Below are 144,179 nucleotides of genomic sequence, written 5' to 3' on the forward strand. Positions count from 1 at the left end.
TATTTATTTAAAAAAAATAAAAATTAAGAAATATAATAAGTTGAATTAAGATTGTAACATTAATTAATTTTAATTGAAAACACTAAAATTGATATTATATTTAGAGTAATTAGCAATAGAAGTGTACGGATTTAAATGTTTTAGAATAAATAAGATAATATAAAGAAGGATAAGGCAATAGTTTCTATCAATATCTGGAGTGAAACCAGTAATAAGTGTTAAACCTCATCCGTGAAGTATTTTATTAATTTTTAACATTTTATTACCTAACTAAATTAGCATATTATAAGTTTATATGAGCAATACATAATCCATTAAAGGAGATGATATCCAACGAGTGAGGCACTCGTGCAGTCAAAAGATCTCCCCTTAAGAGTGGAAATACGATTTTAGGGAAAAATGGCAAGGGGAAAAATGTAAGGAAAAAATGGCAAGATAAAAAAAAAGGAAAAATATCTAAATGGAAAAAATGGCAAGATTCTTTTAAACTGATATAATATCCATCACCAATATATGTAATATACATAGTTGATAATATTGTAGAGAAAAACGCGTGCGAGGAGGAGGGGGAAAAAAGAATATGGTATCATTGTTTAAAATACTGATGTGATTATCATCTGCCTCCTTTATTATGATTTTTTGAGGGTATAACTAATGTATTTATTAGCAAAATGTTTAATGAAGATATACTACGTATAATTGACTTCGACGTTTTTATCCGTTACAGTAGATTTGAAAACGTCACACTCCATGAAATTGTAATTCATTATGAACCTTATTCTCAGAATAATAGCTAATGAAACGACAAAGTAGAGTATTTGAAATATATTTGAAGCTCAAAGTTTAAAAAGAAGGCTTTAATTAAATATAATCTACATACTAAAAAATAAACCATTAAACATTTAAGTTAAATATACAAAATTAAACAATTAAAATCATATAACTATTAATAATAATAAATTATAAGTACATAATATTGAAATAATAGATTGATCCAAATAATATTTTCTTGTTCTGACATCGGAATTCAGTTAAATATGTCATAACTTTAGGTTGCAATACACAAGCGAGACGTGGAGTTTAATCAAAAAGATAATCACCCCTCTTCTTCGTGTGGAAGTTGCTATATACAATTGTGCACAGGATAGATATATCTCTACCGATGAGATCTAACTAATTATTAATAATAAAGTAAATGTCAAAATCATAAAATTAGACAATAAATATACTAATAAAAAATTTTTATAAATAAATTCATCGTAAAGATTTAGAGCAAAAGCTAATTATGTAGTAATGTCCGGCGATATTACTCCCTATTAAGAGCATCAAAAAGATTTCCCCCGTTATTTAGGTATGCTTATATAACAACATACTATTATCATGATGGATATACACAATTGTTAATTATAATGCAACACCCAATGTAACTACCCTCGTTGTTGTGACCATTTAAACAGTTGTTCTTTTCTCTTATTACATATATTACTAATATATGTAATAAGAGAAAAGAAAAATAAACAAACACAACAGCCGTTCCAATGGAAAGAGTGATAATCACTTAATTCTCCGTTATTAATCACAATATCATTAGACAAGATGGAATATTTATATTGGACAAGATTCCCCACCCTAGGAAGGATCTCCTAGCTTGGTTTTCTTTTCAGATAAAATTTCAATCTGCCATCATTCCAGTAGAAATTGAAATTCAAGCATCTCCTGTTGAGGATAAACTATTTTTGTACTAATTCTTAGAGAACATGGAAGTTTTTCTGTCTTTAGTTAATGACTATGTCGCTTCATTTATCCAATTGTTTGTGTGTATTATGTTTGATATGTTTCAACATTAAAATAATAACTAATATTTGATATTCATGCTCTGATAATCCAAAGTAAGCATATTGATTTTTTCCTATGGAATGGGATCTAAATTACTTGAAAGTTACGCATTTTTTAAACATCCACAAGCCGAAAATAAGGATTGAAATTACTAATTTGTGGATTATATTTTATTCATAAAACTAACTTTTTAAGGGCCTTTGAAAAAATATTAGTGTATTTATGATCACCAGAAGTGGACTAATACCCACCATGATCAAAAGAAATAAAAAAGATTGTATTTCTTTATAATTGAGAGGCAAACTTGAGTTAAATAGACACAACAGTTACACAAATGCCAAACTTTTAAAATACAATATATTTAAGATAAATATAAGGCATCTGAAATCTTTGAGGGACTGAAACCTTCCCATAGAGTTGGCTCTAACTATACGTACCTAAATTAACCAAATTAGATAATTACATGAGTGCCGAATAAATTTTTTTAGAGCCGCTTCTGTCGTAATAAAATATGTATTTATATTTATTCAATAAATAAATTAATTGATGGAATTAAACATTGACAAAGGAATTTACATTAATATTTGTTTTGCAAGTTAATGAATTTGGAGCTTCTCATTCTAAATTGAAATGAATGTATATATAGTTATAATATTCATATTCTTTGATAAATATCACTCAAGACAATTATTATTTATTACAATTGTAGATTCATATTCAAATGTCATTGTGTCATACAAGAAAAATACACATAAAAAATCGTTGAAAGAGCCTATATGTCAATTTTTTAAGGTCCTCATACTTGGCTTGGTACATTGGAAGTATGAGTTCACAGTCTTAGATAAACAACTTCGAGAATTCGAGTCCTTTAGATAACTACGTAATACAGCCTGTTTCGTTTTCTTTGGTAAGAAAGAAGGTTTATGAAGAGACGAAGACCATTGTTCTATTGCAACTTCAGATTTCCCCAACTGTACTGAGCTTTACAGTTTTCCTCCCACTCTCCAGCGACTCGACCTTTGACTACCTGCCCGAATCCTCTCAGTGGTTTGTCGCTCCACTGCCAACCACATCTTCTTCTGACACATCCAAAGTGGAAATCGCTACTCTTTCCCAGTATTTTGAAAAATGCTTCTCCGTCAATCAAAGAGTCTTGTCCAATATGAATAGTCCATCATGTCCAATGATATAGTAATTAATAACGGAGAATTAAGTGATTAGCACTCTTTCCATTGGAACGGCTGTTGTGTTTTTTTATTTTTATTTTCTCTTTTATTATATATTACATATATTGGTGATAGATATTATATCAGTTTAAAAGAATCTTGCCATTTTTTCCATTTAGATATTTTTCCTTGACATATTTTCCGTTGCCATTTATTCCCTTGACATTTATCCCTGATATATGCCTGAAGCCTGGACTATTTTCTCCAGCTAACTGAATAATAGTAGAAGGGTTTTGTGGAATTTACAAATAGTATGTTCATATGTTTTGATTTATTTCTCTTATTAATATTTGTATACCTACTAAATAAAAAGTATCAGTTCTTTTTATAAATTCTTGGTTTTTAATCGAGTACACTCAGTACCCTCAATTCTCAGACGCTATCTTCGATTTTGTGGTTACTAGTCAATGAAAGTACATTAATTACTTAGTTTATAATAAAATACCAACATTGTATGTATTTGTTAAATGCTTAATATTAAAATATAAAAACGGAGTATAATAAGGTAAATCGCTAAATATATCATATTAATTATAATCAATAGGAAGCATTTAGGTCTAAACAGTATATAAATCAACAAGTATCGGTAAAAGCAACAATATGTTGGAGATCCCAATCGTACTGACGATGTACAAATTTTATATCATATTTTCTCATTTCCCTGCAGTTTCTTGACAGACTCCAATGAGCCCTTTTGCTGCATCAATCAAATTAATTGGTGTTTTACCATCCGTAATGAGTGTTGACTTCAAGCCCAAAGACTTTAACATCTGGATTTGATGCTCTCTTGGAAGAGCCGACATGGAAAGAAGTGTTTGAGGTCCAACAGCATTCACCATTGCATTAAACTTTTCCACTTCAAGCCTCATTATTTCTGTTTGTTTATCTATTTCTAGTTTGTTTTGTTTCTCAATATACTCGATTTCGGCATCGCGAGCTTCTCTAAGGCGAGTAAGCTCTGCTTCAGCTTCAATACCTAGAGCTTCAGTCTTTCTTTTTGAATTTTCAATTTTAGCCTCAGCTTCAATTTTGTTCGATTCAGCTTGAGCTTTAGCATCTGCGCTGGAGTGACCAATGGCCTCAACAATAGCACAATCAGCCTGCAATTCCAAAAGTTGTTTACGAGATTTTTCTGCCTGTGCTTCATCTGTGATTCTTTGTCTTTCCAATCGACCTTTAGCTTCTTGGTCAATTATTTCTGCTTCCCTTTTAGCTGCAGCTTCTTGGGATTGAGTTGTAATTTCTATGGCAAGGGTTACAGACTTTTGGAGTGAATCTCGTGTTCTTTGATCAACAGGCTCAACACTTTGAATATCGATGGATGTAACTATAAGGTTATTGGTGGGGAATTCTAGGACGCCCTTTGAATTATTTGTATCATTGTCTCCAAATACAGCAGAGCGAATGATCCCCGCAGAATTCTTATGGAAGTTATCGAAAGAAACTGAGGAAACTGCTCCTCTCACTTTTGAAGCAATGGATTTGCACATATCTCCGATAAAGTCAGGGACACTAAATAACTTTGCTCCATTATCTTGATTCTTTTCACCTTTAAATTGCCAATTGTAGGAAAGCTTTAACTCTAGTCTAGCATGATCAGCAGTTTCAACAGTGACATTATCAGAACAAAAATCTGGTCCTAACAGTAAAGCAAGTGAACGGATAAGATTGGGCCGTTTTGGTTTTCCTCCACTAAGAGATAGCTGAGTAAATTCCTCATTAGGTTCAAGCATAACTAAATCGGGACCATACACTACTCTTGATTGACGACTCTTATAGTCATATACTTGAACTGCCGCATTGTGTGGAACTTTAAAGGTTATTACTCGAGTAAGATCGACATCTTGAACTACTGTTGGGGTCGAGCCAGTTTTAGCAGCTCTTTTTTCTTTTTCAGGATTAATCCATTCCCCTCTATCTGCTGTAACATCCCGATTTTTATTCAATAGAATTTGTACCATGGGTGATAGATCCTTTTCCCAGAGTTCTTCATCTTCTTTAAGCATATAAGTTTTACCAATAACTGACCTTACAGAACCAGTCTGAATGTTTCGAACGTAAATTCCTTCATTGTCATGCAAGGGTATTGCTTTTCTTACGTCTATGACTTCTACCTCAATAGTAGGAGTATATTCCATAGTTCCTTTTATCATCCATCTGTCTCCAGGTTTTCGCATTTCTGGGGGAGTCACTGACTTGTCCTCGTACTTAACCAGGGACTTTAAGACAATACCCTCATCCTCACCAAGAATGTAAACTTCCTTCACACCATCCTCAAGAATTTCTCCTGGCTTAAGAAAAATGAGATTTCCCCTTTGACAATTTTTCGATGACCAAGCATGGGTTTCCCATCTGAGCCATAGGGGTTAAGAATGGTACAATAATGTCTGCTATCAAGTGTAGTGGCTTCAACAGTACCCAAAATTTCTTCTTGAACATCGGGTATGAAGGATGATGTATCTTCCAGGGTTATTAAATATTGATCTCCGTTCTTCCGTTCAACTCCAAATGTATCTTTAAAGGATGCATTAGCCTTGACTAAAATAGCAACATCTGTTTGTGGTATGTGAGCTCTAACAATCATAAGAACATTTTCATACGCGAGAGGGAGATAAGCACCAGGCTTTCTAACCAACCATTCCTCCCCTGCCACTCTTTTACAACCAGATCTGTCCAAAGTTTCTCGAGTAGCACTAAGTTTTAAAGCTTCATTCTCATGTATGACTGTAGCAGTAATAGTTTTAACAACTTCAACCTACACAAGATTTATAAAAACATTATGTATTTTGAAAGTACATAAAATAATAGAATAAATGAATTTACCTCTTTTCTAGGAAAATAAGTTCCTGGACCTTCGAACAAGTATAAATCTCCAGCAAGACGCTCAGTTTTGTCTTCATCAGTAAAATTTCTGATAACTTTTAAAAGAAGTGCACTTGATGAATGCACGATTGTTAAAGGCGTTACTTCAACTTTCAAATTCTCTCCTGGATATAATGGAAAAGGGTCTCTTTGTAATCGAATTTCTTCGTCTCCATGAGATAACTTAGTTTGGCCGAACTGATCTTTCTCAATAGTACCATCTTTTGTTATAACAGGGTTTGATACAACGCAATAAGATCCTGGAGGGATTACTATCATTTGAATGGGAGGGAGGAGGACAACGTCATGTTCCTTCACATGGTAGGTTTGTGGCCCAGTTTCAACGGATGTAACGTTAGTGTTTTGATCCAGGACGTGCATGTAGAAAAAAGGAGGGATTCGAAAGAATGAAGGTAAATCAATTAGATTTGACATATTACTATGGGAATAAATAGAAACTATTAATGAAAATTCAAAAAGGAAAGAATAGGCACAATAATACGTTTCCTATGATTTTTAAGCACTTACTGTCTTCTCATAAGCTCATGAGACATATTATTATTCATTACTAACAATGTTATGTATCTTTAGAATTGATGCGTTCCTGGAGTTGAAGGGAATTCTATCACAATATCAGTTCACTAACTCTCTATAGACTATTAAGAATGATGCGACTCAAAGTATGTACAAATAGGAATGAAATGGGTTGACTTGAAAAACTCTCCAGCCTATTATAAATAATCAATAGACTGATTATTTATTGAATAATTCATAAACGAAACACACGCAACGTTACGAAATATGCGCAAATATTATAATCTTAACGCAATTTCTCCTTGCCTGCCCTCCCAAGCAAAGACCAACAACGTACGTACATTAACCTAGTAGTAATATTCAAGTATTTTCTCTCCCTGAATAAATGTAAAGGGTTAGCAACACTCCTCCTGCCTTTGTTTTCTAGGCTGAACGAGTCTCCTCATACAAATAAATTCATTGATGAGTAATTCATGATCAAAATTTTATCAGAACGGGCCCATGCCTTAGAAATATTTAGTTAAATTAAAATATTTTTACCTTATCGTTCCTAGTTTATTTTCTATGATTGTAAAGTGATTACTTATTAATGGATTCTTGAGAACTAAGTAGGGAACCTTTAACTTATTATATTATAATTTATATGCCTTGATAATAGACCTTGACAACCATTCAGATTCTATTCTATTTATACGAAATAACAATATGTCACACGAGAGTCACTTGATGAATTTGGAAAATCGATACTTGAAACAAAATGAGAGAATATCACCTCAACTTGAAAATTCCTTTCTTTCTTCCAACTCTACAAAAAATAGAGTATTGACATCCATCCAGATTCCTCTACATAACACCTTTCTTCTGGATCTTAGTCAAGGAAATACCACAGAGAATGTGGTGGAGAATATCAATGGTAAGACTGCCACAGATACCGAGTTCCAAGGAATGGAAATTCAAGAAACTAAATCCCTCTCCTCGAATCAAGAAACTGAAGTCTTTGAGGAGATACTGGATGCACCACCTGAAATGGAGATGTACCAGGATGAATATCCAAAGATAGAGAAGCCAAGTTTACACAAAGGATTTGTAGAAGTTCCAATTTCCATTCAAAAACAGGATCCTGCTCAACTTCAAAAGGTCTGCAATAATAATTAAATTGAGATTTTGTTGAATTTTAAGCATTGCCCTTCATTTTCAGTTTGAACTCATGCAAATATGTACAACCTCGCTGTTATCCAAGCCCAAATTGCATGAGCCAGAAGACCTTATACGACAAAAAATACTTAGTCTTTGTGAAGAAGTGGTGTTTAAGGATTCCGTCTTTATTCTTAGGGTACAAATATTGAAAGTCATCAGTCTGGGTCCCTAATAAGTATTATTATTTTCTCTTTAGCTAGCTTTATACTGTCGACGGGAATGTAATTTTCGAGCAGGATCGTTATTACTTCTTTCTTTTGCCAGTTTCCATGGTAATTTATATAAAACCTATTATTATGACTACTTTCAAAAATGTATAATGACTCCAAGTGAATGGGTATCCATTGCTGATTTTGTTGCATCTTTTGAGAGGGAAAATAAATCCTCACTTCCCTCAATGCTCAGAAAAGCTATGACTAAGAAATTTTCTGATTTTGACGAATATCAACTTGCCAAATATCACAAGAAAGGATGTTCAAGAAAGGTAATAATTTATTTGATTATTAATTAACAAATTGTTATCTAAAAAAGTTGTTGTCTATTTAGAAAAAGAAATCATCAATCAATGAAGACGTAGTGCTATCAGATGACGACAGCAATGATGATTTGAACCTTCCATCATCTCGTAGTTTCAATATTAAAAAGGCTCATAAGATTATTGCATATTCATCATCCTCAAAAGTTCGTAATGTGTCTTCTAGGAAAAAAATATCCCAAGTCGGAAGACGAATTTAAGAAGCTTAAATTAAGAGGGAAATTTCAACCGGAGAAGGCTGGAAAAAGAATGCGTTTACAAATTCCATTCACTTGGGAAACTCAAGTTTCTATGTATGTAAATGCAACTCATTTGATTAATTAATCATTATAGATTAACAAATCTGTATTACATTTCCTTATAATATGTAGACACGGCAACAAGCCGCAAGTATGGCATGATCTGATTTTGAGCAAAAAAATACCACATTTGGCTATTATTCGTAATTTAAGAAATATGGTCTTATCCGGCATATAGTGCGATGAATTATATTGGAGGACTATTAGAACATAAGTATAGGATAATGAGGAGACGGAGAAAGGAAAAAAATAGTAGTAATAAGGAAAATTGGACTCAATCAGATAGAGATTTTTCATCTGAATTGCAAGATGTTTTAGAGGAAACTGCTCAGTCATCAATTTTGAGAAATTTGTCACCTATTGAGGGACATTCTGTAATATTTTTCGTCAATTATAAAAGCAAAGATGATGCTTGGAAAGATTATGGATTCATTGGATTCAATGGTATCTGCTTATTCACTGGTTTAATGATTGCACAAGTATGCAAGTCATATAAGCTGCTAAGCTGTGGTGAGAATGGAGTAGAGGAGCTTGGAAAGAGAAAATTAAATAAAAATATATTTTCTACTTATATTGATAATTATTTTCAGCATGTGTGGGACAATTGTGGAAATATTGAAATGGTTGGAAACTACTTGTATAGTATTAAGGACAAACAAAAAATAGACAATTTGATTATAATTTTCCGAAAACCTCCGGAGAAAGGTCCACTTGATAAATTTATTAAGTTTATCGACTATTACCGTCGTACGTCAGTTTATTCATCTATGATGAATTTAGCATTATTGACGATTGATGGAAGTTTGCCATATCTTTTCCCATTAGAAAGTAATAGTCGAAATGTTTCCATCTCTGGATTTGGAGACGCTGCATTGAAGACATTATCCCAATTAAGCTCAGGGAAATCCAAACTTGAAGAAGTTGAAAGCATTGATTCCAAGTATAAAATTTATAACAAAAAGCCTCTCATTACTCCAATTGCTCGTCCAAAATCTCGAATACAATGGACTAGAGTTAAAATTTTTGTGTCTTCAACTTTTTTGGATATGTTTGGTGAAAGAAACTTATTAAACTATTGTGTATTTCCAGAGCTTAGGCGTAGATGTCGGAACATTAATGTGGAAATAACACTTCTAGATTTAAGATGGGGCATTCCTGAGGATCAAAGCTTAGAAACAAGTATGACAAGATATTGCTTAGAACGTGTTCAAGAGTCAGATATATTTATCTGCTTTCTTGGTGAGAGATATGGGTGGAAACGAAGATTTTCACTACCAATAGAAAAACAATTCTTATCTGGCAATGCAGCCGTTATTGATAGATTCAAGAAAAATTCTATATCTATTACAGAATTGGAAATAAGACTGAGAGGCTGGACAAGAGCCCATTTTTATTTTAGAGATCCTTTAACTCTGAGTTTGATAAAGTCTGAAAATGACATCTCACAATTTCGTGAGTCAATTAATTCAGAAGAGAATGGGGCTTTGAACCAACTTAAGGAAGACATAAGAAATTCAGGTTGTCCACTTTATGAAAATTATAGAGCTTCATCCTTAAGTAAGAGTAGCTCAAATTCTGTTTTTTCTCTCTTTGATGAGGATTTTGTGAGGACTGTTATTGATAGACTTTGGAAAGATATATTGGACATTGCATCGAAAGAATTGGTCACTCGTGTCGATTTCATGAGTTCATTTATTTCAAAAGAGACTGAAGAGTTTATTGGAAGGACTAAGGAACTTGAAAAGATGACCGAAATCATTTTATCTCATAGAAATAAATTCAAATGTATTGAAGTTCAGGGTACAGGCAAAACAGCTTTTCTTTGTAAACTGGCAACTATTCTGTCCAATACGTCAGATGTAATCGTCATTCCATTTTTTCTGATGGGGTCATGGATTCTTTTTGTATCATGGAGTATTTGGAGCATCAAATTCTGCAACTTCATTCCAAAATTAATATTGATGATTACACTCAAAGCTCTAAAGATGATAGCTACTTATCCTTTATAAGAGTTGCAAAATTAATCAGTCAAATTCAAACATGTGGAAAGGTAGTTTGTATTATTGTTGACGAACCACCGAAAGATAACGTCTCTTGGATTCCTTATTGTAATTTCCCTCCTGGAGTTCGTATTATTGTTTCGTCTAATAAATCGGACTCTTTCATGAAGAAACATCTCTTGTCAAGGCGCAAAAATATCATTTGGATGTATTTGTTTCTTTAGATGATATTAAAGACATTAGAATAAAGAAGGAGCTGGTTAGTAACTTTTTGAAAAAATGGGGGATAAAGTATTAAGTGAGGCTCCTCTTAATAATGTGCTTCGCTTAGCTGCATCCAAGAAAGAATCAGGGAATATTAAATACGTCAAAACACTCTGCTCAGTTCTTGTATCCTCCGATGCAATAGTGAATGGGAATGAAAAAACAATGATTAAAGAACATATACCTGGAAATCTTCAGGATTTATATCATTATATTCTTGAAAGAGATGATGAAGATAGTCATATCCTTGAGCCAATTCTTAATATTTTATATGAATGTGAAGGTCCATCCTTCAATCAACTTATGAGAGCAACACAGAATATTTTAGGGAAGACTGTTTCTTCTATATCACTTCTTAGATCTCTTAATAGACTAGAAATTTTTATGGATCCCTCCCTTAAAAAGGTTTTTTCCTCAAAGATTCTTTTAAAAACCGTTTTCTTAAAAACTATCTTAATGAAGATAAATATCGAAGCTTGTTGTTCAAGTACTATTTGATGGAGTTTGAAGAGGATATCAAGAATTCTGATTGCATTCATCCATATTTATTGAATTATCTTCTTCAATTATGTATTTCCATGGGTAATAATTTATTTTTGAGGGATTTGTCTTTTATTTATTATTGGGCGAAAAATGGAGTTGAATCCATGGAACATTTTTATCATCATTGCGTAATATCAAAAATAGCTGGCAGACAATTACTAAACTTTTTACAAATCTACTCAGAATCCTTAGTTCACAGCCCAATGCTCACCTATCAGCACGGGATAAATTCGTCTTTAGTGGGTGGTTTGGGGCACACATGTCTTTTGGAGATGAATCATGATAGAGGTAAAGACAATTCAACATTTCTCATGCTCGAAATTTTGAATAAGGACATGTCGATGAAGATTCCAGACATTGAAAGAATGACAAGTTTTAGTAAGCTTATAATTTTGTGTGCGGCTACATATGAAGACATATGGATCTATGGGACAGATGACTGTGTCATCGTTGAACAAAAAGATAAAACTATGTTTGGTCTCTACGTTCATTCCCCTGTAATCTCCTTATCATTTGTCCGTGGGAGTGAAGTAATATCTGTAGGTCTACAAGATGGAACAGTATCTTTCTGGGACATAAATAAAAGGATAAATGCATCTAATCATGCTCAAATCCATTTGAAGCCCGTTTCCAGCAAATTTTTGATGCCGTTGTCAAGGAGTATTGTGTCTACTGGACTTGATGGTAATTTTTTTGTATTCTCTTCAACTATAGGAACATTTATAATGACTAGTAAATTTTCTCACTCATTACCCATATCCTGTGGTACTCCAGTTAATGAATCCTCAATTTTAGTGGGAACATGGGGAGGCGAATTGTTGCGCATAAATATTATTGATAATGAGGTATCCCAAAAGGGCTGTGTTGTAAAGGTGCCATATGTGATATTGCTGTCAAATTGAATGTAAATGATGATGGGATACTTGTCAGTTGCTCTGATACTGAGGGCTACGTTTATATTGCTGATATAAATTTAACGCTGAAAAAGTGCTGGAAACTTGGTTCACCCTCATTGACTCTTACAGGGAATAAATTATCATTTTTATCAGAATCTGAAGTCTTAATTGGATGCTCAGATGGTTGTATTCGATGCTTTGAATTTAAATCATTTAATTCAAATTTCTATGACTATTTTATTGATGTTGTCAATCATCAATACCATAAAATTTCGGGGCAATACAAAATGCCAACTTTTGAAAATGATGCTGTGGTTTGTATGGATTCATATGAAGGCAAAAAAGTTTTGGGATATAATTCTGGTTGGATTCGTTTTATAAATAAAGCCCAGGTATCGTTTTCCATAAAATTGATCAACAAAGAAGGAGAACTTTGTCAGGCTCTCATGTTTCAAGAGAATATATTCATATTAATTACAAATAAAAACAGGCTATTAAGCTTTAGATTTAATGAGGAACTTAGAGAAATATATGATTTGAGAGAAATCACCCATGTCACATCTGACTTTGAATATTTTAATTTCATCGTTCCAATATCAAGAACCAAAGGAATATTCATCTATCCGAGAGAAGATAACAAGTTTGAGATATATCAAATACCTGAAGAGGCTCTTAATAAAATAAGAAAGCGGCGAAGAATAGACTCAGACATAAAAACTTACACCCCTATATTGACTTCTGAAAATTATTTTGATCTAAAAAATCAATTCAGCTCACCTGTAACATTTATTGATTATCATAATGGATATATTTTTACGGGTGGCAGAACTCAATTGGCATTATGGAAATATTCTTTGGATACTAATTCATTGGAAAAAATATTTCAAGATTACACCATTAATACCGTAATTGACTTGGTTTTGAAATCATTGCCAAACAAAGATGATACATTCAGATGTTATGGAAGCTATGAGAAAACAGGTCTTGTAACTTTTGACATTAAGTTAAATAGCAAAGGATATAAAAAAATGAAAAATTTAGCTATTGACTATAAGCTAGGTGGTGCTGACCAAGATAACTTGATTTTCTATAAAAAAGGAGACCTTCACAAGTACTTATCAAAGGAAGAGTTTTTTCAGATCATGCTGCATTCAAATTTGAATATTCAATATCACCGTAACTCAAGAATTTTAAGAAATAATTCTCATGACGAGGAATACTTTATTCTTTTAAACGAAGTCATCGATCCTATGGTGTTTAAAGCCCATGACATGCCATATAAACCTGATATATTGTCTTATGGATTTAAATCTATAAATTATCTTGATGAAGGCTTAAACTTTTGTACACCAGATTCAAGATTGCAGTTAACCCTAAAAAAAGAAAAGAAAATCGAAGAAAAAAATCAAATCTCGTCCATATTAAATATTCCAGGAGGGGATGATCGAAATTGGATCATTTTATCGGCTCCTCACGTTTATTTGTATGCAATCTCCGATAATGAAGCTGTCCAGAAAAATCAATTTGATATTCAAAACGAAATGGAATTTGAAATTAATTCCGTTTGGAGAGACAATGATGATTCAATTATCCTATCTTGCTTCAGTAAAGTAGAACTATTTTCTGTAATTTTGTATTCAAATGGATCACAAGTAAAGAAGAGAATTTGGTTTAACGATTCTAAATTGTTTTCAGCAAACCCCTTTTCTAAAGACATCGATGAATCTGAAGACGAAAATACACAAGATAATGACAAAAGTATGTCAAATTCAACCAGCAAACAGGATGATGATAATAGTTCCTCCTCATCAAGTATGTATGCACAAAATAGTTTAATTGGGATTGATTGGAACTCAGGGTACAAACATGGGATTGTGACTCTTGGATTTGAAGATGGAAGCAACCAGAAAGTGGATATAAACGAAACTAATGAGCTAAATTCATATCCATATCTTCGAGCAATTGATTCTCTCGAACCTTTCTTCTACGTAAACAAGAGTAGTTTCAAGGTTAATTTACGCAATGTTGCATCCCATGTTCAAATGAGGGAATCTATTGATATTTTCGGCTCTTTTGACGGGCATCTCTTAATACAATCTGGAAGTATTGTCTATGAGCATTTAAGCCATAAAGATACTGTTACTTCAGTGATTAAAATTGATGAGTTCACATTTGCTTCTATCTCTCTGGATAAATATTGTAAAATATGGAAACTAAAAGAATCAGACAAGATAGAGCAAATAGGAGAATTTCTCAGTCAAGTGCCTTTATATAAAGGAGGGGTTTCTCGATATACCAAGTGTATAATTCTGGGAGGAGCTTTTGGTGTATTATACTTTCTTAAAATGAAATATTATGGTTTTTCCTTATAACTTTTCACTTAGTTAAATCTAACCATACACAAGTATGTACCTACAAACTTGGATATCCTTTTCTATGTCCCCAATTATTAATATTTATCCTTAATCAAGGGTAGTTTAAGGAATTATTTTATATTTTGTTGATCTCAAATAAATCAAAGTTTTTTCTTAGATGCGTATCTTATGTTTATGAAAAATACAATACATACATTTTTTTTAATGTTTTGCCTCCCATTAATTAACTCATTAATTAGAAAAGTCAATCCAAAAAAAAATTAAGTTCCTTATTCAATTCCAGCAGTACTTGAAGCTTTGATTACGAATCTGTAATATGTTTTTTCGTAATAAAATTAACAATTGGAAAGAAAAAAAAGTTTTTGAAGAAGTGGAAGATCATGGTAAAAGAACTATTTCAACGAGATGGGTGGTGACAAAAAAGAAGGTAAAAGAGAAATCAATCTTAATATCAATACTGGCAGCAAGAGGATTTGAAAAACTTGACAATGAAATCCGAGCAGATTCACCTAACTGTAGCAAAGAAGGATTAAGAATGGCAATGATGTTGATGAACTCAAATGGTTGGATTTGAAACTTTTGGAAAATTAATTTTCTAAAATACTGAAATGTTTTTATCATTTTATTATTGACTTGATTTTTATATATATCGTTTTTCATGTCGAAATATGGCACTGGATCTTAGTTATACCCTAAACACTTGATTTTTTTTACAAAGGCTTTAAAGGCTAAACCTTCACTAATTGAAAGTTTTAATGGTCATATTCGTGTTCTACGGCTTAAATAACATTAATAAATGTGGGTTTCAGCCTGCGGGCAAAAATGCTGTTGAATTGTGTAGTATAATATCTGGTTGAGCATGTCTTTCATTCGATCACTTCATGTAAGATTTAGATAATTATGGATAAATATTTATATATTTGAATCGAATCGTCCCTCTAGCTTTGTTTTAAACACCTCATTAAAATAAACAATAATTCTATTGGACAAAACAAGAGCTTGAGATTTTATTTTACTAATAAATAGAAGGAACAATAAGAAGCTTCAAAGAAGACTCACAAATTCATTTCTTTTTAAAAAAGTTCATAATGGAGGCTTGTTTATTCTTTGGAGCAGTTGTTTCTTTCATTTTCTTTGGTGACTTTGGTGGAGGTTTAGTAATCACGGACTTGATAACATTTCCACGACCACCTTCCTCCTCCTTCTCTTCTTCTTCACTTTTATTTTCATATTCCTCTTTGGTAACCATGTAACCTTCATCATCCACGTACTGTTTTTTAACAAGTTTTCGCACTTTCCGCTTTTTGGTAAAAGTAGAAGGTTCTTGGATTGTTGGAGTTGAAGGAATTTCGTCCTCTGACTCACTTTCCAATTCCTGAAACAAAGTTTTGAATAAATAGATATATTTATGAGACAAATTTTTAAAAAACCACAAAAACAAAAATCAACATGGTAACCGTGTCAATTTGAAGAATATTTGAAAATAGAGCTGCTTAGCTGTGAGATGAAGGAAATCAGAACAAATTCCACCAGTTAGGAAGAAATGACTCTAATGTCGATCCTCAATTCTACTTGGAGTCCAACAAGGACTTATATTTATAAGTAAAGAGAGGATGAGTGTAAAGAAAAAACAAAGTATATTGATTAGAAAAGGGAAAATTATTTTTCTTTTGTCATTATTTTACCAATCGTGGTGTGTAAACATATCCCTCTAAAAGAAGAATTATCGCTTGTCTTTGGTGTAAATTGATTTAAAAATGCACCAATAAAATAAATATATATGAATATTTTATCAAATTATAATATTTTCCCTGCCCTAATGCCAGTTTAAATATAAAAATATATACCACTTTATAGCAGTAATTCAAAAATAAAAAAAAATCATACTACAGGCAACTGATATTAACAATGATCTTAACTCATGTATACCGTATGTATGGCTCAAGCTTTCTCATCGTGCTATCTATCTTTACTTAGAAATGAAAATTACTACGATGTTGATCTTCAATTCAACTCTCGAGTCCAACAAGGATTGACAATTATAACTCCACAACAAATCCTTAAGTTTACACGCCTTCTTTTATGAGCAAACAAGAATATTGTGTATTTTCAATCCCAATTTCAACAAAAATCAGCTCATTTATAACTTAGTATTTATGTTTTTTAACGCTTTAAGTGTCATATTCCGTCTAAAACAGAAGCATACCACCCATTTCAGTGAACACAAACAAATCAACCCTTTCTCACGCTTCCATGCCCCACATTAAATTTCGCACAAATTTTTTCAAACAAAGATTAGTAACCCTGGATTTAAACGCTAATAAAACAATTTAGAAGGTAATTTAATAATGAGTGAAAAGGTGAATGGCCCATTTTGTAAAATAAACTTATAAATTTCAATTGAATGAATTGAATTAATATGTATTCAATTATGACCATTAAAATATATTTGTGATGGGGGTTGAAGGAGATAAGGTCGTCAAAAGCTCAGTATTCAATAATCATTAGATATTTTCTCAATAGATTGCATTGTAAAAAGTTTGAGAACAACTGATATTATGCAAAAAAATATAAATCCCATTAAATGTTTGATAGACCAATTAATTGGACAATTATTGACTTTTTAGCTAATAATTACAAATGTATGAATACTCTATGGCAAGGGCTTACAACTAATTACGTAGCAAACCCCATCTTACTCATGGTTCTAAGAAGAATCGTTCAGTATAACAATGAACTTGACAATCCTAGCGTTCAGGAAATAGAAAAATTATTGGTCAATCTTAAAAACGAAAGAATAATCGACTATGAAATAAATAGTAAGTTGTCTTACTTCATTGCGCTGGTCACTAATGTACTTAAGTAATCAAAATATGGGATTTTTTAAATAATTCGGATAAAAGCTACAGTTGCCTCAAACCGAGAAGTCTTCTTAATCTGCATATAAAGCCTCATCAATTTTGTCTGGATATGAAATGTTTTCAAAGGCTCAAACAAGGAGTATGTTATTTATTAGCTAGTGGCAATAAAATAAAGCAATTAACTAAAAGACAGTCTATATCAATTATAATATAAGAAGCAAACATTAATTAAGAAACTCATAAATTAAAATATGTTTACAATTATGGACAAAGGAGTTCACACTCGAATAAATACCTTTCGTGGTGGTGGTGCAGCCTCTTGTGTTCGAAGAGCGTCTTCCCTTTCTTCATTCTCCTCTTCCTCACCAGACTCTGAATCAGAGATAACCTAAAATTTGATTAATACAATAAACATCTACAATGGATTAAATGTTTTTCTTATCATACCTGTATTCGTTTCCGTTTCTTAGACAGACTTGAAGTAGATCCTTGGGCCTTCGACACCCTTTTTTTAACTACTTGGTTCACTTTTTGAGCCTCTTCTTTTTGCTCATTTATTCTATTTTCCTTTTCAACAGCCCTTTTCTCCGAGGCCTTGGCCCATAATCCAGCAATACCTTTTTTATTATTACTTCCGTGCTCCTTAGGTTTCGTTTTAATCTCTGTTAGGGGTTTTTGAGGAGATTGGTATTGTCTTGTAAAATTACAACCAATTTGCATTAAACACATTTCTTTTTAAATTATTTAAAAAAAAATCATTTGACTCATTTATGGATGATTTTAAAGACTTGACCTTTTATCAAAAATACAAAATGGGTCTAAAGTGTTAATTATCATTAAAACTCTTATATATTACTCATTAGTAATTATAGATCCCGGGACAAGGAGGATTTGTAAGAACCTGGGGTTCAGCCCAGGTTAGTTCTTCCATAAAGGGACCCTGGGTTTATCGCTGTCTTACAATAAAAATGTCCTATTTTCAAAATGGTTCAGAAGAAGGAAAATAAGTTTATTTTACACTCTGAAATTTATGTTGTAAATAAATAAAAGATGGGCATAATTACGTGTATAAAAACCACAAGAGTAATTATCAAAATATCATTCTACATAACTCCTATGCTGAACTACTACCTATATAATATACATTTGTATATGAAGAGGTTAGACTTGTTAAAATTACGTACTAAATATATATTATTTAATTTTTAAATTATGAGGGACAGGGGCTACCGAATACTCCACATATCCTCCTTTGAGCCCATTTACCTACTATTGTTTTACAATATATATATTTTTAACCAAAGAATATTGTATTAAAAAATAAAAGGTCTAAACTTGATAAAGGAATAATTAAATTAATATTATATCCCAAGGTTAATATAGAAATAGGAAATTGAATATGCAAATCGGTTGAAACTGTAACCATTCTCCGACTCCTTGATTTCTTTTTTGATTGTGGAGGGTTCAATCTTGATTTCTTTTTTGATTGTCGAGGGTTCAACCTTGATTTCTTTTTTTAGTGTGGAGACTTCACTCTTGATATCCTGTTTACTGTTGGACACATTTTCTTGAATGGAGGGGTGTTTACACACAACAGTTTTATTTCTAATGCTACTACGAACAGAATATGCCTCCGAGGACTCAGTCGCCAGTCCTCCAAGTGAGAGCATGAAATTATAATTGTCTTTGAGTGAGAGAGAATGTACTGCAATGGATGTAAGGGAGTTGAGGGAAGCCTTTGTAGCCTCTAGCTCCTCATCAAACACGAGTCTAACACAGAATACATTTTGTGCATCTAGACCGGAGAGTGAGTATCGTGCCTTGAATGAAGATGGGGATTTGGAGAGGATGTTGTAAAGACTCTGCTTTGCAACATTTGCGTGGATCTTAAGTTCGTGAGATAGGGATTTGTAGTCCAGGGTTTTTTTATCATCGTAGAGCCATGCATGTATCTTTTCTTCAATTGCTTCATTACCAGGAGTGATATTTGAGGAATCCATAACGGTTCTTGAGTTAAAACTTATACTTATTAATTATTATTATAACAAACCCTATTAAAATTGCGGGAAAAATATCTTCTTTTCTCCAATTCCCCGTCAGCTCAGCTGCACATCACTTAATAAAAAAATCGATCACACTCAGTAAAAACAAGTGACGTCAGATATAGAGAAGACTAGATCAATTTGTCAGAAATAATATAATTATATGAATACGGAGAAAATGAGATGATTATAGATATTTTAGTCAACAGATTCCTTATGATGATAAAATGAATGCAATACTCACTTTCTTAAAAAAAAAGGACTAAATTTTGACTTATTTTTTTGTGAATATTTAAATAGTTGGAAAAATATATTATATAATATTACTTTGAAAGATTTTTATTGAATCTGATTTAAAAATAGTTGTGGAGAATGTGTGAAGGAATCAATAAATATAAATGATTCTCGGGATCAATCAAATCATAATAATCAATTGGCATATAACTATCAAGCTAGACGGATAAAAAAATTAACTTAAAATATACATAGAAGACATTAAAGTATTATTGGGTTAAATATCCTATCAAATCTAAGCTATGACTTATTAGTATATAATTATAATTACATCTCCCTTTTAAAAACAATTTACCCTGTCTTCCCTATATTCTTCTTTGATTTAAATTTACGACGAAGCCGTCAAAAGAAAATATTCATTTAATATGATATTATATGGCACACAACCTTTCCATTAAACGGTTTTTAATTTAGTCGATCAATCGACCCTTTGAATCGGCCGAATGTCAAATAGTTGAAAGGATATTGACTCAATTGACATATTAATAAAAAAAATGAATGACATTAAATCTTTGTATAATCTTAAAATAGCTCAGTTATTAGCTTACATGAATCAAAATTGAACCCTTGCAGTGGGTTCATAATGACAATTACTCATGACCAGGTATGACTTTAGGTCAAACATCATATTACCTACATATTTATACTCTCAGATACTAGTAAAGTAAACGATATATATTGCTTATTAATAATCGTCTTAATGAATCTTTCCGGTCTCTATCCTACTCTTTTATATGACTATTCAATTAATTGTATTAATTAAAATCTTAGAATGAATGTGGAGTAATGTAGCTTTAAATTTATTAATTATTACGAGGCAACTAGCTACATAGTTGTCATAAGTGGTTTTAAATGGTTTGAGAGAGAGAGAGAGCTGAGTACTAACGTCAAAAGGAGAGCCTACCGGGCTCGCAGTTGGATGAGGTCATGAGGGGACCGAGAGGCGGAGAAGAAGGAAAACCAAGGGAATGAAAAAGGAAAAGCTGGTGGTGAGGGAGTGGGCGGCGTCAGGTGCGGCCTGAAGGGGCGGTATGCAGCGCGCCATAACTTTGAATTGTGTTTTAATTTGAAAGGGCGCCACTTTTTTTAATGTTGACTGCTCCATGGGAGTGAAGTTGAGGAGAGTTGATGTCTGTGGATGAGCAATGAAATGCCGTCTCAAATTGTGTTTCTATTAGATTTGGACGGGTGTGTTCCCTTGGGAGAGGATGGGGAGGGATTGCTGCGGCGTGCATGCAGCGCACTACTCTGGGCGGAGGCTTCCATGAGTCCCGGACTCAAGGACAAGACGGATCTCCCTTCCTTTGCACTACGCTTCTATTCCTCATCCGGCTATTTCGGAATTCACGATCAATCCTCTTACGAATTCCAGGATCTGGCTCCAGAGTCCTTTGAAGATCTGGAAAGGGTTTTGTCCGAGCGTTTGCTGGCTCTTCAATCCTCGTTCGACGCAAGCAACTTTGAGTTTCATGGAAGTCAGAACCGTTCGGATCCTGTTGCGTCGCTCCGGACGTCCTTGGATCTCCTTGCGCGCCACTATCATTGGGACAGGCCCTTACTCCACTCCCCCATTAAGAAAAATAGGCATTCCTTTGAGAACTCTGTCTATGTCTTCACTTCCATCCCCAACACCAAGAGAGAATATCGGCAAACATTCCACAAATCCGCGAAGTCCCATACGCAAAAGGAACTCTCCGACGCTTTATTTACGAAAAATGTTCTTCAACGCTTCAGACAAGAAATCAGTCTCTACATCGTGGATTTCTCCCTTTCCAATCCCTCTTCATTTCTTGAGCCACCCATCAAAGAACTTTTCCACAAAACGCTGAAGCCCATTCGAAATGGGGGGCTCATCCCCTTCACATCCCTCATATCCTACTCACATCTTTCTCCATATATCTCTTCCTACAAGGCCCTTCGCTCTAAACACCCTGATAAGTGTATATCGAAAGACATATCCCTACAAGGCACACTCATCCCCTCTTTCCCATTAAAAAATGCGAATCGAATCAAGGTGGAAAGTGCTTCCATTCTAGGGATGTATCCCATGGATGCTTTTTCAGGATGCCAAGAATGGGAGTCTCATCATTCATTCCGACTAGCTGGGAGTTATGAATTCTTTAAAGCTATGAGCCATTGGGTACTTCTCATAGTGCTGGACACTTCAAAACTGGCTGTACTGTTTAATTATGGTATATTGAGTATTTTGAGTGCAAAGGAGAGCTCAACTTATTTGAGTATTTTTAGAGTTCCAGAGAAACCCTTAACTCCATGTCCAAATATCCTGAAAAAAATCATCGATAAACATTTAAAATCTAATACTTTAGCGAAAACTATTGGTTCTGAAAAAAATTTAGTAAAAAACAATTTTTCTGATGGGGATTTGGAGACGTGGAGAATCCCTAATGAATGCGCGGATATGTCAAAAAGAATAAAAGAATCTAAAAAGTCTAAGGGGAAATGGATTGAGATTTTAGTAAATAGTTGTAAACCTAAAGTATCTAGAATGTATCAGAGTGAAAAACGAAATAATTTACTGATGGAGAGAAACGATAGTGGCTTCAGTGAAGGAAAGCGATCCTCCTCCTCATCTTCACTAAGTCGACGTTTGAGTGATGAGTCCATTGGACGCAGAACTCGGAGAGGAAATCAGCCTATTGTAAGTCGAGGAGCGGAATTGCTTCGACTAGGAAATCAGAAATATGCAGAAAACAAAAAGCGGAGATCCCAAATTAAAAGTTCTAAGAATTCAACAGAATCATTTTCATTTCCATTTAATGATCTTAGGACTGCGAGAAGAACAGCTTTTGAAAAGGAAATGAGAAAAAGTTTGGAAAATGAAGAAGTAATACAATGCTCTCAAATCCTTGCAATGTTAATAGAATTTCAAATTGAAGCTATTAATAATGGAGATGATGTTTCCATGTCAGCTCTTGCTGAGATTACTATTAGTTCCCTTCTCAAACACCTTCAAAGTACTGGTCAAATTAAAGCGAATTTAGTTAATCTTGTAGCTGATAACTTCTTGGTGGATCCCCTCTCCATTAGTCGACGCAAAACCAGTCTTAAAATGCCCAAACGTCTCAGAGATCATAAGCTTCAAGTTTTATATCGCATGGAATTGCATTGGTTACTACCGAGTGCAGACGATCAAGAAAAATTTGAGAATGAAATTTTGATTCATTTAAGGCAAATTTCGATATGGGGGTCCCCCGAGGACATGGTGACATTCCTAAATGAAGTTTTGACCCCTGTATATATTGATCGTCAGCCAGAGCTACTTTGCTCACTCTATGATGAATTAAATCAGCCCAAGGCTGATGCTCTTCGTGGGATATTTTCTCCATCTGCTAAATCTGACTGTTCCAGTGTGGCACCGAGCTCTGTAATGTCTCAGGCCTCCAATGCCAGTCAAAACTCGAGTAAAAATCCAAGTTTAAGATCTCATAATAACAAGTCAGTTGCCAGAATAAAAAAATTAAGAAGACCTCATAGTTTTGATATGGGTCAGAGACGTCAAATTTCTCAGCCTCATTGTAAGTATCTTAATTTCAGGAGAACTCTTATCCTTATTAATTTTATTCAAAAAAAAATTTCTTAGTAAAAACAACAACTGCACGGGTTTTGGCCAAAAAACCCACTTATAATATCAAGGATAAAGTTGGGCCTTCGGTTACAGCATCACCTTCTTCTAAAGGAAGATCAGGACTACATAGGGTCAAAAGAAACTTGAGTTTTGATGGCTTAGGAAGATCCCCAATGAAAAAACCATCTACTCCCAGAAAAAAACACGAAACGCCAAAAAAGAAAGTGACAGGAACTCCGAAACGTATGACACCAAATAAAACTCATCGAATTTATGCACCGGAAACGCCAAAGAATAAAACTCGTCGTAAATCTGATGGTTTAATAACTATTGAGGAATCTCCTGATATTGATAGTATCAAAGCATGCAAAACCACTCCTCGCCGGATGAGAGCAAGTCTAAATCTCTATAAGAAAACGTCCTTCTATTCTGGTAATCACTTTTTTATTTAAGAGAGCAACTCATATTTTGTACAACTCTATTCAGTTAAAAAAGTTATGTATTTCCGCATTCCTAATCATTTTGACTTTTTAGGAGACGTTTCAAGAAATTTGATGAAGGCAGAAGAAAATGTCAATGCCTTCAAAATTCAAGGTACTTCTAGTCAATCTCAGCCTTTCCTCGATGAATCCTCCTGTGATAACACTGCTGGATATTTATTTCAACATATCATCCGCAAAAGAAATCGACCTGATGATGAAGACGATAATTCGCGGAAAAAAATCAGGAAAATCGATGATGACCATAGATTTCTCAGTGATCCATCTTCATCGCCCATGAGTATGCTATATTTGTGTTTAAAATGACAAAATACTATTAATTATTCAATTCAATTGCAGAAACTCCTAAGAAAATGACTTTCAAAACACCGGTAAAGGAATCCCCGAGCCCATCCAAAAGAGTACAGTTTAATATGCAACATCAACCTCCAACTCCTAGTAGGGGTACTCCAGCCAAGTCTATATTAAAAACTCCATCAAAAGAACCTCAAACCCCAACAAATCGCTTAAACTCTCCTTTAGTTCACTCTTCCGCTGCTCGTAAGTCTTCCCCCCCATCTATCTAATCATTTAATGAGGAAGAAACGAATTATATTTGAAGAATCCCCTTCCAAGCCTCGTCTTCTCGTCCCGATTAGACAATGTTCCTCCACCTCCACAAAAAAGAAAATCGATTTTGAAGAAACTAAGTCGGATTATTCTGGACAACTCCTAGAAATCGAAATCCCAGACAGCGATCTTGATAAAATAGTGTTAAAATCTAAAGTATCAATGTTTGAACCTGAATCTTCTTCATGCAAAGATTTTGCAGGAGATGAAAAGGAAATATCGTATCTGAAGAAGAGAAAAAACCCTTGTAAGACGAAACTTAGCAGTAGTAACAACCCTTTTTTAAATGAAGATTCACTTGAGAATGAATCGACCAAGTATCCTTCATCTACGAATAATGTTATTTCAAACGATACAACTCCCCTAAAAAACGCTTGCACTTCTTCTAAAATCTGTGATACTGACGTGGATTCTAGAATTATTGACACGAATATCAAGAATAATATTGAATCCGCGGTTATAGATAATAGTGAATCGAATGTTTTAAGACCTATTCAATTGGAAAATATCCATGAAGACCTAAGTGTTCTAGAGACAGAACCAATAGATGACAATGGTCCGATTAAAAGAACCAACAGGAGCAGAAGAGCGACTCAACGACTTGGCATAGATGACGTACCCATCATAGGAACTCCTAGTCCTTTGAGGAAAGCAACAAAATTGACCTCAAAGGGTTCTAGTATTCGAAGAAATTTGTTTGATTCAAACTCTCAGAACAGTGACACAGATGAAAATATACATTCAGGTACAACAGAGATTCGGAGGAAGACATCCAGGGCGAGATCATTCACTCAACGTTTTGGTATAGATGACATAACGCTGGACGAAGCAGTTAGTCCTGTCAGAACTAAAAAAAATAAAAAGAGAAAGTCGAAAAAAACCCTCAAGAAAGTAAATGTTGACGATACCGTAGACTCCATTGTTGACGACTTAGGTGATAAAAATGAATTAGAAATAGAACCAAGTTCTATATCCCCTGTTAAACATTGGTCAATCACAAATATAATCGAGTCTCCAAAAGGTGAAATTAAACTCAAAATAAATCGGACTCCCAAGTCTACTTTTATATCCCAACGAATATCTCGAAGTTTAGTTTCGGAAATTGGAGTTTCTCCGGAGAGATTGAGAAGACTTCTGACTCATACCCCTTCGCCCAAAAAAAACCGTTCAATAAAAGAAGATCCTTTGAATCAAAAATATTCTCCCTTAAGTTCCATGAGCCTCATTCAACTAACGACTTCTCCCATATTAGATAAGAATAAGTCTAATCATAAAAGTAAAAAAGTCAACAAACGACTTTACATTGATTGATTGATTAATTATTAATATAAGTATTATTTTATATTTGATGGATACTGTTATGACTTGTTCATATGGACTAATTTCACTCTAAATATTTATTTAAATATACTTGAAACGTTGTAAATAATTGTAAAAGTTATTTGAGCAGTAATCTATTTACCGGGATGTTTAAAACTCTGAAATAGAAAAGGAATTTATTAACGTTATGTACTCAAATGAATCATTAATGCATATACAAGATGGTCCAGAATTAAAGTCCTATAAACTCTAACATCATTTAATTAAGAGATTTCGTTGCCCACGTCAGATGTGATTCTTTGAGTCGTAGAGACGTATCTTCCCCAAAATGCAAAGTGTAAGAACTGTACAAAGACTGTTTTGATGACTTTCGGGACAAAGCATTTTAGTCTCCCTCTTCAACTGATCATAATCCCATTGACTTTGCAATGCAGGGTATGGGCAGGGAGGAGGCCAATGCAGCTTCAAGACTCATCAAGAACTCCCTGACGGCAGCCAATAATTCAGGAAGATGCTGTGCGTACTAACTGGAAGTTGAGTTGTTCAGAAGAAGGCAAAGGAGATTAAATGTGATAGTTGTCAATTGTAATAAGACAATACTAAACCTGTAAAAAAGTATTAATAGATATTCTAATTTACATTTTTTTTTATGAGACTAATTATGGACCACCCTGTACATCCTCCACGGATACATTGCCGAAAAAAGAACAAATATATGTAATGATGATTCACGCAGCAATACTATGTAATTGCTGATTCCCATTCATGTTACTCCAAATTGCAATGATTAAATGTTGCTTCATTTCGTTATCAGGATGCTTCATCAGTGGGCTAGAACTGTCCTTAGAATAAAAATCATGTCAACTGTTCAATAATTAATTAAATAAATAAATTAGAAACAGGAAAAAAAATGTTGAAAGAAGTCAATAAATCAATCAATGATTGATATTCCATCGACAATAAGAATGGACTAATAGTTTATATAAAATCTGTTCATATGTATCTGGTCAAGTACTGATTGACTGGTACTCCTCTATCACGAGGATGTCTCTCGCCAATATAATTATCAATATCTGTTTGTCATTGTTGTGTTCTATAGATAATTAAATTGTATTGCCTCATGAATCATGATCAAATATATTTATTATTTGTTCGGCAAAGTGTCCTAGAGCCCCTGTACATCTATGAAACGAACCTCTATCTCTTTTTGTCGATAACTGCCCCCAGTATTTGAAAAGTATTTGTCAATGATTTTCTTCCTTCGATCACCGATTTCCTCTGATTTCCTCAGAGTATCCTTGGATTCATAGGAAAAAGCAGACTCAACGATTGAACACATTTTTGTCGCAAATTCTTCATCCAGTAGGGATAACGAAGGATCCTGCTTCTCTGACATGAGAGACTTTTTCATAGAGATATATTGACTTTGAAGACTACTCAACTCACTTAACTGTGACTTAAATTCATGAGATTTGAAGGGATTTGTAAATGGCACATAGTCAGACGAAGGATCTTTGTTGATAAAGAAGCTATTGATTGCTTCAATTCCCATGAGTCGAGAGGCACCTGAGAAATGAAAGGCGTTAGCCGACATGAGTCGATTCCAGCAATAGATAATGTCCCAATGTTGTCCTTCATGAAAGTGATGAAAAACCGCCATAATTTCCTTCACATCCGAAAGAGTCAACCTGATGTGAACATTAATCATGGGGGGTTGTTTGAAGTATAAGGCATAGAGAGAATAAATAGCTGCAGCTCGATATCCAAGGTTCACGTCCGGCGATAGGATTTTATCTTTGACCATTCGTAAAATGCCCATAGTGAGTTCATAGGTTTCTCTGAAGGTCTCTCTACCACGAAATATCTAAAGGATGGAAAGTTAAAGAATAAACGAACAAGGAACTCTCTCACACACACACACACGTACATATTCAAATTTCATTTCCTTCCAAATCTCCACGAAATGAGAAAAACGAAGCTCTTCATATTCGTCAAAGGCATTGTTCACCCTATTTAAAAGGGTGTGGATATCTTCCTCTACTCCTGCAAATAAATTCTGAGATAAAAAGTGAATGTCCTCTAACGACTCCTTGTCTTCCTTAGACATTTCAATTTTAATGATTTAATTGAATTCCTTCACTAATAGAAAACTTCTACTCATCAAGTAGATGAATAATTTTCAAATTCGGCTATGAAGCTGATAAAAACAATAATATAATAAGTTGCGTGATTTTATTTATATATATTTGTGTAGAAGTAGCTTAAAAAGACCCTGGAAACACATAAATTATATTAGTGATATTTTACGTATAATTAATTGGAAGCCCCGCTATTTAGGGTTATATTTGAACACTAATTATAATTTATTAGGCTATTTTCCTTCAGTCATTCTTGAATTTTTATACGAGAAGCTGGGATAGAGAGATAAATGAAAAATAAATCAAATTCAAAGTGAGAGTAGAATGGTCTACTCTCAATGAATTATCAGTATTCACAAAGTAAAAGATGATCCACTGGAAATTTACTTGTTTAAATTGAGCGACGGAACTTAATTTTTTATCAAGTATTTAATGTAATGATGACTTTAACATCAAATTGGGCGGCTTTATATTAATAAAATTCATCGAAAAGATACGTTATCAAAAACTGTACACTTTTTACAATATTATTATTTTACCAAAATACAAATATATTTTTTATCCATGAAAATTATCATAGTAATTTAAATTAGTAAAAATTGCTTGAAAAGAAAAAATGAAGTTTTCTGCTTTTTCTCTTTAAAATTCCAGGATATTTTTAGGCTGCCTCTACACATATATCATGTCAGTGTATTTGGTAGACATTCACTAAGTCTACTTTATTAATGTCATATTTTATTAAAAGCGTGCCTACAATACATTTGATTTGTTTATTCAATAGACAATAAGTTCTACTATATGTGTTATTCAATATTAATAATTTTTTATTACATTGATTACTTATGAAAAATAAAAAATTATGAAATATCCATGACGTATCAATGGAGAAGATGGGATCGACAGTTGGCAACAAAATAATTAGGGTAGTTGGCAACAAAATAATTAGGGTATTTTGTGTTAGGGAGGTAACGGCCGTGAAATAATATCTGGAGTGAAACAAAGGCATGGCCACAAAACCTCATCTAGGGGCGATGTTTATTTTTCCATTTTTTACAAAACTCCAAACGTAATACTAATAGATATCTCTATAAAAACTAAAGGCTATAAGAATATCAATTTATTGAACTATAAATATATTAAACTCAATTCAAGAATAAAAGCTGCAACTCTTTTTCAATCACCTCAGTATCCGACATTCTCCTTCTATTCTTGATAACATTTATATATTACTAGGGGAAGAGAGTCTTACAAATTCATTTTTTTTGCCTTCATTTTCGGATGCAAGAGCATATTCAAAGCGGTCTAGAACCCCAAAAATTAATTTTCTTCTAAATACTTATTTAATCAATTTTAAATGTAATTTTCCTTCTGTTTTCCACATATTCAGCAAGTATTTATACTGTGAATGATACTGTAAACAAACTTGCTTTAAGTATATTTTTAGATCTGAGGCCCTACGGACATTTCTTTTACTATTTTCCATCAAGTTCACTACAACAAATGTAGCGAAAATGTACTTCCTAAAGTTAAAGGTCCTTTTTTTACTAGGATATACAATTTATAATATTTTAAATTAAAATTCCTCTTGTATAAAGTTTTTTTAATCTTTCAAAAAAAAGTTTTAATTTGACATTTATAAAAAAACAAAAACAAATACACATTCTACCGACACTGTCAAAAAAAAAGTCTGATGAATTTAGACCCCTCACTAGCAAATACATTCCAGCACGGGTTATTCGAAGATCCTCATAAATAATCTATAAATTGTATCAAACTCAATTAGCTGATACCATTTGAATTTTAAGTGAACTCTTCATGAGGTTGTGTGACTGAGCCAGTTCCCCTCCATATATTAGTAGGAGTCATTGATTTATTTAATGTACAAGTAGCTAGTTAGTTGCGCATGCTTGTTCCTGTTGGCTTGAGTACTCTTTTGGCAGAAATACTTCATTATCTTATTTAGTTAGTCCTCACATTGCCGCGGAAATAACGGAATAAAGATGATTGGGTTGATTCGGTCAACGAGAATCACGTGTAGATATTTCACGGAAAGGAAATTTCGAAGCCTATGTACAATTGTACCCCCGTCATTTGAACATGATGATGATGGCAGAGGGCCTCCTGAAGTGACACCCCCTCATGCTCCGTCTCAAATTAGAACTCCTGAAGAAATTCGTTCATTTCGAGAGAAAAATCGTATTGTGGTCAAAGGTGTGGATACAGATCCAGTCTTTAGCTTCCAAGAAACTGGATTTCCTCTTGGGCTCATAGAGAGAATTGTAAGAAGGATTGGATCTATTCATTTATTATTAATCATCAGTATCGAATAATTATTCCTTATAACATTTATAGAAGTCACATGGATTTGAGGCACCAACGGCCATTCAAGCACAAGGTTGGCCCATTGCTACAAATGGGAAAAATATAATCGCCATAGGTGAAACGGGCTCTGGAAAAACACTTGGATTTGTATTGCCAGGTCTATGTCATTTGATGCGACAACCTCCGAGACGTAATAGAGGAGATGGGCCTGTCGTTCTTATTATTGCTCCTACTCGTGAGCTAGCGGAACAGGTAGGTTTGGTTTATCCCTGTCTCCAACATAGTTAACATTATTTTTTTAATTAAAACCTGATAGATCCATAATGTGGTAGATGGTTTTGCATCCAAAATTCCTACTGCTTGTTTAGTTGGAGGGAATCATAAACAAGGTCAAATCAGGGATCTAAACAGAGGAGCGGAAATAGTCGTGGCAACTCCTGGACGGCTTATAGATTTGATGGAAGATGGGGATGTGGATTTAAAACGATGTTCTTATATGGTACTAGATGAAGCGGATAGAATGTTAGATATGGGGTTTGAGCCTCAAATACGGAAAATCATGCGTCAAGTAAGGCCAGATCGACAATTACTCATGTGGTCCGCCACTTGGCCTTCGGAAGTGCAATCTCTAGCTCACGACTTTTTTGGAGGTACAGACTATGCTCATGTCAATATTGGTTCCTCGGAGCTACAAGCCAATAAATTGATTATGCAGGATTTTAAATTTTGTGAACGTTTTGAAAAGATGGATTCAATTAAGGAAATACTTGAAAGCTTGAGCGAAGTAGAAAGCAAGAAAGTTCTAATTTTTGCCGCGACCAAAATAAGGGTTGATCAATTGGTAAGAAAATTGAAATATTGGAATTTTGTTGTGGATGGAATTCATGGAGATAAGACTCAAGCCATGAGGACTCGAGCTTTGGATAAATTTCGTTCAGGAAGGATAAACATACTCGTAGCCACGGATGTTGCATCTCGTGGATTAGACGTAAATGATATCAAAGTCGTTATAAATTATGACTTTCCAAATAACATTGAAGACTATGTTCATCGTATTGGGCGTACAGGTCGTTGTAGCAAGGAGGGTAAATCTTTTTCATTCTTTGATGAAGTCGAGGATGGAAGTAAGGCAAAGGATTTGATCAATGTTTTAAAAGAGGCTCATCAGTCTATTCCTCATAAACTTCAAGAAATTAGCCGTATGAGTTATAAACCTAAGAAAAAACAGTTTAAATCCAATTTTAATAGAAGAAACTCATATGATGATGACTTTTATAATGGTACATGGAGGAAGCGGAGGGAAAATAACAGAAACCGTCGATATTCGGAGGATTTTCAATAAGAGTTATCTCCCTACTATTTTAATGATTCATTCAGTTTTACAAATATCTATTGATTTATTTATGATTCGGAAAGAAAGAGACGTAGAATGGAGATCAAACATCATTTACAACAAAAGGGAATAGATAATAAAGATGTGCTGGATTTAAGACTTATCCATTGTTGTTGGTCTTGAACGTAGAGTTCTGCTGGGATTGCTTCCAATATTTTGTTAACTGGAGAAGCTGGTCGTGACTCTGAATTTCCGTCTGAATTAAAATATGAATTATATATAATTAGGGTTAGATTTTTTTGTGTATCCTATTATGAAATAAAAGCATTTAAATATACAATTACCTAGTGGAATCACTTTATTTTTATGAGGTTTAACATCTACCAATTCCCCTTGCTTTGTAATGAGCAGCTTTGCAACTCCCTCACATTGACGTAGTGAATCCAAAAGAAGTAAATATCTTCGAGTATCTTCTTTGATATAGGGATTATCATCAATCCACGTTCGTAGTCCTATAAAGTCTAATTTGAGTTGTCGTGCTCCCCATTCACTGAAATTTCATGAAGTTCAGTCAAGCATGCAATTCAGTGCTAGTGCACTGTCCTTCTAGATAAACGAAGGCAGTTTCACAGCTACATATTAATTAATTATTTGAAAAGTTTCTTCCATTCAAGAGAGAAAGAGGGGATGGGGGAATTACAAGAAAATGAAGCTTGCGAATTCGCGTGCCATTTGTAATTTGACTTCTCAACTACATGAAGGGTTACAGGAACACGTTTACTGCAATGAACGTTTATAGCATTTGTGTATCTTAAAAATAATATTAAGAAACATTTTGCGTTAAATTATATTATTGGATTTGTGAGTTGTATAAAAAATTCTGTAATGGAGGGACGGAAGGGGTAATGGGATTTGAGTGACTCGATGACTCACTATTAATAGGACCAATAAATAGGATAAGGAGTCTACTATTGTGTAAAAATTATTGGGTAGAGCCTCGGTAATAGTAATGTTCGATATATTAGTACTATTGTAGTACCGGGATACTGACTCATGACTCCGTTGCATCAACACTTTAGGCAGAGCTCTGACGTATTTACGTCATTACTTCCAAGTTTAAGCTAAAGTCGAGTAGGTGCAACCAGGCCATAAATCGATTCTATACTAAATTTGCATTAGAACCGGTTATTAGCGGCCCTAGGTAGCTTTGTGTTAAACTATTTTGCCTCAAGGATATTTTGCCTTAATATATAAAATTTATGAGATTTATAAATTACTTTTGGTTAAATTTTTTCCCTTGGAATTTGATTAATCAAAATATGTAATTTGTATTACTATCAAAATGGTTGTTTTCTGTTAGAAAAATGATGGAATCATGCCCCAAAGTTTGAATGCATAAACCAACAAAATCTCAATATGTAATCGGAGACAAAGATAAGATTAGTATAATAAGAAAAATTAAATAAATGAACACGGCAACGATTCTAAAAAGAAAAATTGATCATCACTTCTCCATTAGTGATTATCAGTAGACATGATGGATTGTTATTACTTCAAAAAGACTCATTAATTGACGAACAAGCATAACATGAGGAAGATAATAACTATATCAGTATTCCAACAGGAAACAAACATTTAATGCATATTATAGTAATACATGTTTTGATTAAAATTCAAAGGAAACATCAATGGCTTTAAGTCAAAGTGTCTTAAAGTAAAATAGTTTAAGGGAAAATTACTCGCCACTGTCTAATAGAATGGCCCTGGCCTGAGTCAGACCACTTCAAAATAATAAGAAAGTTTCCGCCATATATTAATTTCGATTTTTTTTCATTGATTAAATTTTATGCCCATTATTTTTTAAGACCGTTCGAAATATAGATACTTATTTTTAAACTTGAACTGGTACGAAAATTTTTGTATAGTGGCAAATATTTTGCCCCTATTTCTGTCTATTTCCTCACCTAAATTTGACTTTGCTCATTTTAATATGCTCTAGCCAGGAATCACAAAAGGTTTTGATAGAGATCCTACAAATTGTTTGTTGTACATCTTCGTTCAGGTCCTCGACGGCTGAAAAAACTGGACCCAAGACGCGCTCTGAAAGAAAAATCCATCAAAATTTATTATATTTATTAATATTTTATAAAATTTGAGATTGATATTTTAAACACACCAATGAATTCCTCAACGTAATCACATTTCGTTTTGGGTGTACTTGAAATTGATTTTTTCCAAAATGAAGAGCTGGGAAAAATATTTTGTAAAGTCGCGAGGCAAATCGTTCGGCACACCCTTGTCATTTCCCCTTGAAAATGTATTGGTAAATTCTGCAATAATATGTCTGAGTATACTCCTAATTATTTGTCTAATGAGGTAAATACCTTTATGGTTTGAATGCATTCCATGATGTCTTTTCGAAGAATGTCTTGAACGTGAATAAAGAGAGTGATGTTAAAGCTTTTTGAGTTTTGCAAATGCTTATGGTCCAGGAGCTAAATTTAAAAGTATATCAAAATATCATATTCAACTCTCTGAGAAAGTGATTCATTATAATGTTTTGATAAATTAGACCATGTATAGTTCAATACGATTTTGAGCATTAAAGACGGATAAGATCCGAGGGCGTCCCAAGGGGGTGGGCTGAAGAGGTGTACCCCTCCCCTCCCAAAATAAAATCCTACGGACGTTCATGAGATCATTGTTGTTGACCATGATAATTACTATGTTCAAAGTACATAATCTAGTCACATCACATGAACAGAACTTCCTAAACTGAGCCACAGGTGTAGGAGATTTGAATTTAATAGAGGGTCAACTTTAATTTTGCGACAATATTAATTACTACAGTTAAGCCTCGATCTAACAGACCCCTCTACAACGGATTTCTGATGCATCGGGTCAAAGAGATTTGCTGATAGAACCCCAGGAGAACCTTATATGCTTAAATTAAATGAATCAATTAATTACTTGCATTTAAGTAAAGTTTATGACGCTGACGAATCCGTTTTGATTTGGAGGTTGCTTTCGAAGAATATGGAAGCATTTCCGAAAGAAGGAAAAACGTACGGGGAAAAAATAAGCAAAGGAATATTGGCTTTAAAGGACTATCGGCTTTAGTGTACACCCTCTCCCCTCTATTAGTCCCTTAGATCGAGGTTTAACTGTAATTTCATACAAATTTGGGAGTAAGATTATTTTCGATGGACCCTCTTTATCAAAGAAAATTTCTTTGTATTTTTTATCTTATTTTTGGCATTATAAAATATTAAAATTCAGGGACTATGCTTCGGTAAATATTTGAGTCCTAATATAGAAATTTAAACATATTTTTCCTTAAAAAAATAATTTAAAAAAAAATATTACTTGGTAAAAAAGCGTCATTATATAAAATTTATATTAAGGCTTGTCCTTTGTAGAAAAGGTTATTAAATAATAAAATTTAAAAAAAATCATTCAATAAATAAAGAACAACATTTCTTAATCAAGAAATACCTTTTATTCTTTGAAAAGGGCCATATTTTATTTGTCATAAAAAAATCATCTCATAACAGAGTCGGAAAAAATTAGATATCAGTTGAAAAATTTGAAAAAAAATATTTACAACCCCACAAAGAACAATTCTAGCACCAGACCTGTTAAAAATAGTTACTCAAATTTCCCTAACTTGCGAGGGAAATTAGCCATATTCCCTACCCCTATATCTATCTCTTAGGCCTATGACTAGAACTATCAAATGTATTTCAGTTTTATTTACATGATTATGAAACATGGGTGGAGTTAACTAAATGAAGAAAGAGGGGGGGGGATGGTGTCGCGTAACCCGGATTTTTATTATGTATCACTTTATGGACCGATTTTTTTCGGTCTCATATATTATGAGAGACCTTTTTTTTCTAGATCAACTGTCATTCATTTTTTTCAAAAAAATCTCAAAAGTGCACGATAAGTTCTAAAACAAATACTGTATACATAATAAGAGACAGTGGGATCCAAATTAATCCAAACTATCTCTGTTTAAACTTCATATAACGTCATTGTACTTGAAAAAAACATATGATGTCATGTTATAAGCAATTTATCTGCAAAATCGGTCTAAACCGATTTTTTTGGGACCTAACTAGATCGAATTTTTCCTTTGGACCAATCTAGACCGAACTATTCCCTAAAACTGATCTAGACTTTTATTTTCATAAAAGCCCGGTTTGTTTTTAGTTCGGTCCAGCAAAAAATATAATGGTCTAAGACCGGTCTAGGATTTCCAGACCGACCCCTAACACTACCCAACACCCTCTCCCAGATTTACTAACTTTATGCAACATTATAATGCTAAATGTTATCCAACTTACGAATAAATTTTGACACGCAGCTTGAGCATTAAGAATGTCATTTTGAGTAGTCATAAGAAAGTCTTTAAATTGCCAAGCTCGGAGAGCAGCCTCTCCTTTTTGGCACGCCCAATTACGAATACAAAACAACGTTGCTTGAAGCCTTCGTAAAACATGGAGCTCTTCAAGAAAGGATATGTCCTCAGGATCATGGGTACCATGCTCTACAAAGTTGCGGAGTACATCAGGATTGCATCGATTGTTACAGCTAGATAATATCTGAAAAAAATCAATGGATTGATGAAATTATACTAGACATATTATATATAAATGAAGGGACTAGGATTTCTCATTCACTGTGAAATTGTTCTTCATCGAAATCCCGAGAAACATTTGTTTAAATTGATTCCCGAAAATTTCAGGATGATATTCCTATATTAATAAAGCATGCTATACCTGTTTGTATGAATAACTGTCAAAGGATGCACAGTGTATAGTGCTCCCTTATGTATATCATAAATATATATTTTGATATAAGAAATAACAATGTATTCGTATTAATGAAATATTGCAGGGGTGTGCATGTAATGAAAAAGAAATGTTTCTGTTTGTTTTTGCTATTTATCTCATATGTACTCTACCATTAATTCATTTTTCCCCTCCAAAATCATAAAACAGGCAGCTGATATTAAGAAGAGTCTTAATTCAGGTGTATCATATGTCTTCCTACCGCCTTCTTCTTGGACTCTTACAAAAAAACCATCTGGGATCAAACTTCATTTTCAGTATATCTTAAAATTTGAATGAAATATAATGGCTGGTATATCGAAATGAATTTTGTTTGTCTTTGATAGTTAGTGCTCTAGAGTCTAAAGTTCTCATCCGTCATCCCAACATATTAGTTTTTTTCTCAAACTCTTATTAACATTTTTTTCATTTTTGAGACGAGAACACATATAAATAGTATAAGTATTGAGTAGTTACGTGTAAATTTGCTAAGAAAAGTGTAGCAACACTCGAGAGTTATTTTTATATCATTAAAGTAAAATTTGTCTTTTAGCCGATGCTATTTAAATGATAAAAATTGAGTAATTTAAGTAGCTTATTTTTATATTTTAAAAATAAATTTTAAATCATAAATTTGTGAGAGATTCAAAATTATATTCATGTTACCTGGAGGTGTTAGAAGGTGAAGTTATAGTCAAACCTGGTTTAAAGGCCATTAGTTTTAAGTGACGTGGAATTGTTACAGAATACACAACTTGGTTTAATAGGTCACCTGCACTAAGCCGTGAATTTTTCCATTTCCCTTGCCTGGCCTCTTAATACAGGTTTGACTCAACATATATGTCTAATTAAATATTCATTTGTGGATTTGTGATAGTTATTTTGAGCTTCGGCATCATTTTTGTTGATGTATATTGATAAATTGAGAAACTGTTTTTTAGTTAATATTTTTTGAAAAATTAATTAATACCCAAAACAGACAGACATACTTTGTGCATAGACATTAGGTGTAAATCCCTAACAAATCCCGTGAAAAAGTGATCTCCATATCCCATAAGATAAGGTTAATAGAAATACAAGGTTATACCATAATGCGCGTGTACGACTGATATTCGACTTCCACCCCGCTTTTAATATTGACGTCATAGTGTATGTATGAGTGGTAGCGTGTTTTGTCAAAATCTATTTTTATTCCCAGCAGTCGGTACGATACATTAAATTGAAAATTCTAGCAATAGTGACGTCATAAACTATAAGTGGTTTGAATGTTTTGTCAAAATTTGCCTGTCTTGCCCAGTAGTTGGTACAATACATCAGATAGAACATTCTAGCAAGCTCGATTACATGATGGTCTAACCTTGTATTTCTATTAACCTTGCCATAAGCGAACCCCTAGTAGATATATTTGTCTCTATTATATATTACCTTTATAGTATCATGAAGATATCGACCTGTTTTAGTGATAGTTGTGCCACAAACCCCTTCGGCATAGGGAATTATTTCTGTTTTTGGTTTTGAGGCTTCTGAGACACTCACCATATATTGAAGATCCCAAAAGAATGAAATAGCGTGAAGATTAAAATTTTCTACAAGGATTTGAACACAAGGAAAGGCTAATGGTGAATAATCATCTATAAAATAAAAATATTGTTAATTAAGTAATTAATTAAAGAACCCTGGCTAATATAAACTGGAGTAATCAATTCCTACCATCAATGGGAGAAGATAAATATTCTTGAAGCATATGCCCAATACTAAGACAAACACGAGGGTGTTGAAAGGCAAAAGGTATGTCATTGGATTCAGGCAGGTTATCCCAAAGCAAACAACTCGAGGCCATTCGCCCAATTTCTGGCCAGAGAATGTCATGATAATACTCTGCCATGTGAACACGGACATATTTACAAATGGTTGACCCGGATTTTGTGGATTTTATTACTCCTTCATTCAAAAGACCCGGTACCTGTGAGTGTGAAAGGATTTTCAGAGAAGATCCATGCATAATATGAAATGGATATACCTTGCAAAGATGTGAAAATAAATTATTAAGGAATATTTCTTCAGTTGCAATGTAATTATCGAGATAGGCTTGATGATTAAGGCCGTCCTTAATACCCGGATTTTTAATCCTTCCGCCATTTTGACTAAAGTAGTCCGAGGTAGGGGATCCAACATCATCTTCCATCATGTTCTTACGAATCCTTTGTTTTGGCTAGAGAAAGAGAGATAATTAGTCACAGGAACTGATATTTTGTACACATATTGTGGTATACGGGCTTAAACTTCGTTGTGCAGGGCTGTAGGAACTGGGGGAAGGGCTCACACGAAAATTCAATTATATTGGTTTTTAATTATTTATATCCTAACTTGGCCAAAAAAAATAAATGCCTTCAACCAACCAACCTTCAATGTTTTTAGGTTAAATTAACATTAAATTTGAATGGTTGAATGGAAAGTAAGTTGAAGGAAGTAACTAAGATGAGTAGAGTATAAAACTCTTCAAGATATCAAAAATATATTTTTTTCAAAATTTTGTTCAATCCTTCATCCTCAAGTTGGGCCCCAAAGATATACCTCACGAAACATTGAAAATCATTGATTTCTTTTGGTTGTACACTGATTAAAGGCTCAAATTCATGCTCCTCATCCCAAAAAACGTACAATTTGATACCAAAATTATACTTCTATTAAAAGTATGACCTCTAAAATCAGTGATACACGTTTTCAATGTGTGAGCGCCATCTATTGGTTAAGATGTTAAAAATGGCCATAGCTTGATTACCAGTTCACCGACTTTAAAATTATTTTTTAAGTGGTCATATTTAATGATACTCTATGCAACAACGTAGTTGAAATGAATTTTCACCATGGTAGGACCACAATTATTGTTTGCAAATTTGTTGAAATATAATGGAACTAGGCTACAGTTATGAATTATATGAATATGCAATAGGCTATGTAATATACTGTAATTAATTTGATCTACAAGGTCAAATTCGAGGTCATCATAAAAATTCCTGGTCATAAAAAGGGATATTATATACAAAAAGTTCGATACAATATTAATTAGATTTAGAGTTTCTTGGTAAAAATCTACATGTTTACAAAGTTTAATACAATTTTGATGTATTCGTTGGTTGAATAATTACCCTTGTATGCCTTTGGGGATTTGGTAAGGAATGGTCCAAATAAAAGTCTTGTTTTTTTTTTTCAAAAAATTTTTTAAGCGTAGAAATTTCTCAAATTGTCGCTCCTTGAAACAAAGAGAAGGGAACCAGGGCTCCCTGCCAGGCTACCATTATTTATGTACATATTATATATTGCATCAGGGGCGTACGCAGGGGGCTATAGCGAACTTATGTGTAATTACGTTAAATTGCAATATAAATTATTATAAATGGGAGTCCCCAAAAGTTATGGTATAAAACTTACCTCATAGTGCGTTTCATTTTGTAGAACCCGTATTGGAACTTGAAGCCAGTCATACTCCTCAGACACATGGTTGACTTTACTGGGATCCAGCCCAATTGTGATACTCCTACTGATTTCCTTTGCACCTTTCCACGTTCGCTCTGAGGCTACGATTTGTAGGATTTTGCTTACAGTAACAGGACGAATGATGGTGGGTCTACAATTTTCAAAGCTATGCTTATCTTCATGGAGATGATAATGGAGAATATGGGAGGACTCGGGCTGTAGAAGTTTGTTAAAAGTGTCGACGGATTGTAGGGCGTAGATCCAATCATCTGAGTTTGTTCGATTAGAAACCATTCGGATTTGTATGAGGACATATTTGTGGAGCAAATGGTAGCATGACCATCGACTCTTTTCTAATTTGGAGATCATGTGCTTGGCACGAAAGAAAACCGTCTTGCGAATAGATTTTTCCTAAAAAGATGAGTAAGTTGGCTGAGTAGGACTATGTATAAAAAGACGGCTGACTAATGAGTAAATCCATGTCTAATTCACACAACTTGGGAACAAAGTATCTTTGGACTTATTTTGGTAAGGGCTTGCATAATATATATAGATATAGACATGGGAAAATTGCCTAAATCCTTGTAAGTGCATATTTAAAAGAAATGCATATGTTGGCAACATTGATAGACGCCATAGAGAGCTTTAAAAACTATAGTCCTCTTTTCTCGCTAATACGTATGCATTTTGAAAATATAGCGAAATATTTAAAAATATTTTTAATATTTAATAAAGTTGTAAACCAGTTGACATTAGACAAGCTCGAGATTTTTTTTGTTGCAACCTGAACACTGTTATATATTTTCCATAGTTTGCATTATTTTTGAAGAGATATCATATAAGTATAAAGTAATTACTCGTGTGTTAAAGACGAAGAGTAACACTGAGGACTTGTTATAGAGTAAGTCCTTGGCGGACTCGGAGAAGAATTGCAGATCAACATCGGAGTAATTCAAGCCTATGCAGTTTTGGAATATTTTTAGAAAACAATTTCAAAAATATAAAGTTGTTTGGAAAATATCAAATTTTTGGAAAAAAAAATAATTAAAAAATCTGCTGCTATTTACAAAAAATTAAATTTTTTAGAATTTTTTTTTGATAACTTAAATTTTCTAGCAAAAAGAAAGAATCCTTAATTTGGAGGGGGCTATAACTCCAGGTCATATTTTCTACAACTTTACATATATATATATATGTTTTATTCCTGTCATTTTCTTATTTGTAGACATAAGCATACCGGCAGGTCATATTTTCTACAACTTTACATATCTATATATGTTTTATTCCTGTCATTTTCTTATTTGTAGACATAATTTTAGGACGGAAGGAAAACTGAAAATGCTCATATTTTGGCAAAGAGTGATTACAAAAAGATGAAAATGACCTCATTTCATCATTTATTAATGCAGAAGTAAGTATTGAGTTTATAATCAAGGATACTTGGTTCACAAATATGGTTAAATCCGGTGGATTTGACATAGATTCACCCTAATGCAATCCTTACATTCTTCACATTGGAAATAAACTTTGACGAGACAGAGTCCAATTTCTCCTGGATAGGCTCAAACTCAAATGCGATTTGAGTAAAATCCCGATCATTATTGTCCTTCAATTTCCCTTCATGAGAGGATAAAGAGATGATGTCGGATTCAATTCGTGATTTGAGGATAATTAGATCCTCCAATTGAGATTGTAGTTTAACGAGGAATTTGTTCACTACACTCAGGTACTTTTTGCTTTCTTTATACAGCTCTGTACTCTCCGAATTCATTGTGGAGTGGAAGAAGAAGAAGGTGCCTTGGGGGCTTGGATCCCCTGGATTCAAAAGAGAGTTTTAAATTGGTTATGTATTTTTTAAATATACCTGAAATGAATAATAATATTAATGGTAAGTATTTAAACTCCATAAAGGCATAAGTAGACTCTCAATAAATGACTTTGGCAATATTTGAAGCCTCTCAAACTATTTTTGCAATGATATAGTTCATTTTAATACAAAGAAAATTATATTTTTGGGTTGAAATTGCCCATTGATATGCCTTCTGCTCTACCGCCCCAAATATGATGCTATGAGTCAAAAATTATACCTAATATATTCTTTAGTACCTGTGAGAGTTTGGGAACGGCGTTACCTCCCTAACACAAAAATATCACTTGTTGTTGATCTATAAACGGAGTAATGAGTTATATTTAAAGAAGGTGTGAAGAGAAAAATAAGTATATCGATTAGAAAAGGAAAATGATTGAGGCGCGTGCTCTTTCTTCCCTTTTGTTCATTATTTAATAGTTCCTGGGGCTGTTAACATCTCCCTCTAAAAGAAAAATTCTCACCTATCTCTTATGTAAGTTGATTTAAAAATGAATTTAGAAATAATTATGACATTTTCCCCCAGTACTACTGTTATTACAAATGATGAAGGTTCTCCTTTATATAGCAGTAATTTATTCCCCCCCCCACAAAATCGTATAACAGCCAGTTGATATTAAAAGTTCTTAATTTAGTAATACCATGTATCTCCCTCCTGCCTACTCCTCGTGCTCTTAAAGAAGTCCCATCTCTGGTTATACTATACATATTCTCCGTTTCCAAAAGGACAGGAATACAATTACTTTTGATCCCTTGTAGTAAAATTATTGTTCATTTTATCATATCTATGAAGTAATTTTGCCTATCATATACATTCATACTGGGTCGTGCGAAATGGATGTACCACTAATCAACGTGAGCAAACTTTTGCTCCTCCTGAGCCTCAATTAAGTAAGACGTGATAGATTATTTAGCATACCATGAATGCCAGATATTATTGATAAATTTTACCTCCATTGCTCTCAATGACGGCCTTCAAGGGCCCACGGAAGGTGGAACACACTCCGGCAATGTAGTTCCTTCTCATGAGCTTTCACTCCTTCTTCACAGAGGACTTCAGGTCGATGACATTACTGTGGCGTGATCTGCAGGCCTTGTACTCGACTTGCCCCAAGATAGAGTAATCCAAAGGATTCAGATCGGGGCTCTGGCGAGGTCAGAAGTTCTTGGAACAAAATTTCATCTTCTCTTCCATCCAGGATTGCATAACACTGGCTGTGTGGGCGGGTGCCCTTTCCTGCTGGAAGATGTAAGACACCTAGCCTGACTTCTTGGTGATCTTGAGGACCTAATGGAGTACCATGGTCTTTAAGCTCTTTGAGTAGTTGGCAAGGCTTCCTACGTCTTCTAGCGGGATGGGGAACCCACCAACCCGTCTTGGACACGTGGTGGAGGTCGTCAGAAGTGTCTTCAAAGCATACAACCCGATTGTTCTACTTGTTAAAAATAGGTTCGACAGTGAATGTTTTTTTAATCCGAGAAGAAGATCAAACGGTTGCTATGATGCTTCAGGTCGTTTAGAAGGCATTTGGCCCGCTCTAAATGGACATCTTTTTGCACTTGAGTCATTAATGGTCTTTCCACGTACCTCTTGGACATTTTTCCAACGGGCTTGATCGCCCTGGATACGGTGGAGGGAACCACTTACTTATTTTATGAAAATTTGGCCATGGACATGGTGGGTTTGGCCTCAAACGCTTTCTTGGCGACTTTTGGGTTAGTTTGGCCGGGCTTACACTACTGAGCTTGGTTTTAAGGTTTTTTCCATCTTTCATGAGCGTTCTGACCGCGTAGACGGTGTGACTCTCGATCCAAACAATGTTGACAATTTCAGGTGTACTGTGGTAGGCGCAAATCAAAGCAGCAACCTTCCATTTTTGTTTACAGAAATGATAGAGGCGATTGCAATAGCTCATTTGAAAGCTTAAAAAAACAGCTGCCGCTTGAAACATCGGAAATTTACGAAATACGCACGACCCAGTACATAAATGTTTAGCTAGGCATATAATAAAATATTACTAAGAAATGATATAATACGGTATAAAATATATAGTATGTAGGACTTTAATATTATGAATATATACATATAAAATGTGTGTAATTTATTTAAAAATTGGGGAGAGATAATATGACAATAGACAATCTGGGCGTACCTAAGAGATAAATAAAAGTATTTATGATTGACTTATTTGGATAACTACAAGATGATTACGGGCCTTTTTCTATTTCTTTTTGGAGGAAATATTGCGTTATGCAATAATCATAACGACGTGTGGGACGTGGGCAGAGACTTGCAAATCAACATGACATGGAATCGAGTCAACCTGTCAAATACTTGCAAATGAACTTGATCACACAATCAAAGACTCAAGGCTTGATTTGGACTCTTAAAGCTAAGACTCCAACGTCATAAGAATATATTTTATATTCTGAAGACTTCAAGTGACTTGATGAAAATATTTAAAGACTCGAACTGGACTCAATGATTTAAAAATATTCAAGGATTTGTGAGCAAAGTCTTGAGACTACATTTCTAATTGCAGTATGAGGAATTAAAATCCACCAGGGTAAAAATATTGTGCACCTTGTTTTGATCAATTTAAGAGGTCTTCCTTAGCCCCTTGAGATAAGCCCGGGGTTAGGAGAAAATATTTGTTGGTCCTACCAAGAAATTAACTGCAAAAACTATAAATGTTATTTAATCAGTCTGTCTCTGGGCTTCAGGTTAGGTTATCCCTTGCATTGACATGACCTTGCTAACATGTACTCAATGATTTGGGGTTCCCTAAGATAATGTTCCTTCTTTTTTCTACATACATTAAACACTTATCTAAACTAATAGTTTTGCTATGTTATTAGTGGAGTTGATATCTTTGTAACGAAAAGAAAAAGCGAGGAGAAAGTGGAATTGAGACATAGGGCACTATTGAATTAAAACCGTGCACAATATCAACTCTATTAATAACTAAAGTTGAGGCATTTGTAATTTAAAAAAAAAAAATCTTAAAAATGAGAAAAGGAAAAACTGTTGCTGTTCTTTGTCTTTTTTTAATTTAATAAACGTCGTTGTGCTAACGTCTCCCTCTGAAGTATGTATTATTGCCTATCGTTGGTGTAAATTATTTTAAAAATGCGAATATTTTCCCGATACTAATACTATTTTAAATGTAGTAGGGCCTCCTCTTTATAGTACCGTAATTCATTCTACCCCCAATCATATAATAGGTCACTGATATTAAGAAGGGTCCTGATTCAGATGTACGATATGTCTGGCTCTCGCTTTTTCCCCGTCTTTTCTTTTTTAATAACACACTCTGGTTATAAGTAACGATGACTAAAATAGTTGGGATGTCAATGACGACTATCTGGCGGTCTTTGAAAGAAGTGGAATTTAAACTTGATGTTCCGCGATGAGACCATCTACTTTCTGCAGCATCCCAAAATTTATGCATGGATTGTGTTTTCAACGAAATAGAGAAAAAATAACTTTTGGGTCCTAGTGTCATCGAGATCCGTCCCCAGAGGCCGAGAATGGTGGAATTTGTTTGACTAAAGTTTTACGGAATAGATGTTGTTCCGTTGTTAGAATGTTGAATCCGTTATGAGTACAAAATCAACTCCATCCTGATTTCAATGACCCACCTGAAATTTGATGTGTTATTATTTGAAAGGTCTATTGTTTCAACAAAAGTATAAATTCGCCTTACAGATCTTATTTTGTCGTAGAATGGCTAATTTATGGGGGCAGGTAAATTTTCCATCTTCTTTTTTAAACGCACTGTATTTAAAACAGTTAAATGAATAAGTTGAATAGATTCCCAGAGACGTTTTCATCATCAAGGACATTATACATTCATTATCAAGGGCCGGAGACCTGATTATACAATGTACATATGATTATGAATATCCATGAAGGAGAGAGATTATTAAACGAGTTCTTGAGGAATTCATAAATTGCTTTACTTTTTATTTTAATTGAAGATTTTACTTGTCAAATGAAATATCATCTAGAATTCTTTTATTTTTTCCACCAAAAAATAATATTTAGGAATATTTTGCAATAAATAGTCCCCTATTTATAACTACGTAAAAATGTAAAATGCATCAGGGTACCAAAGATAAAAAAGTATAAAAATAGCATGCCAAAGATGGATAAAATTTTTGATCATTGCAAAGGGTATAATTGGGTATATGTGGGGCATCAGTACAAAAACAGACTAGAATTTTTTTTCCTGAAATTGACTGTGGATCACATTCTATTTAAAACCCCTGGCAGAAGTCTCTAACGAGTTGGGGGTCTCCAGGACCACCGTCTACGCCGTCAACAAGTCCGAAACGTCCGAGAGGAAGAAAAGCTCGGTCAAAAAGGCCAAGATGGATCCGGAAGAGTTAAAGAAAAAAGTCTGGACTAATTCCCTCAAGTCCACGAGGGACCGTGTAAGAGATCGCTGGGTGGCACACCAGTCTGCCCAATGTCCATAGAGCTATCAAAAAAGTAGTTGGAAAGATCCTTGTCACTTTTGACAACAGCAATGAAAAACCCCATCTCCTCCGTTGCAAGATTATTTTGAATGATCTGAAGAAGGCCTAAGCCAAACGGATCATCATCTTCTGCAACAAGAAGACCGTCGACTTCGTGAAGAACAGGGAGAATGAAAGGAACTTAAGCTGTGGAGACATTCATGAATCAATGAGGAGACTTAGTACCACGAAGCATCCTGCCCCCGCCATGTCCTTGGATTTTGTGGCCTCTGACGGAAAGGCAGCTCCTCTTGTAAGGTTCCCAGTCTTTTACAGTCTTTATTCAACAGCCAATACGATTTAAAAAAAAAAGAGAAATTTCTCCTTAACTAATAATTTAATTTTAATAAAACCAATGCCAAAATGAGAGCTGCTTATTTTTTTAATTATTCAATAATTATCCCCTTTGACGTCAATAACGGCCTCGACTTGACCTCAGTAATGGGAGCAGGTCTTGACGGCAGATTACGTAGTTCTTCCTAGATCCTCTACGTCAGGTCGAATTTTGTGTTGTAGGAGGATCGGTTGGTTAATCGCTCAACTGCACCCAACACAAAGAAGTCCATGGGATTGAGGTCCGGGTAGATTGGAGGCTAAACACTGGGTCCAACAAAATTACAAAAATGATGACAACCAGGTCAACGTTTTAATTGGATTGTGGCTTAGAGCAGAGTCTTGTTGCCAGTCAAATGGCCTCCCAGCTGCTCTTTCCTTAATCCAGGGATTGACATGATCTTCTAGGACCTTTATGTACCGATTGGTATTGACCTTAAGGCCACTACACGGGGGGGGCGTTATATGGTTGCATCACGTCCCTCAGGCAGACTGACCTCATCTTGAGATCAACACACTTTGCTGTTAATCCATAATCCCCTCCAGAATCTTCCAGGTCCTTCCTGACTCTCCAAACAAAGGACCTGTTCAGGGTTAAGAAGTTTGCAATCTCTAAATTGTCTCATCCAGCACGGATCGCAACAAGAACACTATTCCTTTTCCAACATTGTGGAATAAATACATCATTGATCGATATATTTTTTTTAAACTGAGGCCAAACACTTCTGAATAGCCACCAAAACAAGAAACAACGTCTAATCTGCGCATTTGGTCTAAATACACGAGTAATTTTGTAATCTTCTTTGATTATTCTTATTAACGCTTTGTGCGTGTCGTAAATTGTACTTAAAGTAGCCAAAAATAATCGTCACAATCAATGAATGAGTAATTGACAGACTTTATGTTTGAAAGGGTCCATATCGGAGGCAATATAAATGTTGTAAATAAAATAAAGTTTGTAAGCTATAGACTTGGGTATCTTAAGGCAAATTTGAACTATGTGCCTGTAACTGACTCAAATATGTCAATGAAATATTCTCAAACCTTTTGATCACTGTGGAGCCCCTAGACGTGTTATTATTATTTTATTTTTTTATGGAGTAATTCTAATACTCGAACAATTAATTATAGCAATTCTAATTAATTCGTAATTCTAGTGCTCCAGTAGTCGTCAATCGAGGCCCTCAAGGCGTAGATATTAGGATGACGAATTTTAGAGGAATTACGTTCAGTGTTAAGCAAGAAGGTAAAGTCCAATGTGCTCAAATCTGGGCTGTATGAGGGTCACATCTCCTTGGATTCTAATCCACCTAGTCCATATTATTCTTGAGAAAGTTCTGGATCACTTTTATCTTGTGTACAGTAGTGGCCCTGTCCTGCAGGGCGCCACATATCAATCTGTAAATGCTGTCTTTACACATGGAATGTTCCTCACTGTTGCATGAGCTCTCATTGACTTTGTTGGGTCTACTACCTCCTAAAGGTCCTTAGTTAATGCTAGATCAAGAACGGTCTTTTTTCCACCTCCATGCTATTCTCGTCCTTCATTCTACTCCGGACTGCATACACATTGAGTCTGGATACGCACATTAGCAAACAGTCTCTTCCACACTCATCCCTGCAAGATAGAGTTCCGGGATCTTAACTCCGTTTTCTCATTCCGTGCTTCTATTATGTATTCATAACATAAACATTATGTAACATTAAAAAAAAAAAAAATTTTTTTCCTTATATATGAACAAGGAATATAATTTCAAAAAATCCTACAGTTCTGACAAATGAATTAGCCTCGTGAACATTCACGGATTAATTTTGAAAATAGAGGAAGAGGTTTTATGAATTTTAAATGATATATCCAGTGTGCTGTGTAGAAACTTTTATTGGATTTTTTGACCTTGGACTTTTCTACTACTTGCCTTATTTATATACATATATATGTATATAAATAAGGCAAGGAAAAAGTGACGAGGTTCTTTGAGAGTGTCACATTCAAATTTCCCTCTAAAATAAAATCCTCCCAGAAATTTGAATATATATTCCATAACTGACCCCAATATGTTTATGATTTAATAGGCTGTATGGACTGATGAAGTAAAAAAAAATAATAATTAGGTAATCTTTTTCTGTTTGTCATATTTTATAAATACTATTTTTATGTTGACGAACAAAGTATATGTACTCTAATATTTAAAAATAATAAGTGTATTTAATTGAGCTTTTTCATTGCAATTTTTTTAGAAAAATAGGAAGATGAGTTTTCACGTGACGTCATGAAATTCGGCCATTTTGGGGAAGGCATCAACAATCAAGTTTTATAAGAATAACTGCCCTTTTTTCATTAATATAAAGGAAATTAGTGGTCTATTGGTTGTCAAAATGGGACCAATAAATTAAATGGTCTTTAACATTAATGTCTATCCAAAATATATCACTCTAATGGAGTGGTTCTCAAACCTTTCTGGTGCCCTGAACCCTTAGTAACATTTTCCAAGTAGCGGGTACTCCAAGGAAACAAAATTAGTTCCTTCTTCACTGCATTTTTGAAGCTAATTAGAACTAGGCTAAATATATAATTTGACTTATTAACATCTGTAAATTTATGAGCACAATGTTTTCTATTTATAAAATGTTGTTGTGAATGACAAATTGTGGTTTTTCAATTCCTGGTTCACTGTTTATCATTGGCATGAAGGAGTATTCAATGGCGTTGTTAAGTTTATTTTATTATAAAACCATTTGACGGAGTTTTATTCACGATTTATTGGAAATTTGTTCATTCTATGTAGTAAAAAATATCAATTTAGATCACAAAAGATGGTATTTCCTTCAATTATGATGCAATTTATGACGTCAGTGAAAACGCTATATGTTTATCCGTGATGGAAATTATATAATATACCTAAATTATTATTGAATTTTGGCCCTATTCCGAATATTTAGTCCATCAATCACTATCAAATGGTTATAAATATGATGGAGTGATCATATTTTTATTTCTGCAAAATATACACAATTGTAGAAAGTGTACAGTTGGTCACCATGTTAGAATACATATACATTCTTAATACACATTTATTAATATCAGTCGATTTTCAACTGTTTCTTTCTTCTACAAAAAACTGACATTCCATAATCAAGATGTAAAAAGAAAACGTATGTAGGATTGATAATTTGAAAAATTATGTTGTTTCAGCTGGTATCATTATGATTTAATTAGTGAAGAGTGGATTTTTTTTCCCACTGCGTTCCACTAAATTCAAAATCTGATTGAACATTCGTGTGTATTTATAAAAGACGGAGAGTACACCCTAAGGATTTGTTGCGGAGTTAACACCAAAATACACAGGATTTTTCACTGCTAATACGCTTGTAAGTGGCTCCACTGGTCGTGACCAACTCTGGATCATTTTGTATGTGAATGCAAATTTTGCTCAGAATCTAGATTGTTCCTGGGCACTAGGGTCTCAAATATATTACGGTTTATTTATTTAAAAAAAGTATTGTGTCAAAATGTAAAAATAGGACATTTCAGGGTGACCTTACATTATATTTTATTTTTTTTTTTCTTTTTTTTATACAAATTTGTATATTAGTAACGAATAACGCCGATCTCCAACATTTCCCCTCCTACAAAAAAATGGACATTTCATTCAAATATTATATAAAATAGTGTCCAGAAAGTATGTCCGGAGGAAGAAGGGCGATACATGGTCACTCTATATATATAATAAAGTATGCGTAAGCAAATCATAACGCGTCATTAGAGCTACATAAAGCCATTACCACTTGCTGTAGCTGTTGGCATAAAAAAACAAATTGCTCCTAAATTTATCAGCTTTCATACCCCATATTATTGGTTGGAATACGTCAACAAACAACGAGCCTGAAGGATAAAAAACAACAGATCTTTTCCATACCCATTACTCTATAAAGAAGTTCGAAGACATCGTGACTTGCTCTGTTGAGTTTGCTGTCAGGAGGCTGAAAGCCTTTCCAGAAAGTGAAGAAAACAGCAAGATTGTTATAAAAGATTTCTTGATCCGCATGGTCTTTGAAATTGGGGACCAGGAGGCGATGAAAGAGGGTGCAAAGCTCTGGTATGGCAAAGGGGATTATCGTTGGTATCAAGACTCAGCATTTGGCGATAACAAATTGGTGCAAGGTGAACCTCAGCGATTTCTACCACTTCAAACTTGTATTTCCTTTCTACATCGGACTGCTCGACACGGGGCTTCGTAGAAAGCAAGGGTTGCAAAAGTTCTATTCCCAATTTTAGTTTCTGAAGCCCTTCGTTGAGAAGGAGTGAGTAAATATGTCCGATGGCTATATTTTGAAGTGTTTATGGCCTTTAGTCCCAGACTGGTGGTAACAGAAGGAGGACATTTTGAGAAACTATATATTTTTATAATAAAAATACTCGAGTAGGTGGTTCTTGATGAAATTTATTTATGTCTTACTATCAAAAACGGGGGTGATTGGCTTAGTTACACTCTAATTAATATGTAATTTTTTGAAAAAAGAAAAACTTCTTGACGGAAAATGAATTGAATCAAATATTATTTTGAATCCCTTACCCAAAGAAATGAATACGGTTGAGGGATATCACAAAAAGAAGGACATCATCAAACCAAGAGGAGTTAGAACGGTGGTGATAATTTAACTCTCTTTCTATTATAGTATTTTCTGTGGCCGTTTATATACACTACTTCTTGCCAGAGTGGCTGAAAATGTTATACTGTCAGACTAAGGTAAGTTTGAAAATAAAAACAGTATCGATCAAACAATGCATGTAAAGTAAAGGAAAAGAAAGACCAAAGAGGAGGCTGTTCCCCACTTTCTGAAAAATATTATATATATACATATAAACACAAATGAAGAATAGTGAATATTATAAAGCATTTTTTTCCTTTTGACAGAATTAAATTCAGCATACAAAATTTAACAATTTTACATATTGGTGTTGAGACTGGGACCGAGAACGATTCTTTTTCGGTTCGATCTTTTTAAATTCACAGCGGTTCAAATAAAATTATTTTTTTGGAAAAAAATTACAAATATTAAATTTTTTGAAAAACATTTCAAGTTACACAGTTTTTACAAAAAAATTCAAAAATCTATAGTTCTTCACTAAAAACTAATTTTTTTGGAAAAAAATTTAAAAAATCAAAACCTGTTGAAAAACAAAAAAAATTTTGAAAAAGATTTTCAAAAATACACTGCCGTTCAAAAACAAATTATTTCAAAAAATATATTTCAAATAATATATTTTGTATAAAATAATTTCTAAATCTATAGTTATTCATAAAAAAAACTCAAAAATATATAGCTTTTCACTAAAAGTTAGTTTTTTTGGTAAAAAATATTAAAAATCCATAGTTGTTCAAAAACAAATATATTTTTTGAGAAAAGTTCTCAAAAATCCATTGCCACAAATTTTTTTTTTTTAGGAAAGAAATTTCAAAAAATAAATCTCAAATAATAATTTTGTATAAAATAATTTCAAAAACCACAGTTATTCACCAAAAAATTCAACATCTATAACTCTTCACTAACAATTAGTGTTTTGGGAAAAAATTAAAAAAACCCAGAGGTGTTCACAAAAAAAAAGTGGGTTTTTTTTTTCAAAATCCACAGCTGTTTTCACAAAATTAATTTTTTCGGAAAATATTAAATTTATTAAAAAACATTTCAAAATCCACAGTTATTCACAAAAAAGTTCAAAAATCATTAGCTCTTCACTAAAAATTAATTTTTTCGGGAAAAAGATTAAAAAATCCATAGCTGCTCAAAAACAAATAATTTTTTTGGAAAAGGTTTTCAAAACTACACTGCTGTTCAGTAACAATTTCGAAAAATAAATTTCAAATATTAAATTATCTTTAAAATAATTTCAAAATCCATAGTTTTTCACAAAAAAATTACAACATTTACAGTTGTTCAAAAATTTAATTTCAAATATTAAATGGATGTGAACTAATAACCACAGGAAGGACTCCATTACCTCACTAACACCCAAAATAACCAGTCTATTTCCTTGTCAGCCGTCAATTTTGTTGATTATTTTCTCCAAGTCAATCTTCTGACTGTTGATTGGTGGAATTACAATGAGCTCCTTTTAACTTTTCAACAATTATCTACAACTATTGAGTAATGGCTGATTTTGGGTCTATTTTATAATAATTTTAGGATGAAAGGTTGCGTGATATAATAGAGATAGCGAGTCCGTGAAAAAAAAAGATAAATGGAGATGTTACGTTTCATATCACGTCCTTACCTTTTTGTATCACGCAACCCTTCATCAAATAATAAAACAGAAAAAAGGCCAGAAATCATATGGTAGTTATCCAAATAAGTCAATCATGCCAAATGAAATTTATTTTTAAAGTGCTCCAAGACTATCATTGTCCCATTATTTCTCCACAAATATTCATATTATTACAATCCAACATAGTATTTTATCCGGTACTGTATTACAGGGGAAAATTGTTTTTGTTTTTACTTCAAAATTTAATTTTTCAAACTTTTCTCTAAAAAATAATTTTCTGTAATTAGTAATGTATTTTTGAAATTTTTCTTCAAAAATTTAATTTTTGTAATTTTTTCCAAGAAAATTTAGTTCATTTAAATAGCTAAGAACTTTGGAATTTTTTTACAAAAAAATGTAATATTTGAAATTTAATTTTCCGAATTTTTAAAAAAAAATAAAAAAAATTATTGTGAAAAGTAGTGGATTTTTGAAATTTTTCTTCAAAAATTTATTTTTTGAAATTTTTTGGGAACAGCTGTAGATTTTTGAATATATATAAATTTTTAAATTAAATATTTGATTTTTGTTTTTAAATTTATTATTTGATTTTTGGTTTTTAAATTTAATATTTGATTTTTGGTTTTTAAATTTAATATTTGGTTTTTAAATTTAATATTGATTTTTTTTTTTTCAAAACCATGCCCACTCCAAAATGTAATCCTGTGAACGCCCTTGTATTTTAATATTATCAAGTAATATTTTATTATAAGCGTAGCTAAACATTTCTATTTGTAATTGATAGCCAATTTTCTTAATAGAATTAATAAAACGGCCAATATATGGATGTGTACAATAAATTAAGTAAAAAGTTCTGAGCGTTTGTTTCCTTATTTTTATAATAAAATACACCGTGTCAGGAGGGTTCACCTTGAACATTTTTGCCTTTTTACGTTTTTGCCTTGTTTGTATTCGCCTTGTGATGCTTCTGCCTTGAGACGGTTTCACCCATTACAATTTCTTCTTGAGGTGCTTTCCCCCTTGAGGCGTTTTCCCCTTATACTTTTTTGCCGTACAACGTTTTCGCCTTGAATAATAATCTATGCCTCCAGTACAATCCTTGATATAAGTAGAGGTTTCAATATATCTTCATGGCATTTTATGAATGATAATGATTCTTTGCAACTGAATGTAGCAGAATCATTCCGTGATTCCTTCGCAATGCCTTGAAACCTACGTATCATTTTTATGTAATTAATTAAAGTTTGAAGAACTGTTATTGTCTCGCTTGTTTACCCTTTTGTTTCTAATTTATCAAAGCTGGAATACAACGGTAAAAATTCGAAACAAATATACAACTAAGAAGTATTCCTAAGGTAAAAAAATTATCAAGGTGAAAGTGGACAAGACAAAAACGTAAAAGGCAAATATTTTCAAGGCAAATTCTCTTAGAACCTAAATGAACATAGTTAGGATTATCTGATTTAGATGATTTCAAACAGTTATCTTGCTAATCGACAATTTCCATGATCATATCGACATTTTTGACGTCTATATTACCAGAATGGTATTGTTGGAAACACGGCTTTCCTGTTGCAATTGATAGTCCACAAACAACACGATTTTTTTGACCGCCTGCTCCTCCTTCTCACCTTGGTAGCAGTGATACTGAAGAATGTATAGACTTATCTCTTTTTCACTTCGATTTTGGAACGCTCTACCACACAACTAACTTCACCAAACAAAAAACTGTAAATGATCTTTATTACGTGGACGCTTATCTTTTAAGCTTCTTTTTTTTGGTGCAATGACTCAATCATGAGATATAGCTCACTAAAAACATCTAGCAAAAAACGTTTAGAACATTTACTTAACCTAATATATGGAAAGACTAATAGAGATCAACAAGAAAATGTATTCTTGTCTTTTTGGAAGCGGAGTAAAAGTAGATCAAGTGAGACGAAGTAGTCGACAGCTGACAACAAAATAAATTGTATAATTTTGTGTTATCTAGGTTTTTTAAACTAGGATTAAGCAATACTTTTGGCTTTGTAATATCCAAAGAATCCCTCCAATCTTTTTTAAGATCCAAGAAAATCCCTTTGATCTTTTTTAAGATCTGTAAAAATTCGAGAATCCGTAAACGTTTTGTATATAGGTTTTTCGTATAATACAAGGTACTTCAGACCTGGGTTCACGACCCTTCCTATCACTATTTATATCCTACCTGTTAAGCAGCCTCTGCATTATAAACCAATCTTCTTTTTACAACAAGAACATTGAGCAAAAGACAATTTAACAATTTTATATTTGAATTTTTGTAAACAGAGACACAAAACTAATAACTTTTCCTTTTTTTTTCTTGACTTTTTTAATGACCTCCAAAAAGGTATTAGAAAAGTTGCTTACATAGTAGATACTTAGACGCTATCATCATCCACATCATTTATTTACTTATTAGTTAATTGATTATTTCCGTAATTCAAGCCTACACATCCCAACCAGTAAAATAACATTTACAGAATAATACAAACAGATGTTGAAATTTTTTAACTCAGTATAAACGTAACAATGTGAGATACATTAGGAATTGCTCAACTTCACTTTTGGTCCACGTTTGATGTACTTAATCTAATCAAAGGACGTTCAAAATTTGTTCATATTGGTGTGGGATTCTAGTCCAAGTTTTCGAGTTGGGTCGAGTTCGTGCAAAGGCAATATACTAATTTACGAGTTCGGTTTAGTTTGTGTAAGGACAATAATCTAAAGGTGGTCATGTTTGGAGTTTTACCTCCAATTTGAGTTCGTCGTGGATTCAAGTTTGTGTTAGGATAAATTAGCATTTTTGTTGACCTTTGGGGGTCTAAAAAACTAAGCTATAAAACCCTTGTTTCATTCATATTAAGAAAAATAGTGAAGTATTGTATGTCAAAATGGGATAGCACCTAAAAGGTGTTTAACCTTACAGTCGATAAAAACTATATCCCCTATATTGCTCAGTTTTATTATATATCTGACTAGCAGGGCCCTGCGGGCCTTGCCCTCTTACTTGGATAAACAAAGTTCAAGACGGCGCAGCACAAATTTTTTTTTATTCGGTTATGTCTTAAGTGATTTTTTCTAGACCGATTTGGACCGATTTTTCGGTCCAGACCGTGGACCGATTTTTTTTTTGTCTCACTTTGTATACCTATTTTGATTCAGTATCACTTTATGAACGATTTTTACCTGGTCTCAATTTATGGAGATATTTTTTTTGGTTTCATATTATGAGTACATTTATTTTTATTTTTAGATCAACCGTCAATAATTGTTTTCAAAGAAATCTCAAAAGTACACGATAGTTTCTAAAAAAAATACTACATACATATAAGAGACGGTGGAATTCAAATTAATCAAAACTATCCCTGTTTTAAATTTCGTATAACGTCATTGTACTTGAAAAAAAATATAACGTTATGTTATAAACAATTTATCTGTAAAATCGGTCTAGACATAATTTTTTTTGGGATACAACTCGACCCAACTTTTCCTTTGGATCTATTTAGAACAAATTTTTATATGAGACCGGTCCAGACCGAGGTTTTTTTGTTGTACGGAACAGCCTCAGACCGGTATAGGATTTACAAGACCGAAACCCAACACTAATGCTTTCATGACACATTAGTTATACAATTAGAAATATGGTACAACTTCATCCGTAATGAAAATACATTCTAAGACTCATCTGTTTATCTTCAATTTCCTTTGGAGTCATTTATCGCACTCCCTAATATAAAATATTATTCTTCCCTTTTCGATTAGTTCTATAATTCATTTTTTGCATATTTTATTTTTTTGGTGCATTTTAAGATCATTCTTAATGGTACCCAATAACTATTAAAGTATATTATTACATAATTGGGAGGAATTGAATGACTAACAACTGATTTTGGGCCTCTTTTTCTGTTGCCTTTTGCACAATATGTTCCAAGATTCAAACAAGATAACGACATGTCAAAACACTGATAAGAGGAAAAGAAATAGACAAATCGATATCTGGCAACAAAAACCAATACAAAATATATATCACTCAACCTTCATCCCAGTCTTTTATATACCATAGTATTGTAGGGGTTCGGTCCAAGCATCCTAGACCGGTCTGAGACCATTATCATTTTAAAGTACTATACTAATTCAGTCCTTTAAAGAACTTTGATCTGTACCAATTTAAAAAGAAATAGTCTGCGTCTGTTTCATATAAAATTGGTCTAGAGTAATTATATAAATGAATTGTTGATGACGTCAGTTGTGTTTCAAATCCGCACAACAACGTCATATCAAGTTAGATGTGTTGGGTAAATCCTATTTGCACAACTCATAAGTTAGCGTGAACGAAAAATTTCCTTGTAGAAAATTGCCGTTGTGGAAAAATTGTGTTTAGGATAATTTCCCTCTGGTGGATGTTTTTTAACTTGCTAGGTGACCTGATTTTTTAAGTGGATGCGGTAGTTTTTAACCTGCATGATGTCCCTGTCGTAGTTTTAAATAAATCATGAGCCTAGGATTCCTTTTTAAGTATTTGGAGGGAGCCTAAATGCTTTACGAAGTGGAGACGTTGGTTTTTAATCTACTTGGTGGCTCTGTCATTGAAAAAAAAAGTATTATTATGATTATGTCAATAAGTGACGGGAAATTTTCCCGATGACAATTTCACACACGGGCAACTTCCTCCAGAGTAATTTTCCCTAATGACAATTTTCCACTGGCAATTTTCTCTTGTGCAATTTTCCTTCAACCATAAATTAGGATAGGGGGTAAAAGTGTTTAATTGATTGAGATCAGAAAAAAATTATTATTTACGATTTGAAAAGGGTCTTAAAAAAAATTCAGTTCTTGGACCGAGTCTCAATACTAGTAGATCTGTCATCCAATATGGATTCAAATGGACATATAAACGATCGAATCTATTCATGATATTATGTATGTACCATTGTGTGTGAATGTTTGCAGCTGATATCATCTACCCCCATCATTGTCACTCATGTGTGTCAAATAAGTGTCTGATTTGTTTCGTTTAAAAAAGTCTATGCGACTTGACATTTAAAGAAAAAAGATATCGAGCTGAAAAAGTATTTATCTCATCTCTTTCTTTTGATACTTTGTCAAATACGAGGTCAATCTTCTTTTACTTATATAAAGTATGACATCATTCACAGAGTTTTTTCATGTGACGTCAGCACAAAGAGAATATATAAAGAGCTAGAAAAACAATTCGAGCAGTCCGGATGAATTTATAACCTTTTTTGTAATGGATTAAACAACTGAAATCCAGTTCAACAACTGAACGTATATATTACAAAATACCAATCCACACCATGTGTTTGCTATAGTTACGCAAATTTTTCTCATTACTTCATCCTTTAATAAAAATGTCACAGACTACTATATAACTAATAATTTAGACTAGAAATGATAAGGAAAGGAAATAAAGTTCAATACATCAATTTCAACATTCAAGGAGCAATAGATAGTTGATTCTGACGTCAGAACTTGTATCATAATTAATGGTATATTATATACTTGAACAATAAATATGAATGAAACTTCAACCAATGTGCATAGAAATTTAAAAAAACAAACATATGCATTGAACATGACTGTATATCAATTATAAACAGTGATATTTGAATAAAATCAAAGTAATATGTACTGAAAATGGCCCGGAAATGCTGAAAAAAAATTGTTAGAGGTGCATCAAAAGCTGGTTATAATATTTACACAGGTGACGAAACGTGGATCTGTGCATATGAGCCTAAAAGAAAACTGCAATTGACTGTATGGATCTTTGAACATGAGTCAAATCCAACAAAAATTGTTCGTGGAAGAAGCATATCAATGCAAATGGTTGTTTTTTTTTTTTTTTTTTGGTTTGACAGGTCACGTAGCTTCAGTGGCAGAGCGTCGCCGAATAGTTAATTATAAATGGTATACGGCCATACAAGAAATTTCCCCCAAAAAACTCAGAAGAATAGGCGAAGCATTCTTCCTCATGAAAATGCAAGAGCTCACTCTTCGACTCAAACAAAGAGCTTTTTGGCTAGTCAAAAAATTGAAATGATGTGTCATTCTCCGTACATTTTTTGATGTATTCCCATACATCAAAAAATAAATCATGAGGTCAGCAGTTTTACTGAGGCGTCCACATGTAGGCTGTAGTCCCCAACTCCTATTAAGAAATTTTTGTTCATTTTTAATCATTTTAATTTTTTTGAGAAAAGCTATGGATTTTTTAATTTTTTTTTAATAGTTAATTTTAATTGTGAAATTGTTTTCTAAATACTTAATTTTTTTTGAAAAAAAAGCTGTGTATTTTGTAAATATTTTTTTCAAAAATTTAATATTTGAAATATTATTCTTCAAGTTTTTTTCAGAAAATTTCTTTTTGTAAAATTTGTCTCCAAAAAAAATGAATTTTCTGTGCATAGCTATGAAATTTTGAAAAAAATTCTAAAAAATTTAATTTTTTGTTAACAGCTGTAAATTTTTCAAATTTTTTGTGAATAACTGTGCATTTTAGAATTTTTTTGGACAAAATTTAATATTTGAAAATTTTTGTGATGAGCTAGGATTTTTGAAAAAAAGTTTCGAAAATGTTTAATTTTAGGGGGGGAATGTATGTATATATAATCCTGTGGATGCCCTGATTTTATTCATAAGTGTATTGATCTTCATGGAGAAGTTATCAAAAAGCAATTATTTGTTTTTTCATTGTTTGGCCAGAAATATATAGTAGTCAACTACGTATAAAAAAGCTATGCAATAGATGGATATATTTTTGATAGAGAGTAAGGTTTAATTCCTTTTATTTGTTGGTCCGATTTTGACATAAAATATTACACTATTAATTGCTCTAAAACGTGGTTGTACATTTTCCGAAAAATGTAGAACATCAATAATTCTTACGTCATGTGGAATAACTTATTTTGTTATATGTTTTGCTTTGAAATGTTGTGGGTGGAGGAATAACATCAAATGAAGACACTGATAATTGTTTATGAAGTCTCTCATCATCATTAAGGATCGATCCACTTACAACAAAAATAACAGGAATGATAAGTAACAACCCAGAGCTTCTACTTTTAACGATCTCTGTTTTTCTCGCTCTCTGTTTCTATCTCCATCTAAGTACTTGCCTAGGACTAACTGACTTAACTACTCCACCCAATAAGGAAAGATGAAGGTGATGTTGAAAACTTAATGTCTTTACCTTCCTTCCTTTGTGTCGTTCATTCAACATCTGGTCCCGTGAAGCCCCTTCTTTTACCTTCTATTCCCAATAAAGCATGTTGACTGACAAATTAAATCGTTATATTAGAGCGTTATCGTCTAAACGCAAGCATGATTGATTTTGGCCATTATAAGGCAGGGGCGTCTACAGGATTATATTTAGGGGGGGGAGGGCTTAGTTTATATATTAATGTATATTTTTTTTAAATCAAAAAATCTAAATTGTATTGAAAAAAATTTCAAAAATTAAAATTATTCGTAAAAAAAAATTCACAGCTATTTACAAAATATTAAATTATTTGAAAAAAATATCAAAAATCCATAGCTTTTCTCTAAAAATCCATATCTGTTTACAAAAAATTAAATGTTTGAGAAAAAAAAATCAAAAATCCATAGCTATTTTAAAAAAATTTCAAAAATTATTTCAATTTTTTTTTATCAATAGATATTTCTATAATCTGTTGTCTCCATATAGTCAATTTTTGACCATAGTTGCCTTTCAACCAGGGAAAGTTGAGCTTTTCAGCAATGTTCCTTATGTTGTTTAAGGACGAGTTCTCAGTGGCCATGGAGATGTCAGGCAGGAAGTCCGCTGTCCTTTTCCAGGGGTGTTCACTACTTCCAGCTTTCCTCTCAAGGCTCTTGTTATAGTCCTTCAGTTTTTTTATTTTGGTATTGAGATCCTTGGAGTAGGGGACGATGAGGGAGATCTCGTCAGGAAGCGATGACACAGGATTTGTTTTGCCCTCTGTCTCAGTTACCCTTGATCTGATGAAGAAAATTGTTTTAATACGATTTGTTTGTTTTTAATGCTCTTCAGGTTTATATAAGGGGAGGGGGAGGGGGGTGGAAATCTATAAAATACTTAGTAAGTCAATGAAAACTTTCCAAATTTTAAGTTGCGATTCCCAGGGAAACACTCTAATCTAAAGTTTATGACCATTGTTTATGTTTGATGTTCCCGGTAAAAACGTACTTTTGCAAATGCCACATGGTTTCCATAAGTTAAACTCCAAAGTACACCGAATACATATATTATATATATAATACAACCAAAACCAACCGAGTACCTAGTTTTTAAAGTATGTGGGTTGCTCTTTTCACGAGAAATAAAATTATATATTTTATTCTTTAACCACTTTTTTCAAGGAGAAAAAGGAACAACTTGAAATTATCTGCATTTTCTGTCTTGACAACTCACTCTCCAAAGCATTCTACTAATAACTAGGATTGTGGCTGTCTCTCATATGGGGCTTCAAATCCGTTCCATCCAGTAGGTCTCATCGATTCCTTATTTATTTTAAATTAGACACAAATTATTTTGAATTACGTTTTCTCTGATATCATTCCTTCAAAACCTTTAACCTTACTTTAGTACAACTCCCAGTATCTTTAAAATACGTGAATATACGATAACCTCATCAATTTTAAAACGCCCTCTACAGAACATTATGTACATTAATTTTATGGTATAGAACCAGAGTTTAGCATTTGAATTAGTTTTGTATAAACTCAAGAGTCTTTCAAACCTGTAAATAGTTTTGCTGTCATTGTTCATTTAGCCCTAATTGAAGTATTGTTTTTTTATTTTATTTTATGAATATTGGATTCTCTATTTCCTATGAAAGAAATTAAAATTGGTGAAATTCCCATTAGTGCACGATAAATACTATGAATTTCAATTCATTATTTTAAAAAGAAATAATAAATTTGAAGCTATTTCTACACATAATTAGAGATGGGATTTTTGTAAGAGGAGAGGAGGAGGCAGACGCGAGACATTGTATTACTAAATTAAGACCTGTGTTATGAATGGAGGGTGGGGGGAGATTTTAGAAAAATAACTACTGCGATAAAGGAGATAACTTTCTAAATGTAAAATAGTAGGAATGCAGGTAAAATATTTTAGTTATATTTAAATTAATATCTTTTATTAATCTATGCATTTTTAGAGCAATTTATACAAAAGAAGGCGAGAATGCTTACTTCAGAAGGATAATTTAACACAAATTAAACTTATTAAATAATGAAAAAAATAGGAAAAAGAGCACACGCAACAACCCTTTTCTTATACTACTCGCTAAACTTAGTTTTTTCTTTACACAAATCCCTTCTTTACACTTGATATATTCTCGACTCTCATGTTCTTGGAGGTTGGAGCGATGGGGCTATATTATCTCATACGTGCGGCAGTACTTGTCATTGCCCGGTGTAATTCAGCGTCGGTTAAAAGACAAATGTTGCATTAAGTGTATAGAAGATAATACCCCAAGAAATCCTCAGTCTTACACTCCATTTTTCATGAGTAGACCCAATTAGAGGGGTTTGTTTAGTCTCTAGAGTGCTCTAGTGCTTTTCCTACTCTCGATCGTTGCTATACTTCATTACCTTTCTCAATCTGTATTTTTTATTTTATATAACAAAAAAAAATGCTCCCTCTATACACGTTCCATACTACATGTGAAACGCCTGCATTGTTTCAAAAATACGACTACCTATTTATTCTTAGATCAAAGTATGAATATTGTATACATCAGGAAGCAATATAAGCAATACCCCTTGATGCTACATGCAAATTGACTGCGTTTTTTCATTAATATGACTAAATTGTTGTGTCGTAGATCCAAAATGTTTTATTTTCATTCAAGCAAATAAAATTGGCTTCATTAATATAGAAGATAGTAAGCAGATTGTTTTTAGAGCCCACAAGTCCAGCTTTCTTAAATTCCATAATCAGATAGTATGCCATACTATCATTAAAGGCTCATAGTATTGATAAACTAGCTCACTTTTGGTAAATTTTATGGTATCAAATGAAATTTATGTGATGAAATACGTAAATACAGAATTTCTCAGGGAATGGGTGTAACGGGATCCCGAGAGAGAAGTCCTATTCAATATTGATTGATTATGACTTTACTGGCTGATATCTATAACATCCTCATTTAGCAAAGCACATTCAATATGTTGTACGGCTATTGCGATCGATTCGGGCGCATCCTTAAGATTTAGGACAGAACCGGACGGCGAAACTTTGAGACGGATACATTCCTACTAGAAACCAATTTTTATGCTTAAAAGCTTCCTTGAGATCACACCTGAGTTTTTTCATCTATCAACGTAATATTTTTGTAAAACATTTTGAATGTTATAACAATTATGCCGAAGAAAAACTAAATATCCCTAGAGAGTCTATTATTATTATTTTTTTTTTTATCAAATCGGTTATTTTTCACTATTTTCAGACTCAAAAAATCTTACGATACCCTCATGTGAGTTTTTAAAATTTTGTCATTGTCTGGAAAACATTTCAATACTTAACATTGTAACCATGAAGATGCAATTGACAAAAACCCAAACGTATTTGAAAGGCTGCATAATCATCTACTTGAATTATATCCTAACTGGCCTAAAGAAGTCATTATATCCTTTGTGAAAACAAGCAGAAAAATTGGAGTAAATAACCTGAATAAAAAGTTCAAACTGAAGAACGCAAGTGCTAATCTAAGAAACCTTAGACGATTGACGAATTTACAAATTAATATTCATTATTCATATACCTATGTATGAAAAAAAACACACAAACGTAGAATTTCCTTGCTACCTCACCTTTATATATAGTCAACTTGGTATGTAGGGACTGTTTGATGTACAATAATAGCCACTAGGTTACCCTCTTTAACCCTAATAAACCTGACAGGATCTCAAATTTTAAACACCAAGAGGAAGTCGAATTTATGTCTAAAAATTCAAACTACTCTGTGGCACCATTATTTTGTGATGTAAACTCTGATTTGAGCTTAATTTTCAGTCGTAATGATTTTGTAAAATCCTATTGAGTTTTGCTGCGATACAAGCGCTGTACATCTGGAGGCAAGTCGTGTCAGATGTTAAACAGCCCCTTACTTTCACAGCTACGAATTAGCTCATTTAATTATCATTGTAATATCAGTCAACAGATTATTATCAAATTTTCATCCAAAGGAAGAAAACAACGAAAGATAATTTGTAAGCTAGCCAATCCCATCACTCTCATCAATTGTTGGACTATTTCTTCTTCTTCTTTTTTTTTTTTTTTTTTGTGGGTGGAAGGCTCAAGCACCAACAAAAGTTTCAGAAGTGGGATTTTCTGTAGGTAATTTTGATGTAGTCCTCTAACATGGCATCCCACTAATCATTGACATACAACTTTAGGGCCTTAACTTTTGGGTCTTGGATTCTGGAGGCCTATGATTCTACTTCCACCAGTTAATTTACTACGAGGGATTCAGATCTGGGAACTGGAGAGGTCAATAGTTCTTGTACTTAGTTTTTAATCTTTTATTAAAGAAGGTTTTACACTTTTTAGTAATATATACTGTGAATCTATCTAATAATTTATTGCTTGTGAATAAAATTTTGGTATGAAATGTTTAAATTAAATAGGATGAGACTTGCAACGATCATCATCAGTTTACCTTTGACTTATCCCTGCTTAGAAATATAAAATATTCAATTTCCAATATTTGTTAGCTAAGGTACCCTTTTCAGATTATTTATTCATCATATCTCAAGATTGATTAAGATCAGGGTCGACCTGAGCCCTAAGCTTCTTGTGGCTATTGGATAACGTAACAGAGACGTTTTTGAGTATGCAGCAAAGGACGTCCTTGGAAAAAACTCCATAAACTCATTTTAAACCTTAAATTATATGTGGAAGGTACTTAATCCTATAAAATATGTATGAGGGCTCTGCGCGGCGAAAATTCCCAGGGCGAAACTGGCTGGGATGTAACATCCTAGAACCGTATTTAAACATGTCACAATGTGATTTTTAGTTGTGTTTTTTTTCTTGATTTAATAAAAATCACTGTTTTTTTTTGTGGGGACTTCAAGTTTTGAGTCTCCACTCTGTATACAATTGTTTCTATTGTAAATTTTATACAGGGGTGCGCACGTTGTCTCATATCTTTCACATACTGTTGAATGAAACTAAAATGAACAAACTACTTTTGAGGAAAATTCTTTTGGAGTTGGGACTTTTATAAGTAGGTAATTTTCAAAAAATCAAACCCATTGAACAGAGTCGTTACACTAACCTTGTCCTATTCATTTTTTACAGGCCCTAAGTATAAGATATGGGGCTGCCCATCCTTATGTAGGACTCAAAACTGCAGTCCTGTCCAATTCAATATGGGCCCAGTCATGCATATCAGTCCTAAAAACTGATAAAGCTCAATTCTCGATGACATCACTGAACTTTATTTCTTTTTTAAAAATCAGTTCCAGTAGTGAGCGTCCGTGGGACCGACAGTCTTATGCACTGGACCCAAGGACAGAATGGACCGGTCGGAAGACTGAACTTAGCCGAATAAATAAGGACTGATAAAACATTTGTATAGTGACTTTTCTCAACCTCGGGTGATATCTGAAGAAGCAACATCTTACCTGGTCTCCCCTACTTTTGGAAGTATGTAGGTAATTTTCAAAAAATCAACACATGTGTCTATTCTTATTTTGTGTGATTTTTTTTCCATTCATGAGCCGTTCCATTTTTTTGTTGTGTTTTAAAAGAGACGATTGATTATTTATATTTAATTATTATTTTAAGTACCTACAAAATTTGTTTAGGCATTTGTTTAAACCAAGGGTTTTATAGTAAGAGGCACACATGGGGTCCCTCAAAAATCCATGAATCTCACAGATGGTTGCTCTCTGTTTATGGGGCGTTGTTAATTGGAGTTTTAAAAATAAATAACTGGAAAAAAATCCTTATTCGTGTTTTTTTTTTTTTAAATTAAACAAACAAAAATGGTGTCTATGCTAATGAATTTAAATTAATTAATCAATCAATAAAAACAATACAGCTTTTTGTAACAAATGTTTGTAAATAAGCCCCCGTGGACTGGAGGGATTCATGAATCATTCATTCATAATGTAAATTTTGAGGCTTTTGAAATAAAAGTTTATATGCATAGGGATGGGTTGCTAAATGGGGCTCGTTGGAGCCTTGTTCTCCGCAGTACACCGTAAAGGGTTCCACAAGATAGTCACCACATTTATTTGTACGTATCTCAAAAAAATATATGAGACTAAGAGTTCTATTTCGTCATCTTCCTTAATACTAATAAACCGAGTGACTCCTTTCAAATGTGATGTTCAGAAACTCAATTTAAGCCTTAATCATAAGTATTTCTGCCGAAGCCATTTTAAAAAGAAAAATATACCCGGTCGGAACATCTGTTGCTTTAAAAATAAGATAATTGTGCTTTTGAAAAAGGGTGCTTGGGACTAACGAAGGAAATCAAATCAATGTTCTATGTCTCCGCTGTGATGAAAAGATTTAAAAACACTGGTGTAAAATAAAATAATTTTGTAGGGAGACAACTTCAATTTTGCCTGAATATTAATAGACATTTTTTTATAAGAAAACTTCTTTCATAACATTTTTTGTGAAAGACAGTATTTAACATTCTTCATATATATAAAAGGTTTTCGACTTTTTTTTTTGTTTTGTTATTTTCATAAGTCTATATTTTGAAGACAATCAAAGACTGCGGACTTTTTTACTTGATAGCTAAGGCTTGTGGGCATATACTGAACCTAAGAAAAGTTTTAAATATATATTATACCTTAAATACAAATAAAGAGGTTTTGAGAGTTTTTTTTAAGTTTTGAGAGTACAAAACTACACAGGAACATTCTGAACTTCGGAGAAAGTCAAATATTTGGAAATTTGTCTTTTAAAAAACTATTTTACTTTAAAAAAACCCTTAATATTTGTTTTCAATGTCCATTTGACGTTGCTACAAGGTAATATTTATAATTTGAACCCCAAATCACCTATGTAATTGCAGTATTTAAGGTACTGGTTTATGTAGCCAAACTGAGTCGATACAGGCCTCACTAGACTTATCAATTCTTTTTTTACTGGCCACGGTATAGGCCAAAGTATACGATAGAGTTGTGTACGTCCTTATTTCGGACTCAAAACTGGAGTCCCGTTCAGTTCAGTTCTGCATATCAGTCCTCAAAACTGAATGCGTTTACATGCTGCCCGGCACTCCAGATTTTGAGAGATTTTATCAGACTGAACATAGCTGGAATTACACAAGGTTTATGTATTTCCATTAACCTTGGAATTACATACAAATTTTATAAGGCCTTTAATTTTATTTGGTCTCTCCTTAAAAGTCCAAAGTGTTGCTTGTGTTATCCGATCCTATCTTGGATATATTCTTAGAATAATCATGGTATAAATACGAGAGACTTCTATCAAGGTACGGGCATATTACAGATCTATTTATAATCTAAACTCGGTAAGAAGTATCTCACAATAATGGTAACAAATTACATAGATATATTTTTAAATAAACTACTTTAAAAAAAGCTATGGAGTTTGTCTGATCAAACTGTAAAAGCAGAATTGCGGGAAAGGAGGCGTTACTGGAACCTATCAGAGTTGAAGAAATCAGAGCTAATCTGATAAGAGCTGTAGCCCGTTCTTCTGCCTTTTCCCTTGGGATTCCAGGGCCGTATCAATCTTTATGGAACTAAGCTGGGAACACAACTATCCATCATTGACAGATAAAAAACTTAAAATTCTTCCAAAGTTTAATACACAATTATAAAAAATATACAGGCCATTCCGGATCACTGGAAGAATTATTGTCTTATTCTTTTATTTAAATACTGTTTTTTTGAATGATTTTTTTAGCTATTTTGTGGCTTTTTTTTTTTTTTTTTTGCTTAGTTATTTATTTTTAAATTTTATTGAAGAAACGTTTTGTTGAAAATGGATTGATTACTGACGTCATATATAGCAATTTTTCAAGATCTTTGACTTTGTTTTAGGGAACTAATTTTAAAATAAAATATTTATCTATTTTTTAACTTTAACTTCTCTCTATAAATAAAATAATAAAAATATTTTTTTTTTGAAACTGATAAAGTTTGATTCTTGATGACGTCACCAAGCTTTATTTCTTTTTTTTAAATCAGTTCTAGTACTAGTCTGTAGGACCAACGGTCTTATGTATAGATTCCAATGACCGATAGCACCGATCCTAAGATATGGTAGAAAAGATCTGAAGACTGAACTGGACATCATAAATAAGGACTGATACCCCACTAGTATTGGGACTTTTCTCAGCCTCGGGTGATATATGAAAAGATACATCTTGTACACAGGAAAAAGTTTTCAGGTGCGTTTCGTAACTCTTCTTTTTTTTTTTTTTTTTTTTTTTTTTTTAAATAGCTTTGCGCCTACAAACAAAGAGGAGGATAATTTTGATTCATTATTTGTATGAATGAATGAATCTCTCTCCTTCATTGGGGGAGTCAATGATATTTCCCAAAATGAATAATGAATTATTCATTTCCATAATTACTACATCAAAATATAGAGTTAAATAGAATATAAGATGAGTCATTTTTGGCGAGTTTATACAAAAATAATAGACAACAAAAATCAAGCAAAAGCGAAATGCTCAATATATTATTTTATCTCATATCTACTAGTGTTGAGACTCGGTCCAGCACCAATTTTTTTTCGGATCGGACTTAAGTGATTTTTTCTAGACCGATTTGGACAGATTTTTCGTCGTAAAGTCGATTTTATTTATAGATAACAAAGAATTCCTAACCTTTGATAATGAATGACGTAAGGAAACTTTAACCTATAACCTCCTCAATAGTATAACGAGAAACCTCACAAGTCTTATATAATGACCTCATTGATAGAGGCTACAGAGTTCTAGAATGAGTTATTAACCTAGCTACACCCCCCATTCCACTTATACTAGTTTTATACCTTGTCCCATCAACCTAGCCGTTGCCCCCCTCCCCCAGGGTAGTCCTTCCTCTATGATGCGTAAATCATTAAAAACCCCATGACCAAACGCCCCATTGATGTCAATTTAGCAAAAATTCCCCATTTTAGAGAAACCTTATAAACTTGGACCGATTTTCTTCAGTCTCAATTTATGGCCCGATTTTTTTCGGTCTCACATATTATGCAAGGCCACTTTTTTGTTCTAGATCAACGGTCATTCATTTTTTTCAAAGAAATCTCAAAAGTACACGATAAGTTTTAGAACAAATACTGTATATATATAAGAGACGGTGGGATCCAAATTAATTCGAACTATCTCTGTTTAAACTTTGTATAATGTCATTGTAATTAAAAAAACAGTTGATGTCATGTTATAAACAATTTATCTGCAAAATCGGGTTAGACCGATTTTTTTTGGGACTGAACTAACACCAAATTTTTTCTTTGTACCGATCTAGAGTGAATTTTTATATGAGACCCGTCTAGACCGAACTAATTAGGTCCAACAAAAAATATGTCGGTCTCAAACCGATCTAGGATTTCTAGACCGAAACCCCACACTAATACATACATACTACCCAATTCTTCATTCATATATTTTAGCTAAGTATAGACTGTTGTGATCAGGACGCCAATATTTTGGACCGGTTCCTCTATTCGAAAATTAGTATTTATTATTAGTGTGATAACTACTGCAACGAAATTGAAAGGATGTTATGTTTTTGTCTTTGACTGTTTGTTAGTCACAAGGATTACGGCAACAGTTACGGATCGATATTGATCAAACTAAGTACTAAGATTATATGAGGGGGATCTGAAAAGTTTCGACCTCAGTGTGAAGATGGTAGTACTCCTAAATAAAAACTAGTCGCATCCAAGGTTAATAGAAATACAAGGTTATACCATAACGCTTTTCCAAATGATGTGTGACTTCCACCACGCTTTTTAATTGTGACGTCATAGCGTATGAGTGGTTGCGTGTTTTTTCAAAATGTCCCTGTTTTGCACAGCAGTCGTTACTATACTTCAAAAGGAAAATTCTAGTATTTTCAGTATTTGAAATACAAAATTAGACCATCATTCGGTTGATTGTCGTTTGATCATGCCCCACACAAAGAAATCAATCGGATCCGACGAGTTTGGTGGTTAAAAGTTATACAATATGAAGTATTCAAAATTTTCTTGGAACCATTTGAAACTCTTTTTCGAGGTATGAAATTGCTGTTTTCTCATGTTGCCAGGTTGTTAAGTATAGTTTAGAAGTTATATTTGAACTATGATACACTTATTTGGCCATCATATGTACCGTTACAAATCAAATCTATCAATTTTTATTTTTTGTTATTGTAAGAAAGATTTTTTTCTAATTTAAATAGTGCAGTTTGAGGCTGTGCCTCCAAAGGATGAATCCAACTAATCCTTTTTGATAGAAACAAAGGATAATTATCATTTGTCGAAGAATAAATATGTAATCCAGTGTCAATTTAGAGAATTCATTCCCTTGTTTGTTGTTGACAGGACACATGGCCCATCGTTAAAAAATACAGACAAACTTTATCCAACACCCACATGTTTTAAGCGTGTCAACTTACTCAGCGGCCATAAAGAGTTTTCAAAATACAAAATGTTACAAAATAAGATACTTTTTTAAGAGGTCACCAACACTAAGCGTTTCTTTTTTCAGTTTCCCTTGACATACCACTTAATAAAGGTTTGACTGTATATCCGTTTTTATGTCTTTCATTATGACGAATAAATTTGACTTATTTGCGTGCAATCATCATTGTTTACAAAGGATTAGTCCTAATAATTTGAGCTAGTTTTTGTGATGACAGGCCACATTTATATCTGCTCAAGTGGCAATTTATTCGTCTTTAAATACATTATTTAATTACAGCATCGGTCATTTAAATTATCAACAATATATTGATACTCACATTTCATTTTGATCTATTCAAATGACACGGTTATTACCTATGTATTGATGAGTAAAATAAGCAGTGAGCATTTGATCTTTATAACGTCCCAATGTTGTATACTTATATTTTAGTAATTCGTATTTAAATAGCCGATAATTAGCCCACTGATATGTCGATCGTACATGGAATATTCAATAATTGCGTGATTCTCATCCCAAGTACCTACTGTAAATCTCTCTTTTACAATTAGTCCTCCAATTTTTTGGTTGCAACTTGTACAATTTTCTGATACAAGTTACAACATGCACAGGCTGCGCAACTTTGACCCACACTCTTGGGCAAACGCAGGCACTTAGACAGCTGATTTTTTTGTTTGTTATTAAACATCTCGTTCAAACCTGCACCAGTTGGAAAAAATTGAATCAAATGACGAATTCGTTGTCTCAAATATTTGGAAAGGGCACGGAGCCCTTCTTAGAATCCACTCCGGGACCCACAACATAACAATTGTTCGACTCATTGAGACGTTTGTATGTAAAGTAAGAAAGGAATTTGAGGCCCTTAAAGGTGATTTTGAGGCAAACAGTAATGCCACACCTCGAAAAAAGTATCAAATGGTCCAAGACAATTTTGAAGACTTCATCTCGCCGGGCCCTTCACCACCAAACTCACCGTATCTGAATTCGATGGATTTCTTTGTGTGGGACATGATCCAACGACAATCATCCGAATCCCTTATAACACCAAAGACGAACTTATCAGTCAAATCAAGAAGAAATTCCGGGATTATCCAAGGGGCCAAATTGTGAAGGCCTGCTCGGACTTTTGGCCTTGTAGAAAGACTATAATTAAGGCCGGGATTGATTTTGTTGAATAGAATAAATTAAAGCTTTTAGAGTCTGATTATATTTTTATAGTCTGATAACTGGTTGGAGAAAAAAGTGTGCTTGAAAAATAAATCATTTTCACGGCACCTATAGCTTGCACACCCTGTATATTATATGGACATAAACTGTCAGTTTCTATTTACTTCTTTTTTTCTCTTCCATGCAAAACTCACGTGATACTGTGACGTTTATTCATTCTATATATATGTACACATATTGTACATCGATCCACTATTTTTGTGTATTACATTTGTAATATGTAGTACCCATATTACAAATATTACTCAAATAATGCCCATTTGATTCAAACACTAGTGATACGCACACACACACAGGTGACTAGGTACCTATGTACGTTACTTACTATTAGACATAAATAAAAATATTTTCTTTATTGTATTTTTTTTTTTTTTTTTGCTCACCTGCCTGCCTTGTTTGCCTATTCTTTATACTTATAAATAAGTATTAGTATTATTTTATATAAAATGTACATTAGGGTGAATCAAACGCCTTTATGTTTCTGAATTGTCTTATCTATTCTTTCAAATGTGACATTTGCTAATAGAAACATGTATTCAAAAAGTATACGAAATTGAAAGTAGTTCTGAGGTGCCACTCAGATCATTTATACAGGGTATAACATCAAAATCCTGTGCCTTTTTAATGATGTATTCAAAAAGAAAAACTAGATAGGGGATACAGTCATTGAAATTACATAGATCTTACTGAGCCCTGGGAATTAGAGCCCGATCTAAATTCTCATGTTCCAGAACGATCAGAGGCTACTTTGACTTTTGACTCAAGGTAGCTTCTGACAAAATTATCAATCAGATTCAGGTCGAGGGAGTTAGGAGTCCCCATATCCGTGAACATCCAGTCGTAGCAGTGCTTTTGGAGCAAATCCGGAGATATTTTGGAGGTGTGACAGGGGGCAAAGTCCTATTTCCAGAACGATAGACGGTCTCCGGCAAACTCCTTGATTCAAGGGAGCACCACAGACTGAATCAAAATCATATATCCTGGAAAAGACAGAAATCTGAAGCGCCGGATATGTTTGTTACTCTTGAAACTAATCATGTTTGGTATTCTTGCAGAATATGTTTATATTTGTCTTAAACATGACTAGGTTCTAGGTTAAGGTAAGCAAGTTATTGATTGTTATGTTACGACCTCGAGTTGATATATTCAAGAGCTCAGTAGCCAACCAAGAGCCCCTCTAATTTCTTTCGTCTCTTGCATGGGGATTTGGATCATCAAGTCTTACATTTGAGAGGATAGGGAATACAATCCAAGGGCATAAAACTATTCAATCACCCTAATTTATATACATACTTGTATACTTTGCTGATAAAATCTATAATCCTGAGATTACAGATACAAAACATTGTATATAGGTATAGCTTCATATGTATGCTAGAATAAAATGTACAACGATGTCAAGTCAAGGGCAGTTAATAGCATTATAGACCAATTGAATGGCCCAAGGAAGGGAAGAAGATATGTTTGACACTTCAAAATCAAAGAGGCTATGAGTCATGCACTTTTGACTCTGTAAATGTTGCATATACAACTGGGCTTATCAAAACTATTTCCCTATTACTAATATCTCGAGGATGCGTAAAGGGGCGTTCACCAGGGGTGGGCTGGAGGGACTGTAACTCCCCCCTCCAAAAAATTAAGGGATTTTTGCTTTATACTAGAAAATTTAATACTTTCTTTCAAAAAACTTTTATTTTAAATGTATTCTTTTTTTTTCTCCCAAAATATATTTGCACAAAAGTAGTAATAAATATAATCTTAAACTTGATTGATGAACATGTCTGCGGTGGATATTATTACAGGGTATGTACATATGTATTTAAATGAGCTGACTGATACAGGTATGTACTACAACATAGGTACATCCACCTGTACACATGTACTAGGTACATGATGAGGAATAATTTTTATTTATTCGAACAAATATATTTTGGGTATTGAATTCCACACATGTTTTGAATTTCCTTTTATGGAGATTCTTCTACTTAAAGTGAATTTATGTAGTATGTAGAATGATGAGGAGACTGGATACAATTGTTGCAAGGTCGCAATTATATAATGCTGGACTAGGTGTGTCGGGTCTTGACCGGGAGAGTAAGAAATTAGAATGAATTAAGAACTCTTCTGCTTAATGTAAAGCACAAAATAAAGACCGTGAAATTTTAAGAATTATTCTCATATTGTTTTTATAAGTATGAGTATACTGTTATATAGGCATTATATAAGCACTCTTCTTTCATGCATTGATGTAGTATTTGCTTTATTCTGGGATAACACCGAAATTGAAGTCATGATGCCACTTCCCTGAGCATCATGGAAGCCTCCTAATATCCCAAAATACAGCCTGACTTTCAGGTCTACAGGAAATGTACTGTTACCACCCAAAAACAGTTTAAACTCTACTGCCACCGCGTTTCTAGTTACCAATCCCACAGGTTGTGCAGATCCACTACTGGACCCATGGCAAGTTAAATTTATCCACCGCTGCTTCCCTAAACATCTACAAACCCTCATAATATCACAAAATACACCCCGACTCGCAGGTTGTATAGGTGAAGTAATGGGCCTCATGGCAGTTTAAACTGCTACCCTGTTACATTTCTAAGCACCAAGAACACCCTCTCAAAAGCTAGAATACAACCAACGCCAACAAGTTGTGTAAATGAGCTTCTGATCCCTGAGGTAGGTTAAATTCTTCCAACAGCGCTTCCATGAGCATCAAAGAACCCTTCTAATATCCAAAATTAAACCCGGTCCTCAGGTTGTCCAGATAAATTGCTAAAAAATGCTATTTAAAGGCTACCATAGCCTTGAAGATCAAAAAAATTTACTATAACCGTTTTTGAAGCCTTAAAAAGCTACATGAAAAATTTCAGGAAAATGTATCTATTGGTTTGGCCCCGTGATTGAAGGACAAAAACACACACAGACATTCACATTTAATATATCTATAGATAATTCAGATTATTAGGGGGGGGGGGATCAATAATTTTTATCAATTTTTCTACGAGATATTGAATGGAAACTGACTTTGAGAGGATATTCATAATTTGTGTAAGATGCAGTAAGTTTTTCACTGTTTTTTTCTGTAACTTATATTCATATAGAAAAAAAATATACAGAGCATATTCACGTGATGTCATCATGGATGATGTACACTATTTTGTATGTCTAAACAACCAAGTTTTACTTTAATGAAAAAATTTTTTTTTTGTTAATATTAAGGAAAATTGTGAACTATTGGATATCAAAAAAGGACCATTAAATAGAAGGACTTAAACCATAATAATGCCTAGTTTTATGTTATATCTGGCCCTAAAATGTAATTAAAAATTTGCTATTATAAGATCGTGATATAATCTTATTTCCATATTGTATATAAAAAATGACTATTACAATGGATAGAACACGATATTTTTCTCTTACTAATTTACTATTCTCGACCGTAATCCATCAAAAAAAAAGAGTTCAAATCTAACAATTTTGAGTACTTAATATTTAGATTTATTTCAAACATCTATGTAGTAAAAATATCAACTTCCTATATCCATGAATTACAGTGCATTTAGTGACGTCATTTAAAAGACTTTTTGGTCAAAAAACAGAGATTTCATACCGTAGATCGAAAATGAAGCATTTTCAAACCTTGGACCAATTTCTTTCGGTCTCAATATATCCTTATTTATGAGTTGTACAAATATAACTCATGCAATACAATTTAACAATTTTGAAACACAACTGAGTTGATATTTAGAAACTGTCCAGACCGAATTATAAATAAGAGACCGATTTTTTCAGGACTCATCAAGACCTAACTCTTTAAAAGACCAAATGAGTTCGTTCCACTAAAAACCTACATTTCTAATATCAAATATAAATATTGGAGTTTGGGCTAAGGAAAAATCCAAGGACCGACATTTAAAGACCAACCCCACGGACCAGCGGTCTTAAGGACTAGTTCCAAGGGTCGGCAATCCTAAGGACTATTCCTAAGAATGGACCGAATAAATAGGGACCAACACAACTCTACTTACGACCGAATCGGGGGAAAAAATCGGTCTTGGACCGTACATAAATATATATATTCAAAAGATCAAATCCTCATCATTCACGTAACCTCTTATATGTATAATGACTTTATTACTCACTTGTCAATGCATTATGATTAGTAGTTGTAGTGTATAGGCGATTTACGCGGTGTTTAATTAGTAATCACATTTATATTCAAAGTTTTTAATTTTCACCCTTCTCTTTACAGTCTACATGGCACTTGATGTATGTATTTGAAAGGGAGGGGGGACGTATTCACTACTTGCTTTCACCTTTTTAAAATGACTGAAGAGAGTTATAACATTATGAAGTGGGGATTCAAAGGTAATGTTTGCTTTCACTCCCAGGTGTGTTCCTTGTTGATACTACATCATTACGTTTCTTCACTAACAGCAAAATATAATCTGTATTTTGCTGTCAGCTGTTGATGTATCTGCTTCTTTTCTCCCAATCAATGTACTGAACGTTGAATGGTTGAATAACAGGGATGTCTCCCTGTGGTGGTTAATTAACGAATTTTTACTTTTTACTCTCTATTTTTGGGCCAAGGTGATTTTTTTTTTCCAAAAAAGGGGTCAAAATATTTTTTTTAAATATTTATTTTCATAAAAACAAGTGATTCGTGCAAATTACCTATAAAAAAAGGTAATATTTGAAAAAAATTTCAAAAAATATAAATTTTTTATAGTTAGCTATGAATTTTTGAAATTTTTTCCCAATTTTTTTTTCTGTGAATAGCCACAAATTTTCGAAATTTTTTTCAGTCACAGAAGCTTAATATGACAAGACAAGCCAGCTCATCAAAATCCGGTTTGATCATGTCGTAAATTGCAAAAAAGTGTGTACACTTGACTTGGAATGACTCAGATTTTAGAGTTTTTTTTCAAAAATATATATATATAATCTTCCGAACGCCATGAATAAGAATAATGTCTTTTTAAACTGTAAAAAATTATCAACAGCTATCGCCTTTGTTCTATTTCTTTTCGTAGAAAAGGTTGAGAGATACAGTACAGGTAATGACGTATCATACCTACATCTTTTCTTATAATCCCGCATGTACACATTTCCAGCTTCGTTCACATTATTTATTAAATTAATTCCAAGATGAATGATGAAAAGAATATTAGTTAGTTATTTTGTTTCATCATAAAGGATTGATAATAATAATTATTATAATTAATTATTTATCATCTTAATTACAGATATATTATTGATTGTAAACTAGTTTTTAATTTGTTAGTTATTTTCCTCAAAATGTTGGGGATACACACCCATGGGGTAATCAATAAATATACACATATACAGTAACCTTATTTGTGACCTGTCTCGCTATTGGCGGTAATGATAGCCTCTAGTTTTCCACCATTTTCTTGCATGTTGTAGATTATACTATGCAACAAAATGAAGGCCTTCGAATGCCTGCAGGCTGAAGACCACAATTATTATAGTTTTTTAAGCCGTAGAACACGAAAATGGTCATTCAAACTTTCAACCTTTTAAAGCCTTTTGAATAAAATCAAGTTTTAAGGGTATTATAGTCCTATATTTCGACTTGAAAGATGAAAATCAAAGTAAATAACAAATTCATACAAGTATCTAAAAATGAAATATTTATTACCTTATCTTGATTGCCGTTATTTAAAATGTATATAACCACTAAAAAATCGATTGTAATGAAGGACCTGACATACTTATAGAATAGACCTTACATTTCAATTTTATAATAATTCTTTAAAAAAGGTCGATTATGATTTATTTTTGGTCAGTTTGGTTTTTAATATTTATTCAGAAATGTAATCAAATAATCTAGTTAGGTTGGTTTAATATATATTAGCATAATATTCCGGAGAAAAAATATAATCGCTTATTTATATCTAATCGTTTTGTCGATTGTCTTCAAACTAGGCGAAATATAGATTTTGTGACTCAAGATTTCTTATCTAAAGTTTATACTCAATTGAAAACAAAACAAACGAGAACGTGTATGATGGAGCCACAAAAGAGTGAAATTTTGAAGGTTCTCTCACGTAGCATGTTCAGAATGGCCAAATCCAAGGAGCTCGGGTCCGCTTCAGTAAGGCATGCCTTAAGAACAAAAATCCGGCTGGAACCATGGTTTTGGACATTGGGGCCAATGCAAGGAAGTCTATATAACTTGAAAAACTTGGATAAGCAAACCGTACAAGTTGCAACCAAAAATGAGATGACTAATTTTAAATGAAGGATTTACAGGTCGAAGGAAGAGGAAAATGCAATGAGAGGATATTCCATGGATGATCGATATATTAATGGGGAAAATTTAAGAACATAAGAATTCTATCGAACATTATACAGTTCAAATCCCCACAGTTATTATACCAATAAATACATAATAACCATGCCATTTTAATAAATAAAAAGGAAAGGATAGTTTCAATTAATTAGTTCATAATTAGAATGACCAAGTTTGTAATTAAATAATGCATGGTAAGACGAAGATGTTGAGACTTGTATATTTTGCTTATACAATTTACAACTTGTGCAGACATTGCATCTTGGACACAACATATATACAGGAACATTATATAATGCCTACACGTCTCAAAAATACATTTAAGGAGGTGGAAAAGACTTCTTTTCTACTGGTTCGTACAAAAATGTTCCTTTTTGGTAAAAAATGAAGAAATATTATCCCATATCGATTAAAGTTTAAAGGTTGGGTACAGTTTGATGAGTATACAAATATAATTATTACCTGAATGGTCCACAAAGTTCAATATAGCACGATGTATAATAGATAACTATTTTAGATAAATCAACCGTCTTTGAAAAGTTATTTTATAGTTTTCGCCTAAAACGATTTTTTATTAAAAAAAAAAGGTGATAAACAAGGGGGGTTCAAAGAGAAAAAGAGCGCATTTTCAAAGTTTCTTTATTTTGTATGGAAAGTAACATATTTGGAGACTGTCCTTCCAACAGTTCGTAAAAAAAACACAAAAAAACAATTAAAGAACGAGTTATGTAAATAAATGGAAAATCTAAGATAAGAAAATATAGGCAGAAATCCTCGCATAAATAAATAGTATTCTGATCTGAGAAAAAAAAGTTATCTCCTGATCTAAAGTTCCCATTAGGATTGGTGGGAAGTATACAGGGTTGTTCAAGTAAATCCAGACCACATTGAACTGCACCTTGATCCATAACAGAAGCAAGTAGATGTATAAAATTTTAATAAACAAGTTCTAATAATACTAAAGAAAAAAAATCATTCAAAGTTTCTGCCATCTTTGCAAATCATTCGCTTGAGACAAGGCCTAAATTATTTGCAGTCCTTGACCAAGTGCGTGGGGGAAAACTTTGTCCAGGAATTTGATGACACAGGCCTTGAAGGAGTCGATACTGTTGTGTGAATTCCCAGAGACTTACCTCTCTAATTTTCCCTAAAAGAAGTAATCCTAGGGATTCATATCGGGAGAGTCGGAGGGGCAAGTATGGGGGTCCCAAAATGGAACCCTTATCTTCTTTCAATAAGATTTGGGTCTTGCAGACCTTGTGAGAAAGAGTAGAGTCTTGTTAAAACAGGAACTCGGTATCATTGGCCTCAGCTGTCATACAAGGTATCACTTGGTCAGACAGAAGTGGACGGTACATGTCGTCATCACCCCTCTCTTTTGTCTCAAAGAAGGAGGGGCAAGACACTACCGTTACTCCCAAGGGTGATGATTCTGGGTGGAAACTTGGTTTTAAAGACGCGATAAACATTAGCTTTTTCTATGGACAACCATTTGTTTTTCGGAATGTTGTGGGATCTGTCGACAGTCAATTTTTCTCATCCAATTAAAAGATGATTCGGTTACCATAGCACTTCAAATCGTACAGCAAATTTCTTCCGTAAGTAGACCGGGTCTTTCAGGATATGTCTTTTGTAGAGGTAGTATGACTTCATCCTCAGATCAGTGTTTATAGCATTGGAGACTGTTGCATGCCTCACTTGGAGTTTTTTTTTTTTTGCAAGAACGTCAATGAGAGTTCCAGGAGATACCTTCACGGAGAGTTTTAGGTCTGGGAGGAATGTGGGAGTGAGTTTTTTATCACTCCGGGAATTACGGACTTATCTCTTACATGCCCGATCCTCCTTCCAGTGGTTGTAGACGTCGTGGACTGTGCTCTTTGGATACCCGAGCATCTTCTTAATGTAGACTAAACTGTGTTTACCGTGCAGGCCCATACGATAATGGTATTTCTCTGGGTCTCCTCCATCATAAATACTTGTTTTCAATTAAACGTTGTAAACAAACATAAAACTAACGCTCAGTTTCTCAATTGAAATAACCGAGTTGGATGTTTCCTTATTGTTCAGGATGTAGTTGATATAAGTAAGATGGTCTGGATTTATCTGAACGACGCTTTATTATTAATACTTGAACCTGTAGTCAGTACCATTTGTAGGGGGTGAAGCTTTTGCTTCATTGATTTTATACAAAATAGGAGCCTTAAAATGAGAAGATTTTGCATAAATTAACAATAAGCTTCTGAAGCTTTTAAACCTCTTTAATGTTTCTTAATTTAGTGATAGATTAATTGTAGAGCAAAACACTAAAAGTATATATTTCCAACGATATATTAAACTTTAGTCTATATTTCATAGCTTATTCGATATAATATCCGCTTCGTTTATCAACTTCTTCCTTTAGACGTGATTGAAATGCTGCACACAATATATCATTGGGGTGTTTGTAGGGGATTGTTTTAACTTTCCGGACGTTATCCGGATTGCTAGTGGACCTTGGGCGTGCATTTCTTGGCGTGTCATCAATATTTCTAGTCCCTTGAATATTATTGATGTTTTGTTTTACAGAACTAAGACTGATTGAAAGTCTCAAAATCCGAAATGTTTGGTGCGGGGATTTACGTAATCAAATTTTTTTGCTTTTCTTAGATGGTGTATCTTGTTGTGAATGTACAAGTGATCCTATGGATCTTCTTCTTATTATTATTATGATCCTTTAATATGTGTATATAGTATATATATATTATATCCAAAGTACGAAACCATTGACATCGTAGATGAAGGAAGTCCGGTTGACCAGGAGCCGCAAATTATTGAACCTCTTCGAGGATAAGTGTCATCCCGTAACTTTCTTGAGTTACGAGAAGAAGTGGACCGTAAACATGGTATGCAAAAGCATAAATACAATATCCTTCGCTTCATTTAATTTTGTCCTTCTGGTTTTTCGAGGTCATTTAATTTATGTCACAACACCTCGTCAGACACAACACATCCCCACTAATAAAATAGCTTTAATCACATTCGTTTTATAGGAGAAGAGAAGAATTGTATTACAACCAATCAAATAGCAGATAGGATACTTTGTCTCCAAAATATTAGGAGTCAAAACGTAAAGGCTTAAGACTTTTGGACAACCCGGTATATTTAAAAAATAACCATATTCATATAAGTAAGTATATTTCTAGTGTTGGGTTTCGGTTTTGAGACCGTTATTTATTTTTGTTGGACCAAATTAATTCGGTCTAACAAACAAGTTCGGTCTTGTCCGGTCTCATATAAAAACTCGGTCTAGAACGGTCCAAAGGAAAATTTCGGTCTAGAACGGGCCAAAGGAAAAAACGGTCTAGTTTGGTCCCAAAAAATATCGGTTATTCGAAGGTTAAACAGAGATAGTTCGAATTAATTTTGATCCTGCCGTCTCCGATATGTATACAGAATTTATTCTAGAGCTTATCATATACTTTTGAGATTTTTTTGAAAAAAATGAAGGACACTTCATCTAGAAAAAAAATTGGTCCATAAAGATTAGAGCGAAAAAATCAGTCTACGGTCTGAGACACCGGTCTGGACCGAAAATCAGACCAAATCCGTCTAGAAAATATCACTTAAGACCGAATCGAAAAAAAATAAAAATATGTGCTGTACCGAGTTTCAACACTATATATTACGTTGTTGATAATTTTTGGGCTAAGCCTGCTCCTACCGTTCCACACACAAATAATGAAAGCGGGCATTGCACCTCCTAAGCAATACTAATGGTCAATACAATAATATTCATTTTCTGATAGAGAGAGAGAGAGAGGAGTTCGTTTATGTGCATTAAATATGCATTTTTAACGTATGAACTCGTCAAAAAGGGTCCAAAAGTATATAGCCGTTCACTCTTTTTTTGCATTCTACTCAACAGTCCTTGTATAGGATGGAGGGATGAAGTAGCCCAAGCAGCCCAATATAGCCCACATTCCAATAAGAGGCACACAAGAAAAAAAAATGCAGTATGTCTGGTCCACGAAATGTTACAAAAATAGCCATTAGGGCACTCTCTATCCAATCACAACCAGACAGGATCTCACATTTTAAAGACTATGAGAAACTCATATTTCTTTCATAAATTCAAATTTATCTGTGGAATCATTTTCGGTTAATACAAACTTTCATTTGATTTTGGATTTATCACATTTCATCATGTTTTCAGTCCAAATTATGGTTTAAAATCCTATTGAGTTTTGCTGCGATATATTTGTATCTATACTTTGTATCTGGAGAAAAATAGTGCCGGATTTTAAATACATAGTCCCTATTCTTCCATTCCTTCCATTTGTTAAATAAATATCGGAGTAAATATCGAAATTAAAAAAAAACAAAAAACTATGATATATTTTGCCCCATATATCGTTTTTCCGATTTCGATCAGACATATCACCCAATGTCTAATAAACACGTGACTATAATTGATAAGATATCATGTATATGCATTCAATGCTAATCTAAATTCTCCCAACACACTATGCTAAATGGTCGCCTATTTTTTATAATTTTTTTTTTAAGCAATTCAAAGAACACGAAGAATTTTAATGAATCAAATTTTGAGCTTATGAATATTCAAAATATTTTTGTAAATGGATTTTTCCCACTATGTACTTGACATAAGGTACCATATATTCTCATAGTTTTTTAGAGGAGAATCCAATAAACAATGGACTCTATCGAACTGTTTTTAATAGGGATGTATCGGTTCTAAAGCTTTGACGTCCAGTCCGGTCTTAAATTGTAAGGACATGTACGAATCGGACGCAAACGCCGTTCCATACAACGACCTTATAAAAATGACATCCTCGTAGATATCTACCAGTGACGTGATCCTATATCCATTTTCAATAATTTTAATAAGTATAAATTATACTTTGATTATGCTTAAATCAGGAATGATATTCACGTGTTTTAAACTTGAGATTTTACAAAACTAAGTCAAATAGTAGGCTATGATATTAGTGAAAATGATGCCTTACAGAGGCGCTTTAAAATTTGGTACGTATCAAGGTTAATAGAAATACAAGGTTATAGTCTAACGAGTGTAAGACTGATATTTGACTTCCACCACGCTTTTTAATAGTGACGTCGTAGAAAATGTTTGATTGCTTGTTTTGTCAAAATCTGTCTGTTCCACCCAGTAATATCCATCAAATTGAAGATTCTAGCAAGGCCAATTGCATGATGCTCTAACCTTGTGCTTCTATTAACCGTGGTACGTATTGCAATGACCAATAACAGGGACGTGATACGACCAATTTTCGGTACATTCTATAAGTTAGCTCGCTCGTTAGACTTTCTTTATTTATCTCGAAATCGGAGACAGCTACAGGGGGGGATTTTAATTCAATTATCACATCCTTTTAATAATAAGGAAATAACTTTGAAAAGCGATGTAGCTATCTACATATTATTGGATTAGGAGGTTATAGATCTCGACCTAATTGATTGCAATTGCTCGAATAAGTTTCCATGTTTTGAAAATTGTCGTTTTTTCCCCGAAAAATAGTAGTACTTCTTCATCAATTATTGGAAAAATAGTTGGCAGCACAGGTTTGTATATATTTAAACTTTTTAAAGACGAGACGATATAAGTTTCAATCTATTAATGTTTTCTTGTGAAAAAATTACGGTAAGTACTTTTCTTTTTTTCGCGAGATATTAGCTAATTTGTTGAAAGCTCAAAATATCATACATTTTGATTGCGGGCTCTTAAATCTACAAAAAAGAAGAAATCATGGATTTTAAGGTTTCAAACACTGTATTATTAAAGTAAATATTAACAAACAAATTGATTTGTCCGGATAAATCTTCCGGACTGTACGGATTTTCATGTTAAGATATCCTTATGAAGTAAAAGTTTTTTTCTCATAAAGTAAAGTTTAAAAAATGTACCAATAAAAATTATTTTTTGTACTAAGACAGTGATATAATATTATATAAAAAAAGTTATCAGTTAGTTAAGCAGGATTTTATGGAGCTACCAATTATTTAAATGTATGAAGAAGTACTATTTTTCGAAAAAAACGACAATTTTCTAAGCTTTAAGCAAAAAGTGTGAGGGTCTAGGGTGTATTCAGAGCCCCCAAAATGATTTTCTTTGTTCTCACATGTCAAAGCATGGGGAAAAATAGGGAAACCTAACAAAACTCAAAAAATTGTTTTTTTTTAATAGGCCTAATATTACAAGGACATTTGCTAGAATATCTCCGATGTGCCATCCTAAATTCTACTCTGAGTCTAACATGGACTTATAATTATAACTTCATAACAAATCCTCAGAGCTACAAAAATGAGCCTTATAAAATCAGTAAAATCCAACAGAAACAAAATTGGGTATTGGACCTAATCTCAACACTAATAGTTATGTACAACACACGTCTCTTAGCTATGTTATGTTATAATAACTTATGGAGCTCTCCTTCAAAGAAAAATACATAATTTACGATCGAAAAAAATAATGTGCATCATGAATGACTGAGGCCCGAGTCATATTTGCATAAAAATACACTCCATGCCAACCCATCATATCTCTGTGCATTTTTAATAATAGTAGCATTTCACTCAGCAAGAGTTATTCACTGTAGCAGTGATGACAAAACTTTGTTTCATTGGGGGGGCCTGATGGTTGGAGAAATTTATTTTGATTCAGGATTTTAAAAAAAATCAATTTTTGGATTATTTTTTTTTTTTTAGAAAAGACATTTCTCGATTACCTTCCTTTAGAAAAACAGACAGAATATCTCCCCCACAACCCAGGGATGATCACAGCTATTCCAACATAGGTGTATGAGACGGGGAAAGGGTTGGCCAAATGTAGTAACGGCCCGGAATTCATTTGCAAGGGAGAGAAGGGGATACAAATTATATAATGGTGATGTCATTTGGACAGTAAACTAGAATTTGTCTTTGGAGGAGAGGCTTTTTTGACGATCTTGATAGAATATTTTTGTATATAAATGCCAAATTCGATATAAAAAAATAGGTATAGGAGACGGGGCAAATTTGACATTGGCGACGGAATGTATTTACAAGTAGATGGAGGACCATTATATAATGGTAATGTCATCAGGGGCGCATGTAGGACTTACTTTGGGAGCAGGGCCGTGAGTAAGATTTTTCTTGGGGCGAGGGGGTGGGAGCTTTTTTGATGATCTTGATAAAATGTTTTTTATAAATACCAAATTTGACATTTATATTAGGTGTAGGAGATCAGAACAGGGTTGGGCAATTGTGGCAGCACAGGGGGAATGCATTTGAAAGTGGGCGGGAAAATTATATAATTTCGACGTTATGAGGGGTGTATGCAGGGGGTTTCTTTGGGAGGAAGGACCGTGACTAGAATGATTTGGAGCTTATTTGACAATTTTTTACATTTTTGTAAGTAACATACTTAATTTGAAGGGATTACCTCTTATTAAATAAAATAAAAAATTGTAATTTAGCATTAACTTAACCAAGTCGATAATTTTATAGGACGTTATTGATATAAATTTCCAAAAAGTGGGGTACCAATGGCTCTTGGCCCCTGTTTTTCCAGCGTCACTGAATTGTGGATACTCTGAATAATATTAATTGCTTATTTGAGCAAGTAGCCGCACTAGAAAGAACTTGTAACTATTTAAAATGTTTATATGAATATTATTTCCTAGAAAAAAGAGTATTTAATAAAAATATGGAAATAATTAATTTAAAAAGGCCATAATAAAGGGTTTATTACTAAATATGATAGTGATGACAAAATAAAAGTAAAAAAATTATTAAGAAAGGCAGCTCGAAAATATATTTGTTTAAATAACAACATCAAGAAGGAATGTTTTTCATAAATTTAAATTTGTGTAGGAATAGGAATGATAACATAGGCCAAGGCTAGGGTTAGCGTGAGCCGATCTCCTTCAAAAATAAATAAAATCCAGGGCATTACATTTTTTTCAAAAATAAGTTTTCCAAAGGATCTTTTTTATGGAAACTTTCTATTCAACTTGTTTTTTCCAATCAAACACAGGGCTTAATGGAACTGCAGAGGTCTAAGGCTGGCATAGCCACCTCCTTTTTGACTTCATACTTTCTTCAAAATATGCTGTATAGAGCGTTTTCCCGCGATGTAATGGTTAATGTCGGTTGCTATATAACCATAAAAACATTATTTTCGTTGATATTGAGGAAAATATTTAACCATTTGATGCCAAAATGAAACCAACAAATAGGACTTAAACCTTACTCTCTATCTCTACTCTAAAATATCCGGCCATGCCCTGGTTTTATTATATATATTTCTGACCTTAATATGCGTTAAAATATGTTATTACATCGTTATTAAAAGCCTTATTTCCATATTTTAGATAATAAATTAACTTTTACGATGGTTAATACATGACATTTTTCTTTAATTATTCTAACTTTATCGTCCCTAATCGATAAAAAAACAAATGTACAAATATAGCCATTTTAGGGATCTTAATTAAATATTACTTCGATTATATTCAAATATCACTGTTTATCATTGGTATCAGGTAGTATTTAATAGAATTGTTATGTTTTTCCCTATTCTTAAAGCCATTTGATGGAGTTTCATAGAAATGCGTCTTCTTCAAATGTGATACAAATGATGACGTCAATATAAACGCTCAATCGAATGTATTGAACTATTTGTGCAATCTTCTGGAGAGTCCCTATTGGTACCCACTGTTCAAAAGGACTTTGTACAGTATTTTACGAGCAATAAAAATTGTTTCATTGGCATGAAGTTGATCTCAACATAATCTCAACACAATAAATAATGAAAAAGTATTTGCAAAAATTCTTTTTGTCTTTTATTATGCTTCTATGCAGTTAAAGGCACTCAAAAAAGATTGCAATCAATGAACAAACTTTACTATTATGAGTAAATAATTGCATAATTAAAAATACACACGTTTTTTATTTTATTCAAAAAATGGAACTGAGTTTCCTTCTCATAATGCATTCATATTGTGCAGACAATAATTGTCAGTTATGCATAAAATATGGCTCACCCCTATGTATAAATAAAAGAAATCAAAAAAATAATTTGGTAATCCTGACAATGAGAAGAATTTTGATTAAATCAGGTGCAAGCAGCCATTAGAGGAAGGAAATAAGCCCAAATCTGACTCCCTATAGCATATAGGCTGGAAATACTCCGACGTCGATCCTCAATTCTACTCCGAGTGAAACCAGGACTTACACTTATATAACCCGCATAAAAAACCCTCATTTTTACTTTCCGTATTAGAAGTGAATTCGGTCTAAGCCCAAGCACAAAAGACTACTACCCGAACCTCCTTTTGCCAAGTTCATGGCCCAAACCTTCCTTCACAACTAATCCCTAACGACATCTTCCATGTAACACCTTATGAAAAATAAGTAGAAGCTGACGTTATTGATTATTTTTAAGCGTGACACGAACAAATATCATTTTTAGATTTTTTTATGATTGATGTCATCCCAACCACCGTTAAACGCCTTAAATGTCTAATCAACCAAACTCCAATATTATAGATTGAGTATATATGGGATTATTTTTAATTTATAGATTCTCATATTTTGGGTCGTGAGCCTTTCTGTAACCCGATACATCGTAACCCAAGTCTGATCCACCTCTACTCCGTCTTTCATGAGCACCCGCACAAGTAATTACTTTATATTTAGATGTTCTGTCTTCAAGAATGAATTAATAACGATCACAGCTTGTGAAAATAAAAAAGCCTATTCACATTGCAAAATAGAAAAACCTGCAACCGCTTTCTAGGACATCCATTTACGCATGATGCATACATATTTTCTAGACAATTGTTGTAGATGAAAATAATATGGTCTGCAGGTATGCCAAAAAAACTTAAAAAAAACCAATAATTTTACGCTGTGATACTGACAATTTGAAAAAAAAAGTGTTAGCGAGAAGAAAACTAAGCTGTCATGACGTTTCATTAAATAAGTTGCAAGCAGCTATGTGACGAAAGAAATATCCACAAATCCCACTCCGTATTTAGCAATGATATAGGGCAGAATTACACCGATATCGATCCTCAATTATACTCCGAGTCCAACAATCACTTAAACTTATTACTCTGAAACAAATCAACAATATTACTTTTCGTCTTAAACGCACTAAATACTCATCTGTAGATATGGGATTTGTGTAAGAGCGTGAGAAGAAAGAGGGCTAAAGACATATGTTATTACTTAATTAAGACCATGGTTAATATCAGCTGCCTGTTATATCATTATGGGGAGAGAAAATGAATTACAACTATAAAGACCAGAACATTCTACATTTACAATAGCATTTGTGAAAGGAAAATATTCTAATTATATTTAAATTCATATATATTTTATTATGTATTTTTAAAACAATTTACTCCAAAGATTGGCGAGAATTCTTCTGTTATACGACTTATTAAATAAGGGTAAAAGAAAGAAGTGCACGAATCACCCGCTTTTCATTTTCTAATTAGCAAACTTAGTTTTTTCTTTACACATATCCCTTCTTTACGTATATATCCTCCCTTCAAGAATAATGGTAGCAGCGTAGGAAAAACCCCCACATTTATAGGTTTCAAATACTTAAAATTGCTCTCTCCTCCATTATCATATTTATTTCATCTGTGAACATTGTAATAACTAACAAAGATATCAAAAGGGGTCTATAAAGTATGTCCTAATCTGTGTTCTGAAAGATGATTGGTTGAATTCGAATTAGTTCATGCTAAGCTGAGAAAAATTGCGAACAATTAAGGAATAAAAAGTGAATAGCTGTGAAGAATTGGCTAAATACATTTTGGGCCCTTTTTCTGTCCCTTTTTGGAAAAGAGGTTATTAGATCAAATAAGGGTAACGACGTGTTGGGAGGAGAGCAGCTTAGCTGTCATGATATTTTATTAGATGGGCTGCGAGCAGCCGTGAGTGGAAGGAATTAAGCATAAATCCCACTTCTTATATAGCAATGCTATATATCCGACGTCGATCATCAATTCTACTGAGAGTCCAACAAGGACGTACACTTTTAACTCCCAAAATAACCCTCATTGTTACTCTCACTCTTTCATGATGAAGGACACCAGTTATTACTTTATACTTAGATGTCCCCTTCTCAAGAAGGAAATAAGAATGATAGAAGCTTTGGAAAATAAAAAAGCCGGTTCAGATTTCCTAATTTAAAAACTGCTCCCGCTTTCTAGGACATATTTTATACACCTCTTCTTATAACTCCCGAGCAAACCCTCAGTGTCCCTTTCCGTCTTCAATGAGCACACGTACTAGTTTTTTCTTTATACTTAAGTGTTCCAATCACAAGAATTAAATGATAAGAGCTTTAGAAAATACAAAATCATGTTCAGACTCCAACTATGAAAACTTGTTCCCCCTTTCTGGAACATATTTTATACAGTTCTGGATATAATATCCAGGAGAGCTCTTAGTTTAGTAATTATTATGAATGATCAGAAAAGGAGTTGTACAACTGTAGTCTACACACGCACATCTAACATCATTTTCATTCATAAACAACAAGGACTGTAGCTCTGAAGGAAGGAGGAGGAGCGCTGTGACAACAATTGAATATACTAAAAATAAGTAATTTATAACTTCGTCAGTACTCATCAGGAATGAACACTACTACCGCTGGTTATACTCCTCCTAGACGCCGAATCAAAGTGTCTCATAAACTGCGATGTTCTCTGGGTAAAGCATTTACAATTCCTCATGATGAGTCAATGGAAAGTCTTTTGTCTCGACTACAAAAGGACATCTTTTCGGAGCTCCCTCCCATTCTTCGTCTCCGAACTGAGGATCTAGCTGAAGTTATAGACATTGCCTTCATACGAGATGGTGATCAATTGGTCATTGAGTGTGAGGGGGATCGACTATATGAAGAATGGATCACTCTAAATGTGGGAGGAACTCTCATGACCACAACTCGGAGCTCTTTGACAAAAACATCTCCTGAGAGTGTCTTGGCTCGAATGTTTGCTGAGCAAAATAATTCATTAGGTTTCTTCTTCTATTATTATAAATTATAATTAAGATAAATAGGGTGTTAATTATAACGCGAACTTTCATTATTTTAAGCTCCGAGTCTTAGGGATAAGAACAATGCGTATCTTTTGGACAGAACTCCTCGTTACTTTGAAGCTCTTCTTCACTATCTACGATCGGGATCCCTAGTTCTTGATCATGGAGTTAACCCTTTGGGTGTGTATGAGGAGGCTAAATATTTTGGTGTCAAGGAGATCATATCTGAGTTAGAGAGTCGAGTCGAGGAGAGTTTATGTAGGGATACTGCTCCTCTGTCGAGGAGAGAAGTCATAGATGCTATTATTTCTACGAGTAACATTGAAAAATTAAGATTCCAAGGAGTGAATATCTCCGGTGCCGATCTGTCAAAGCTTGATCTCAGCAATATTAACTTTAAGTAAGGGATCCTAGAGATATTAATCTAATGAATGCACTTATCAACCTTGAAAACTTGATTTATCTTCTTTCTTTCTTAAGACACGCCAACTTATCAAACTGTCAAATGACGGGTACGAATCTATCTCGTTGCAATCTAGAAAGAGCAAACTTGTCAAATGCCACAATGGATAATGCTCAACTTGTAGCTGTAAAAATGGCATGTGCGGATCTGGAGGGAGCTAGCATTAGAGGAGGAAAATTTGAGGATCCTGAAGGGACAGCGGCAAATATGGAAGGTTTGTTGAGTTCGAAGCCTTTTTATTTGATTCATTATTGATTTCCAGGTGCTAATCTTAAAAACACGGACTTTGAAAACAGTAACATGGCTGGAATTAATCTTCGCGTGGCTACGCTCAAAAATGCCAATTTAAAGAACTGCGATCTTCGTGGAGCTACATTGGCAGGCGCCAATCTGGAGGTAAGGCAATAAATCTCTTAAACTTAAAAGTAAAATCCCTCAACCTTCTTTCAGTTATGTGACTTATCCGGTAGTGATCTTCACAATGCAAATCTACGCGGAGCCAATTTAAAAGACGCTTCTCTTAAGCTAATGTTGACTCCTCTTCACATGTCACAGACAGTTAGATGATGAGAGTATTGTTTCAGTTGTGGATAACAAAATTGAGAAGAATTGTATGGGTAAAGAGTGATTGGAGGAGGTGAGGATAGAACATTAATGGCGTTGAATCAAGTGAATTAGCCCCAAGATTGTCATGCCATGACTGAAAAAAGAAAACCACAATACCAAATTCAGACTTTCCTTCATGCCAATCTTTATATTTATTCAGATTTTAGCCTTGAAAACGCTTTAATTAAATTATATAAGCTAAGAATGAATAAAAAGAATCAATTCTACTACATAGTTATAACGAGAGACATAACATTTAAATAATACTAACAAAACATCTGTACAAGGAACATTGAGGGGTCTTTGCAATAATTACGGATATAATGATAAAGATCTTAGTTGATTCAGAATGTATGCAGATTACGGAGGAAGGCCCCTAAATTTCTTTCACTTCCTTCTTGGGTGCAAATAAAAGTCTCATAGGGGGCTCCTTAGTTCTCCATCGCGTCACGTACACAAATTTGAGCGTGTGATCCTTATACAGAGGTTCATCATCACAAGTGATATCCAAGTCTTTGTACTTATCAACGGACTGCAGGAGTTTCGTGGCGACAAATTTCTTGAGGTGTGTCACAGTAGCTAAACTCGAACATCGCACGTATTTCTTCTTAAGGGGTCGAAAGTGTGGAGTGACGCACTCGAGTAAAAGAGAGACTTGCTCGTCAAATCTGTGATAGTCCTGATTTTTATCGTCTTCTCCGGCTGTATCTTGGGAGGATTCTTCATCCTCCTTTTTATCGTCCTGCTGCTGATCCTTGGGACAGGGAAGACCTCGCTCCCCATAAAAGTTCCGCTCTCGATCATATTCGTCTTTCTCGAGATTCGGAACTATTTTATAGACGAGGTCTTGCATTGTGCGATCAAAAGCGATGTAGTCCAAGGGATGGGATTGATGGATTGTGTCTTCACACTCTGGGCAAGTGTTGGAGTCCTCCAAATGCTTCACAATGCAGGATTTGCAGAACGTGTGGAGACATTCAGTCACGGTCGTTGCGTCGATCAGGTAGCCTTGACAGATTTTGCAGGTGATCATTTCATTGATGTCACGGAGTTCAATCCGGCGTTGATCCACACCTCCCGACATCGCATTTACCGTTGTTACTTGGCCTTTGGGTTCTTGTTTTTAAATTATTCCTTCTCTCTCTCTCTTTTTCTTTCCTCTATTTTGTATCACGGAGTCGCTACCCAGGGAACACTGTAATCAAGTTGGAACGCGCTCTTTATATGTGCTTGACGGGAGTGCAAGAGAAAGCTCTCAGTAGTAAAAGTAAATCCTTCAAATTGTAGACCTTACAATCTCATCCGAACCAAAACAAAATTTAATTTAATTTCGTTATTTACCAAACTTGAACCATACACAATTATCATTTCAACTACATAAAATATGAAGGATATATTCTCAATTTAATCCAATTTCATAATGAAACACATATATTATGTACTAAATGCACTATTACATAATTATATATCCAAGCCAATTTCTGCAAATAAGCAGGAGCAAATCCATTGCCATAAAACTCACATGGATTCAAAACCATTATTCACAGTTATAACCACCTACTCAGCCTTTTTTAAAAAAAAATCAAAATGTCTCGAAATATTTCAATATCTATGTTAAAAACTTTAGTTTCTGAAGCGAAACGCCAACTTCATGCAAATCAAAAAAAAAAAAAAAAAAAGACTTTTTCAAAAAATGATTCGACTACAATTTTTGTTTCCACAAGTGTTATTGAATTGTGAATTAGCTTCATTTTATTTTTAGTATATAATATATACGTGTTTCATTATAAAAATTGAGTTAAATTACAAGTATATAGAACATATTTAAAATCATTGAAATGATTATTGTTTTATGCTTAAACTTTGATCAAATATTAATTTAATTATTCTTTGAAATGAATCAGATATGAGCTGTTAGAGCTTTAATTTACTGAAATGAATTACTGAATGTGATAAAATTATTTTGCACTTGAGTCAAAATAAGCGCACGCTAAAAAAAGATAACGTTCCATATTACTTTGAGTCCTACCTGAGCTGTCTCTCTCTTTCTCTACCTCTCTCCTTCTGTCTCTGTTTATCAGCATATTTTTCTTCTCTTCTTCATTTAATTTCTCATTCCCCAAAATATTATCTTCTTCTTCTTCCTTTTGTTATTATTATTATTCAATCAGCTCATAGGGAAGCCGAGGCTGTCATTTGCTTGGGATTCACCCCTACTCTAAAATATAAATTTTCTACGTCACATTCCAAAATTTTGACTAAATACAACACTTAGTTTTTTCAAAGCTAAGGAAACTCTACTTTATAAGAAATATTCTCACTCCTCATTCAAAGGCTTAAAAAATACTTTTTGACACTCATCTGTTGCATGTTAAAAATGTACACGGCCATTCATCCTCTCTATTCCCGAGTTTCCATTTCTATTATTATTTTTAAATAACAATATGAATGATGCATAATAGCCAATAGGAAGCATAGTATATTGTTTATGTATATATTTATGGATTCGCATCTATTGACCTTCCTCTTCAATCAAAAAGGGATGAGCTCATTTTTTTATTTTGTTTGTATTTTATGACATGGTGATGATTCGTCGTCATGAGTCATGACTCATGAATGGGTTTCCTTATACTTTTTTAATCATACATTAATAATATGTCCCTTTAAGTGGGTTATTCGCTGTAAATAAGAAAGATGAGGTAATCAGATGGTAGAAAAGTAGGGAGGGGGGAAGAAAAGTGTACTACTAACTGGAACGTTCCATGTGGGGGCATCTTCTTCTTCTTCTTATAAGAGTAAGAAAAATTAAGAATATGCATCGTGAAAATAGATATTACGTGCGTGCTTCCCTCTTTTCTGTGTTTCTTTCTAAATATTTTATTAAAGGAATGTATAGTAAAAATTATTATAAACATAGAAGAAGTTAAAATAAATATTATTAATGAAATGGGGCAAAAAAGGCAGCCAAACTTCATCCCGTAGTAAGAATGGAATAGAAAGAGAGAGAACGCGCGCGAACGTAGGACCGGGCGCGTATTGTAGAGGTATGAAAGAGAGGAAGAAGACATGTGCTGCTTGGTTAGCTTCTTCTCACTCACTACTCCCTTTCCTCCTTCACCCGCTTGCTCACCGAGCAGGAGCTGCTCCTCCTGCTAGCTGGGAAGAATATGTGATCTGCGTAGAGTAAATCTGAAATGTTGAAAAAGAAGAATAAAAAAAAAAAAAGGGAAAAAGAAAGAAATGATTAGAAAAGAAAACAAGTGGAATGAGTTAGTTGGTAAGTCAATGTGCGGTGTTTCAGGTGCTGCTTCAGAGTCAACATTCTTCCATCTCTAAATCACTGAAAATCCTAATAATTGAATTTGACCTCTACTCCACTATCACTACTACTTGATACTCGAATAGACCTCTTCTTTGCTACACTCCTTGATTCAGCTTCCAACAACTGAGGATTCTTCTGCCGTAACGACTACAACTCTTGGTGTGCATAATTTGAGCGGCAGTGACGAATATTAGGAAGACAAGAGAGTCGTTTGACAACTCCTCCTCCAAAAGAACACGGAAACCAAAATAGCAGCGTAGCCCAGCATTTATTCCAGTCCTTGTTTTGGGATCGAGGTCCTTTCTTAAGCGAACAGGACTCCTTCCTCTTCCTCTAGGTTCTTCCAAGAACCTTCTTTCAGTCATAATTTTTGAGACTTCGTCCCCCAAAATTCTATTCATTGTGGCGTCCCAAAGCCCCGAAATGGGTGATCACTGCCCCAAAATGAATGGAAATACTCAAAGTATAGCGGACTATTTAGCGCAATTACTCAAGGATAAAAAGCAGTTGGCTGCTTTCCCCAACGTCTTCAATCATCTTGAGCGACTTCTGGATGAAGGTAATTCATTACTTTTTAGTTCACTTGTATGTAGTTGAGGGCTGGAGCAAGTTGAGCAACAATGATGTAATCTTGCCCTTGGTCCTCGCCCTTCCTGTTTTTATTTTTGTCCCCTTCCACCTACGCAATTTTCAGAACCATATGGCGGTGATACCAAAATAATCATTCCAAACAAGTCTATGACTCATAATGCTTGTGTTTTTATTATTTTTTTCCTTAAAGAGAAGTATGTATTTGTTGTAGGCTAAGGGAAAAAGACGAGCCAAAAGATAGACGAGCGAACCCCCCTCTGTTTCACACACACGAAAAAATGGGCGGCACCACTCGATTTTCTTTTTAAGAAGAACTGATGGGAATAAATAATTATATAAAAATATAATAAAGTTTCTTGGGGGATGATACAGTCGAGGAAAAGAAACAGAATAAATTATAAAGATGAGTTCCTTGGGTGTATAATAGTAAAACACAAGAAAGGAGAGATTCACTAAAGATTCCCCCTCCTTTTTGACTGCTATTTGGAAGAGCTCATAGGGCAATACTTAAATTAAAGGGTGCTTCCAATCTCTTTATTCATTCTTTAAACAATATATATATATATATATAACTACAATATAGAGTCTGTTTTCTTTAAGCAGATATTCATGTCAATGAGCAGAGGGGGATTGCCCTGCGTGTTGCTATTGGGTTTCTTCAGGTAGTAAATAATTCTTGAAATGATCATCTCCCTATGTAGTTAGCTAGTTATATCATCAACATATTAATTTATAAGCAGCAGTAGAGGGCAACTCCTTTACTCATACGAAAAATGTATAAATATAATGTCTTAAAAAACTGACGTCATATTTTGTGTGCGATTTTTTCAAAAGTAACTAATACTACTACGTCTAGTACTACTACAAGAAGAAAAAAAAATAGCAAGAAAAAAAACGTGCGCTCATCATTGAAGAACTTGAAACACAACAAACACACACCACTATGAAATTCTTCCCATATGGAGAATTTAAAGCCATTTTTCTATGGCAACTCTTGTAATTCACACATGCAAATATGGTTCAAATCCTTGTTTATTTGCAATGTAAGTGATTTGACCTCATTTTATGAGGGTACTTGTTCTCAAAAATGGATTTTAAGGGGCTCTTTAACCTCATGTGGTGTGTTTCGTTCCAAGTATTCATTGTCTGCGATCATCATCGCAACTATCACTTCAGGCTCTTTCTTTATTTCTTCCTATTCACCTTGTAATATTGTTTTTTAAATATATATATTTTGACAGAGCTGGTGAACCAGCACCTATGTATGTAAAGCAGTTTACAAGCATTCGTCATTTTCTTATTGGTATTATACATTGTAGTTGTGAGTATTTTCTATACATACAATGAAGACAAAAAGAGATTTCTATCTCTCTTCTTTAAATAAACATTCTAATTAATAAAGGCGAAACAAGGTGGAAGAAAACCTTCAGAGAAAGATCTCTCCTTTTTTGCAGCTCCTTTGTTCAACAAAAGGTTGTGAGGCAGCTACATGTATATGAAATACAACTGGTCCTATTTACAAACCAACAACACTCAGGCAGTCTATAGTGTGTTTTCATTTGACTTCAGTGTTGTGTTTGGGGGACTAAACAACCAAGTTGTATAACAACAATCCCACTTGTTTCGTTAATATTCAGGAAAATGAGGACGATTCGGTTTCAAATCGCAAGTTTATAAGGACTTAAATTCCATAAATTTACCCCTTTAATGCCTAAAGACTAAAAATAGGATTGTTGTTTAATTTTATTTACATAGGTTAAAAAATAAATGAAATGTTACATTTCCAAGGATCATATATATTTTTCACCAATTATCCTACTTTTTTTGTCCCTAATCGACCCCCCAAATAAATCTTACAAATTTAGACATTTGATAGGGATTTATAGAACATATTACTTAGGTTTAATTCAACTATCCTTGTTTATCATTGATATCAAGTCGTACTCAATACAAGTGTCTTTTTTTCTAATTAAAAAACAAAAAAACAAACCATTTGATCAAGTTTTATGAAGATTTATTGGACATTTGTCCATTTTATTTAATAAATAAAACCAGTATGTGCTTCCAAGATGAAGTAGCCTTCAACTATGATGCAATTTATGACGTCAGTCAAACCCCTTCGTTAGACAAACGAGTAATACTTGTATGAATGTAGAAATATTAATAAATCATCCGGTTATATCAGGACCATTACATAAAGAGTCTATTTCATAATATATTATGGACATAGGGCTTTTATTTTTGTGTGTCTGAATCATATGTGTCAATTTTATTCGACACACTTCTACCTATTACGAGGAAGAGAAGTTTTTTCCTCACCAACAAATGGTTAAATTGAAAATTAACTTCTTGTAGTATCAAATTACATTTTTTTCTTCTTATTTAACTAACCTCTTTATATGTATATGTTGTAAATTGAGGAAATGGGTTACTTTTTCCGGTACAAAGAGGAGGATGGAACAGCATGTACATAAATAATATGTAGATCTTTGGGACCTCCTCATATGTCCTGCCATACTCATATTTATTCTTCAAATTCTCAACTTATAGAGTTCATTATTTATCCTTAATTAACTCATAGTCCTCGTTCCGGCAATATATTTGGGATTTACTTATTGATCCCTTCAAAACTTTGATGTTCCCTTCAGTCCCTTCCTAAATCCTTAAGGATGCTTCCTAATCGGTCCTAAAAGTAGTTCCACAGAACACTATTTGATAAGTAAGATCATCATAAATGTCAGAGTGATTGCTAATTTTTGCTAAATAAAAAATAATCCTTCAATTAGGCCTAAATACAGAATGAAGCAAACTATTTTCCTTCTTGAAAAACACACCTAAAGTTTTATTAAACGAATTCAAATGGTAAACTGAGCATGGCGTTATCTCACTAAGATACAAATGTACACTGTAAATGGTGGAATTCGAATTAGCTCTGTTGGTTTAACTGAAGAATTTGTAATAATTATCAAATGATCATAGTTCCAATGTTGGGAAGTATGGCAATTCTCCTACCAACTGAATTTGGGCTGTGAGATGCAATTAATATAATGTTAGCTCAAATAATTAATTGTAAAGGGCACACTAATATATGGAATTTTTTAAGGACCCATAATATGGCACGGAACTGATTATATGTCTCATTAAAGAAACTAGGCTCATCCCTGAGTTATAAATCTTCCCTCTGATCTTCGAGCACTCATGATACATTTATTTTCTCCTCAAATATAAATCAGGACAGTGATGTAATTCCTACAACTCTATACAATCGTCTATATTTACATGATTACACCCTAAATTGTTTTTTATATACATGAGTCATCTCTAGAATTAGTGAGATTGTCTCACGAAACAATAATTCATATATTATAGTAATGCATAAATGTAGACATTTAAAACTTTATATAATGTATTATAAGTATTTAACGGACAATGTCCTGTCTTATGTACAGCCAAACCTGATCTAACGTTCTGCACCTGTTTGTAGCCTGTTACTGCACTAAGCGACCATATCCAGTTTTCAAATTAGGAATGGTTACAAAATAGGAAATTTAGTTTAATCTATTAATGCAGAATGGCAGGGGTTCTTGCAATAGTACATTCAAACTACTTTTTTGTCATCTAAATGATAAATACTTGGGGCTTATACTAATTTAAATCATCATGCAATGTTTTTATACCATCAGACACACGTTTAGTTGTAAGGAGGAAACTATGGATAACATCAAAACTTTAAATTACAGTGGAAGAAATAAATATTTGATCCTTGGTCAATTTTAAGAGTTTGTCCACTGATAAAGATTTTATATGGGATGAAGACCCTCAGGAGACTGGCTATACCACCCCATAAGCTTGATGTGCTTCTTCTTAAGGCCCTCTTTTATTGCTTTGGCCGTATGTCTAGGGTCATTTTTGTGGTGGCAGACTAATTACATGGCTATTTTAAGTGATTTGCCTTGAGGGAAGGAGATTGTCAGTCGCCCAACATTTCCTGGATATAGTGCCCTGTTCATCCTCCCTTCGAAGCGGCGAAGTCGTCATTTCCGCTTAGCAGAGAAACATCACCAAAGTATAATGTTTGGTTTATACTCAGTATTTTTCTACCTTACATTTTTTTTTCTTCATATAATGCATCCCACTGATAAGAAAAAACCTACCATTAAAATTATAGGCAGTTCATTTCTTTGTCAGTGGGGAAACTTACACAATCGGCATGGGATCAAACCCTAATTTCCTTACCTCTGTACCTACCTTTTTGTAATATTTTTTGCTGAAAAAGTTTTCCTTATTGTAATTAGTCATATTGTGTTATGTTAGGGTAACTTTTTTATTTTAAATTTGGCTTTATTATCAATGTTAAATACATGCTTTTATTGCTGATTGGCATGAAATCCTGCGAGTCTGTTGTTGAAATTACAACTCTACAATACAATACAAAGGGTAAACATTGTCTTTAAGACTAAACATTTTCGTTTCAATTATCTATATTTACAAAAAAACAAAAAAAAACAATAAGTATTTGGATATACCAGTTTGCTCTTAAAAAAAAGGATTGCATTCAGAAGATCCTCCTTCATTAAGACCCTCTGGTCACTTAGAATGAACTTAATAGAGGACAATTAGTCGACACTCAGTTGTGACGATGGAATTGACACAAACGTCCGATGAATAAACGGAAGAATATTTGTTTATGGCATTAAAGGCTGTTTTTCCTCGGAGTTTAGGTCCATTCTAGACATAGAGGATTGCATCCTTCAATCCTATTTTTCTTGAAGGAAGGGTACTCTTTTAGACGACTTCTTTTGCACCAGACGGACAAGAGCTTTCATCAACTTTTATGAACAAAGATGGAAAAATCGTTTAAATCCTCGTGGCTATAAATCAAAAATAAAGAAAAGTATATGTTGGCAACTTTGATAGACTACTGAATATCTACTAAAAAGATTTTTAAATAATGTATAGTGCACCTTACTCGCTAATGCGTTTAAATTGTCAAAATAGGGAGAAATAATTAATAAGAGGACTGATGATATCTTGCAAATTTTTCCAACATATACTCCCAAGGATTTGAACAATTTTCACATCCTTATTTATGAATACAAATAATACAAAACAGAAGGAAGGACTGGGCCCTAAAAAACATAGCAAAGCCGTGAGTCCGAGTTCCCAGCCCTGTGAAGTAATCACTTTTTCAGTTTATCTTGCCTGACTGCTTAACACAGGTTTGACTGTATCTGACAATTCCGTTCAAATTTAGCTCTGCAATTATTTGTACGTAATATTGAATACTTTTTGATGATGTGTTACTTGAATAATATAATATGTGGCGTAGCTTTTCAGAAATATATTTCCCTATCTCTTAAATTATCTTTCATTTAAAACACATGTATGTACACTATCTGTATAAAATAGTAATTATCTTGTAAAAATATTTGAGATATTTCACTTGCAATCAATTAATTATATTTTCTTTTTCTTCTTAATCCAAATATTATAAGAGATGGAAATAACGAATATTTTTACTTCATGTGTTAGTTACTATAATCGTTTACTCTTTCCAAAGTATGTCTTAATTTATTATTTGTATACATAGATTATTACGAAAAAGAGAAGTCGTATATTATAAATTGAATTATTATTCTGACACCCATAAATGGGGTGAGTTAACAGATTTAAAAGCTCTTGAACAAAAATAAAGGAGAAAAGGATAAATGTCTAATTTATTTTTTGTCATGAGTTATTAAACATACAGCCTTATATTTCATAGCCATATTTTACTCAATTATAAGGTTATTATTCAAATTACTGGGATGGCTTGAGAGAAGAATTTTAACTATAGTTTAGAATTTTCATTTTATATATAATACTTATGTAGGCCCTTTTATGGCTTTTTTTAAATATAATTTGTCAACTTATAATTATCTCATTGTCAAAATGATTTTTTGCTTCTACTAATTTCTTTTTACATAAGATATTTCAAATACAACCCAATATTTCATGGACATAATTCGTTCAATTATAGGCTGATTATTCAAATTACTGGCCGATGGGTTGAGATGCACAAGAATATTTGCTATAGTTATATGACTGTATTTGGACTGGATATTGCCTTTGAGTTTTTTCTTGTTCCTTTAAGTGCAATTTTCAGGCCCTTCAAAGGCTTAATCAGAATAATCTTTGTTGATCGAAAGGAAGCATAATTTTTGTTTTCGTCGAAGAGTACAAATATATATCCAGAGTTAATTTTCGGAATAATTAATTTACTCTTGCTTTGTTTTAACATATGTTTAAATAAGAGACGATTAAAAAAAAAAAAAAACATCCGGATGCCTTTTTGATATAATTTATAAAAAATACTATTCAATTTTTTGCTAAAAAAATTGAAAACTTAAATTTCAAATATACTACTTTTTTTTTAATTTTCTAAAAATCCACAACTTTTCTCAAAAATTTCAAAAATTAAATTTCTATTATAGAATTTAAAAGAATCAAATCATATATTAATATTTTTGGAAACACATTCGAAAAGTTTAATTTAATTTCAAATATTATATTTAAAAAAAAAAATTAAAAATTATATTTCTATTAAAAAAATCAAATTGAATCACATATTAATATTTTTGTACAAAAATTTCAGAAATACATCGTTATTCACAGAAAATTAAATTTTTTGGAGAAACATTCGAAAAATTAAATTTTTCGGGGAAAAAATTTCAAAAATTAAATTTCTAATATAAAATTAAATATTATTTTTTGGATTTTTTTCTTCATAATTATATCTTTATTCACAGAAATTAAGTTTTTCGGGGAAAAGTTTCAAAAATGTTAAATTTTCTAGTAAAAAGACAAAATTGCTTAATTGGGGGAGGTATTTTTTTTTCTTCATAACTTGGCAAAGTAATAAATAGATAAATATCAGTAATAAATAAGAATCTGATTTGCAAATAAAACATTACTTCCCCTTGGGCGATCCTGATTCCAGAAAGAAACACCCGCTTCCAGATTCCGATTAATCATCCTATCACTAGTTCAAATTATTTAAAATACGACTAGTCTGTCATTTGTTAAGAATTCTGTTTTCTTTGTCACTCAAACCCATCAATATTATAGGACAAAGCGTTGTAATAATGATTATAAATAATTAAGGGATAGATGCCATGAGTTTTAAGTATACAAAAAAGTTGTATATTTTATATAAATCCCAACCTCGGGATAAGTATTATTACTCTCTTGTTGTGTGGTCCTCTGACTGCCTATGACAAATTATGCATTTAATATTTTTTTAAATACTTGAATTTGAGAAACTCTGGCACTATTTAGACATAAATATATTAGTGTTGAGTCTCTGTCTCGAACCGAACTTTTATTCTTTTCTGTTCAAACGGATTTTTTCTAATTGTGCAAAAAAACAAACTCATTTATATTTGCCTGTGTCTCTCTCCCTTATTAGTAGGGGTTTGGGCTGACTTTGCTCCTGACAAAACTTTACATGACACTTATTATGTTGTTACCCATTTCCATTCAGTTTTTGCTTTAATAGCGGGATTTACTCACTGATACCCTTTGGTTACGGGACTTGCAATAAATATAGCAATGAGAAAAGCTTAGTTTATTTTAATATTTATTGGTTTAAGTTTAATCTTTATGCCTGTACACTTCTTAGGTTCGGCCGGTTAACCTCGCCGTTACAGGGACTATCTATGAAATCAGGTAGCGAGCTTTAGCTCCTACTGAACTTTATTCTCTGTGGTGGTATTTGTTGGGATAATTTGAGAGTCTATAGTGAGATAGTGCCCTGTATTAGCTATCTTTGATGGGGGTAGGTCTATTGAATTTAGATACACCTACCCTCCTTAGAATCATTCTTATAATTCGTGTCCCCAGTTAGCTTTAACTTAGTAATTAATTTAAAAAAAGGATCCAAATTACTTATTTTCCTTTCGTACTTATAAATAAATAAAGATCTGGAGGTAGAAAACAATCTGACTCGTTCAACTCAAATGAGTTCCTGTTTAGCAGCATTGAATAGTATCCAACAATGATCAAATAATAGTGTCATGGGTCCAAAAAATTGGCAAACTACTATGATGGGATTTAAGGAGGAAAGTTTGCGAGATACAATAAATGTAAAAAAAAAACCCCCATACTATTGTTGATCGGTATACTGATTCTGTAATACCGTAACATAATTAATTATTTAGTCAAATTCGGATAAAGGAAACTGCCATTTTTCCGATAAAAAATGGACCATATCCAGATTTTTCTTATACTATTGTATATAGCGCGGTTTTGTAGCAAATTTTAGAGTTATGTACATGATTAGTAAACTAAATTCGTTCAGTAAAGTATAACGTATCTTTCACATAGATCCCCTTTAACGAGGTCTGTCTAAAAATTTGCCCACCTAACAAAGATACAAGGCATTTTGTGTCAATTTTATCCTCGTATTTTTGAACTAAGTCTCCTTGTAACCCGTTCCAATAGTACAAAGTGTTTTCTCCGCAAAATATTTGTTCACGAGACACTTATTTGAATTGACTTAGGCGCGTCAAATTTTAACACAACCAGCCTTTATATGTCTCCTATTGTTTGAATCTATATAAAGGTTAGACTTTCAAAAATAAATATTAAATACTGGATTTTAAAACTAGTCATTCTAGTGAATTCATCGTATACCAAAAAAATTATGCCGGTCTCAAGCCGGCATCCAACCCTAATAAACATGTATGTAGTTTGCAAAGACTTCTTGTATAAAAAAAAAAATCTCTTTGACAAATGTGTATATAAACATACTTTTTAAGGGAGCTGAAGGTCAGAAAACTGGTTTATCTCTCTTCCACAACGGCTTAATACATACTACCATGATCATTTATTAATAAATTCACAATAATAACTAATCATTCCATCTTTTTTTTTTAGTAAAAAAAAAATATATATATATATATAAGCACATACCATAATATCTTGTTATACAGGTATAGTAAGAGGGGATGTAGATATCTGAGCAATTCATGAGTGTACTGAAAGAAATCTCTTATGTATATCACGTGTGTATTTTTTGGGAGGGGGATCGAAGTCAGAGATATTTATTTGTAATAAATAGGACATTAGACGGGGTAGAAATACTATTTAAGTACAAAGTGTGAGCCCATGTTGGACTCGGAGTAGAATTGAGAAGCGACATCCGGAGTGCCGGTATGTTAATAACAGAAACCGAAAATCAAGATTGTAATTGATTTAAATCAGCTTAGCTGTCCTGAGGTTTCATGAAGATAGCGCCATCTTCAACTTTCATATATTTTTAACTTATTACTATTTTTTTCTTCTCAAGATGTCGTTTTTGATGATAGCACAGAGGATTTAATCGCTTTCCTTCATAGCGTATACACTTTTTTTCCTTTCCTTAGCGGAATTTAACTTGTCAATTGAATTAATGGGGTGAATTTATGGAGTAGTCTGTTTAGTTAGTTATGAAGACAAATTCAATGGCTCTAGAGGAGAAATATAAGTGACCACATCAACCCCTACAAATACGAATGATGTGGTCTTTGTTTCCCAACTTGGTGTATGGCTTTATGTCAGCAAATATGTCGTTCCTCAAAGTAAGCATGTTTTTTTTGGGGGGGAGGGAGGGGGTTCGGATCAAAGTAATAAAAGATAAAGACTGATTGAGAATTGGGTCATTTAGGAAAGAGTATTCTCTGGGAGGGCTTTAGGGTTGGAATGCGTCCTCAAACTATATTAGTTAATTTTAACATACTTTAGGTCATAAAAATGTACTCATTAACTTTGATGAAATTGAGTGTGATATATAGAATAACAGCTGATATTACATTAGTATCAACGCGTATATCTTAAATTGAAAAATAGGAAAACCAAAAGAACAACGTAAAAGCAAACCCATGAATCAAATTCACTAAAACTTTATTAAAAGTTTTAAGAAAATACTTTTTTACAATATTTTAAACAGATTAAAAGCAATTTTGTCAAATTTGTGGTAAGGAAAATCCATTTCATTAACAAAAGGTTAAGATGTATGACTCTAACGGAATGTAGGTTTAAATTTTGAGACTTCTACATCCCTTGTTGTAACTAATCTGTTACAATAATAACATAACTATAGAAAAAATACAAGACACTGTTGATAAAGTAATTATTATTATTATTTTTTTTTTTTGTAAGAAGTTGCTCTTTGCAAAAAAATAAAATATCTGAGAAATGAGATCATAGTTCCATAAAGGAAATCCAATAACTAACTTTTCACAATTGAATGCTTCTGCATGTATGTTTATGTACTGATGACTCATTTGTATTATTTTACTTTTATCTCAAATAGACTTTAAAGGAAGGGGGGGGGGGAGAGTTGGGAAGAGTTACTTTCCAATTATCGATAGGCAAAGAAAAAACCTATTAAATGCTATGATAACAAATAATATTTATTAATTAGGAAGTCGGGTATAAATATGTTGGTCGACCTCTACTTTCTCTTAAATCTATGTTTGTATAAAAGTTTTTTTTTTTTTTGTAGTTTTTTTACATTAGGACAGCCATATTGTACAAGCTATAATTACTATTTTAATTAGCATTAGGTCTAGTACGTTCCTTTCAATTTGTTCTATTATAAAAAATACTTATACATATATCATGGTATACTGTTGCGTCTTGACGAGGGAGAGACACAAACTTATTTATAAGGTGGAGAGATCCAGGATGACTGAGAGACAAATGAGAAGAAGAAATGGCGTTTATAAGATCAAGTGTATTCTTTATAATACAAAACCATACTCGTAATTTATTTACAAAATACACGACTATTTATAATACGTAAAACACAGTACTTTAATACACTAAAGAACATACAAGAAAATAAGAACAAGAAAGTGAAATACATAACATATACTCTTACAAATGAGGTAACTGTGGACTTTCTTCAGGTAAAAAACCCTCTAAGAAAATGGGGATGAACAAACTAAAAAAAAGTATGTTATCCACACGGTAGTGTGACAGTCGGTCAAAGTATTCATCACTTTTTTTTTTTTTTGCTTCCTACGATTACAACTGTCTAACAATCAGTTATGGGTCAGTTAACTTATCTTTTAAACTATTTAAGTTAAAGTTAATTAATTTTTTATAACTAGTTGAATTAAAGTTAATTTCGATTTCTATGAAAATTAACTCGTTCAGCTAAAGTGAATGTCGAGTTGCTTTTTTAAAATAGTTATGTTTAAGTTAATAAACTTTAGATTCAGTTAAATTAACGCACCCAACCTTGCTTAAGTTAAAAATTAATTTTGATATTAAAAAACAACTATTTAAGTTGGTCCATTGAGAGATTTATCAAGGCTTTATAATAAAGATTATTCTGTCAGTCTCTCTGCCTGAAATTTTCTCCACTTCCAAATGGAGGATCAAGAAAAAAAAAATAATTACAGATTCAAGTTACTACAAAAATGAAAGTCAAAGACAGCTAAAATTTTAGATTTTTGAGTTTCTATCTAATTTTAAACTATATCTAAAATAATAAAAATATCTGAGAAAATATAAAAACGACATTTTCTACGACACTGAAAAAATATCCTTTTGATCGCGATTTGATGTGGAATGACACAGTTGAAAAGTCTAATAGAACAAATATGATCGAAACAATGTTTAACTTAATCATTGGAGAACTAACGGCTACTTCAAGATGTTTTTTTTTAGTATTTCAACTTGGAATAACAAAATAAATGTAACTTTAACTTAAGTTAAAATTAAGATAATGGAGTTTGAAAAATTAACAAGTTAAGTGAAAAGTTAATTTTGATAAATAAAAAACTAACTAGTTAGGTTGAAGTTAAATTAACGCTGACATAATACAAGTTACAACTTGTACAGAAATTTTATTTGTATACACAACTTACTTAACGCCAAAGGAATCTATAATGATTTTTCTCAAAATGGACTGTGGACTACATTTCTCTGACGAGTTATCGTCCATTTCTATTAATAAATTATTCTTATTACCCTATTAGTTGGGTCGCAAATTACACTTAAATTCGACAAAATGGATCGTTATAATAATGGAAAAAGTCTCTTAAATAAAGGTTCTAAAGTGTACTCAACAATCTCGAGTTTCTTAACTCATCCAACAAATTTGAATGCGTAGCCTATAACTGACTCATATATATATATACAAAGTAAATACATAAATTGGCATTTACTCCTTTTTTTGAGTTGCGTTCCAGATTGTTTGATGTTAGCACACCACATTTAACACTCAAGATTCTATTTCAATTAGCTAACACTTGCCAAAAAAGAATAATAATTGAATACAATTCCCTTAAACACAATGATACTTTATATGAACATATTTATTTTTTTATAAAACTGTTAACTCAACTCACTGTACATATTTTGTATCTACGTAGAACATTATGGATCACAAATAATGTCCTTAGTCAAATGCAAATTTTTTTGAAAACATGAAATGGGTTCAAAAACTGCATTTTTTTCTCCATTATAATCAGTGGACCATCAACGCTCTAAAGCATTACATTAATTGTATTCTTCAACTAATTATAATTATGATGAATCCGTTTAGGAGAGGCCCAAAATTACACTCACAAGGTCACAAAAATTCCTTGTCGTAATCTAAAGGTATAATAGGATATATTATTCGGCCCAAATAATGTCTCATAAATTAAATTAATATTTTAAACTATAGACAATACTATTCCCATCCCAAAAATTTAAACACAAAGCCCGATGTATGTTCATGAAATATTAGTGCGGTTTGTTTTTCAACTTTTTCCGAATTTTGATTACGGTGCGTGCGGAAAAGTTGTGATATAGTATGATCATTACATATGCAAAATTGTATTCTTCTAAAGATAACTTAATGTTATTGTTATTTGAACATAATGATTGTAATAATAACATTAGACACGTCGTTACTTTTACTATACCGGGTTGTCCCTAGAAATCTGAACATTTACTAATTCAATAATTAATGAAGATTGAATGATTGAAATTAATTCATATTTATGTATATTTACGCATAAACAATTCTAAACTAAGCTGAGCTCTCTAGCTTACGTACAAGTCGAGAAAATGACACTTGAGCGTGATCGAAGAATTTCCATTCGCACACTCCTTTACGGTAGGAAACTCCGACGGAAGTATCAAAGGCGTCTCTCATGAATCAATGAACACACTTAGTACCACAATGCACTCTGCCATATCCTTGACCTTTGTGGCCTCTGGTAGCAAGACATACCCTCTGGTGTGGTTTCCGTTCGGGTACAGGCTCACAGGATCCGACTATGTGACTGACTTGTAGGATAACCTTTTGCCGTGATTGCAAGAAAACTATTTTGATGGAAGTATAGTTTTCCAGTAGGATGATGCACCTGCCCACACCTCAGAAAAGGCACAGAATGGTTGGCGAACAACATTACTTTCTAGCCCAAACACTTATGGGCCGCATACACCCCTGATGCCAACCTCCTTAACTACATCTTTTATGCACATATCGAGGAGAAGGCATTCAGTGACTGTCATCCAAAGGCCAAGGCCTTCAAAGCCACTGCCATTTAGCACTGGGATGTCATGACAGAGGACTATATCTGCAATGGGTGCAAGGCCTTCTGACGCCGCCTGGAAGCCAAATTTCCGCCCTTGGAGGCTCAATTAATGATTAAGAGAGCTCAAACACACATCTATTTATAGTATTAAAATGGTCTTTGTGCCATCCTTGCTTTTCATCTGATGGATGTCCCAATATTTCTGACTTTACTAATTAAGTCTTTAGATATCATATTCTTCATTTAATGACTGTCAAGTTAATGGAACTTTATTTCTTGGTTATTACCCTGAGTTTAAGATTATTTATTTATTGACTCTTTATATAATAGTGACGATTAGTGTACAATCAGTTCTGATTTATATGGTCTGTCAGTACTAGAACTGATATAAAAAAATAAGAATAAAGTTGAGTGGCGTCTGGAGGCACCGAAATTTATATGTTTCAGGACTCTACTGGACGATACTGATATTATAACACTAGGAACGATGCGTAGCAAAAATTAAAAGGAAATTATTTCAGTTTGAAGGTCCAAATAGGACTACATAATTTATATCTTGGATCGTCATTTACGAAAAAAAAAATCATAAATTTTTTATTCGAGGTCATGTTTGGTTAAGTTTCGTCATGTAACATTATGTATTAGGGACTGACCAAGGATGATAATTATGTTTTGTCTATTTTTGCAAATAAATATTTTAATCATATTCATTAAAATACCAATTACGGATGGTATGATTTGAGGATGACCTTTTCTTGTGTCATGTGTGAGTTGTATTCTCTGTCGGTGGAAGTGAAAGTATATAGATATGCTATCAAAATTATGTTTCTTTTTTTATCTGAATAAACTGTCGTAGAAAAACCACAAATATTAATGTCAAACAACACACTATTTACTCTCTACAGGCGACAACATTAATGTCTTTTTTTTTTGTGGTTAATTGCTTTACTTAACTCTCCGCCGTTACTTTTTCTTGAGATGGAATAGGTTAAAGTAATGATTGCTGTTTAATATTTATCATAATTGATTGTTCAATTTTTGGTATAATTTAAAGAGAAATCAATATCCTCAAAAGATGTTTTTCTGTTAAGTTTTGCCTTCTATCAGTATTGGGTGTTTTAAACGTACTAAAAGACCCTTCCACGTCCACATTAGTAGTTGGGGAGATCTTTAGTAGTCATGTTGAACGGAGGCCTTACATCATTACCCCTAGTGTTGTGTTAGTCATTTTTTATTCTGTCCAATTCAGTCTTAGGACCGTTCATTAAGACTCTCTGTCCTTTGGACTCTCAGTACTAGAACTGATTAATAGAAATTTGAGTGACATTATTAAGGACGAAATTCTAAATTTTTAAGACGTAGGACTGAACTGGACCGGAGTGGATTTTCCCTCCCAAAAATATCTTCAAAGAATCATCAAAGCTGTTGTGTTATCTTACTATTATATACTTTTTCTTAATTTTTTTATATCAATCAAAATAAATGTTCAACTTTCATACAAAAAACAATGGAAGGAGCCATGATTTGACGGATGGAGATATTGCTCACGAATCCTAAGTTTATTAATTAGTTTCAGACTTACTAACAAATTCTATAGTTAAATATAGAGTAATGCTGGATTTCTGGGGTATAGCAGAACCGAAAACTCTGTTCCGGTTCTATATAATTAAGAATAACTGTAGAGGATCGAAACCCCGGTTTTGATATTGATTCGGTATCACATATTTTCATGAGTTAGGATCTTTTTGTAAGAATGAAAGAGATGATAGGCATGGATTATGCTTTGTTCTCAATATATTCATAATGTGGCCAGTCAAAACAAAAACAAGCTAGAAGGATTTTTGTTAAAATTAAGTGGATTTGTATATTTTTATTCTTTGACAAATAATAATAATAATTTTGTCTTATTAATCCTTTGGAGTCGTCGGAAATTGCAGGCCTTTAAGTAGCAAAAATTCAGTATCACGATGAAAAAAGAAGAAAATGATGGATATATTTTTTAAAAAAAAAAAAAAACCAATTTTTTAGGGAGTCAAATAATGCTTCATAGATCAAACAAAACTTTCAAACTTTAGGTAACATTCTTGTGTATCTCACCCCATCCCAGAAGTTTGAATAATACGCTTATAATTGACCAAAATATGTGAAGGAAAATTGGGGTTATCTTCTTGATTTTTGCAGAAGATTGTTTTTCTGTTTTGTCATCACAGATTCCAAGTTTTAAAAAAAAAGTTAGGCATATTTATATTAGCCCTAGGCCTTGCTCACAGTAGTAAAAATAATTCTGGGTGGAGGGTTGCGAAAACATTTTACACATGATATTTATATAAACGTATCTTAAATTCCCCCCTTTGTTAGAAAATGGTGATCAAATCTACCATCCAAATGCAGGTGTACAGTTTGAGAAACACTGCTCGGGTGGATTGTTAATCAATCTTAGGTTAACCACCCAGGTGTAATGTCTGTAAAATTGTACTTCTAAGGAAGTGAGTAGATATAGTAGTATCGAATATTTGAAGAATGTCACCTTATACACCTTGTAGAAGTACACATTTAAAATAAAAACATGTGTACATATATTGAAGAGGAGCACCCAACAACGAGTCCTCATATTGACTGACTACATCATTTCCTCTCACCATGGTCTCCTTCATTCATCATAACATGATGTATTTGTATTGAATTATACAAAAGATATTAAACTTTTCATCATACCTACTAGTATGGCATAATCTATCTACTTTTTGTGATTCATGCATAGGTCGTATTATTAGTCATTAGTAGAGTTGAATCAGACTTAGGACTTATTTTGTGTTCGTCCTTATTTATTCGGTCTCAGAGACAGACTGAGAGTATTAAATTAAATTGTATCAATGAATATTTAGTAATTAGAATGACCAATGTCGTAGGTACCTCCACGAAGTATCCACTTTTATAAGTAGAAAGAGAGATATATCTACATGCCACGCCATTTTCTTTTGTTACCTATCCTTGTTCTAGTGACATTGTGTTTTTATCCAGCCATTCTTTTTATCTACTCTTGACCTAAGGAAGATAAATAATGTAACTTATTTTTATGTGAAAAAGTGGCTTGGATATACATTATCTCGTGTTATCTTGGTTATGAGTTTCGTAGCACTCTGTCCCTGAATGATTTTCTAATCAATTAATATTTTTAATGATGTTCATCCCATCTCTGAGGAGACGAACAGGAGACTCAAATGCGGATAAACTAAAGTACTTATGTAAATAACTCATTTCGAGGCAACCCGTGGTTGATTAGAGCCTGTATTTGATAGATCATAAAGGGTCATCTGTTTTTTTTTTGGAGGAATATACATCACTATTGATTGAAGAGAGATGAAAATTTAAATTTAAAAATAAACGTACAGAACGAAATTGTTGGCGCTAGCTGTAGATTTGTACGCATAAATAAGGAAAAAATCTTCATTTTCATGAATTCCAATGAAGTGATTACTTAAAAATGTAGAGAACGTTGACTATATCCCTACTTTCTATATCTGGATTTGATTGTATATAGCACGGATTTGTAACGAATCCTAAGAGTTACATCAACAATGAGTAAACTGAATTCGTTTAATAAAAAAGTTAAGTATATTTTATGCACGAATATGATTTGCATTTATTATTAACTTAGGCCTAGTTTAAATAGAAAAGATGGGGGACAATTACACACAGTAAGGAACGGCTGCATGAGGCGGATTACCGCATCTATCACGTGTGTACACTAGTGGCATGTCTGTCCATATTTAGGACTCTAGTCCGGTCCCATCAAGTCCGGTCCAGTCCCACTTGTTGGTCCTTCAAGAAGGTGAAATCGATCCCTTGTGACGTTCATGAGATTGTTTTTCCTCTTTTTAATTATTCCCCTATGTAATACTAAATTAAATAACCAATATGTTCGTATTATATTGTATTTATTATATGTGAGATATGTGCTGTAATAATCTTGATAAATATTTAATGCATCTTATTTGGCTTAATAAACCAACGATATTTTTATAAAAAAAATCCAAGGACCGACAGTTTTAAGCACCAGTCCTGTGGACTGACGGTCTTAAAGATCGGTTACAAAGGCTGACGGTCCTAAGGACCGGCCCTAAGACTATACTGGACCGAATAAATAACTACCGACACACCACTAATGTACACTGTACGTAATAGTCCGTCTTTACTTAATTCTTGATATTTCTTGAGTTTCATTTTTTAATTTATTGACAAGAGTCGATCCTTAGCGACTTAGTTCGGTTCAGTTTAACTTGACACAACACTAAGATTAGAAGAAACAGAATTGCATTAGGTTTTATATCAGTATTTTGTTTGTTTTTTTAAATGAAGGTTTCCCTTCAGGTAGAAATAATCAGATTTTTTTTTTTTTTTGGGTTGTTGAACTTATTAAATTTACTTATGAATTTCATTCTATAAGCTTTTTTGCAGTGATTGTTCTGGGATGTGTATAGATAGTTTAATGACAATAATAATTAGTCAAAATGAAGAATGTCTGATTATTTAGATATTCATTGCGTTTAAGGAGTTTATTTTTGACAAAGTAATGACCAATCATAATACATATTTTTGATTGTATCAAGATGATGACTCTCTATGTTGTTTCTCTTTTTTCAAGCAGGTAGATATCATATTTATGTCACATACCTGGATGACGATAATTACGACTCAATTCCATACCTTGAACCGTTTTTTAGCATTCATGGGCGGCATGAACCTCCCCTTCTCTCCCCGTTATTTATAAATTACTTACGGAATTACAAATCTGTGGCTATACTTTTAATAATTCAATAAGACATTAGTACAGATGACTATTATATATTATGTCCTGTACATGTGGTAACTTGCATTCAATTAAGCCAATTGTATGTACAAGTTACACATTAAAGTACTTGGACAGAGTGTGTAAGGGAAAATGCATCATGCATTAAAACTTAAATAAATTCCAAACAAATGAACGTAGGGTCATGGCACATAGTTTGTTTGAAAGAGCAGTCTTGAGTCAATTTTGCGTCAGTTTCGTGATGTCGTCGAAGAAACGTAGAGTGCTTGATTTTCTCACCGGTGCTTTTTAAATGTTGGACATTACTTGAACCAAAAAAAAAAATGTTTGGATGAAGTAACACCTCAAAAACACCATCTCCAATGTTATGTATGGGGTTGGAAATATGACATATGCCTTTGGAGTCTTTCTCTGCTAAGTGACAGTCTCCTACCCTTAGGGGTCAGCACTGAAAATGTGTCGTGTATTGGGTCTTCCAGCACTACAATGTCCGAAATATACGCCCCTATCCATGTTAAGATCATGGGTATGCCTTGCCAGTCTCAGGAACTTAATCCATTAGAAAATCTTTCTCTGTGGACAAACTTACAACATCAGCAAGGGATCAACACTTGCATCCTTTACTGTATATATTATAGGGCCACCCTCCCCTCTATATACTTTTTTCAATATAAGTATTATCGGCCTTTTAATGGTGAGTTCTCCGGTTAGGTCTCGGTCTTCCCCCAATAGCAATGCCTCGATTAGTTATATGATATATATACTTGTAAAGTTAAAAATACGCTTATTTCTAAGCGTGTGAAGATACTATCGTATAATTTGCTTGTACAAGAATGCCCAGAGATTCAAATAATGTAAAACGCTGTTATCTTTAATAAAAGAGTAACCGAAAATTGAGATACCTTAGCTGGTAATACGTACAAACGCCAGTCCGTATCCAGCAATGATATAAGTAGTTATGAAAATCTGGTGTGTTTTTTTTTTAGCTAGCCCGTTAATTTGTAATTGGTAATACAAGGAAGGAATTTTTTTTCTTAGCAGTTGTTAGTATTATTTTATTCCTAAGTAGTAAACATCTTTTTCTAAAGTTCAAAACCTGATTGAACATTCCTGTGTGTTCATAAAAGACGGAGGGTAGCCCTGAGGATTTGTTCAGGAATTATCATTGGCCATCCTTTTTGGAATCAGAGTAACATTGGGAATTAACATATGAGTAATTCCAGCAAATGTCAATTTTTGTATTCTTTTCTCCTTCCTCCCTTGTCACAGCTGACTGTAGCTGATCAAATGAAACGCCATGAGGATGATTCTATCTCTCCTCCTAAACATTGACTTGCCCATTCTACACTGGATATAAGCTTTTCTAATACTACATACAAAACGATTACAATAATGATCATTAATAATAATTAATGAATTAATCTTAATTTTGTATGTTTTTTTTTCATTTTTCAGAAATAAGTAAAGTGCGAGGCAACTTGTTTCAAATCAACGGCGCAGCAAAGGAACCTCTGGTCCTTCCGGATGGCGTCGGACCTCCAATAACGCAATCAGAAAAAGTATATGTTCCCATCAAAGACTACCCAGATGTAAGTATACATATTCATGTGTTATAGGTGAACAACTCGAATAAGAGGGAGGCTTATCAATACCTACATAAATTAAAACCCTTTTTTTTTTCTAAATGCCTAAATTGGGAACAATGATTTTTTTTTTTTTTTTTGTTAGGAGTAGTACGCCCTTCATGAACTGAGTATAGAGGGGAAAAAAGGCGGAGGTAGTCCGCCTTAATTATTATAGTGTACCACGCATTCAACGATATAATGATTACATTAATTATAAACATATAATATATATATATTAATTAGTTTTTTTGTGACTCAACTTTTAAAATGTAGGAGTTAAAGGTCATATCAAAGCTATAGAACAAGGTGGCTAATCAAAGATCACGTGGTGAAAATTTGTCCAAATATTGAGTATACACACTTGAATATTACTCTATTACAAGTGCTGTGTCGATCCGAATTTATTCGGTCCAGTCCTGTCTTAGGGCCGGTCCAATGATACCTTGAGATCAGTCCTTTGGACAGTCTGTACAGGAACTGATTAAACAAAGAAGAAACACAGTGGGGTGACGTCATCAAGCACTGAACTTTATAAGTTTGAGAAGATTTGTATTAATAGTTTTATACTTATCAAAGGCGTCAGTAGGGTTTTTTTTTTTTTTAGAATAGGCATAAAACTTAGTATTTTTGAGAATATTTTGTTACAAAAAAATCCCCCCTAATATAATTCTCCGGACGCCCTGAATAGGATTTGGATAGAAACTCAAGCTAAGAAGCGGCCTTTTACCACTTTGTTATATAGCTTTGAGTTACATATTTCAATAATTAAATTAATTCCTTGACTGTATTTACACTAGTTCTGAGACTCGGTCCAGCACCAATTTTTTTTTTCCTGTCGGTCTTAAGGGATTTTTTCTAGACCGATTTGGACCGATTTTATGGTCAGAACCGTGGTCCCTCATTAATTTTTTTTGAAAGAAATCTCAAAAGTACACGATATGTTCTAGAATGAATACTGTATACATATAAGAGACGACAGGGATCAAAATTCATCCGAGCTATCTCTGTTTAAACTTCGTATAACGTATCGTATGTACTTGAAAAAACAGCTGATGTCATGTTATAAACAGTTTATCTTTAAAATCGGTCTAGACTGAACTTTTCCTTTGGACCAGTCTGGACCGAATTAATTATTTTTTGTTGGACCGAACTAATTCGGTCCAACAAAAAATATAACTGCCTCAGACAAGTTTAGGATTTCCAGACTGAAACCCAACTGTAATATACACTATTCATCATCATTTAAAAGGAGGAATGGAAGTGATTGGATCAAAACTAAGTGTAAATAGTATAAATGAATTAAGTTGAAAGTTGTTTTGCCTTAATATGCCTCATTAAACACTCTACTGCACTCTAATTCATTATTTGAATGACACGCAATTCATTCTTCATTTTACTATGTTTATGAGAAGTATAATTTTACATTGATGTGTATGTAGAGATATACTATAAGGGTTTGATTGACGTCACAAATTGCGCCCTGTGGTTCTATTTATTAAATAAAAAATCATCAAATCCCTTTTAAAATTAAAGAAAAAAGACTTAAATAACGCACGGGCTGAAAAGTCCGGGCTTAACAAAGAAAAAAAAAGTGTAGTTATCTCCTCTAAAATGAGCTTTTTTAATTTATTCGCCTCAATGAACGGAGTCCTCATAACTCTTTTCAAGCCATTGCTTAGTTTGAACGATATTTTTTTTCGTCAAGAAGAATCTTGTAAATTTAAACCCCGAAATGGTTTTTGATCCTTTGTTTTGGAAGGAACAAAAGTACACTTTGCACATACTAAGGAATAGATAATCATGAATTTTTGACAGCTGTCTGTTGAAGGCTGGTGCACTGACTTTTCAGCCCATATTGAGTACTACTTGATTCCAATGATACGCTAGTGATATTTGAATTTAATCAAAGTAATGTATGCATAAAATCCTAATGAAATGTCTATATTTGTACAACTGTCTGTTTTGGATCGACTAGGAAAGATAAAAGTAGGATAATTACAGATAAATATCTGATTCCAGCAAGTGTAATAGTGCATTTATTGCCAACGCTATCCAATAACATACCGGGTGCGGTGAAAAAATCTTTACACTTTTAATCTAAACTTTATGAAGATGTATTTCAGCAATCAGTTGTAGTAATAGGGTATGTCAATAAAAATATAAATAACTAATATGATGTATTGGCTACACTATTCATCGATGTAGCCCCCCTTGGTAGCAATTCTAGGTGGCCACGGACGTCCTTGCACCCATTGCGGATGTAGTTCTCAGACATGGCATTCCAGTATTGGTTGACGGTGTCATTGAGGTTGTTGATATTTGGGTGACGGATCGTGCAGACCTTGGACTCAACATGTATCCAAAAAGTGAAGTCCAATGGGTTGGCATCCGATGAGTAGGGGAACATCCTGTTGGAACACCATGTTCATGTCCTAGTAGTTGGTCTGAATCTCCAACTGCTTTGCAATCTCCGTTGGTTGAACGCCAGTGTCCAAAAGTGCGCGGACCGAAATTCATTGGTCACGTTCAGATAGCATTTTCTCTGTTTCTAAGACACCTGGGAAGATCTAGTTGTTGTTTTTTTGCTGCTTATTTTTAGTATTTGACGAGAACAATTTTACTGCATTCACAAAAACCTAGATTTATGTAGCAAAAACAAAGTGTAAATATTTTTTCGCCGCACCCGGTATTTGCAATACAAATAAGGGTCTGATATATTTATAATAAAGATAAAAGTTAAATGAATTTTTGATAGCCTTACTTGTCAGTGCCATTTGAGAGTCCTCAATACACGTCATATAAATTTAAAAAAATGGTTATTTATTCCTCTTTCAGAATGGTGACGTCAATAACAAGAGTGCTGACGTCACTACATTCATAATTGTAGGGATGAAACGTTCTCAAAATTTTAATATTCTCTCCTAAATTATAAGAACGCGTCCGACTCGGACGCAAAATCCTTCCCATATAACAACCTTTGAAAAATGAGGTGGTAGGCCTGGTACCCTCTGCAGATGTAGTCCTCTGTCATGCTGCCCCAGTTCTGGCTGACAGTGGCTTTGAGGGAGTTTGGATGACAGACCAAACAGGCCTTCCCCTTGACATGTCCAGTGTAAAATCCCAAGATCTCTTGCATGGGCTCTCATGGACTTGGGGGGATTGGCTTTGGCTGTTTTCTTCCACTACTCTGGGGCCAGTTGGCCTTTTAAGAGACCCCTTCTTCATTTCCAACGGTTCGTACTTGATGACGGGTTAGACGGTGTTCCTGTAGGCCCCCAACTGCTTGGAGTGCGCAAATGGAAATTTGTCGATCACGAACAAGTCTCATTTTCTCGACTTGTTCGTAAGCTAGAGAGTTCAGGTTTGTTTTGATTTGTAACGAATTGTTTATTCTTTAACATATCGAAATATGAATTCATTTGAACCATTTAACCGTCATTAATTATTGAATTAGTAAGTGTTTAGAAAATCAATGGACCAACCGGTATTAGTCAATAATTTTTGAGAATTCTTCAGGGCTGAAAGGGAGGTAGTTACACCAATCAATGTTCAGAACATTGATTAGGAGAAAAGGAGCAGGCACATGAACAGCTGACATCATAATTCAATGTAAATTTTTTGTATTAGCGAGTTAACTCCGTGTTCAAGGATGACTAATAGGGACTACGGGGTTGTCCAGGCCCACTTGTTGGTTCTAAGGACAGATGGGGCCAGTCCGAAGACTTGACTTGACTAGACCAAGTAAATAAAGACCAATAGTAGTTGTGCTTCCACTTTGTTTACGCTCTTTTCCATGTCCCCCTCGATTGTAAATGTTACAAAATGGAGGAATTTTTTTGACACCATTTAAAGTAGTAACTAGTTTGTAAGCAGATCTCAAACATAATAGGTGAAAAGGGGAAGTAAAAAAAAAGGTGTTAATACGTATACTTAGCATGATTGAGCCTCTCTCTTCATCTATTATTAGGCTGATGTAATTTAATCTTTTTCATTTTACAATAAGCCTCTTTTTGTATTTTGAAAGGTTTCTTTTAGTCAAAATATAAATATATGACTTTTAAACATTCGACACTCTATATAGAATAATTTCTTCTTACTTAATATTCAATTCTTGACGTTATTAAAAGCCCCGATATTGTATAACTTAATGCCTATTATTGTGTTTGCCTTTCAGTTTAATTTTGTGGGACGTATCCTGGGTCCTCGCGGAATGACAACAAAACAATTAGAGCAAGAAACTGGTTGTAAGATCATGGTTCGAGGGAAGGGCTCAATGCGAGATAAAAAGAAGGTAAGGAAGAGCATGCATCATGCATGTAGACTCTAAAATATTTGTACATTAATTAATTCTTCTTCTTGACGATATTGATAAGGACTAATTATAACCTGTAAAATCTTATAGAAAATCATGAAACAAAGACTTGAGTGTACACAAACAATATTTAGGATTTTCTTTACAATATGTAAAAAAAAAAAAAAAAAAAAAAGTGTTCATTTTTAGTACAGAATGGATTTGTAAGTAAACAAATGCTGTGGTTTGTTATTAAAAAGTTGTTATTATTTTTTGTATGGTTTTGATTGATGTAATACTATTAATATTAATTAATTAATTATGTTTCTTAATAGGTATTATTTATACGTCATTATTGATTAATCCTTTGCACCTTTTGAGAGATTTCTTTTCGATTTACATGTTTTTTAAAATTGCTTAAAAAAATACTAGTGTTGGATTCGAGTTTGAGCTTTTGAGTTCTGTGTCGAGTTCGTTCGAGTTGGATTTTTTGAAAATTTCCACATAATATGCAGGCCTCTCAAATATTTTTTTTTATTAATCCTACGTCCTGACTTCATTTAACCCCCCTCATAATTTTTCAATTGTGTTTTGATAAATTAAAATAATAAATGGATGCTTACAAAAAAAATAATATATATAATAGATCACCTTGATGATGCAGGGATGGGTGTTTTATATTCATTGACGCTGTACTGTATTTGCACGGGTGGAAGTGAGGGGCAATTTTGACAGAATGTTTTTCTTATAAATGCCGGATTAGAAAAAAATCCTTTTTTTTAGAACAGGCAAAAAACTTTTTATAGTTAATTTTTTTTTTTGGGAAGAGTCTAAATTTAAAAGAATAATCATTTATTTTGAAAATTATTAAATGATACATTATTTGGTGCAGACCAGGTTAATAGAAATACAAGGTTATATCATAATCCGTCTACGGCTAATGTTTGACTTCCACCACGCTTTCATATTGACGTCATAGAAGATGAGTGGTTCCGTGTTTTGTCAATATCTGTTTTTCCTGCCTAGGAGTCCGTACATACATCAGATTGAAAATTCTAGCAAGCCCGATTACATAATGGTCTAACCTGGTATTTTTATTAACCTTGGGTTCAGTCAAGCCTTAGGGCCGATCCTATCGGCCTTTGGATCCCAAAAAAAAAAATGTATAGGATTTTTAAAGCTCAAAAAGATAAATGAGAGCATTGCACGTATCACGCTTATCATAATTTAATTATAAGGCGCTCCATGACGTCATGAGGGATTGATTCCACCTTCTTTAAGGACTGACAAGTGGGACTGGATTGAACGACGGTCCTCGTTTCCAAACAAGGACCGAACCCAGGGGCGTCCGCAGAGGCTGTAGTCCCTCTCCAAATTAAGGAGTCTTGTCTTTCTTGGCCAGCAGTCAGTACGCTACATCAAATTGATAATTATAACTATAGTAACGTCATAGAATATGATTGGTTGTGTGTTTTCTGATGAAGTTACATTGGAGGATAATTTATTAAACACTGTAGTTTAAAATTCCTTCACCTCATTAAGGCAAATACAAATATTCATAAATTTAATCCAACGTGGCGTCAATTTGTAACTTTGTGATTCTAAAACAGTCTTTTGAATGATAAATGCAATGTGGGGTGTGAGATTGATTGGAAATGCGTGCATATCATGCCAATTTTGTGAGACTTGAGTGGGCAGTAAAAGGGCAATTTCAATTACGGCTAGTTTGTAATGTTTGGGAATTGGTAAGGAAATGCCCTCTGCAAAATTTCATTTTCCTACGATGTCATCTTTAGGTAACACATCTAGTTTAAAGTTTGGGAGGGAACAAAAGTTGTTTAGGTCGTCAGTTAAGATTGAGATACAGTAACAATCCTTATTTTAGAGTAATTAAGCATAATATGCTACAATTTTAATTCTATTTTTGCTCAATAGGCAATTTTAGGAAGAAAAAAAAACAACTTTGTAAATACTTTTTATTCGTTAGAAAATTGTCTATCAAAACTATTTTACGTAAAATAATTAAAAATGTATTCGTAGTAACTTTATTCACTAAGTAAGAATGTTTGCCTTGTATCATAATTTGATCGATATGTGTGCGACCTCTTGATGACCTCGTAGGATAATGCAGTTTTGCATAGTTAATTTCCATACCATATGACAACTCCTCCGAATTACTTGGAATCGAAATTCGAAAGAAAGTGAAAATCAAACCGATGTAGCCTGTAATCTTTAATGTGGTTTCTCCTTCATAATCAATCAACTCTTTTTTTTTAAATAAGAAAAAAAACATCTGTAGTGTTATATTGTCCTTATGAGGTAAAGACATCTTCTACTCCCGGATATTAAAGTAATATTTGAATGCAAGTATTTATTTCTTTAAAAAAACACACGTTATTTTATCAAATACAGCTCCAATTTTTCCGTCATGTCTTGGAGTAGAAGATGTCTTTGTTTTGAGTGACGCGTGCTTGAAATTTTCCTTAATAATTGAAGGTTTGATTATTCGAGTTTATATTAAGTCGAACTTGCCAAATTATTAATACAAAATCCTGCAATTTCAAATCATTGTCAGGGAATTGTCGGGTTTCATAGTTAAATATGGGGGTTTTTCCCCCTCATGCTCGAATCCAACAATAGACAATACAATTTGTTATTAAATAATTAAAAACTGACATTGGGTGAATGTATACAAAAAAATATTTATAAAATATATATAGTTTTCCACAAGGAACTACAATGGATAATCATTAACAATTAAGCATTTCACTTAACACATGGGTGGAAAAGTCCTTTCCCCCGTTCAAAATGGACTTTTTTTTCAATTATTATTCGCTTTATGAAGCAGAGTTCTTATAAATCTTTTCGAGCCGCCAATGCTTAGCTTGAACAGTATTTTTCCTATCAAGAAGCGGTGCAAGGTTAAAACTCGAAGTTGTGATGATCCATTGTTTTGGAAATGTGGCCTCACACTTTGTACAATCACTCACAAACAAAAGAGCAGGCCTGTCATGAAACAGCTGTCTTCTGAAGGCTTGTACACTGAAAATGAGGCGAATTAAAAAATAGGGGCTTATGTGTGAGGCTCAGGACCTTTCACCCCATGTGTTATATACATATATATATATTAATTAACTACGACTATTAAAAAGAAACTACGACTCTCAACTATGTTTTTTATTTGTTGTTCTTGTAGGAGGACAGTAATCGCGGAAAACCCAATTGGGAGCACTTAAATGATGATCTTCATGTCTTAATCACGGTCGAGGATTCAGAAAATCGAGCTGCTGCTAAGCTACAAAGGGCTGTCGCCGAAGTCAGAAAATTACTCACAGTGGTAAATATTATTCATATTTAAATTAATACAATATATTCATAGAGAAATAAATTCGATTAGCAGATTAAAATCGTCAGTTTGTTGCAATAAATAACCTCAGCTATGACAAAGGGTATAGTGTGTTTTTGGCGTGACGTCACTTATGTTGATTTTGGTTATTTTTGAGGGGCTGAACAAGCAAGTTTTAATAGAAAAATCAACTGCCCTTTTTCCATTAATATAAAAAAAAAATAGTGAACTATTGTTTATCAAAGCGGTTCTAAGAAATAAACGTACTTTAATCTTACTGATTTATTAGGGATTTTCAGTAGATATTATATATTAATTTAACTCAAATGCCACTATTTATCATTGACATCAAGTAGTACTTAATGCGGAAGGGAAGTCTTTTTAAATTCTTAAACCCATTTGATCAAGTTTCACCAAGATTTATAGGAAAGTTGTACATTTTGTGTAGTAAAAATAAGCCCTACGATGGTGTCTTCTTTGATTATGATTATGTAGCAATTTATGACTTCAATGAAAAGCTTGATAAATAAAGATGCAGTCATACCTGGAGATATGAGTTTTTATTTAGATACGAGCTGGTCGAAAGTTGGTGACGAGACGCTCGATCATTATTTTTTTTTAAATTATTTGTTATGGGATTAATTACCTTGACTAACGAACTCGATCTATTAACATATTAAGCACGTATGCCAAGGTATAACTCTTTAATTTTTTTTTCTCCGAGTATATTATGATTTGAACATTGGCCAAAGAAAATAAGTTAATTGGTTACATTCGTTACCCCAAACAAATAATGATTCATTTCCGTAGTTGGCGTTGCCGATTACTATTTCAATGAAGTTCCTATGTTGTAAGTGTAAGAAAAACAGAAATGTTATAGTCATATTATATCCTTTGTGTCATGAGTACTCTGGTCCACTCTTTTGTATTTCTTTCTCTATGGGGATATATTATAAGTAGTGATTTAAAATATAACAACAATCTTGAACAAAAATCAAGAAACTGATACGTTTAATCAACGGACGGGCCACATTCCTATCTGGTTTTGCACCGGGATAGATTAAAAGAGATGCTGACTAACTTAGTTTTCATCTCTATGATCTTTGGTTATGATATCAACCAATATATCCAATTTTTTTAAAAGAATCATATACTTCACAAACATATTTTGATCAATTACAGGCTTTGTAGTCTAATTTCTGATCCAAAAATGTTAACTATAGTTTGGAACTTTTATTTGATTTATGATACTTAAATTGACCCCGATGTGCCCTCATTCAAATGCATAAAGTAGATATCAATTTCTAAATCTTTCATTGTGACGATGCCTTGTTGCTTCTAACTCTTAACTACAATTTGTGACGCCATCAAAGGATTAATAAGAAATTTCCTTGTCGATGGAAATTGATAAGAATTATTTAACTAATAATAGCGATGAAATCACTAAGAAAAATACCTTAATCGTAATGACATGCCTCACTTTATGGGGAAAGATTAGGATTTCTTAAATTTTTGGGATTTAGATGAAATTAAGAACTTGTTTTTATACTGTTCCGGCAATACATCTCGCTCACTTTTGTTGCAAAACAACACTTCAATTGCAAGATAAAGGTGTTGAACTTTCTGAAGAAATAATACGGATCAAACAACGATCCACCTCCCAAAAGGCGATTAACGAAATTGTCCAAATAATACTGTACATCTAATAATCCAGACTCAATTTTCAGTAAAAATCTATTTGACTTGTTTTTGTGTTGACAGGAACCACACAACAAAAATATATAAATATCATGACGCTACCTCAGCTGTCGATGTTTCTGCTTCTTTCTACCTAATATTTATTCTAATCGTTCATTCGTCGTATTAAAATTTGCTCTTGTTAAGCTGTTAGCAATCCCCAAAAATTATTGAATAATAATTCCCTTGTTAGGAAGACAAACTACAAAGAACTGATTTTGAGCCCTGTTTATTTTCGTATTTAAGGTTGCGTGATGCAACCTTAAATAACGACGCGATATAAGGACATTGGAATGTTTTTCCTCTGTATGTCCCCTGTTTTTTTTTTTTGTTTCTTTCTTTTCTACAAAGGAAATGATATTTTTCATTATGAACTGTTGATAATTATATTAATGAGAGAGAAAGAGGGATTTGATTATGTAATTCCATCAATAATTGTTGGTAAGTACGTTTAGTGATTCATATGATAATATATCCTCATTAACTCTTTCTATATCACGCTGTTACCATTATTGTTTTTTGGAACTTTTCTTTAAAAAAATATAAAATACTGGAGTGGGGAAAAAACTCCGAATTTGTTGGAATTAAAGTTAGCAAATTCAGCCCAATTAGGTAATTATTATAACGATTGTGGAGAATTATTAACTGTTTAATAAGAGCTCACTCAAAATACCAAACCAATCAACTTTCAGAACACTGATAAGGTGTAAAACGTTGTAAAGGCCTTGTGATATAATATATATCTACATTATGTCAAAAAAGGACCAGGAATTGTTAAATAAAACATATATTTCACATTTAATCATTGAAATTTATTTTGTGGCTTTCAAATTTATCTCCATTGGATGCCAACATTTTTTCCCCGAGTCCTTGAAACATTTTTTATTGACAACTTTTGACATGGCCTTAATCTTCTTCTACGAATTGAGTTTTATAAATTCAGTAGTCTCAAAACGGGTTCGGCGGAGTGGCAATTTAAGTTCAATTTAACCAACAAAAAAAAAAGTTACACGTAGCTAAATCAGGTGAATATGGTGGTCGATCGATGGTATTTATTGCGTGTTTGGCATTGAATTCGCTCACAATTGTGGCTCTGGGGATGCCGCGTTATCGTGGAGTAAAATCCTTGAGTTTTTTCTTCACTAATTATGGCCTTATTTGACGGATTTTTTCACGCAAACGCCTTAGTACGCCCAAATAGTACTCTTTATTGACCGTGTGTCCCTTGGAACGAATTCACGATGCACCAGAGCGCAGATATCAAAGAAAACAATGAGCCTCACCTTGACTTTTGAGCGACTTTGTCTTTGACGTTCTCACGCCCCTCATTGAACGCTTTGTGCACTCATATGCAAGGCGTTTTGATAAAACTTATTAACTGAAAGCTTTTTCTAACATTGCGAACGCGTCAGCACATGCCATTTCGGTTGTAACACAAAATTTAAGGCAAACTCTCGGTTCAATAATTACGTTCATTGTAAAAATCGTGGAGCACTAGTGAGGTAGACTGACTGATCCAGCAATTGCAAGCAAATTGGTCTACAGATTCTGCTCAAACTTGGCATCATAATGAAAAACAGTCTTTCGAGGTAGAATTTTTTTTTAATCCCTTCGATGCGGGCAATTTAAACTAACAGTTCCTGCTATTTTAAATTTTTGTTTTTGTACAAAAAACATTAAGTATGTTCAATTGGAGTACATTCTACAAAAATGTCGATAGTGGTACACAATTATGACTCACTATAACTAAATCAATGTTGAATCACTTTTTTTTTAATGTTCATTTCTGATCCATTCATTCATAATACAACAATATTTCCATAATATTTATGGCCTTATTACCTTTTAACATTAAGGGTGTGGCTTTTATTTATTGAACATTTATTCATGGACTGTAATAAATAATTACGTATGAATGCGCGCTACTTCCCATCTACTCTTGATGGGTGTTTAATGACTATTCAATCTCCATGAATGCGAATCACTCTAAAACAATTCATTGTGAAGAGTGAGAATGCCCGGCAAATCAATCAGATTCTGAATAATTAATTATTGACACACAGGCATGAAATTATGTAAAATGTTATTTCCTATTGCCTCTTTGTTCCATGGAGTAATTTCGTTTGTTATTAAATAGTTAGTAGGGCTTTATGTATCTTGATAATAGGGGACTTAAAAAGGAGATCCGGTGTTGTCCTTGAAAAATCATTTTGACTAATAACACAATGGCGGAAAAGTACTTGAATTCACACAAAGATGGCGCTATTTTTTTAATATTATTAGTACCAGCCGTCAAAGGACAGCTGTCAAAATTTTATGACAGTATGTTTGTGTGACGAAAGTTATAATTTTACAGTTTAATCCACATGATAGCCCTGACAATTTGTTGAATTGAGATCAGCTTCTATCAGCTTTGACATGGGAGGATTAAATAAACTAGGACAATGGAAAGAATTACTCCGATCTCTACCTCCAATTCTACTCTGAGTTCAACAAGGGCTTACGATTATAACTTCGCAACAAATCCTCAGGGTGACTCTTCGTCTGTTATGAGCACACACGAACATTCAAACAGGTTTTGAATACAATTCAATATATTGAGGAAAGGATGTTCACTACTCAGGAATTAAAAAATAATGACAATTGCTAAGGAAAAGAAAATTCATTCTTCAGACATCAGTTTTTTTAGACGGATCCAACGCTATTTTCAGTACATCCCCAGTAATTATTAGTTAATAGCTATTTGTGTCCTTCTTTCCACCTATGTATGTAGGCGGTTACTATATGGGTATGTAGGAATTAGGAGAGTCAATGATGCGGTAACTTTTTGAAATGAGCGAAAAAGTAATTAGTACAAAAATATAGTGTATATTTTATTTCTCAAACTTGTATACATCCTTCATACTGCTCGGAAGAGCAGCAAGAACTGATAAATAAAACTAATTCTTGTTATATTTATTAGTGTTGAGACTCGGTCTCAAGTGATTGTTTGAGACCGATTTGGACTGTGGATAGAAATTGAATTGTTTTGATTTCGGGAACAGATTTTTTTGGTCTGAATTCTTGGACTAATTTTTCCCCTAACCTTATTTATGAGGAAATTATGTTTTTCATTGTCAGTTGTCCAGGTTTAAAAAAAAATCCTGATCCTTTTTCTTAACTTACCCTCAACTCTGGCTAAGGTTCTTTGAACAATTTCCAACAATAATTGAAATGGTGTTACTGCACTAACACAAAAATACATTTTGTGGTCTGCTGTCGATGTGTCCAGGGGTGTCTGCAGGATGATATTTTGGGAACTTGGTTTTTGGAATTTTTATTCCTAATATTTTCCAAAATCCATAGCTATACACACACATAGATTAAATTTTTTGAAGAAAAAAAAAATCAAGTTCTTCACAAAAATTTAAATTTTTGAAAAATAATTCAAAAATCCAAAGTTGTTTAGAAAAAATTTAATTTTTTGGAAAACAAATTCTGCTTATATCAATTTTTATTCCAGAAAATATCAAAAACGTATAGCTATTCACAGAAATCTAAATTTCATGGGAAAAAATTTGAAAAATCCAGAGCTCTTCATAAAATTTTTCAAAAATCGATAACTATTAACAAAAAATAGAATTTTTTTTTTTTTTTTTTGTATATTGGAGGTGGGGGAAGGGCTGCAGCCCCTATATAGATCAAATTTTAAACGAGACCGTTCCAGGCCTAACTTATTTAAAGGACAAATTCATTCCGTCCGCTAAAAATCGTTGCCCTCTCAAACCGGTTTATAATTTTCAGACCGAATTTCAACACTCTATCCCTCATGTAGAAGAAAAAAAAGAAAAAATACAAGCTATTAATACTTTATGACTAACTAAGATTAACTCATCAATGAGTTTCTTACTGGGGAGGGAAACAAATTAATTAAAAACAATAAACAAGGCTTTTTGAGTCATGTGAGGCGCAAAGGCCTACTAAGTAATTTCAACATCACATCAAGGGCATAAAAATAACACTCAAATCATGGGGCGTTTATCAAATTATGTAAACCGGGTGTTGTATAATTTATAACAATTTCTCCATTGTACTTCAAACTAGCTAATATGAATAAGCACATTTTGGACCCCTGAAATTATTAAAAAAGCGTATGTAAAAGTTGTTTTTGACTCATAATAATCCAATACTTTAAAAAATTATGTAATTTTGAACTCTTGAGGCTTAAAAATTGTCCAATTAAACCACAAAAATCTTTTTTTTTCAAATTGAAATCGTCTGATCTGTTTTTACTTGTAGTCTAGTTTTTTTAAAGTGAAGGGAATTTGGTTTTTGAAAAAAAAAAAAATACAAAAGTCCATAGTTATTCTCAAAAAATTACATTTTTTGCAAATAAAATCCCCAACTGTTAAAAAAAAATTAAATTTTTGTCTATAATATTAATTTGAAAAAAATTTTTTACTATAGTTTTTGAAAATTAAACTTTTAATAAAATTGTAAAAATTTCAAATAGTTGATATTTTTGAGGGAAAAATTCTGATATTAAATTTTCTATTAAAAAGCAAAAAATCCTTAATTTTGGAGAAGGGCTACACCCTCTGCGGACGCCCCTGGTTTCGGTCCTTATTTCTTTATTTCTGAACGAGGACTACAATTCAGTCCAATCCCTCTAGTCAGTCCTTAAAGAAGGTGTAATCAATCCCTCATGACGTCATTGAGTGTGTTATAATTAAGTTATGATAAAAACATGAATATTCTTTGCTAGATAAGTGGGATACTCTTAATACTTATCTCATATATCTTTTTGAGCTTATTAGACCCGATACATTTTGGGTTGGAAAATCCAGGGTTAATAGAAATAAAAGGTTAGACCATCATGTAATCCTCTAGAACTTTCAATCTGATGTATGTACGGATTACTGGGCAAGACGGGCAGATTTAGACAAACCACGCAACCACTCATAGTCGATGACGTCACTCTCACTAGAATTATCAATTTGATGGATCTTATCGACTGCTGGGCAGGAAAACAGATTTTGAACAAACACGCAACCACTCATCTACGATGACGTCAATATTAAAAGCGTGGTGGAAGTCAAACATCGGCAGTACATGGGTTATGGTATAACCTTGTATTTCTATTAACCTTGACTGTACCGAATGAATAAGGCCTGACACAACACTACTCTTACAAACAAGCTATTTCTGAATAGATTTTATGATTGGGGGAGGATATGAAAAAGTTATTGTGACACCCGGTATTAATAAATATTTTCATACATAATAAGTTTGTGTTGTAATAATACCTTCTGCAAATAAGGAGAACAACAATAGTGCTTTAATAAGTAATAATATCATCTATTTATTTTTTGGTCCAACTCCAAAACATTTACAAAAAATTAAAATAGCTTTAATGCTTCGCTTATTTTTAAATAAGTAACATATATTTGTATACTTTTCAAAAGCGTATCATGGATCTCACATGTTTTCTTTCAATACTACATATATGCCATGGTTGTTCAGCCGGAGATAATTGTAATGATTATAATTATGTTTAGTCGAACACATTGCTAGACCACCACCACGCCCATTGCGTAGTAGTCAACATATATAATTATTGCCTGTACATTTTTACTTGATTTGTCACCTTTTAATTGTTGTCGTGTTTCAGGGGTAATCGTCCTCCTAATACTAGAATACTAGTAGTGGATAAGTGGGGCATCATTATTTATAGGGTCAAGAAACAGTGAGCATGACAAATGATTAAATAGATTTCCTTTGCTTTTTAACAAGAGGGAAATGGTGTGGGTTTTTTTTTGTAGTAGAGCTTAAAAGTAGTTTAAAATATATATATTTGTAATAATTTTCCGTTAAAATCTGGCATCCTTCCAAAAAATATGAGAGCTTCTTAAATGTCATTTTCACCTTTTCTTCTACTTACATAATGTATAAAATAGGGGGGATGCCTTTGTCAATGGGTAAAGAGAAGGAGGAAGTTACTCACTAACTAACTACTACTACTACCTTGCCTCAACTTAAATGAAGCAAGGAGAAAGCAACATTTGTTGCTCAAATCTTGAGTGATGAATGGGGCGTGGCCCAGCCGGTAGATAAAAGTGTATTTTATGTTATATGTATGTACTATATGTTTATATTAATATCTCATTGCTTTGTTTAAAATGTCTAATTAAATATCTTTTTATCCTTATTATAATTAGTCTGAAGGTGAAGACGAATTGAAAAAGCGTCAACTCATGGAGTTGGCCATTATCAATGGTACTTATCGAGATTCAAATTCAAAAACGTCTTCTCGTAAGTTTCAAATTAAATATGAAGAGATTAAAATATTAAAACATTATTCCTTTATGAATACCTTTGCAGCTGGACTTGATGCACAAAATCGCTACCTAACCCAGGCAGGAACTCAACAAGCATTGCAGACAATGGTTAATCAACAAAATGCTTTACGTTCAGCAGCTCCATTGGGAGGTGCACCCCTTATACTCTCTCCACGCCTCCAAGTTCCCACCACATTGTCTAGTGCTGTTGGAGGTCTCCTTAATGGCTCAGGGGGACCTCCTCCTTTGATTGCGGCCAATGATACACAAGGCTTACTCTACGCTCAGTATGCAGCTGCGGCCTCAGACTATGCTAATTATCCTGGACTCGTTTCTCCTCTTCTAGCTACTGCAGAATACGCGGATCCCACGGGTGGGTGCTGTTCTTTATTACGATGCTATTAATTATAGCATTTTTACACCATATATGTATGTGTTCTACATGCTGAAAGACGGGAGTGTTATATTTCCAACTTTCAGTGCCTTTATCTCTCTATAGAGCGTTTTCACTGACGTCATTAATTGATTCATTATTGAAGGAGACGCCATCTTGGGACTCATAGTTGATATTTTTAATTCATAAAATGGACAAATTTGCTATAAATCTTCATCAAATACCTTTAATTATAAAAAACAAAAAAAAACTCAACACCTTCATTGAAAACATCTTGATGCCAATGATTAACAGGGATATCTGAATTATTATATCAAAGTAATAACGATTGAAAATCCCTATGAAATGATTAACTTTTTCATAATCAATTAGAGAAGAGAAAAGTCTTAAAAATATCTTATTCTTTGCATTGTAATAGTTAATAATTAATTTTTCTAACATGCTATGGAAATAAGTTTATATAACAAAGTAATAACATATATATTTAATAGACATTAGGGTTGGATATATAATTTTAACTATCATGTCATTAGAGGGATAGATTTTTGATGGACTGTACAATTCAAGCCCTTTTATTACTTGGTCCCATTTTAACATCCAGTAGTCCAATGTTTTCCTTACATTTATTAATCAAAATAGAGCTTGTATTCCTATAAAACTTTATTGTTTCACCCCCCAAAAATGCCCAACATCAAATATACTGACTTCACATGAAAACGCTCTATATTCCCGTACATTAATAATGAACTCATTTACATTTAAAATAATTTTACAGGTTATCAACAATGCACGGTTCCGTGCTGATTCTTCTTAGCCTCCGAAAACCTATATATACATATATATATAAACATTTTTTTATATATATCCGAATACTCCAAATATAGCTATATTTAGCTATAATTATATATATATATATATATATCCTTGAATATTATATGCCCAATCTATCGCCATCTCAGAAGCAATTATTTATATATATATATATGAATTTGTGCTACGGAGTTGCTCTTCTCTAATTAGTTAGTATGGCAATGCCAGCGTTATTAAACGAATTCTCTTTAAATTATCGAAAAAAAGTGTGTCCTATTGCCTGCTGCTGCTGCTGCAAATGTCCCTCGAATCACTCCCTCCCACACCATCCTAAAGTTGTATGTGTTTGATAAAGTAAGAGCAAATGTTAGATTATCTGAAAAGAAAGCATTTCGAGCAATCAGAAAAATCTCTTTTTTACAATAGTCATGGGCTTAGAGGGTTCTGTGTTTTTTTTTTTTTTTTTTGCTTTTTTGTATGTTTTTTGAGGGACGTGAAGACATTTTGTTTATTTTAAAAAAGAGACAAAGCATTTATGTAATTATTAATTAGTATTCCTTTAATTACGTATGTAACTTTCAAGGGAGTTTTTCAGAGGCATGTAGATCAATAAAATACAAAAAAAAAACGAAAAAAAAAAAAAAAAAAAAGATGGAACACAAACCAGTTGCTTTAGTCTGATCTTTTATCATAATGTTATATATTTTTTTTTTTTTTTTTTTTTTTTTTTTTTTTTCCCCGTGGATTGCATCTTTTTCTTTTGTTTTCTTTAATTAGATATCTTAAAGTATTATTTTATTATTATTGCTTAATATTGTGTTGATTTTATAAGGTATTTATATAGTTTAAATGAAAGAATTGCTTTTATTATTTAAAAAAAAAAAGAGAAGAAAACGAAACAAAAAAATCAAATCAAATCTTCCCTATAGTTACAAATCAATCAAAATACATACTTTTACTATTCAACATATATTTTAAAATGTAATTTTTTTGTACATACATACATATATATAATTTTTGCCCCCCACTCCCCCTGTGAACGGTCCCCCTCTCCCCCTCATCCCTCAATACACTTACTACTAACAACAACCCATGCACATTATTATCATCTCTACTTACAGTCCTGTTCAGAAAGTATTCCTAAAATGACATCATCAGGCACTAATAGTCAAATGATTGGCTCCGAGTCTGAAAAGATTTGTAGATCACACCATGTGGTAAAAAGTTACAAAAATTCAGCTCATCAGTGGGGGTTTTATCTTATTTTCCATCAAAGATTAGTACTCACTACAGCTCAATTACCTGAATTATATATATTATCCACTAGGGGGTGTGACAGCTTGTTTTAAAAAAAGGCGCATTCGTAGAAGAATTTTAGTTGCGCCCTCTATGCAACAAACAGACTGTTATTTTGTATGAAATAATATTATCATTCAAGGAGTTGTGTTATTTTGCCACAGACTCGCGGCACACTCTGTAGCTCAGCGCTCATGCCCTCTTACATCAAAACGTATAATTTTTATACGTCCCTCAAGTCCACTTCATCTCTGAAATGTCGTTTTTAAAGACCTAAACTATATTGTTCAAAGTGACCTAATAGTGTATATAATTTGCATCTACATATGCAAATTTATGTTGCGAAATTAAATGACTTTAGACTGACAGTGCTTCAAATATACACATTACTCAGATAAGTGAGAGCTTACCTACTACTAATCATGAGGTGGTTGTATAATATTGTACATCAGGGGCGTCCGCAGGGGAGGGGGCTACAGCCCCTCGAGCCCAAATTAAAGAATTTTTTATTCTTAACAGAAAATTTAAAGTTTGAAAATTGATTATAGAATTTTTTTTCTTAAAAAATTCAGTTTTTTCTAAATAGCTCTGGATTTTTGAAATTTTTCTATAAAAATTTTTATAGTTGAAATTTTATTTTGTGAACTGTCCTGGATTTTTCAGATTTTTTTGGAATAAACTTGAATTTTTTTCAAAAAAGATTTAAAAAAAATAATAATATACCCTATATATATATAATCCTGCGGAAGCCCCTGTTCATATTTTGTAGAGCTTCTTTACTACACACTCATTCCATCCACTCATTGATTAATACTCCATTATTTGATGAATCTCAAAAAAAAAAAAAAAAAAAAAAAAAAAAAAAAAAATGTTTGTAAACTTGTCCATTTTTCTTTCATTTCAAAGAGTCCAAAACCAAGATGGTTATTATTATGTAGGTAGTAGGCAAAATGAAATCCCCCATTCAGAAGAATCTTTTCTTGTTCTTTTAGTAATAATAATATAATTATCAGAAATGAAAAGAAAAAGCAAGCAACAACAACAACCATTACTAATCCTCTCCTTTTTTTCTCTCTCTTTCCCTCTATGACCGTCACAAAGGAATTGAATCAACAAGGTGCTATATTTGTTGTAATGAACTCAACTCTCAGACTTTTTTTTTGTTTTTTCATAATTTAAAGAGATACAAGTAAAAAAAAAGAAAGCAAGTTGTTTGTCCGTGCATTCATTCGTTATATTCACTATTATTTTTTTGTATATTATACTGTCTATGTATTTACCCAAATTGCTGTAGTCCCCATTTCATAGTTGTTGTTTATGATGATATTCTATCCGTGCCATCTTCATTAATGTACTTCTTAAGTGATTTAATGGAAAGCTAGTCTTAATGAATGGAAAAAACAAACTCTTTTTCCATTTTACTATCCCACACACCAAAGCTATAAACCAAGTGGGGAAAAATTATTTTCACATCAAAACATACAGTGTATTTTGTTGTCAACTGTATATAGGTATATATCTCCCTTATTTTCTTCTAATCATTGTTTTAAACAACTTTAGTGTCTGTAATTATAATTAGCTCTGAACACTGATAGTAACTGATAGCTTTATACCCTTTTCGGAAGAAATGCTCACTGATGCAATATAGGTTACGCCCACTGAGATTAAAAACATTGATATGATGAAGAGCAAATTGAGCAAAACAATCCAATTGTAGTATGCTAAAACATGGGCTTCAAATATTTTATTCCATTCGATCCCCTATCTGTTTTTTACATTTGATTATATTTTTGTATGTTTTATACAAGTATAGATTGATTCCATACAAGATCTTCTGAAGGGATGTATGTATAAATAACTATATTTCCCAGTGTTTTCTTAAACTAAATACCTGTTTAAAAAAAAAAAATCCCCTTGTTTTCGCTCAGTGTGTATTTTATCTCTATTTTGTTACGGACATTCCTTTGTAATTAATTTAGTTCAAAAGGGTGAATTCATCATATAATTGAGGGAGTATGATATATTTTTATATTATTTGAAAATTAACGGGAATAATTAATTGATAATTATGGCATAAATACCCTATCAACAGCTGACGTATTCTCGAGTTGATCCTTAATAGAAACTTAATTGTTCCATGTATATATTCTCTTTGGTACCTAGGTACATATAATGATGTGAGAGTCCTTATTTAAGACTCCAGTCCCGTCCAGTTCAATCTTGCTTCATATCAGTGCTAAAACTGATACATTTCAGTCGTTGATGACGTCACTCAATATTATTATTTTTCCTTTTTTTTAAATCAGCTCTAGTACTGACAGTCTGAAGGATAATTAGTCCCTAGGACTAATAGGACCAGTCCTAAGAATGGACTGGACCGGATTAATTAGGACACGTACAACACTACCTATTTATACTAAACGCCCCCTAGTGGACAAAAATGTACTGTTGTAGCCATTTATATTTGTTCAAATATAAATTTCACCACTTGGCTTATAGTTTTCCTCTACTCACCCCCAACATACACATATTTCAATTTCCCTTTAATTTCTCTATATCTCCGAAGAAGTACCTACACCTCTCGAAGAGCAAAAAAACAAAGGATTGTTGATTCCTTCATATTTTATACAAACTTCTTTTTTTTTTTTTTTAAAACATCTTCCTTATTTTTTTTTCTTCATATTTGTTTAATATATATATTTACTATTATTTTATAACCAATACAGGTGTTGCTAGAATCCAGGCAGCTTCTGCCGGTGGAAAGAAGGATAGGCGGCCTTTGGGTCAGTCAGGCCAACATCGATCACATCCTTATGTTAATCCTAGAACCTAAAAATATTAATTCAATATTTTTTTAGGCAAGGTTAGTTGTGGTTCACATCATATTTTTTAGGGTGGGTGGGGGGAGGGAGTTTGGTCTATATTTTCAGTTATATTTCTCTTCTTCTTTAGTTAAGATTAGTTTCCCCAAAATACATTAGCTGCCGAGTTTTTTTAGAGCCATAGCTTCTACATTTCTATGTAAAATGATTACTGTTATTTATTATGACCTATTTTTTGTTACTCTGTGATTTTATGATGTGTTTTTTTTTTAGGTTTAAAAGAAGTAACATATATGCATGCATCATACAGTTCTCTCTGTATGGTGTATGCATATGTTACTTTCTCAATTTTTGTATGTAAAACAAAAGTATCTCTTATATATTATTTTATCATCGTCATCTTAAGAGTGAGGAAACTCCCTCAAAAAATGCTATTTTTGAGCTATTCACTCTGTATTATTATTATTATTATTATATATAATGCCTTTTTTTAATGTATTGTCTTTTCGAGTAAGAAATAGTTATTCTGAAAAAATATATAACTATACATACATTTATGTAAACTGACATTTAAAAGATATTTATTTCACTTTTGAAAGGTTTTACAAAAAAAATATAACTAATTTTTTTTGTTAAAAAACAAATTAATTAATTACGTGGACTCGCACACACTTTTTTAAAAATACTAAAATATTAAAACTATGGGCAAAAAGCAGTTGATTTCTTTTTTTAAACAAAATAATAATATCTAATCATAATAATTAATAATAATATAATCAAATAAACTCACTCGGCTAATTCACTATCAATCTTAACAAGCAAAAATGACATATATATATATATATATTTACTAACTCATTAATTTTTTTGTTTGACACACAAAAAATGAATATATATATGTTCGACTATTTCAGAATTGCAGTCACAATGGGATTTTATAAGAGCATTTTGTAAAAGTATTTCCTTATGCATTTTAAGTTATTAAATAGTTGTTTTGTATCATTCCGGTCCTAATAAAATTTGTGAGTCCTAGGACAGGTTCTTACCGGTCTTTTATGCTATCTACTAGTGATGGAACGATTCTAAAGATAAATTATATTTCCTTGTAAAAAGCAAAAATTCCTTAATTTGGGAGGGGGCGTTTCTTTTTTTTCAAAATTAATAAATAAGAATAACACCAGATTCTCCTATCCCAATGAATCGTCCCATCACTAGGAACTACAACATCTACAATGACGGTGTTACTAACTGCGTTATTCAGCTCTTTAAGTGCAATCTAAACTTCATTCTATGAGACAATATACTATTATATATATATAATATATATTTTAGTTGTAAAAGTACTTAATTTAAGTATTCAGTTTGCTAAAAATAAATGTAACAATGATTCAATTTGAGTCGAACCTTTTACTCAATTGGGAATTGTAATCCTAATAATTGATTAACAGTTAAAGGAAATAAAAATAGTTTATCCGTTCTGTCAATGTTAATAACTATTTATCTACTTTTACTTAAAATGACTCTAATGACCATTTACAAATTCCATCGTGAGTGCAATTCTAAAACGGTATATCTTATACATATAGTATATTTTAAATTAAAGGACTAATTCATTCGTTATTTATATACACGGGGGCGTCCGCAGGATTATATTTGAGGAGCTTGGTTTTTGGATTTTTTTTAAAAATATTAATTTTTTTCCCATAGAATTTTAAATTTCTATTCAGAGAAAATTATTATTTTTAAAATCCACATATGAAAATTAAATTTCAAATATTAAGTTTTTTTTTTAAACATTTCAAAAATCTACTGCTATTCAAAGAAAATTAAATTTTTTGAATTTTTTTCCTCAAAAATTTACTGTTATTCAAAGAATTTTTTTTTTCAAAAAAATTTAAAATCCACATCTGCTCACAAAAAAAATTAAATATCAAATATTAAATTTTTGTAAAAACATTTCAAAAAATTGATAATTATTCATAGAATATTAATTTTTTGAAAAAATTTCAAGTACTTATTTTTTTGTGGTAAAAAATTTCAAAAATCTACAGCAATTTAAAGAATTTTTTAATTTTTTTGAAGAAAAAAAAATTAAAAAATCCACAGCTATCTACGCAACATTAAATATCTAATATAATTTTTTCATATTTTTATCTAAAAAAATTCTACTAAAAAGCAAAAGTTCCTTAATTTGAGGAAGGGGCTACATAACCCTCAATTCCACCCCTTGCGAACGCCCCTGATACATTATATGTATTTGCACAAAATAGGTTTTTTGTCCAAGTGGCGCCCTACACAACGCATTTTTGTGTGCACTAACATCCTCAAATAAATTAGTCTTTAATCCATATGTATATTAAATATTTTGCAAGATAAGTCCGTCAATCTTAATCTAAATATATGTATACTATTTCTTTCTAACATCTGAATATCAAATAACAAAGCTATGTTCTCTAATAATCTCATCAGCTGTTCCACTTGGAAGAAACTTATTTTAACGCTTAATGATTCAAATAAAAATAATCCCTCTCAGACAAAGTAAAGATCAAAATCACATTATGATTAATAATAATTAAAATCAATTAGTTAGTTTCACGTCTTACGTTATATAATATAATATTTAATTTTTGCATATTTTATTTTATATAAAAATACACTAACATATTTTTCCTTTATGTATTTTCCAGTCTTATCAATTAATATCACACTAATATGGATAAATAACTCTCTCGTTGTTAATCAAGCTTCTCTCTTAACATGGAAAAATAAGTTCGATCCATGCAGCATCCGGGGGAAATCATTAATGCTCCTTCTTCTCACCAACACTCTTCTTCTTCTTCTTCTATTTCTTCTTCTTAGACTTAGTGCTTAAAACATTTTTAATGCTTACTTAGCTTCACTTACATATATGCATTGCAATTATGTGTTAAGTCAGCAAGGAAGGAGCAATACAAATGGATCCAATACGACTACTCTGTACATCAATCAAAAAGTATACATATATGTAATATTAGCATAATATCCCTGCGATGTCTCCCCATACCTCTATACCCCCTTAAATCTCTCCTCTTCTCCTTCTTTTCCACCCTCCTTATCCTCCTTCTCTTGAAGATCCATCAATCCTAACAATCAAATAACTTCATGCCACCTTTCTCGGAATCTCACTACGTTTACTACTACTTATTTACATTAATATTCAATCTACCACTACTTAATCCGTGTATGTATATTCGACTAATAACCAAATCAACTGCTCCGGGGTCTTTGCCACGTGTGTGTGTCTCTCTCTTACTTACATATGTACGTTCGTATATACATGTACTATCTCATTCATTCGCTCACTCAGTAGTCTTTACCTCCTTTCTTCCTTCCTTCCTTCCTCGATGGATGGAGGAACGGAGGCCCATTTAATCATGCATAATATCATTGTAAAAGGTTATATTTATTGCATATGGGAAATATCATCAACTTAGGACACAGTACACGTGTTCTAGCTCACTAAATCCTGACCTCTTTTCTTATTTACTTGATGGATGGATGGATGATAAAGGAACAGAGACTCGTATTACTCACCGTAATATCAATGCGTATGGAGGATATCGCAACATCGGGGATTGAAAACACTATAGAAGAAGCATGAGTAGAGAAGATTAAAAGAAGGGGTCTGTAAGACTCCCAAGGGGAAGGGGGGCATCTACCTACTGTAGAAGCTATGTTATAGTCGGTCAGTATGTATGTAGTAGTTGGTATGGATGAGGTAAGGAAGGGATTTTTTTTTTAAATTTTGTTGTGCCATGAAGACGTGTTTTATTTGCTGATGTCGTTCCTCGTGCCAAAAGAAAGGAAATTTAGTAGTTTAGAAATAATATTATATACATACATAGTGAATTAACAAAAAAAAAATTAAAAAAAAAAAAAAAATGGAGGAACTCTATCTCTGGTTGTTGTAATCTCCTATTTCTCCCCGTCCAATAAGTATATATACATTTATTTATAATATACCTATATAAAATGCATTGTTGTTGATGAATACGAAAACCACATTTTCAGGATCTTCCAATATTTTTTATATATTAAAGATTATTATATAATTATAATTATATTCCTCGTTTGTTTCTTACTCTTTCATTATTATCCAGTGTTGTTACTCTTGTATATTTAAATTTGTCACACTCAATCCATAATATTGTTACTATAATTATTATTATTTTGACCACATTTAATTGTAATTGTTAATATTATTCACCCCACCACCACTTATTGATATTAAATATATTATGTACCATACCCCCAGAGTGGCCCCCCTAATTCATTCCGCCTCATCCATGTGCTTCTACATCAACAACTTTATTTCTTACATTTTGTTAGTTAATGAACAAATCCCTTCTTCCCTCCTTTCCTCTCCTCAATCGGCGAAGGGGCTCGCTCAGGATTGATATATGTACTATTATGTACAATGCGTCCGAGTGGGCCCTCATTCATTTATGTATAATTACCGCCTATCCGGTATATTTGTCTACATCAGTTCCTTTCTTTGTTCAAGGAGTACTCTATACGTGGAGCAGGGACTCTTTATTTTTTCTCTTTGAACTAAGGGCGATTTGTGAAGAGTAGAATATGTAGCTATCAACTGAAAGAGGGAATGTGATATATGTACAGCAGTACATAGATATATTCTTGTAAAACATTTGTTACACAAATGTTTTAATCACATTATCTCTTTCGTTTACTCACTATTCTACTAATGGACAAATAGCCTTAAGTTGGTCAAAAAATATAAGTGGATAAAAGAGTGGATGTTCTTCCATGTGTAGAGTTGTCAAAAAGAACAAATCCTTTCTTCCTACCTCTCTCTCTCTCTCTCTTTAGCTCCTCAATGAGTGAAAGGGACCACTCCTGGCGGATGTTTACTTTAAAAGATATTCGTGTCTTCCTCCTCAATATTTTTTAATGCCTTGGCTGAATTGTTGGTGCCTTAAAAATACTTATTATCTATTATAATGTACATATTCTTATTATGAACAATCATACTATGATGATTTTATTACATACATTTACTACACAAAGAATGAAAACCAGATTTTGTTTTTCCTGTGCCATTAGTATATTAATTATTCAATAAAGATTATTTTCTTGTTATTCTCTTGAATTTGTTGTCTTCATTATTTATTTATGTCACTCACACAAAAGTTTATGGGGTGTTCTTATGGCAACGTTTAAAAAAACAAAACAATTTGATGTATTCCTTCGTATCCTATTCAAAAAGTTTACATTTTTTTCTATATGAGCCGATTTAAAACAGGGCTCCCACTGAACTTTTCAACAACCCCCAAGACAAATCTATATTTAAAAGCAACCCAAGGATATATTAGTAATGTTACTCTAATGATTCCTATCTTAATTCAAGATATTTCTGTAGACATTTGCAAATGATTACTGGAGATAAAAGATACAGTCTATTGATTGGTGCCTGGTATAGTCATTTTCCACCAAGGATATTTCCCCTAAATATATACATTTAGGAGGCTCATGCGTCGTTATTTTTTATTTTTTGCTAAAATTGATTATCTCTGAGCTTTCTAAATCAAAATATATAATATGTATTACTATTAAATGTTTATTTTCTGTTGGAACTATGATGGAATTAAGCTCCTGCCTCATACTATACTTATTCGTCAATCCATGAGTCTTTTATAGTATGAATAGTCCATCATGTCTCTAATGATAATTACTATCGGAGAAGTGAATAGCAAATCTTATATTCAAATCGTTGCCGTGTTTGTTTATTTTTGTTTTTCTTATTATCTAATTATACTCTGGTTCGAATTCATTACATAGTGATATTTTTTTGTTACAACTTTGGGCATGATTCCATATCATTTTTTCTACAGAAACAAGAGTTTATTGACCTTTATAGTAATACATAATAACATATAATGACATATTTTGATTAATCAAATTCCAAGGGAACATGAATTTTAATCCAAAAATAATAAAACTAACGTATAAATCTACTTTACTGATATATTAAGGTGAAACATTCTTGTGCCAAATGGCGTAAGGCAAAATTTCCCGAGACAAAATAGTTAATAATTATAGGGAAATTGACAGCCAATAGAATAATAGATGTTGCAGAAATGCAACAAATTAGGGAAAAAAAGTTTGATTATACAATCCCTTAACGTTTTGAAAATTCCTCTTGCTCAAACTACACATTTAAAACGGTTTCAAACATATATGTACTATAAAGCACTCGACTACGGCCTCTAAAATATACGCTTGAATCAAATAAGTAGATTTAATGACATTTTATTTATTAGATTATTATATACGAAAAACCCAAGATTAAATACATTAGTTATGGCACAAGATCATGGGAAACCTTCGAGCTCTGAAAGCTCGGATTTTGATAATATATTTAACATAAAAAGGAAAAATTTACTGTTTTTGGCGTATAAAAATTAACATTTGTACAATTTGCTTATATACCCGTTGCCACTTGTTTTAGTTATTTTAAAAGGAAACAGTGTTGTAAAATTCTTCTACTCTAGAAGTTGTCTTCAAAAAAATATCATCTTAGGTGAAACGTTTCCTTTCGGCTTCTTTTGGATGCAGACCCAAAACGGAACAATAATATGCGTATTCCTCAAAAAGCGTTTCTGCATGAACAACCCCTTAGACCAGGGATTGGCAACCTATGGCACGCGTGCCACTGCTGGCACGTGGATGCATATTCATGGCACGCGCAAATTAGAACATATTCCCGTTGTTTTTTACCATTATTGTGGATAGTGGGACAGTCATTGAATTGAAAATGTTGGAAGTTGGGACTCCATGTCTCAAAGGTTGACTACCCCTGCCTTAGACTGTATTTCATTGTCAGCTGTCAATGTTTCTTTTGGCTCTAGTCAATTTTGATACATGACATTTTGCCTAAAACCATTTTGCCTTAAAATTATTTTTCTTAAAGGATATTTCGCCTTAATAAATAAATAAATGAGGTTTAAACGCTGTGTTTGTTAATTTCTGGAAGAAATTGATGTTTTCTTTGAGCTTTTTAATCGAAATATGTAATGTGCATTATTATAAAATGTATTAAATGGTTGTTTTCTGCTGGAAAAATGATGGAATCTTGCCCTAAAAGTTAAATACATACACCAACAAAATCTCACTATGTAATGAATTGGAACCATAGACAAAGTAGGTAATCAAATTAGATGCTAAGAAAAATTAAAATAAACAAACACGACAACGATTTGAATTAGAAGATTTGCTATTCACTTCTTCGTTAGTAATTATCATTAGACATGATGGATTATTCATACTATAAAATACTCATAGATTGACGAACAAGTATAATATGAGGCTAGAGCTTAATTCCACCATTACTCCAACGGAAAATAAGCATTTAATGCATTTGATAGTAATACATATTACATATTTTGATTAAAAAATTCAAAGGAACATCAAACTTCATCATAAAAACAAACAAAAAACAATACATAAACCTCATTTATTTATATATAAAGGCTAAATATCCTTGTGGCAAAATGTTTTGTGACAAAATAGTTTTTGAAAAAATTAACGGCAACCATTTATTTTACTCTAATCAGCGTTCTGAACGTTGATTGGTTGAGTTGTAATCAACTCTGGTTAAGGCTCTGTGACCAATTCCCAAAAATAATTGATATGGTGTTACTTTCAACAGACAAAAACATATATACGTTATATTTTGTTGTCAGTTAACGATGTTTCTGCGTCTTTTCCCCCTTTATCCTTGTTCTGAACGTTGATTGGTTAAATTATAATAAGCTCTAATTTAGCTGTGAACACTTCTGACAAGTATTGAATTATAATAAGGGGGAGGGAATAGGCTAGGATCGATGATTTAACAACTGATTTTAGGCAATTTCTTTTCTGATGAAAGACTCCCTGAATCAATAAATTAGGTATGTTATAAAATGCCCCTGTACGGTACGAAAAAAACAACAACAAAACTTGCAGGTGGCGTGCGAAAAACTCTAGAAACTTTT

At 32.9% G+C, this 144,179-nt stretch overlaps 9 protein-coding genes and 1 pseudogene across 15 annotated transcripts; 5 read left to right on the forward strand and 5 right to left on the reverse strand.

The window, feature by feature from the left end:
* Positions 1-3,519: 3,519 nt before the first annotated feature.
* On the reverse strand, positions 3,520-6,672 carry LOC121125161 (major vault protein-like; annotated as a pseudogene).
* Positions 6,673-7,062: 390 nt separating this feature from the next.
* Positions 7,063-14,723, forward strand: LOC121125602 (uncharacterized). The gene is given in 12 exon segments (XM_040720789.2): positions 7,063-7,595; positions 7,657-7,791; positions 7,852-8,139; positions 8,202-8,294; positions 8,296-8,483; positions 8,562-8,660; positions 8,662-10,367; positions 10,370-10,678; positions 10,681-10,761; positions 10,764-11,150; positions 11,153-12,154; positions 12,157-14,723. Coding segments are annotated over 12 exon segments (7,128 nt in total). The 5' UTR covers positions 7,063-7,163; the 3' UTR covers positions 14,565-14,723.
* Positions 14,724-15,544: 821 nt separating this feature from the next.
* LOC121125604 (uncharacterized) lies at positions 15,545-19,755 on the reverse strand. The gene is made up of 4 exons (XM_071891481.1): positions 18,852-19,755; positions 17,876-18,090; positions 17,724-17,816; positions 15,545-15,942 (listed from the first exon to the last, which is right to left on the reverse strand). Exons 1-4 carry the CDS (start codon positions 19,426-19,428, stop codon positions 15,631-15,633), a joined length of 1,197 nt encoding a protein of 398 aa, XP_071747582.1. The 5' UTR covers positions 19,429-19,755; the 3' UTR covers positions 15,545-15,630.
* Positions 19,756-20,611: 856 nt separating this feature from the next.
* LOC139906492 (uncharacterized) lies at positions 20,612-25,885 on the forward strand. Its single transcript, XM_071891480.1, has 4 exons — positions 20,612-23,300; positions 23,366-23,782; positions 23,885-24,130; positions 24,190-25,885. The coding sequence occupies exons 1-4, from the start codon at positions 20,903-20,905 to the stop codon at positions 24,414-24,416; spliced, it is 3,288 nt and encodes a 1,095-aa protein (XP_071747581.1). The 5' UTR covers positions 20,612-20,902; the 3' UTR covers positions 24,417-25,885.
* Positions 25,766-28,354, reverse strand: Pbp45 (proximal sequence element A Pbp45). 2 transcript variants are annotated; one of them, XR_005866709.2, is made up of 4 exons: positions 27,707-28,354; positions 26,975-27,643; positions 25,998-26,384; positions 25,766-25,937 (listed from the first exon to the last, which is right to left on the reverse strand). XR_005866709.2 is itself a non-coding variant. In XM_040720817.2 (3 exons), exons 1-3 carry the CDS (start codon positions 27,884-27,886, stop codon positions 25,914-25,916), a joined length of 873 nt encoding a protein of 290 aa, XP_040576751.1. In that variant the 5' UTR covers positions 27,887-28,354; the 3' UTR covers positions 25,766-25,913. The 2 variants fall into 2 exon arrangements, 1 of the variants encoding a protein (XP_040576751.1); XM_040720817.2 differs by lacking the exon at positions 25,998-26,384.
* Positions 28,355-29,347: 993 nt separating this feature from the next.
* Positions 29,348-31,912, forward strand: LOC121125145 (ATP-dependent RNA helicase p62). The gene is made up of 3 exons (XM_040720280.2): positions 29,348-30,196; positions 30,270-30,491; positions 30,556-31,912. The coding sequence occupies exons 1-3, from the start codon at positions 29,918-29,920 to the stop codon at positions 31,579-31,581; spliced, it is 1,527 nt and encodes a 508-aa protein (XP_040576214.1). The 5' UTR covers positions 29,348-29,917; the 3' UTR covers positions 31,582-31,912.
* Positions 31,394-76,114, reverse strand: LOC121125144 (uncharacterized). Of its 4 annotated transcripts, none has more exons than XM_040720278.2 (11): positions 75,924-76,114; positions 41,389-41,699; positions 39,840-40,295; positions 38,428-38,619; positions 38,118-38,370; positions 37,833-38,038; positions 35,922-36,179; positions 33,957-34,067; positions 33,749-33,902; positions 33,537-33,672; positions 31,394-32,122 (listed from the first exon to the last, which is right to left on the reverse strand). In XM_040720278.2, the coding sequence occupies exons 2-11, from the start codon at positions 41,653-41,655 to the stop codon at positions 31,846-31,848; spliced, it is 2,310 nt and encodes a 769-aa protein (XP_040576212.1). In that variant the 5' UTR covers positions 41,656-41,699; positions 75,924-76,114; the 3' UTR covers positions 31,394-31,845. The 4 variants fall into 4 exon arrangements, with proteins under 4 accessions (XP_040576212.1, XP_071747400.1, XP_040576213.1 ...); XM_071891299.1 differs by having other exon boundaries at positions 41,389-41,748; positions 75,924-76,112; XM_040720279.2 differs by lacking the exon at positions 75,924-76,114 and adding an exon at positions 51,180-51,342.
* A 13,256-nt stretch (positions 76,115-89,370) lies between these two features.
* LOC121125204 (uncharacterized) lies at positions 89,371-91,464 on the forward strand. Its single transcript, XM_040720339.2, has 5 exons — positions 89,371-90,136; positions 90,215-90,557; positions 90,638-90,834; positions 90,883-91,016; positions 91,071-91,464. The coding sequence occupies exons 1-5, from the start codon at positions 89,752-89,754 to the stop codon at positions 91,185-91,187; spliced, it is 1,176 nt and encodes a 391-aa protein (XP_040576273.1). The 5' UTR covers positions 89,371-89,751; the 3' UTR covers positions 91,188-91,464.
* Positions 91,355-92,399, reverse strand: l(3)73Ah (lethal (3) 73Ah). The gene has a single exon (XM_040720340.2). The coding sequence runs from the start codon at positions 92,308-92,310 to the stop codon at positions 91,603-91,605; it is 708 nt and encodes a 235-aa protein (XP_040576274.1). The 5' UTR covers positions 92,311-92,399; the 3' UTR covers positions 91,355-91,602.
* A 1,619-nt stretch (positions 92,400-94,018) lies between these two features.
* On the forward strand, positions 94,019-141,285 carry how (protein held out wings). Of its 3 annotated transcripts, XM_040720444.2 has the most exons (8): positions 94,119-95,107; positions 114,964-115,097; positions 119,308-119,424; positions 122,621-122,761; positions 130,705-130,798; positions 130,868-131,197; positions 136,051-136,187; positions 138,834-141,285. In XM_040720444.2, the coding sequence occupies exons 1-7, from the start codon at positions 94,972-94,974 to the stop codon at positions 136,155-136,157; spliced, it is 1,059 nt and encodes a 352-aa protein (XP_040576378.1). In that variant the 5' UTR covers positions 94,119-94,971; the 3' UTR covers positions 136,158-136,187; positions 138,834-141,285. The 3 variants fall into 3 exon arrangements, with proteins under 3 accessions (XP_040576379.1, XP_040576378.1, XP_040576381.1); XM_040720445.2 differs by lacking the exon at positions 138,834-141,285 and having other exon boundaries at positions 94,019-95,107; positions 134,426-136,713; XM_040720447.2 differs by lacking the exons at positions 136,051-136,187; positions 138,834-141,285 and adding an exon at positions 131,994-132,532.
* Positions 141,286-144,179: the final 2,894 nt, after the last annotated feature.

Source organism: Lepeophtheirus salmonis, chromosome 10, assembly GCF_016086655.4.
Source record: "Lepeophtheirus salmonis chromosome 10, UVic_Lsal_1.4, whole genome shotgun sequence".
Taxonomy (NCBI): Eukaryota; Metazoa; Arthropoda; class Copepoda; order Siphonostomatoida; family Caligidae; genus Lepeophtheirus; species Lepeophtheirus salmonis.

Coding starts and splice junctions, on each gene's coding strand:
- LOC121125604 (XM_071891481.1), bottom strand. CDS start 19,428: ATGGATTCCTCAAATATCACTCCTGGTAATGAAGCAATTGAAGAAAAG. Junction 18,091..18,851: donor AATCAAGGAGTCGGAGAATG/GTTACAGTTTCA, acceptor AACCCCTAACAG/AGATTAAAACGAAACCTAAG. Junction 15,943..17,723: donor CTGCACCACCACCACGAAAG/GTATTTATTCGA, acceptor ACTTTGTTTCAG/GAATTGGAAAGTGAGTCAGA.
- LOC139906492 (XM_071891480.1), top strand. CDS start 20,903: ATGAGCAATGAAATGCCGTCTCAAATTGTGTTTCTATTAGATTTGGAC. Junction 23,301..23,365: donor TCAAATTTCTCAGCCTCATT/GTAAGTATCTTA, acceptor AAAATTTCTTAG/TAAAAACAACAACTGCACGG. Junction 24,131..24,189: donor TCCATCTTCATCGCCCATGA/GTATGCTATATT, acceptor ATTCAATTGCAG/AAACTCCTAAGAAAATGACT.
- Pbp45 (XM_040720817.2), bottom strand. CDS start 27,886: ATGTCTAAGGAAGACAAGGAGTCGTTAGAGGACATTCACTTTTTATCT. Junction 27,644..27,706: donor AGGAAATGAAATTTGAATAT/GTACGTGTGTGT, acceptor TCCATCCTTTAG/ATATTTCGTGGTAGAGAGAC. Junction 25,938..26,974: donor ATCGACAAAAAGAGATAGAG/GTTCGTTTCATA, acceptor TTTCTATTTCAG/AGTTTTAAACATCCCGGTAA.
- LOC121125145 (XM_040720280.2), top strand. CDS start 29,918: ATGATTGGGTTGATTCGGTCAACGAGAATCACGTGTAGATATTTCACG. Junction 30,197..30,269: donor TTGGGCTCATAGAGAGAATT/GTAAGAAGGATT, acceptor TAACATTTATAG/AAGTCACATGGATTTGAGGC. Junction 30,492..30,555: donor CTCGTGAGCTAGCGGAACAG/GTAGGTTTGGTT, acceptor AAAACCTGATAG/ATCCATAATGTGGTAGATGG.
- LOC121125144 (XM_040720278.2), bottom strand. CDS start 41,655: ATGAATTCGGAGAGTACAGAGCTGTATAAAGAAAGCAAAAAGTACCTG. Junction 33,903..33,956: donor AATGCATTCAAACCATAAAG/GTATTTACCTCA, acceptor ATATTATTGCAG/AATTTACCAATACATTTTCA. Junction 33,673..33,748: donor TTACGTTGAGGAATTCATTG/GTGTGTTTAAAA, acceptor TTTTTCTTTCAG/AGCGCGTCTTGGGTCCAGTT.
- LOC121125204 (XM_040720339.2), top strand. CDS start 89,752: ATGAACACTACTACCGCTGGTTATACTCCTCCTAGACGCCGAATCAAA. Junction 90,558..90,637: donor CTCAGCAATATTAACTTTAA/GTAAGGGATCCT, acceptor TTCTTTCTTAAG/ACACGCCAACTTATCAAACT. Junction 90,835..90,882: donor GACAGCGGCAAATATGGAAG/GTTTGTTGAGTT, acceptor ATTGATTTCCAG/GTGCTAATCTTAAAAACACG.
- how (XM_040720444.2), top strand. CDS start 94,972: ATGGGTGATCACTGCCCCAAAATGAATGGAAATACTCAAAGTATAGCG. Junction 95,108..114,963: donor TGAGCGACTTCTGGATGAAG/GTAATTCATTAC, acceptor TTCATTTTTCAG/AAATAAGTAAAGTGCGAGGC. Junction 131,198..136,050: donor AGAATACGCGGATCCCACGG/GTGGGTGCTGTT, acceptor TAACCAATACAG/GTGTTGCTAGAATCCAGGCA.